At 33.9% G+C, this 137052-nt stretch overlaps 2 protein-coding genes across 2 annotated transcripts in view; both read right to left on the bottom strand.

Moving 5' to 3' along the window:
* Positions 1–73037: 73037 nt before the first annotated feature.
* On the bottom strand, positions 73038–115787 carry LOC124364737 (lysosome-associated membrane glycoprotein 5). Its single transcript, XM_046820440.1, has 8 exons — positions 115680–115787; positions 106083–106201; positions 101618–101699; positions 99889–100019; positions 93461–93574; positions 86048–86135; positions 81320–81514; positions 73038–78211 (listed from the first exon to the last, which is right to left on the bottom strand). The coding sequence occupies exons 1-8, from the start codon at positions 115729–115731 to the stop codon at positions 78051–78053; spliced, it is 942 nt and encodes a 313-aa protein (XP_046676396.1). The 5' UTR covers positions 115732–115787; the 3' UTR covers positions 73038–78050.
* Positions 115788–120887: 5100 nt separating this feature from the next.
* The window catches only part of LOC124365523, a 59660-nt gene continuing 43495 nt past the window's right edge, over positions 120888–137052 (bottom strand). The window contains exon 2 of the mRNA XM_046821508.1: positions 120888–121338. Coding sequence (XP_046677464.1) covers positions 120888–121338 — 451 coding nt within the window. The remainder of the gene's footprint in view (positions 121339–137052) is intronic.

Raw genomic sequence — 137052 nt, 5'->3', positions numbered from 1 at the left:
AATTTCGTATTTCGCCTTGTCCAGTCACTTTGCATTTACTAGTATTTCTTGGTGAGCTTCCAAACTGGTGCTGAAGTAATGTTGAATTTGTCCATCTACTATACTAAAATTATTAAAGATACCAAAATATTCACTATAAGACAGCTTTTTTTTGTTTTTTAATTTTCTTGTATTGCTAATGTTCAAACCTAGACAAAATTTCAGCAGAATTTATCACAGAGTACATGATATTCGAAAAAACACTGAATTACATCTTTACAATTAACTAAAACCTTTTCTACCACATATTGTTACTTCTTAGCTCATATTATTTTTACATATTTTTGTAAACAATTTTCACATCCTACCTTTTGCATTGCAAGTTGTAATAATAGTTTAAACAACAATGTGGACTAGCAGTCGAGGACACAAGGGCAGTCACTAAGGGCTACCTTGTCAGCGCGGTCTGCGAAACTGCTCGGTATCGTTGATTTATGTAACAGTCTATGAGAAGATATTGCACCAAACTCTAAAATCTGTTGCCACTTGAAACGCTGTGGTTGCGCGCTATCTGGCGGCAAACGAAAGAAACAGCGATTATAAATCAAGGCATTAATAACTATTTTATTTTGAGTAAACTTTTATAATAGTGAAATGTACGCTAAATTTTATATTTATTATTATTAATAATAATAATAATAAGGGTTTTTCACATAACGTAGCTATAGTAGGAAGGGTCGATTCAATTGAATATTTAGTTTAGCTTTAGTTCGCCTTCCTTATGCAGCGTCTGGTATCTGAAGAAAAGGAAGAAAGGTGAACTGGAGCTAAACTCAAAATTGAATTAAATCAACCCTTCCTACCATAGTTACTACGTTGCATGAGGAAAACTCGGTTGCTCCACCGTGCTTAGAGATCGTGTCTATCACATCGTAGTGAACTCAATAGTGTACTTTTATGAGACTACCACTTCACCTATTTATAGGTGTCTCTGATTTCAAAACAATGTAAAGGTTTGTTTTGAGATTCTTCGTCGTCGACTTTCTTTGGATCTCTTCAGATGAACATTACTCCAGATTCCAGGAGTCAAGTGTGAGACAGCGCCAGATACTAGACGCTGCAATAAAAGCAAGGTGAACTAAAGCTAAACGGTTTAGTACATTTTATCCCAGATTTATCATGGTTTAGTAAATTTGAAAATACTGGCTTAAAATCCAGTAATTATTATCAAACATAATTACTCTTGAATACGTTTATGATAAATAGGAATAATTATGAAACACTAATAAAATTAATAAGAGATAAATAAATACATTTTTATCACAATAAGAAAATGAGTGGTTGGAATTTGAATTTGTTTTCAACAATTTTATTTTTAAATTCTTCCTAACGTGGATACTTAAAAACCAATTGGGGCCATTGTAAAAAATTTACGTATATGCCAGTTTTATAAATAATACCTTGAATAATATTTGTATTATTTTTAGGCTTTTATATTGTTATAAAAGGCATTTATTAATCAAGATATTTTATACCATTCTTAGTACATCCTACGTATTAAGTTTAGAGGTTGCGGTCTATTTTTTTATAACAATTGCTCTATTGAATAATTTATTGAGTAATTTGGTAGAATTTAAGTCGTACAGTGTTTTGTATGACTTACTAAAACACAATGATAAGTACTTCACAGTAGTATTTTAAATGGTTCCAATAGTGAAGGAAACAGGATTTTTCGGAACATTTGCCATCGTTCAGTGATACAAAAATTCAGTAAACAGTTTCGAGATCTGCAATCTGATCTCTTCTTCAGGTGGTCGTAGGAGGTTGGTCGGTGAATGCAGACCTATTGTGACCTGTATTCTATAGTTCAGTTTTAATAATTAGTGTTGTGTTCTGTTTCTTCTTAGGTGCATGTTTTAGAGTTAGTGAAGTTGACACACAACCATGGCGGTTGTGATTCCTGACTTAGTCCTGACTTGGTTGTGGTTCATGATTTATTATGTGTTAGGTTAGTTGTGTACCAGAAGAAGAGATTAAATTGCAGATCTTGAATCGTAGTGTTACTGATTTACTGATTTTTTTTGTATCACTGAACGATGGCAAATGTCCGGAAAAAGTCATTCACAATCCTTCCATCGTCAAAAATAAATTTCAAACAAAGAGTTTTCAATAGAATATCATTTACTCGTGATTCTTGTTTCAGTAAAACTTACTTTCGTGCGTTTCACGACATTGTAAGACGTTTATAGTTTGTTCGAAAGCTCTATTTTACGGGCTGAACGAGACTGACCTCATAGCCATCACCACAAGCAACCCAGTTCTCACAGCTAACCTATAGTAATACTAATCGACATTTGACCATATAATATCTCACGTCGGTTTCACAATTCGCGGAACAATAGGCTGCTTGCCTTCTGCAGGTATATCATGTCAAATTACCGCCCGGGCTCGAATTGTGGCAGGGCGGGTATGGGTACAGTCATGCGATACTGAGTGATCGGCCCGGCCTACTACTGGCACATGACCTCTATGTGACCTTGGGTTAAGGAGGACAATAAGATATTTTTCAGTAAAGGAATACATGTATTTCAGTATTCTTGAACGCACAAGCATCATCAGGGTACTGACACAAGAACGTAGCCAGGACATTATACATGTGTCTGACGGTCAGTTTAGACTAAGTGTGTCATGCTAGGAAAATATTATAATCTGAGAAAAAATTATCATTTTATATTGTTAACCATTTTGATACATTCCCAATACGACCTCCGCCAAAACTAACTCGACTGACGATCAATTTCTTTCTCAAGGCCAAGAACGTAGCCAGGCAAAAAAATTTTGGGGGAAGGGGTCCAGACAACTTATGATTTACCGTAATGGACAGAGATTAAGGACCTGTTTTGTTTCTTGGAACGTTCTTGACCCGTTTCAATGTTGAGAACGATCTTTCAGCAGTGCATGTCAGTAATACTGAATTATTATTTACATAATAATAGTTAAAAAAAAAAAATTAAAATTGGGGGTTCCGTATCCCTTGAACTCCCTTCGCTGGCTACGTCCCTGCTTAAGGAGAGTGTCTTTATAGATTCTAAGAATGAACCGGTTGTGTGCTTGTACAGCACAAAATTGGCTCTAGGGCTATAAACATAGGCTGGACTATAAACATTGTGGCATATTATGGAATAAATTATTAGTAATTTTGTTTTTTATTTGTACATAGAACATTGTATTATATATGGAAGTGTACAGCACTAACAGTAGAAGAAAAGGATGTACAAGGCCTATGTTATTATATAGCCTACTTATAAAATTAATCTCTTAGCCTTATAGAATTAAAGGCATGAATTAATTGTCCAGGAGCCAAGAGACAATTTGTGAAAAAAATTGACAGGGGGTCCTGACTCCTTGGCCCCCATCACTGGCTACGTCCTTGAGCACTGAGATAAGGATCAATCATTGGTTGACAACCAACCTAATCAGTCTGCCACTAAAACGTTCAAAACGTTGTCTCGGCAACACGATGTGTATTCGTCTTGTTTTCGGTTGTTTTCGTCTTGCATCTTTTCGCATCAGAGAAAGGTACTACTCTACAAAAGAGATCTGTATAATTACGCAGCAGCTATCCAGTGTAATCTAGATGAAGAGATGTTCTTATTGTCTCATCAGGTGGATATTTACGCTCTGCTACAGGGGCATGAAATGTTGGATAGTGCTAAATAATGTTGTCAATATACTCTTCTCTTCGACCTTGCTGGATATCTTCACACGGACGTGGATTTATAGATTCCAGGAGTCTAGTCTGTAAGAGTGTTAGATCCTATACGCTGTAACTAAGAGGAAGGTGAAATTATATGGAACTTAACATTCACATTTCGAAATAAATACATAATTATTTGTGTAATTTCATCATCAAAATATTAGTGCATCTTCAATAATTACAGGTATGATACTTATATAATTACATATTTAAACTTAATTGTCAATTTAAATGTTTCATTATCTTGAAACCTCACATGTTTAAATGCCGCGATCACAAGATTGTTCCTGGAAGCGTTAAATTTCTTAAACTTTTTAATTTGTCTCCGTTTGGGTCCAGATTCTAAATAACGGTGATGCATTTCTTGTAAATTTCTCAATTTAAAATCATTTATATTTATAATAAATTGTCTATATGATGAAAATATAAAGGAAAGTTTCATACAATTTTATCCTACACGTAACGTACCCTCCTCCCTGAAGTGGTGCCAAACTCAATATTTACATTGAATCAACAAATTCCTTCTAACCATCACAGACACCTCGGTTGCTCCACCATGATTACAGATCGTGTCTAAAACATCGTAGTGCACTCGATTGTGTATCTGATGAGACAATGAAAATACTTCTTCACCTACATTATATTATATTTTGTTGTCTAAGTGTCTTAGATTTCGAAACGATGTATAGAGTTTATATTGAGCTTCTTCGTCCTCGACTTGTCTGGGATCTCTTCAGACGAACATGATTCCAGATTCCAGGAGTCAAGTCTGTGACAGCGTCAGATTCCGGACGCTGCACTAAGGTGAACTGGTAAAATGTTTTATTGAATCGTCAGCTTTCAGAGCACATTAAAAATGATCATGCTAGGTGATGTTGCAGTCAGTTTTATTTTGTTTTAAACGAGATCATTTGCGTACTATTATCGTTATTACTTACTTCTTAAAACTTTGTTTCACTACAATCCGAAAAACTAACCAGAAATAATGAAAAACGTTTAAGAATAAACGTTTTAATATAACATGAGAATTCTAAGGCATTTTTCGTTTTAGCCCCCAATGACCTTAAAATAGCTAAAATAAAAATTTCGCACACACGACTTAAAACTTCGCATTAGTTAAGGCTGGTTAACGGACTTAATTGTCCAAGGCATGAGTAAATACTGTTTCCATAAGAATTTTAATTTGAATAAAATACCAATTAGGATCGTTTCCGTCCGTGTTTAAGTCACATTGCGTAAACCCAGGCACACACACACACACACACACACACACACACACACACACACACACACACACACACACACACACACACACACACACACACACACACACACACACACTTTTTACACCAAGGTTTTGGAATCTGGCTTCATAAAGAATGAAAAAGGTTAAAAAATCTTTTCGAAATTCTGTCAGACTTATTGCAATATAATAAAAGTGTTCCAAAAACCTTAAAGATTAAGGAAGAGTAAATACTTTATTTTTTAGTACCATCACTCTGTTTTCTTTATTTTGTTTCTTTTTCATTTGTACCACTTTTCATGTTTTTGACACTCTGTAGGCTTTATTAATATATAGAAGTATAGTATTTAATATTATTCACTATTCAGTTTAGTGATACGTATAGCATTTGTGAGACTTTCAACTTTTATATTGCCACTATGCAGGTAAATTCCAAAGTGGTATAAAACTTAATTGTAATTATATTGTTATTACATATGTAAATAGTTATCTCTGGATGAGAGGAGTAAAAGTCCAATTCCGAATTTTCAGTGTCAATAGATAAGAAGGTGACTGTTATGGTATTTTTTACGCCGATTACTTAAAAATAGTAGGAAAATTTCACCACGTAGATGTGCAACTTATATGTATAATCTAAAGCTTTAATTTGTAAATGATCCATAAAATATCTCTGTTTAACTATGTTCACAAAAAAGAAACGTTTTTTAAGGTAATTGCAACAAATAAATCGCCATTCATGAGGTTGAGTGATAGAGAGGGTTTAATAGTCCCAACTCCGCCTCTTCAATAAAGGCATTTCATTCATTGAACTGACAAATGTTAAAACTAGCTAAATCCGGTGAAACCAACATTCATTTTTAAAATCTTTTTATTATTTTCTTTTATTGAAGCCTCAGCGTCTTAGCTATGCCGGCTTCGATGTTCACTGGTTTTTATTGTCAAAGTACATGATTGGACCTCCCAGGGATTTGAACCCGTGATCTCTCGGTTAGAGAGCCAAGACTATAACCCTTAGTCTACGGAGGAGGACCAAAACATTCCTTGTACTGTAGCTCCTTTATGTCTGTTTACTCTCTCCCAAGTAGAATCCGTCCTTTCTTGTGTACTTTTTTCCGTAGTGTGTCCATCTGAACTCGATGCAGTGTTTGCACCTGATTTTACTGGCTATCATTAGTGGTACTGGAAAAATGTCATTTGTCTGTCTGTCTCGCGATATCTCGATTGAAGTTTTGCATGAAGCTTTATTTCTATAAATGCAACACTGAGTTCGAAATTGTGCATGTCACTCCACAGGATTTGACTGAACGTTAGCGAATAGGCTTTATGAGTAACCATTATGGCCACTGGGAATTAGTATAATAAATAACAAACTGAGTCAAATCATGAAATTACATTCGAATTTTATTCATGGTGTTATAAGAATGGGAAGCCAAAAAGTCGGTGAATCCTAAACTAACTTAATGAACAAAACTTTGAATTAACTTGTGGAAAAAATCTCGAAACATTTTATCCCTCGACATTAAATGTTGTATGAAACCTCATTTGCACACAGATAAGAATGGGTTCTATGATACAAGTCCTTCCTTGGATTTTGGCTGAGCGTCATTGATGCCTATCACTCAGTAGGGTGACACAATTTCTCTTTTGTCTGCCGGGAGATGTAACAGTTTTGTTTTTGAACGATTGTCCGTTCATCTAAATGTCCGTAGGAGATCTCGAAATGAAATGTAACCCTACTATAGACTCGATATTTTGGATGTAAAAACAGCAAAGCCTGTTGCGCGACACGTGGTGTAATTAACTTCTAATGGATGTACTACTTTTCCAGTGTTTTTATGTTACATTTTCGGTAACTATGCAGCGAAAAAGCATCAAAGAAGTATTTCTAATCTTGTTAAAAAGTTTTACCTTGTTTATTTTAAAATTAAACTAGATAATCAGAACAAGCCTTGGGGCCCTTACAAAGTTTGTTCAGGTTATGTAGAAGAGTTGAGGTAGTGTGTCAAGATAAGAAGCGATCGTTTCGTTTTGGAATCTGCCCATTAGTTTGGACTGTGAAGGGAGCAGAAAGTCACCACAGTAACTGCCTTTTTTGTTCTTACAGCGTTCAAAGTTTTAATTTACATTAGTGAGTCGCCTTGTGCCCCATGGTCTCGATACTTTCTCTAACAGATGCTCTGTTCAGTGTTCCAGATGAGCCAAAAAACGCCTGAATGAATAACTTGTGGTATACCTATGATCGTCTTAACTTGTCACATGCTTTTAAACAATCTGAGAAGAACGACTTATTCAGAGAATCAAGGCTTCTGAAGGACTCCGCAGAGACTTTTGGATAAACAAACTTTTTATGTTGCCTGGTACATCTTAATCCTCGTATCGAAACAGAGACAGAGAGTTTGTGTCGTATTTTTAAGCACGTTGTACCGATTATAAAGTCAACGTAATTGTGGGGCGTAGTTTTGTGTTTTCTGTGTTTTACTGCAATTACCCTCGGAAATTAGGCTGTCAAGAGGTAATTTGCAAATTCAATGATTATTAGTTGCTTGCTGCCGTAACCTAGGCCGTCTCGCGACCGCAGCGCGGGGCGGGGAGGGGTTGGAAGCGATCAGCTGTTTACTGGTTTGGTCGAGGTTCTTGTAGTATTTGTCTCCGTGTTAAACCTTGCTCAGCGTGTAAAGCGCGTCAGGGCGACAGTTTGAGTTGTGAATTTGTGTGAAGCGAGGCCTGCACCTTTTTCCATTAGAGGACCCCCTGTCATGGCCGTACTGAAAGTTAACCGAGTAAATAAATGCTGAATAATATTATAGGTTTTTATACATCGTCTTAGTTTTTGGATACTTGTAGGTGTCCCATTATTTGGTATTATTTAGTTTTAAAATGATGTAGTTTAACCTTTTATAAATTCTGCTCTAAATAGCGTAAGATTTTTGTAGCTTTGTGGTAATATGTTGTTTTGGCCGTAGTAGGCACTTTAAACCAATTTAAGTCCTTTTGTAACTATAAAAAGACGGTTTATTCAACGGACACTACAGATTAACGTATATTGAAAGTATATCTATTAAGTTGTGGACAGCAGAAATTGATTAGATACCACAGAATTGAATGAGTGAGAATTTTATTTAATGTACTGATTTGTATTATTTTGATTACTTATTTATTTTAATGTATTATATATATATATATATATATATATATATATATATATATATATAAGAAATAATAAATACTCACGAACCTTAAACACAATTTTATATCCGAGATTGGGTATAAGGTAGCCTACTAATTTTAATCCATATTACTGAAGTTATTTTATGTTTTAACATTATGTATATTCCTATTAGTGGGGTTTCTCAAAAAGAAGCTTGAATGCAGTACTGTTACACAATGGTAATATTGTTAAAAATATGTTGGTTATTCAGGGTAAAGCAACAAGCAAGTCAATGTAGTATTTATGAAAATATTTTATTCAGAGTATGGATGGACGATTTGTTAATAATTTAAAAGTCATATCAGTGTTACTTGGGCAACAAAGCGAATACAAGATACCTTCAGGAAATGTACAATGATATTTATTGAAAATATTTCATATTCAGAGTATAACAAAAGTTAGATATGAAGGGACAAAACCACAAAGAGAATCATGGAATTACAATTTTGGATGAATATGATGGCTTATAATTCACAACTTCAGATTGCCGGAAATTTTATTAATCACCTGCAAATATCGATATTAAGGTCAATCACGTAGTTCTGCAAGTGGGCATGTGACACAGAGGTGTTTAACCCCTGCCTGATCAAGTGCCGAACTGCCGTATACTGGGTAAAACTACAGGACCAAACTTCACCAAATTGTTCTTGAGGTCAAACTGAACGAAAAATGTCATATAATGTATAGTCCTATCTAGCTTCGTTTACCTTAGTGGGCCATTTTGTTTTTTACATACAGAGGTGTTGTCAACCCCTGCCGATCAAGTGCCGAAACTTGGCATAAATATTATAAACGTGAACATAAGTTGTAAAAAAAATATTTTTCTAAAATCTTATGTGTATTTTCAAAATGGCGGTCATTTAAAATATTAAAACCTAAATAACTTGAAAACCAACCCTTTTTTTAATGGCCGCCATTTTGAAAATACACGTAAGATTAAAAAAAGATATTTTTTTTACAACTTATGTTCATGTTTATAATATTTGTTCCAAGTTTCAACAAAATCGGTAAACCCGTAATTAAAATAAAATTAATTGTATGTAAAATACAAAATGGCCGATCTAAGGTAAACGAAGCAAGATAGGACTATACATTATATAACATTTTTCGTTCAGTTTGACCTCCTGAACAATTTGGTGAAGTTTGGTCCTGTAATTTTGGGACACCCAGTATATACATACACTGTAGGCCTACACTGCTGTATTGTATGTAACCGTAGACTAATAGGACGATATCGGCCAGTGTTGATGCTAAGGTCAATCACCCGGTTATGTAAGTGGGCATGTGACACAGAGGTGTTTTAACCCCTACCTTTTCTGTGCCGAACTGCCGTATATACATACACTGTACACTGGTGTATAGTTTGTAACCGTAGACTAATCTCGGCCAGTGTTGATGCTAAGGTCAATCACCCGTTATGTAAGTGGGCATGTGACACAGAGGTGTTTAACCCCTACCTTTTCAAGTGCCGAACTGCCGTATACATACATACATACACTGTACACTGGTGTATAGTTTGTAACCGTAGACTAATCGGCCAGTGTTGATGCTAAGGTCAATCACCCGGTTATGTAAGTGGGCATGTGACACAGAGGTGTTTAACCCCTACCTTTTCAAGTGCCGAACTGCCGTATACATACATACACTGTACACTGGTGTATAGTTTGTAACCGTAGACTAATCTCGGCCAGTGTTGATGCTAAGGTCAATCACCCGGTTATGTAAGTGGGCATGTGACACAGAGGTGTTTAACCCCTACCTTTTCAAGTGCCGAACTGCCGTATACATACATACACTGTACACTGGTGTATAGTTTGTAACCGTAGACTAATCTCGGCCAGTGTTGATGCTAAGGTCAATCACCCGGTTATGTAAGTGGGCATGTGACACAGAGGTGTTTAACCCCTACCTTTTCAAGTGCCGAACTGCCGTATACATACATACACTGTACACTGGTGTATAGTTTGTAACCGTAGACTAATCGGCCACTGTTGATGCTAAGGTCAATCACCCGGTTATGTAAGTGGGCATGTGACACAGAGGTGTTTAACCCCTACCTTTTCAAGTGCCGAACTGCCGTATATATACATACACTGTACTCTGCTGTATTGTATGTAACCGTAGACTAATAGGACGATATCGGCCAGTGTTGATGCTAACGTCTATCACCCGGTTATGTAAGTGGGCATGTGACACAGAGGTGTTTAACCCCTACCTGATCAAGTGGCGAACTGCTGTATATATACATACACTGTACTCTGCTGTATTGTATGTAACCGTAGACTAATAGGACGATATCGGCCAGTGTTGATGCTAACGTCTATCACCCGGTTATGTAAGTGGGCATGTGACACAGAGGTGTTTAACCCCTACCTGATCAAGTGCCGAACTGCCGTATATATACATACACTGTACTCTGCTGTATTGTGTGTAACCGTAGACTATAGGACGATATCGGCCAGTGTTGATGCTAACGTCTATCACCCGGTTATGTAAGTGGGCATGTGACACAGAGGTGTTTAACCCCTACCTTTTCAAGTGCCGAACTGCCGTATATATACATACACTGTACTCTGCTGTATTGTATGTAACCGTAGACTAATAGGACGATATCGGCCAGTGTTGATGCTAACGTCTATCACCCGGTTATGTAAGTGGGCATGTGACACAGAGGTGTTTAACCCCTACCTGATCAAGTGGCGAACTGCCGTATATATACATACACTGTACTCTGCTGTATTGTGTGTAACCGTAGACTAATAGGACGATATCTCGGCCAGTGTTGATGCTAACGTCTATCACCCGGTTATGTAAGTGGGCATGTGACACAGAGGTGTTTAACCCCTACCTGATCAAGTGGCGAACTGCCGTATATATACATACACTGTACTCTGCTGTATTGTGTGTAACCGTAGACTAATAGGACGATATCGGCCAGTGTTGATGCTAACGTCTATCACCCGGTTATGTAAGTGGGCATGTGACACAGAGGTGTTTAACCCCTACCTGATCAAGTGGCGAACTGCCGTATATATACATACACTGTACTCTGCTGTATTGTGTGTAACCGTAGACTAATAGGACGATATCGGCCAGTGTTGATGCTAACGTCTATCACCCGGTTATGTAAGTGGGCATGTGACACAGAGGTGTTTAACCCCTACCTGATCAAGTGGCGAACTGCCGTATATATACATACACTGTACTCTGCTGTATTGTGTGTAACCGTAGACTAATAGGACGATATCGGCCAGTGTTGATGCTAACGTCTATCACCCGGTTATGTAAGTGGGCATGTGACACAGAGGTGTTTAACCCCTACCTGATCAAGTGCCGAACTGCCGTATATATACATACACTGTACTCTGCTGTATTGTATGTAACCGTAGACTAATAGGACGATATCGGCCACTGTGTTGATGCTAACGTCTAATCACCCGGTTATGTAAGTGGGCATGTGACACAGAGGTGTTTAACCTATACCTTTTCAAGTGCCGAACTGCTGTATATATACATACACTGTACACTGGTGTATAGTTTGTAACCGTAGACTAACAGGACGATATCGGCCACTGTTTGATGCTAACGGTCAATCACCCGGTTATGTAAGTGGGCATGTGACACAGAGGTGTTTAACCCCTACCTTTTCAAGTGCCGCGAACTGCCGTATACATACATACACTGTACTCTGGTGTATAGTTTGTAACCGTAGACTAATCGGCCACTGTTGATGCTAACGTCTATCACCCGGTTATGTAAGAGGGCATGGGACACAGAGGTGTTTAACCCCTATACCTGATCAAGTGGCGAACTGCCGTATATATACATTATACATACACTGTACTCTGATGTATTGTGTGTAACCGTAGATCTATAAGGACTATATCGGCCAGTGTTGATGCTAACGTCTATCACCCGGTTATGTAAGTGGGCATGTGACACAGAGGTGTTTAACCCCTACCTGATCAAGTGGCGAACTGCCGTATATATACATACACTGTACTCTGCTGTATTGTATGTAACCGTAGACTAATAAGACGATATCGGCCAGTGTTGATGCTAACGTCTATCACCCGGTTATGTAAGTGGGCATGTGACACAGAGGTGTTTAACCCCTACCTGATCAAGTGGCGAACTGCCGTATATATACATACACTGTACTCTGCTGTATTGTATGTAACCGTAGACTAATAAGACGATATCGGCCAGTGTTGATGCTAACGTCTATCACCCGGTTATGTAAGTGGGCATGTGACACAGAGGTGTTTAACCCCTACCTGATCAAGTGGCGAACTGCCGTATATATACATACACTGTACTCTGCTGTATTGTATGTAACCGTAGACTATAAGACGATATCGGCCAGTGTTGATGCTAACGTCAATCACCCGGTTATGTAAGTGGGCATGTGACACAGAGGTTTTAACCCCTACCTGCTCAAGTGCCGAACTGCTGTATATATACATACACTGTACACTGATGTATTGTGTATGTAACCGTAGATTTATAAGACTATCTCGACCAGTGTTGATGCTAAGGTCAATCACCCGGTTATGTAAGTGGGCATGTGACACAGAGGTGTTTAACCCCTATACCTGATCAAGTGGCGAACTGCCTGTATATATACATACACTGTACTCTGATGTATTGTGTGTAACCGTAGATTTATAAGACTATCTCGGCCAGTGTTGATGCTAAGGTCAATCACCCGGTTATGTAAGTGGGCATGTGACACAGAGGTGTTTAACCTATACCTTTATCAAGTGCCGAACTGCTGTATATATACATACACTGTACACTGGTGTATAGTTTGTAAACCGTAGATTTATAAGACTAATCGGCCAGTGTTGATGCTTCAGGTCAATCACCCGGTTATGTAAGAGGGCATGGGACACAGAGGTGTTTAACCTATACCTGATCAAGTGCCGAACTGCTGTATATATACATACACTGTACACTGATGTATTATGTGTAACCGTAGATTTATAAGACTATCTCGGCCAGTGTTGATGCTAAGGTCAATCACCCGGTTATGTAAGAGGGCATGGGACACAGAGGTGTTTAACCCCTACCTTTTCAAGTGCCGAACTGCCGTATACATACATACACTGTACACTGGTGTATAGTTTGTAACCGTAGACTAATCGGCCACTGTTGATGCTAAGGTCAATCACCCGGTTATGTAAGAGGGCATGGGACACAGAGGTGTTTAACCCCTGTCTTCTACCTGTCAATCACATGTGACTCATTGGATTCGTGGTGGTCACTATTCGTGGAGATTCCGGTAAAGCATTTAAATTTTATATTTTGCTATATATATATATATATATATATATATATATATATATGTGTGTGTGTGTGTGTGTGTGTGTGTGTGTGTGTGTGTGTGTGTGTGTGTGTGTGTTTTCTTTAAATTTAATTAAAACATTTTAACCTTAGATAGTATTATTAATTAAAATATTGTGTAATGATATAATTCACATTACGATTCAAAATTGCTGAACTGGATGTACATTACTGACTGTCCACGTAATTTTAGAAGTGAATCGAACGTATGAAATTTTGTAATATTTTTATTCGTATCTTATCTTTTTATGTATTCTCAAAAAAATATTTAAATGTATTTAAAATGTGTGTTTAAAATGTAATAAATTACATCATGTAGCCTATGTGTACAAATTGTAAATAGCTTGCCTAATAATCATGAAGGAAACAGGATTTTTCCGAACATTTACCACCGTTTGGTGAAACAAAAAATCAGTAACACAATGTTTCCAGATATTTAATCTGATCTAACCTAAAGTTAGTGAAGTTGACACACAACATGGTGGTTGTGATTCTTGACTTAGGTGTGTCACAACGCTTTGGTATGATTTGTTTTTTTTTTTACCTAGTTTGTAATTATGTATTATGTTAGTTATTTACCTGAAGAAGAGATGAGATTGCAGATCTCAAAACGTAGTGTTACTTTTTGTATTACTGTTTTTTTCCTTCACTGAACGATGGCAGATGTCCGGAAAAATCCTGTTTCCTTCACAATACTTCCATCGTCAAAAATAAACTTCAAACAAAGAACTAATAATCATATTCAGTTTGGTCATCGATAAAAAAAATTGTTACCATTTCAACATTTTAACTTCCTTAAAAATTATATAACACTATAATGATGTTTGAGTAATTCATAAAAATATATCCCAAAATAATGTTGAAACATAGTGTGCCTATTATAGGCTACGTGTTGCGTAACAGACTTCGCTAAGGTTGCATGCAAAATTTCAAATCGATAAGCTAATTTTGTTCCCTAGATGTCCTGTGAACAGGCAAACACACATATGAAATCTTACAGTAAATAGCCTAAATGTTTTAATTCCCCGCAGACAAAAGGGAGAGTCTCTTAGCCTACTGAGTAATAGGCATGAATATGCTTAGCCTAATCCCATTGTTGGATACACCATCACAGTCCTCGTTCTTGACTTTGTAGAAATTAATTTCCATGCAAAGTTCTAAGTGTACAGATGAAATCCTTCTTGCGATATCTTGCCAGATACATTATCATTTTTGTTCAGTAAGTTAAGTTTTTAAGCAGTGTTCAAATAAAGCTAACGAATTCCGGTAAGGTAGACTACTACATAGTAAGAGCGTGTTGAAGTCAAATATCAACGACTTTAACATTGACTCCATTCTATTATATTTTATTTTTACTTAAGGGCTAAAATTGTCAGTTATTAAAATCTAATATGTACACGGTTTGTTTAGACATTTATTTATTCCGAAATTTTCTCGATGCCAATCATGGTTACACATAAGCCCAATGTTAAAATATGCGCTAACGCTCAGCCAAATCTCATGCAGTGACAAACCCCATTACCAATTTTGGTGTTCCTCTTTAGGTTTCTCTTGTAATTTTTAATGGAGTTTTTGTAACTGGCGAAGCCTGGGGCAGGAAAAATATTATTTCTGCCCGTTTATCTGTTGTTATCTTGGAAAAACTTACCTAAATACTTGAAATTTTGCACAAAACTTCATTTTTATAACTAACATTTACGGGGTGTAAAAGAGGCCCGCACGGGCTTGATAATCTCCGAACGATTACAGGTAAAGCAATAAAAGTTGGTAAATCAATACCGCAGCTATAAATCTACTATTTGAAGTAGCTACAATTTTTTTGTCATGTCAGGGGGATGGTTCGCAAGGAGTCAGAAGAAAATCTGAAATGAGAGCATAAGTCGAGTAGTACATCAAATTAAAAGTATACATTAGTAGAGTAGGCTACAATGCCGTAAATCCGATCTCAAAGGGTTCACTCTTTAAAAAATTACGTTGGTTTAAATTTTGAAACATTTACAAAGTAGCCTAACTTAATTCTTGTTTTAGATGGTTTAATATTTTTGTCTTCGCTAAAGTTGTGAAAGTTAAACTTAGTAAATGAATAATGGACTAAAGAAGTAGTGTTTAAGGTAGTTAGTGACTTCAAATCCAATGGAGGATGGTCTACAAGGACTTGTGGGGGGAGGGGAGATTTAACGTAAGAATAGCTCAAGATGTACATTATTTTACAATTGTCAGACCACCCTCCATTGTATTTTAAGAGTCATTAACCACCTTAAAAAACTATTTCTTAAGTCCAGTATTCATTTACTAAGTTTAACTTTCACAACTTGAGCCATGACAAGAATATTAAACCATCTAGAACAGGACCTACATTGTAAATGTTCCAAACTTTAAACCAAAGTAATTTTTTTTAAAGTTGACCTTTTCAAGTGGGATTTTCGGCATTGTACTCTACTAATAAAGACCTTTAATTTGATATACTACTCGATCAACGTTCTTATTTAAGATTTCCTTCTGACTCCTTGCGGGCCATCCCCCTGACATTACAATAAAGGTAGTTACTTCAATAAGTAGATTTAAAGTTGCAGTGATGTACCAAGTTTTATTGCTTTGCCTGTAATCGTTCAGGAATTATCAAGCCCGTACGGGAATTTTTACACCCTGTATACGAAGCTTCACGCAAGTTTATAATGATTTAATGATAGGATGGCTAGAATAGCCTTCTAACGTCGTTTCAAACGGCAAATTGCAAGACTTTAAATGCCTATAGCTCATAATCTAATAGAATTTTACAAAAATATTCTCAAGAGAGAAAACATATTAAAATTGTATTTTACAATAAAATACTGGATTTTGCATAACAACAATTTTAAGTTGGTTACCATGTTGCAAAAATGGTAGCGATTTTTGGGATTTCCAAAATTGATTTTTTTTTTCAAGTATACCAAAATATAAGTATGGTCCCCATTTTTCACCAGAATTACGATTTAGCAGACACAAATATAACACACCTTATAAAATCACCCTCTGTATATGAAGTGGGTTGAAACTAATCCTTATATCGATTATATGAACTAGGCGAATGTTTTGAAGTTTATTCCAGCCCCGTACGTCACGATGAGCATTAGTTAATTCTAGGCAATAAATTTCAACTTTAGTAAGCATACAGCATGTATGTTTAGTGCATAGTCAATATACACTTATAATGCTGAACATGTTTTGTTCATTGAACAACTCAATCAGTAAATATTATTTTAAGATAAGGCTGTAGTAAAATGCTCGTAAGTAAAACCTCATACGGTTTTACGTCCTTATTACCAGTGTTGTAGAATCGTGGAAGATATCTCATTTTAACATACTATTCTCAAGCGTATCGATTTATTCGATATGTTCATGAGGGTTATTCAGACAACATTTCAAACTTTGTAGTATTTCATCGTTTAAATTTAAAGCATTATTTTCAAATAGTTATATATTTTAGGAAAAAAGAACATTAGGTATCATTGCAGTGAAAATTGTTCTCTAGAAAACTCGCTCAATCGAATAAGCTTTCATCAAGAGCCTTGTTTCCTTTAGACGGCCCATTACGGTTTTGGTTTAAACAATAATAAACAGATCAACAATAACAAATCTGTGACAGTGTCAGATTTCAGACGCTTCACTAAGAGAAAGATGAACTGGAGCTAAACTCAACATTCACATTCAATAAATTCTTCCTACCATACCTACGTTACTTGTTGAATATTTCTTATCTGAACCAAAGTTGTAATACAAATCTGTGACAGTGTCAGTCTTCAGACGCTTCACTAAGAGAAAGATGAACTGGAGCTAAACTCAACATTCACATTCAATAAATTCTTCCTACCATACCTACGTTACTTGTTGAATATTTCTTATCTGAACCAAAGTTAATACAAATCTGTGACAGTGTCAGTCTTCAGACGCTTCACTAAGAGAAAGATGAACTGGAGCTAAACTCAACATTCACATTCAATAAATTCTTCCTACCATACCTACGTTACTTGTTGAATATTTCTTATCTGAACCACAGTTGTAATACTGAAATATTGTATCAATATGTCAGTTGGCGCTGACTACGTATTATTTTTTAACGTTTATTAAAATTGAAAGGCAACAATGTCTTTGAATCTGATGTACATTTTTAATATAGTTTACATGATTAAGAACACGCTGGTAAAAAATGTATGACTCTTCAACTAGATTCAAAGTACAGTGTTTTCATTGCTGGTCAATCTACATAGGAAATACTATAACGAAGTTCAAATTTAAAAATTAATTTAAATAAAAAGAAACACATTCATGATATTTAAAAATTCTAATAATAGGAAAAACAACACTAGAGATAGGCTAATTACAATGGAAATTGTAACACTGTCTCAGTCCAGTAAGCTTTTTTCATCAATAGCCCTGTTTATTTTAGACTGCTCATTACAGTTTTGGTTTGGACAATAATCATTGTGGCGTACGATTGTCAAACAAGCTGTTAATTGCTTGTCCAATAACCTCCATAGAATTGTGTTCTATATAGGTATAAAATGATAGTTTAAGAAACTAAGGCCCAAAATAAAACAATACTAGCCAGAGCGTTTGCTCAACGCCATAAGCTGTAAATTATGTACAGTCCTCAGTAACCTTCCATTTAAGTAATTTAAATTAAAAAGTAGGTTGTAGGACAATGACCTTGATTTTCTCCCGTAAGAACAATCCTAAAACTCACCCAGTTTCATGCTCTTATTTTAGATCATAGCGTAATAGGAAATGTCTCGTTTTAAAGGTAAAATTGCGGCGAGTGCCACTATAGATTTGAGTTTAGCGCGTAATCTATCAGTAGCCGCGAACACGATAGCCAGCTGGGTCGACCTTTAGGTCATAGCTTTAACAATGGGAGCCTCCTACTATCTGGAATTCTCCTGGACAGGTTCTGGTAAACTTCCTGCTTAGGTTAACTAGCGGAGAGCGGAGGTTGTGTCGGAGTCGTTGTGCGGCTATCGTATAGAGTAGGTCGGTTAGAAGTGTATGTAAATCGTCTAAGCTTAAGTGTTATAGTTAGGGGACTTTCGGAACCATATCCTAGTGGCGGTTCCACGGTAAACAATTAGTCCTCTGGAAAGGTGCCCTCTTCCGGTCGCGACGACACGAGGTCGCAAAATTAATGTGCATCCAAAGGTTTTTTAGTATTTCGATATTTTTATGGCTTATTCTAAATAGAAATCTCAACCTTTGTTGCACTCCATCGGTTGAATATTAAAAAAAGTATTCCCTTTACAAAAAAATTGCGTTTGTGTGCATACATAAATGTAAGAGCATAAAACTGCATGCGGTTTAACATTGTTCTTATAAAGGTCATTTTACTACTGGAGGCTCTTAAGCAAGTTTCTAGGAAAGTGTAAAACATAATAAGGATTTAGAAGGTTCTCAGCAGAACCACATTTGGCCAACGAGGGAAGACAAATGCCCGAGCAGATGCCTTTTGCCGGCAGCCGCGCCGCCTGCGGCCCAAAAAACCGACCTTATCCACTTCGGAATGTTCCAGTTTTTCACCAATTAGGATCTTGACATAATTAACTTGTGCCGCTGCTTCTGTTTGGCCCAGGGCGTACTCCCTGACACAACCCTTTTAAATGGTCCGTCTTGACTGTTTTCGTCGTAAATCTCATTTGGGGCCCCGTGTCAAGGGTTTCGAAATATCCCCGGGGATTTATGACAACCGCTATTTTTCACAACACATCAAAATCTGTTATGTGTGGGATTGAAAAACTATTTTCGGTGTTGTCGATTTGGTAATTCCGTTATGTTCTTGCAGGTATTTGTTGTTAGATTGTTAATAATTAGGTGTACAAGAGCCGTTGCTGTTAGAGCACCTTTAATTAATTAAAATTATTCGGAACAAAGTTTCTGTTTAGCCGTAATAATTGAGGGATAGAAACCATAAAGATTTGTCTGCACTGAGAAATTGAATGCAGTAAACATTCGTGTTGTAAATTTAACTTAATTTATTAAGTTGTTTGGTTTTCTCACCTGGACAATAATGTTTTTTTTTTTTTTACTAAAAACAACTTCTTTAGAATAAAATTTAATTAAATATTTTATCATTTAAGGGCTTGTAGAATTATGTCGAAAACAACGATTAAAAAAATATTATATGATTATTTTACAAGATATATGCATTTTATTTACATAAAGTTAAATTCCTTGAGTGTTATTTTCTTAAATTACGTTTCATGGAAAAATTAATTCAATCGTTAATCACTTCTTAAATCCTTGTACAGGCTGCAAAGTTTGACATTATTAACTTAAGTCGACCTTGTTTCTAAATTTAAAAAAGTGTCTATTCGCTTTTTAAGACAGTGCTTGACCTTAAAATTTTAAAAAGTTGCTATTCGCCTCCAAGACAAATAATTATCTCAAAGGGCTAAATTCATTGAATTAAGATGTATTCGGTTTTAATTAAAACTAGTTACACACTGAGTTCACAGTGAAATTCTAAATTTATCACGAAGTAAACCTAAAAGTGACGCTTTTAAGGAATATCGACGTGAGTTTCGATTATTAATACAATACGGTAGCATATCACAAACTAGGTATACTTGTGTAGTCGATGCGACACGTGTAGTCTACCGGAACATCTTATGCATAACGTGCTTTAAAACTGTGTAGGCGTACTGAGTGTGTAGGGGATACTTTACAAACATATTCCGTCGCCGTAGACCGTTTAAATAGTTCATTTACTATCACTCTGTTTGGAAGTTTGTTTTCTCATAAATTAATTATTAAATAATGTTTAAATAGTTTCTAGTAAGATATTGGCGTGCCTAATAAGAAGCCGTTACGTCCACTGATGGCATTCAGTAAATGATGTACATATTTTCAAAATTCATATGTTCACAACCACACATGAAATCTACGTTTACTTCCGACTATGACGGCAGGAATTTTGCAATCCAGCCTTCTTGCACATCCTAATAGCTTTGAGGGATCTAGATACAAAATTTCAGCTGTGATTGAGTGAGTGGTATTCGGTATTGAAATATTTATTGTTGGCTGAGAGTTAGTGAAGCCTGCCACTCAAGGGCTTGGAACATTTTCATTTCTGTCTGTCCGTCTGCCTACACATCTCGAGAACGAACTGGCCCACAGACTTGACACTGCATGAAGCTTCATTTCTGTAGAGGCAACATCGTTGTCTATGATAGTGCATGTAACTCTATTGGATTCGGCTGAGCGTTAGTGAATAGTTTTCAATTTGTCTTGTTCTAACCATGATGTTAACGAGAACATCCAGAATAAATTAATGAGCACTTTGGTTAGTTTCTTATTGAGGATAGATGACTGCATTAACCTGGGTCCTTGTCACTTGGATTGTCACAAGGACCCAGGTTAATGCAGTCATTAACTTGGGTCGTGAATTTTGGGTTGTGAGGATGAATTCCAAAATTCGAAATCTAGCGTTCTATTTTTGTACACATAAAAAAAGATAACGTCAAAAAACACATGAGTCTTTCAAACTGAATATAATAATTTTATATTTTAGCACGTGACAGTAACTCATGTATCTATGATGTTGAAAAGCTCGTACAACCTCAGCAAGGACGTAGCCAGGAAAATATTTGGGGTGGGGGTGTCAGACAACTGATATTTTCCCGTAGCGGATAGAGAGTAAGACCCCATTTTGTTCCTTAAAAAGTTCTTGATCCCTTTCTTAAATGAGAACGATATTGCAGCAGTACATGTCGGTAATAATGAATTATTTACTAAAAAAGTAATTAAACAATTGAAAATTTGGAGGGGGGGGTCGGATCCCCTCGCTGGCTACGTCCTTAAACATCATCGAAGTCTGTACATAACACGTGGTGTCTTGTTTCGTCCATACTTCTGTTTAAATTTGTATTTATTCATAACACAATTATTTTTTTAGTGATACATAATCAAATCAACCCTACTGTTCACTCAACTAGTTTTAGTTTTGTAAGAATCTTTTAATAATACCTACCCTTAATTTTTTTAATGAGCAACCTGTATTATATCTCCCATTCAGACACCTGTGAACGAGACAGTTCACAATGCGACGTTAATTTGTAATAAATATGCTGAATTTAAAAAGTGGTTTGAAATTTAGCTGTAATTGATTGTAATAGAAATAGAGTTATATAGTGAAGATCACGTCAAGCGCACCAGGGTGAGGTGGAGCTGAACGCGTTAACGGCGGGGGTGTGGCGGCGACTTCTAGACCCAGAGTATCTCTGATTTATCGCCTAAGCTGTTCTCCGAGTGAATCAAAATCAAAACGCGCGCCGCGGTGGCGGTACGTTTGTGTAGTTCTAACTCGCGTCTGGAGCTCATTTTGGCCGGGCGACCTTGAGTTATAGCCGATGTCACCTCGAAGGGTGGAGTTGATCTGTGTTGACACCAGATATCTTAATTTTTTTCATCGTCTGACTAGGCGGGGTTGTTCCACTTTTAATTACGTTTCTGCAAACTAAGACTCTAGAATTTACTCACGTTGTCTTCATACCCATTAATTGAAAACTTCAAAGTTCTCCCACAAGTTTATAGGTGATGCAATAATTGTTTGGTTTGAAGAATGTGGCGTTTTAAATTACAGGGATTTAACGTTGGAAATTTAGGCATTTTGTAATTAGAACAAAATAAAAATGGCTGTAGATATAAATATGAGCTTGTACAGTACGAGTACATACATGACTTTTTGTTTCAAGAAGTGACGTATTTTTTATTCATACAAAATTTTAAAATCCGTTAGGAAAAAAATGTTTTATATTCAAGTCATGAATGACTAAAAACATGTCACTCCTTAAACTATAATTTGTCCATACTGTAAACGTTTCATATCTTTGACAGTTTTTATTTTGGCTTGATTACAAAATTGTGTAGATATACTACTTTTAATGCCTGTAATTGTACGTAGGAATGGTCAGAATGTTTTCTACTTTTTTTGTGTTCACAGGAGTTTTCTTAAAGAATTTGACATAAAACATTTTCTAAGCCCAAAATATATTGCACCACGTGAAAGAACAGAGCTATTATTCGTATGTGCATGCAATATTTACCTTAACATTTTTATTTGATATTATAGTTTCCGATGAAAAATAATATTTTGTTTCTATATTAAAATTCAACAAAACCGTGTTCAACTAACGGGAACGGTAATTTGATGCGGTTAATATTGAGCATGCATCAAATTTATCCGAATTTTTGACAAGGTTGACAGTTCTTATGCTGGAGACTTAGGCAACATTTCTTGTTGGTGTGAAGGCTAGCAAAATGGTATTTATGTAACCATAAATTTTATATCTTATCGAATAAGACAGTAATGGTTGAAATTAAACTGTTAAAATAGAAATCTGCAGGTTAAAAACTATTTTTTAAATCCAGTCCATATTTTCAAATTTTATATATTATTGATGTAGGCTAAAATCCATGGGATGTTTTATTAATAAAATTCTCGCTGTGCGATGGCATAACGTAATTAACATATAAAACGTTATTACAGCACTAGGGTGCTCTCATGAGCTAAGCAGTTGATGTATATTAACTCTCCCTCTAACCCTTACCCTCTAATCGACCGGTAACTAACTAAAATTAATAGTTTTATTTATTATATATTAGTATAATGGAAAATCAACTAAAACCCTTTGTTTAATGTTTTTATTGCCATACACGTGTTTCGGTATTCAACCATCATCAGCGTACATTAACCTCTAACTAAATAATAAACAATTAAATATACATATGAACCATTTAAACATGTAAAATTTAAATGACACAGTTGTAGTTTTGATTAGTAATATGTATTTAATGCTTTTTTTTTTTTTTTTTTTTTTTTTTTTTCAAAAATTGAGTTTGTCTTATTTTTCAGATTACTATTTAAAGTATTATGAGGATCTTTATTATTATTTAGATAGATATGTAATTCTTCTTTTGTGTTTAATTTCTCTCCTTGCCTTTCGATATCTAAAGTTTCCGTGTTTATTATATATTATGTTGTTGGTTGAGGCAAGTGTTATTAGTTATTACAAGCCCAAAGGTTTTTCAAGGTTAATTAAAGTCTAATAATTATTATTTTAAATATTTTCAATGCATATTAAGTGAAAATTATTACTTTTTTACTTCAACACTACAATAGAAAGCCTCAACATATTCTCAAGCAACAAAGAAGGGAATTGTTGCATTTTATGTTATGTGCTATGCCATCTAATATCGTACAATAAATCGTGCTAATAATGACGTTTAAAAGAAAATCATCATTTGAGCGGAACTCTTTACTCATTCCGCATAAGGAATGTACGCTATCACGTTTCTGATGAGGAGGAAGAGTGCGGCGCCCAAGCTGGAGCCCTGCGGAACGCCAAGTCTCACTATATCACCTTGAGTATCACGTTCTAATGGCTCTCCTCTTGCATCGCACTGCAAGCTGCTTCCGTTTGTAGTTCTGTAATGTTACCCGAGCCTTAACAGACTTCCTGGAACTCCGGCGTGCGCTTGTTGTCTATCTCAAACAGCCAATTAAACACTCCGATGTAGCAGCCATTATTATAGTGATTGATACCTTACGCTAGGAATGTCTTGACATTGCATTTTCTCTGGATGTGCAGCCATTTGTGTTATAACCCTCCTTGGTGATCGTTTCAAAACGGTATATTTGATAATATGTTGAGAGATCCTTTACTTTTTTAGATTCTGAAGACATTAAAAGTCAAGTTCTCGCGGTAATTTTTGTCCTATTCAGTTGAAGGTCATTATAATCAAAGGTAAAAATCAGTCCAAAACCGCAAAAAGTAATCATGAACAAAATAAATAAATCAAACCATTTTTACTCATCCGAACACTATTTGTAGGAACTAAAGTTTCCCCAACAATATTGTTTTTCTCTGTTGAAAAGCCTGGTAATTTTGATTGCCAACAGAATTTTGATTCTGACCTACAATGTCTTTTTAAATTTAAATACTTGTAATAACTGTTTTTTACACTAATAATATACATTTTCCCGTGACGGAAATGTGTGATATAGCAGTAAAACATATGGCATTTATATTGTGAGTGTAACCTGCATTATCAACCTTGCCTTTACATTGCTAACGAGTGTGTTGACCTATGGGGCAACGTTCTAGAGTGATGTGCAAGTAACAAGAGAGGTACGCAACTCCAGTATTTTGGTTTTAGAACATTGAATGAAGTCATGATCTATATATATAAAAATGAATGTTTGTATGTTTGTCCTTTATGGAATCGTGAACTATTGGACCGATCATGATGAAAATTTGTACGTATATGTATTTGTTCCACGGAGAAGGTTTATAGCTATGCCCATCCCTTTCCCGATTCAGGATTCCGCCCCACTGGTTACAGAAATACCCATAAGAAATGCATTGCAGCAAACATATGTTAACGTCTTTTCAAATTTTTAATCAGCTGTTCTTTGTAAACATATATTACACTTATAGTTTTAAAGCATAGAGTAAGCTTAAGAGAAACGACAAATTTTGTTTAAACTGTTTTTGCAATCACTGTTAAACATAGACTTTACTATCCAGATAATACAATTCAAATTTGACGTAAAGATTCACCTTTAACTGCAATATTTATTTAATATAAACCATGCTCATGCTTGATCAGAAGAGTAATGCAGATATCATAATTACTATCTTACGTTGGCTACAAATATAAAGAATGTTATAAAATCAACCTTAGTTGTTTTTTTTTGACAGAAGTATGGTTCTCAAAACTCCGTGTGTACATATTCTCTCGATCGAGACAACAAAGCAAGCTCAATCGTGGCATCGGAGATATAACTAATTTAATCTAAAATTTATTATAGTAAAAAAAAAAATTTACTAAGTAATATAAGGACTTCGGTTCTTAAGATTTGCGTGCGAAGCCGTGGGTAACAGCTAGATAGAGGCAGGAATATGGTACATACCTTCATAATACGCCCAAGAGGCTCACGATGGAACGACTATCAATTATCTCAGCAATGTTTAGAATGTGATAGAAAAAGAATAAGTGAATATAGTGTACTGTTTTCAACGGGAAATTGCGTGCGAAGCCGCGGGCAACTTTTGCAAAAAATTATTGAAATGCGCAGCGAAGCGCGCCGGGCCCGCTAGTGATTTATATATAAAAAAAGAAATGTAACCTTTCAAATGCGTTAAATCGTTTAATGGACGACTTTGTTCAAAATATTGTAACATTAAATTTTATAAATCGTGATTTTATGACATCTAGATTTTCCAAGACTGTTTGAGGATTTCATGTTTTCCAAAGCTAATATTTGTTTTGTGTGTTAGTTACTATTATAATATTAGTAACAATAGTAACGAATATTATAATTATTTGCATAATATTTCTACGTCATAGCACGATAGATTTAAAAATACAAAACAAAAACAGTGAGCTGTTAACAAATTATCTATTGCATAATACTATTTTATTTTCTTTAATAATTACCGTACAAAAACACCTTATTATTAAAAAAAAAAAACTATATGGGTTAAAATAATAAGATTCATTGTATTTCTACACGTCTACATAAAATAATTGGGTGAAATTTTTGATCTTCAACGTATCTTGATCGTACCAACTTGGATGTTGGAAATATTGTTTATTAACATGTGTTGGCATCTTATCATGGGATCAAACAATCCTGTAAATTCTTATCCCAAGAGTGTTGGGTGTGTGCGCGTGCATGAGCGCGTGGAATACTGCTAGTACGCAAGTATGCGTGGGAACGTACTAGAGTCTCTGATCGCTGCGTCAGCACTGGGCAGTCGTCAGCGGCTGAGGTCGATAGCCTGGGGTCAACATCACTCACTGCTGCTCGCTGCCGCGCCTACCTACCGCTGTTGGTGCTGAGGAACTTGAGCACAGTGAGGTCTTCACTGGCCGACTAGGTTCCTCAAGAAAATGCTAACTGGGAGCCATCTGCAGTAAAATAACCTTGAGTTTGCCCCATAAGAACAAAGTTAAGCCTCAAATAGTTTTGGCCTTTTTTAGTCGTAGAAGGCCGATCCCCCTATAAGCTTTAGTCTGCCCGTCCTCATGGGTCAGTATTGTGTGCGAAGACAAACAAGAATGTCAACAGACTAAGGGCGAAAGTCGATACTGTACAGAGTTGACATACTTATCGGAGATGTCTTATCTTAAATGTATAATTGATAAGCCCCAAATGCTTTTTGGTTTTTATATTTTTTATGGGTTATTCCGAAAAATACCAACATTTGTTGCAATTTAAAGTTCAAATATTCAAAGAATATACACTTTACAAAACATTTTAAAAGCGTTTGGACGCGTATTAAAAATTTCCCTTGATTACTATAAACGATAAGCACGAGGATTAGCATTGTTCTTATTGGAAAAAAACTCAAGGTAATTTTATTACAATTGGCTCTTAAAGTACATTTTTATATAGAATTTTAATTTGTACAATGCAAGGTATCAAAAAGAGCAAGGCTGCAATACTAGCAGAAAAATTACGGGGTTGATTCCCAGAAAGGTTTATAAAAATTTATAACCGCGTTTGGACTTTGTCCTTTAATAGTGTTTAATGTAATCCATTATAACGCCATTGGCGTAAAAACTTAATATAAAATCAGGTGAAATCAAATAATTGCACATTTTTCGTCAGTTATAATTATTACGTGTTTGTTTTCATCAAAGGGTCAAGTTCGTGGAATTTGAACATATACCCACCCAAGTGGTTGTATACTTTTTAGGTAACTATTAGTTTTACGCATATTAAATAAATCAGCCTATTGCAAACTCACTCCTAAAAGTTTGTTTTCTTAATTTCGGAGGCTGAACTATAAAAATATGACGAGAGGTAAAGTGCTATTATTTTAAGGTGTTCCTGAACCTTCTGCCATAAGTATTCTGTAAAATTAATATAAAACCAGGTACATATAACACAGCAGAAATCTCTGTATTAAGTAAAAAAAGGTACAAAATAAAAAAAATCTACACAACTTGGATATGTCAACATTCGCAAACTTAAATAACTTTTTTCTTAATTTATTTAGCCTATATAAAGATTTGTTTTTTTACAAGTCGCGAATTTATTGTAATAAAACACTAGATATAAAAAATTGCTTGGTCGAGTTGCTGAATTTTTTCTTGACATGACAAATCTATTTTATTTTAATCTATGACGTAATTGTTGGTTTTATGAAACAATTAAATATCCTAATTTTTATAAATTAGTGTCTTATCGATGTAAGTTGTCCTGTCAAACCACCGAAAACAGATAAATTATTACATTTCTATTCTAAGTAACAAACAAATAAACGCGTGTTAATTTATTTTCTTGTATCAGCCGGCTGTAAAACAACCTTGAATTTTTCCCTACAGTCTTTTTTGAATATTTAAAAATGAATCACTACAAAGTTTTAGATTTGGTTTGGAATAACCTATATTTAAAAGCTAAACGCTACGATAAAAAAGAAAGGTGTAAAACTGTATAATATTTATTGGAAAAATAAACAGAATTGTAGAGCATTTACATCTTATGGCGTTTAAAAAATCTCTGGGTAGTGTTATTTTATTTTGGGCCTTATTTCCTAAAGCACAATCTTATATTTCTTTGTGTTCTATGTTGGTGATTCACCAACAAATTAGAAGAATGTTTGGGCAATTAAATACCACAATGAGTATTGTCCAAACCAAAACTGTAATTAGCACTCTGAAATAAATAATGCCTTGAGGAGACTGCTTCCTCGACTAAGCAAGTGTTACAATTCGTATTGCAATTATCCCTAATGATGTGTTTCCTATTATTGGAATTTTGAAATATCATGAATGTGTTAGTTTTTAAGTATGACCTTCCTATGTAGATTTGACCTGCAATGAAAACGTTGCAATTTTCAAATACTGTCAATAAACAAATTGCATCTATTTTTACCTGCGAGTTCTTAACCATATAAACTATCAAAAAAGTACATCGAGCAATTCAAAGATTCAATTCAGTACAAAAAATTCAAAGACATGTTTCCTTTCAATTTCAATATACTTAGTTTAAGAAATAATATATAGTCAGCGCCAACTACTGATATATTGATACAATATTTCAGTATTACAACTGTGGTTCAGATAAGTTGAAAATATTCAACAAGTAACGTAGTTATGGTAGGAAGGATTGATTGAATGTGAATGTTGAGTTTAGCTCCAGTTCATCTTTCTCTTAGTGAAGCGTCTGAAGTCTGACACTGTCACAGATTTGTATTACAACTTTGGTTCAGATAAGTTGAAAATATTCAACAAGTAACGTAGGTATGGTAGGAAGGATTTATTGAATGTGAATGTTGAGTTTAGCTCCAGTTCATCTTTCTCTTAGTGAAGCGTCTGAAGTCTGACACTGTCACAGATTTGTATTACAACTTTGGTTCAGATAAGTTGAAAATATTCAACAAGTAACGTAGTTATGGGATAGGTTGATTGAATGTGAATGTTGAGTTTAGCTCCAGTCCATCTTCGTCTTAGGAGGAATCTGGAATCATGTTCATCTGAAGAGATCCAAAAAAGTCGCCGTCGAAGAAACTCAAAATGAACTCTTTACATCGTTTTGACTTCAAATATACGTAGACTACAAAATATAGTGTTATCTACGGTAAGAGGGCGTTCTCATTGTCTCATTAGATGCACAATTAATTTCACTACGACCTCTAAGCACGGTGGGCAACTGAGTTTTCTACATAACGAAGCCATGTGGAAAGGCTTGATTCTATGTGAATTTTGAGTTAGCTCCAGTTTATGGTGAGAATTTCAATTACTCTACATTTTGTAGAATAGGTGTCTCTGATGTCGAAACGATGTAAAGAGTTCATTTTGAGCTCATTTTTACCAGAGTGTCTTCAAACGAACATGACTCCAGATTTTAGGAGTCAAGTCTGTGAAAGGGTCAGATTCAAAACGCTGCACTAAGATGGTGGACTAAGGTGGACCGGAGCTAAACTCAATATTTACATTCAATAATTATTTTATCAATACAACACGTATATATATTAATTGCCAATAGATTTTTCTGACAAAACTGCATGTATTTATTTGTAAGTTAATTTTAAGTTTCTAATTTAATTTTAGATTTTTATTTCTAAAGTACGAGTACAATTATAAATATTAAGTTACTCATAAAATAAACCATATATCTATTACGTGTAATACGCGTGTAATACGTTTTTTGTAACATATGTTTGGCTGTTACGTAAACGCCATTTTTACGTATTACAGTATTATTACGTATTATTTTTACGTGGCCAATGGGCGGTCTTGTGGTTTTTGTCGAATGGCAATATCTATGTACGTTTTAGTACAGCAAATTTCTATTTTGTATTTTACTACTTATCCTAGGGGTTACAACTGACTATTTATCGTTGTTGGCTATCTGGGCCTATGCTAAAATCCAGGGAACTGAAAAGTTTTAGTTTGACAACAAAATTTCAAAAGATAACTAGTTATTGTAATATTTCTCTTTGAAGAAATTTTATTTCATTTACATTTTAACCCAATTCATGTACGTGGGCTAGATGATAATAATATTGGCTAAGCCCATCATACGTAGGGATGAAAAATTTCATTTCTGTATGACTTTCTTCTCTGTGTCTGCTCACACGATATTTCGAAATTGAACTGACCTAAAGACGTGAAATTTTGCATAAAGCTTTATTTCTACATAAACAACACAGATATCGATGATGGTGCACGTCATTCCATCTGATTTTGCTGAGCGTTAGCAAATATTTTTAAATTTGTCTTATGGGTGAAAATATGGCAACGAGAAAACAGCAGAATAAATAAATTTGTAAACGAACTTAATCCAATACTCTGAGATTCCACACGTGAATTTTATTCTTAGCGTAAGAGGAAAAGTATCGAAAGCCAATGTTGAACTCTGTGGCAAGATTTGAGTTCTTGCGTTGTTGTACTCTCACCGGCACTGTCGTTATTTGAACACGACTACGACACCCAACTTAATGAACAAAAATGTGAATGTATCATGTTGCATGATATCCCGAGAACATTTTATTCGTAGACTTTAAATATTTGACGAAACTTTATTTCTCTATACAGGGTTGTTCATTTGAAAACTTCAAACTCGTATTAAAAGACTTATAACCCAAGTATCAACATTCTGTAAAAGGAAGTGTATAGTAATAATTGGGGGAACAAACAAAATTGTTTTAAAAATGGGGTTGAGCCCCCTATGCCCCCCGTACCCAAAGCCAATATTTTGATTTACAACAGTATTCAGTGAGTAATTGTGTTGTTATTAGTAGTAGTACAGTAGTTTGTAGACGGATAATTATTGTTGTGTAAGAAATTACATTATTGACGCTGACACCGAACGGCTTGGCCGATTTCAATTTTTTTACCAAAACAGCATTTATATGAGCTTCAATTTGAGGTGTCACAAGATATTAGTTGCCATTTTAAAATTTTGGCTTTGGGTAGGGGGGAGCATGGGGATGAGCACCCCCACTTTGAAAATAATTTTTTGTTTGTTCTCCAATTAGTACTATACACTCCCGTTTACAGAATTTTGATATTTGGGCTATAAGTCTTTTAATACGAGTTTTGAAGTTTTCAAATGAACACCCTGTAGTCAAGAATGTGTTTTATGACGGTGCATGTCAAATCATGGAATTTGGCTGACCGTAATTTGTACGTTATTTTTTTGTATGATTATACGTGTGTCTATCTGCCCTGAAGACATCTTGAGAATTGTATAAGTTATAGACCTGAACTTTAACGAAGCCTGTAGCGTAGCCTACTCCTGCCTTGTATACACTGTATTGTTTAAAACTTCAACCATACTCGAATTTCAAATTATTTACATTTCTGGTGTCTATGCCTAATAAGGAAGAGATCAAACACATATCTACTTACAAAATGTATATCACAACGTTTCGAATATTGGAATCTATCCTCTTCATCAGGTGGGGGAGAGGATGTATTTACGGATGTATGTACATTAACTATGTATGTAATTAATCCGTACATACATAAAAAACAGAAAGAAGAAAAGAAGGGAAAGAAAAGGGTTCAAACATACCCATAAGTTGCTTGGAGTGCAGTCTAAGGCGTTGTTCACTGCACAGAATGCAAGTCCCGAGTACGAGAATCATAATCGCACATCACACCAGCACATGCTACAGTGGGATACTGTACAGCATATGTACCTTTTGTAACATATAACGATGGCAAATGACCGAAAACTTTAGAACAAAGAATATATACTGTAATGTATTTGACTCTCTAAAGTCCCGTAAAGATGCACTATCAGATTCAATGTATCTTCTTGTTTGTCCGATCCCCAGGGGGTGGAGACACACCATTAACTATATAAAAGGGTAGTGATTACGCGTAGTACATGTGCGGGGGGCTAGGGCGGTTGTAATGTCCCGTGGGTGTTCCGCCCCTGTCCTCTGCCGGCCGCTCTTCTAATTGGGATGAAATCCATGATTGATAACATGTGGTACAAACCCTTCAGTAAACTGCGCTGAGCTACCCACCCTCCGTGTGTGAATGGCGACTAATAAAGACACTGAAACAGTTATTCTGAACTAAAAGTTATTTCGTTTTATTCGGGAGTCTAACTCGATATTTAAAAAAATATAATTTTTATTTTTTGTTTGTTTATTGTGCATTTAAATCTCCTCTGTTAAATGGTATATTACTTTTTTGTTTTTTCTCAATTGAAACTTATAAAAATATATTTTTTATAAACTATATCATAGTGTTTTGTTTTCTCTGGACAATGGCACCTGGTACAAACATCTGGTACAATCTTTACTAGACAATAGTATGACCATAAAAGTCGTTTCATCACCTCAAAAGTGATCATGACTAAAATTAAGCCTATATTTCGGGACTTGACAGACAAACAGCTTTTGGAAAAGTGCTTAAAGGGCAAAACACAGAATCCAAAGAGTTGATGAATAATGCTGGTGATCCCATAAAGAGCTTTTGTGACATTACTTACACTGAATTATGGTGTTTTTACTGCAGTTTGTGCATTTAATGTTGGTTATATAAGTAGAGTAAATTTATTGAGTATTTAGGTTTGAATGTACGAAAACATCTGGTGTATTCCATCAAAAAACTGGAGCGAATTAAACTGCAAAAAGTTGAAAAAGCAGCTTAATGATCTCGGAAAGAAAATCAGACAGGCCAGGACTCTGAAAAAGGAAGCTTGAGGATTTATTTTATAAACAGGAGGAGGATCCAGATAACTCTGAATAGTGTCCTGGACATTACTAAATAGTTACATAGCTTTACTTTTGTTTCTTTTTGCGATTTCCAAAACTTGTGTTTTAAATATTTTGATGCCACTTTTGCAACTCAGGAAGATCCTACAGTAGTGAAATTTTTACTACATATCATTCTAATATAAGCTAATCATAGACATGGGAGTTTAAAAAATTTTAATTAACTAAGTGTTGGACAAAAAATATTTTAAAATATTTTTTGGACTATATATTTACATAATACAAATTTTTGTTTGTAAAAATATCTGTTTAATTTGATTTATCTTGTCTGTGTGTCTAAATAAAAGGCCAAAGAATGAAGAGAAAAAAATCAGAATCCTAGTATGATTAGTTATAGAGATAAATAGCATACAGTTAACATTACGGAAGATAGGGAGTCAGACTCCCCTTAAGAGCTGCATGTAACAACGGCCTTATTGTTTTTAGCCCCATAAGGTCAAGGTAAACTTCACCTTTACGCTCTTATAGATAGTCGAAGAGAGGTGAGCCAATGTACACTGTAGGCTATAATGTATAATGCCCGGGAATATAAATTTCCCAGGGGATATTGCCTGCGACATTGACAAAATTTATGATTAATTAGCAAAATATCTTTTAAAAATTGTAAATTAATAGGTAAAATCAGTAATTATATGGTTAAATCAAACTCAAAAACTGAAGTATATTTTAAAATAAAAGTATGATTAAATTAAATCCTTGGGAATTAATAATTTTAGAATCGCTCAAATTAATAGGTCAATATTGTAACTGTGTGATAAAATAAAACACAAACACTCTTATTTGAAAATATTTTTATTTATTGAATAAAGACATAAAGAATTCCCTCTTTTGTCTTGTAAGAAATGATTTCTCCATTAAAGCTCACTGTAATTAATTATCCTTAAGAACTAAACTATAATTTATTATCAACTTAATTAGCTTTTTTATTTTAATACTTTTTTATTTCAGCATTTCTACTGTCTATTTTAAATTATAAATAGAATATTGGGATATAGGGGATGGTTGCCTATATTATACAGTTCGTTGCCTAAATCGTACTACCGTTGCTTTTACGAGAAGCATTAGCCAGTCGAGCTCCTAGCGATGTCTGTAGAAACTACAGTGGTGGCTAGTCTCATGTGGTAAAATCAGCTGTTACAAACCGTTAGGTTTTTGTAGACAATTATGTAATCTGTACTTTTACATGTAGTTTTCGCTGCCATTAGCTAATAATAGACTATATCTCCATATAAGGTATGTAAACATACATTTCAATATTATATTATTGTGTTAACACAATTAACTACGTGTGTGAACATCCAACAGTTTAGATCGTTACTCTATTTATACGTTAGGAATGAAGTTTTCCTTAGAAGAAGTGCGACTTGCCTATATGATACCACGCGCGGTTTTTTAGCGTACCGGTATATCTTGCGGTATTTTCCACAAGTTCCATACTCAAATTGTTTTTTCTACGCCTTGGTTAATGACACACGTTATTGTTGTTTTTTTAGATGGCAGAAGGAAGTATGGAACATGGGGGAAGACGATATGGAAAGAGCTTTGCAAGCTTGCCGTAACAGTGACATGGACGTAAATAATGTTTGTTCGATTTTATTTTGAAAGTTCAGTTTTAAAAGTTCCTCTTTTAAATCTCGTCATGAAAATTTCGTTTTGCGAGCACCACACGCAACTTTTCTTTCAAGAATAATTGGATTTAACAAACACGGGGTTAACATGTTTTTGGGGTTTTTGACATAGCCTACCACAAAGAAAATGTTGATGAAAGTCACTTTGGCACCACGTCCATATTCAACGTTGACGAAGGCAACCGATGCTAATTTTCAAACGCCTTCCTACGACAAATGAAGAAATAAATGTGCTCCGCCAGGGAGTTTAGTAGACATTTCTGAATCTTTATATGACGAAAGAATTGTTCCTCAAGTAGTTGCAACACTTTATAACAATCGAACCAATTGTCGAAAAAAAGTTTGCTGCATCTCGACGGTCACACGACTCATTCTAAAAATCTCTAGGCTTTAGAACTCTTCAGATAAAATGAAATAATAGTGCTCCAGCTTCCGGGACACAGCACACAGATCGTTCTTCATTCCCTTGAAAGCTTACTACACAGAAGCAGCAGAGAAATAGCTACGTACAAACCCCGGAATGAGTCACACAGGTTCATGTGGCTGGCTGGCCTTGTGACCGAAGCGTATGGTCGAGCAGCTACAGTTGAAAATGCAGTTAGAGGGTTTCGTGTTTCTGGAATATGGCCAGTTAGTTGATCGTTATGTATTCAAAACCTCTGATTTCGCTGCTGCCGAAAACTTTAACCAAAAGGATGCCCCTGTGTCCCAAGCCGTCCCACAAGGCGTCACGCCAAACGATCCCACTGACAATACGCCACAAGCAATAGTGCCTGTGGAATAAATTGGCCAGAGTTGCCTGACGATTGTCCGATGACTGAATCTTCAAATCCCCCAAAAGTCAGTGCTTGCTGTTAGAACTGAAACCATATTCCCAATTCCGAAGACAAAAAGCAAAAAAGAAGGGAAATGAATTCAAAAAGCCATGTTAATAACGAGCAGCCCCTACAAAAACCATTTGCAAACAGAACTGAAATAACATGATCTTGGTGTCCCTGTCCTTTACAAAATGAAATGGCGTACGAAGCCGCGGGTAACTGCTGGTTAACTTTAATACAAAATCGTTAGTATTTGAAATGATAACGGTATGCAATTGTCAGAATATTATGCCTACAATAACACACAAATCTTATTGTATATCTATAACCTTCTACGCATTACACTTCAGGAAACCCCTAGACTAGTATCTTTAAATTCTCTTATGAATGGAACTGTGGAAATCACTGTTTAAATACAGTAGTTCTATCGAATCATCAACGATCTCTGCTATGCCTCCTCAGGAGAGGGGTATGTCTAGTAACCTTGTCAAGTCGGATGTTCAGTTTGTCCCACACCCCGGGGACAATGCAGGCCCGCCCAGGAAGCCTCCTGGTCCGCCCTCTCTGGAGTGTTTGAGCTAGGCGCCCCTAGAAAGTACCCTCGCTTACTCCTGTCCTCCCGCCATCCTCACCTGCCACCTTCGCTCCCTCGCAATCACACCTTACTTACTTCCGGTTTCCGGGGTGACGGGGCTGAAAGCAACAAGTATCGCAAAGAGTATGCTTCTTCTTTTGTGTAGTAGAGCACAGATCGGAAATAAAGCCCAGAGTGGGTTGTCTTTAAAAATTCTAAGGTAATGTTATTTTTAGCTTTAGTATTTTCTAGGTGTTCTCGAATAATAATCATTATTAATTAGATTGTACCCATTATTTACAGTACGTGTTTTAAATTGTTGACGGAATCTGCAGGCCTATAGTATGTTGAATGATAAAGATCAACAAGTTTGGCAAGGGGGTATATTGTTATTTTTGGAAGCATTTTTTTCAGGTAGTGGCAATAACACTATTGAAAATGAAAACCTTAGCTCTTTCATACAAAAAGTTTGACATTCCTTCAGAGAGAAATGACTCTGCAGAATGTCCCAATCCCGACCTTAAATATTAATTTGTAGAACGGGTGTAACAACCCTAAAGAAATTAATAAGCCGATATTAAACTTCAAAGGCTCAAATAGGCTACATATATTTTTCCTTCAGGCATACAGGGGTCTAACTAACCCCATTTTTAACACGCTTTAAAAATAAATATAAATAAATTGCATTTCTTTAAGTTTAGTTTAGTTTGTTTCCTTAGACTATTAGAATGAGCACGCTGTAATATATTGGTTACAAACAATAAATGTAACAGGTATAACTTTTTCTCGCAAAATGTAATTTTGAAGAAAAAATGTAACCTATATGACAATAGTCATGTGTAAGTTTTTAAAGTTTTAGATATCTAACATAACCATGAAGTAGCTAACACTTTATTATATGTAGAAACAATGTATGATGAATTTTCTCGTATAACCTATCTTACACAAAATGGCAAATGTGAATAAAATTTGACCATCAAAATATAGGCTATATAATTAAAAACACTGGTTTCATAATATTGTATTACCTTTTTCATTGGCTATTGATTAAAACATTTTAGTACTCTATAATTATGTTACGGTTATAATCATAAATTGAAAATAATATTGTGGACATCGTTGTTTTTAATCAGTCGATTAAAACTCAACGATATTTCGACAACTAGTATCTACTTATTTCTTTAGGCGAATAAAAGTTGAAATATTAATTTGAAAGCGTTTTAGTTTTGTTACGTAAAAACTGTGACAAATCCACACAGATATCGTAAAATGTCATCTATCGATGGTGTTGAGTTAAATAACAAACACCAAAATCATATTATTATACTTGTTTACGACGGTAATAATGTTAATTTTAAACTTTAACCGTGCTTTGATCAGAGGTATTTTTGTTTTTGTTTTAATCATTTATTAGTATTCAGCACTGCCTTGCTTGGTAAACCTTTTCTAATTTACAGAAAATAAGGCACCTTTCCCAAGAGGAACATTTGAATTTATGAAAATAAATCTCCCGCCTTGAAACCAATCATTTAGGTTGATTGTACTTATATTATGTCATTAGTCATGTTTATAATTAAGTTGATAATTATCATTTTATTTATCCCCTTTTCTTTCAATTCAAACATTTGATCATGCATGACTGATACACGAGTAATTTTCACATAAGTGAATCATGTTCCTACGAGTTGGGTCCGTCAAGTTGAAAAGTCCAATAATAAAAATAAGCATATAAAAAAATTAAAAATTAAATCACAATAATAGTAGTAGAAACCAAATCCTGATAAACAATATTACGTTAGAGGAAAGATGTAAATACAAAATAGTTATTTTTAAGATATAAAAAATTTTAGATTTAAATTTCTTTAAGTTAATTTAATTAAACCTTTTTTATTGCTGATAAATCAATGTGATAGAGTATAGACCATAAATAAATGGACTAAGAGATGCGGAGAAATAGGTAAATTCCCCCTGTCAAACTTGAAAATAACTGAAGATGAAGATCATATTATCCAAAACATACATTTTGCAAGTCATAACACAGACTATAAAACAATATACAGTACATGTTTTAGTGTTAGGTAAATTTAAAACAATAATATTATCTGCAATGGCCAGTTTTTGCTAAAAACGTACTCCTGGATATTTTTTTGAAGGAAGACCTAGGATTACGTTATCTCTCACCACCTTCCTGAGAAATTCTCAAAGAGGCTCCAAGCTCCTCGATTGGACTTGGAGTTTCACTGAATAATTTAGAAACATTCTATTCATCATTTTATAGTCAGCGCTGTACAAAAGGAGATCGCACAGTGTATGTTTAAGAAGCAAAGGTTATAATAGCCAGATACCTTTTTTATCATATGAGCCAATAGCTGAAAAGGTTTGTAATCCCATTGGACTCTGCTCCTTGTTGTCCTTTTTCTCCTGTACCTGTGTTTACAGCAAGAATCTCTAGTGTCAGACAGACAGACATACGGACAGTGACGTCACTAGGCCTCTATTAGTCTCCCCGGCCACTGATTAGCCTCGTGGCCTGTGCTTGTGTACTGCCGATAATTGGCTCCCTACAGAGTAACTACCCTCCCCCAACCCCTACTCTACCCCCCCTCCCAGAAACACATTGAACACTGGGTAAATGATTCGGCAGGTGCTCAAGAAAATTACATTGAAACGAAAAAATAATTAATAGAGAAAAGGCTTTTCGTCGTTAGGTCCAAACCCAGATACATCGATTTGAACGTCCGAAGACAGTGACATTTTCGTTTGAACAAATTCCAATAGATGAACCTGTGTCAATGGTATTAGGTAATTCTATTAAGTTATCAACCTGTTACGTATTATTTTGGTTATGGGTGTGTTGGTTGTGAGCCTTCTACCATTGGCACAGTCCAGAGGGTGAAGCAACGTCAAGTGCTTGCAAGCAGTCCTCCTTGTGGGTTGGTTCGTGGGCTAACTGCTAGAGAAGGCTTCTTAGACCTGACATCGTGTGGTAAATAAAACATCCTTTAACGCTTATTCCAATCTCCACATAAAGGTGGCAAGAAAGGATAACAGGTTTTCGGACCTTTGCCGTCATTATACGTTATAAAAGGTATAACACAACATTTCAAGGATTGGAATCTATCGTCTTCGTCAGGTGGGAGAGGTGTAAATACGTACAAAAATAACACCTCCCCCACCTGATGAAGAGGATAGATTCCAATCCTCGAAACATCGTGTTATTCCTTTTATAACCTATAGCAAATGACCGAAACCCTGTTATTCTTTCAAACCTTCTATCGTCAATAACAAACTAAACAGAGTAAAGAAGGCAACGTTTTTGGACGGTGGTATGACACTCGCTACCACAATTGTGCAGGTTCGCTGTTCAATCACGATAGCGCTAGTGTTGAGCGATAGGTTATGCCAACAACCCAGCAGCTGGTGCGTGTTGCCAACACGTTGGTTAATAACGTCAACTACAACTTGTGTTCTGTTGCAGTGCTCCTTAACATCAGCAAGGCGTTTGAAAAAGTCTGACTCGAGGGTCTCCTCTACAACGTGGTAGAATCAGCAGTGCCCCCTGCAAATTCCATCTCCTTCGATCTTATCTGACTGGCCGATCTTATCTGTGTCGATGGAGAACTATCTTCAGAGAGAGAGAGCAATCGAGGTCGGCGTGCTCCAGAGTAGAGTCCTAGGTCCAGTCTTTTGTTTGATATAGATATATATACTAATGACTTAACGCTTTTCTGAGGAGTAACGCTGGCTACGACGTGTTCATGTGTAGGCAGCCGGTGTGTGCCGATGACTTCAACATCAGATGGACCTGATCTCTCCCTGGCTAGATAAATGATGCTTATGTAAACAAGAGCACCAAGTGTTTGCTACAGAAGGCGCCGCAGGATACCGCAGACTCCCGCTGCCCGTGACGAGATGACGAGCCCATTTCGTGGAAATCACAAGCTAAATATCTCGGTGTAATTTATGATTCCAGGTTTAACCCTCTAGAGGAGGTCTAGAGGATCGCTGGGTCAATTGGACTGCTTATCTACTCTGCCAAAGAGTGTCAAGGTCACCTTCCTTGATGTAAGACCATTTTTTATGCTTGCACAGTTTGGTGGACAAGCTGCAGCTGATCAAACCATGAGGCCCTCGAGCCATTCAAAACAAGGCTCTCCGTTCCGGCACCCACCAACCTTGGTCTGTCCGCAATTCAACCATTAGAAATTCTTTACATGTATCAACTCTAGAAGAATTCGCAAAGACAACAGCAGGCAAGTTCTTCGAGTAGCAGCCTTGAAGCATCCGTACGGTGGACCGGATGGCTACAGACGATACTCAGCATCCTGGACGACCCTTCGTAGACAAAATCTTCACCGGACAGAGCCTACGATCCCAACCTGGAATGTAATTGATATATTTGTATTAATATAATTTTATTTCGGTAAAACATCCACTCCTAAATTGGCCAGGAGTGGCCTAGGACCCAGTTGCTGAACGGCCACGAAAGGACGTAGCAGCAGAGTGGTTTAGTGAGGTAAAATTCCCACACAACCAGGAACCACCTAGACGTAATACCGCCAAAGGTCGCTGACATTTTGTAACGTCTTCTAAATATATGATGTAAGATTATATTTTTTGTTATATATCGGTCGATTGCACGTGTTTTCCAATTTAATTAGGTCCATCAACAATCTCGATGGTATTTCCTTCTTTGTCAGCTTTGCGTGCTAGATGGGTTCCTAATTTTTTCAGTTTAGACATTATGCTACTAATTTTAGTTACAAATCAATAATTAATATGGTTTTCAATTACAGTTTTTATTATTGAACTAACAGTAGTGTGATTTATCCACAGTGCCATAATTATTCAATTATTACTGTATTTAATCCATTGCAAACTGGGTTCAACACAAAGATAGTTAACCGTAGCTTGGTCTTTTCGTCTTGCTAACATTATTAATTGTAATACGTGGTAATTAAGTAAATTGAAGCAAAAAATAGATAATATTAGCAGTTGTAAAAATTATAAAATTGTAAACTTTTAGTCAAGCGTTGGGAGAAATTGCGAGAAAATCTTAAATTGCGCCACGGAGTATGAAATTATTCTTAAATCGAAAGTTGAGATTCCCAAATTTAAAGTTTAACTACAAAATGTTATAATAGGTTTTTACGCATTAATAAAAAAACTGAAAGGATAACAGGATTTCGGACATTTGCTATCGTTATATGTTATAAAAGGTATATTTTGTGTTATATACCTTTTATAAGCTATAACGATGCCGAATGTCCGAAATCCTGTTATCCTTTCAAACCTTCCATCGTCAATAAAAACTGAAAAAAAGAAAGAAAGCGTTATACTACTTTTTATAACCTATAACGATGGAAAATTTCCGAAATCCTGTTATCCTTTCACATCTCCATCTTCAATAACAAACTTTACACAACAACACCAACAAAAACTGAATTTAATCTCCCAATACTGTAGCTCTCCTAGTTAGTTTGTAGTTAACTTTCAAACTCGGGTATCTTGACTTTTTGATTCGGGAGGAGGACTTTACTATACTATAATATTTCCGGTGAACTTGGAAATTTAGCTTAGCTCCAGAGTGCGTCGTGCGCGGTTTTTTATTATTTTAATATGAATTGTCTATTGTAATTGGTAACTCTTTACTCTGTATCTATTTGATAATTTTACAATACTTTATTATATGGAACGAATTTCTTCTAATGAAAGAACTCTTCAATAATGTCTGATAATGAATTTCGTAATATACTGTATGCATCAGAAATATAAATGATACAGATAATAAACCGGAATGTGATTTGTTATTAATGAACTCGTACACAAAAGTAAAGGATTAGTTCTGACATCTCCTCGATGCACAACTTACGTTATGTACCTCCGTGTAACCTTCCACCCAATATATCACAGTATCTCATGAGTCAGGAGCGTGATATGATGAGGTTGTGACAAGACGTACTCTTGCCATGAATCAACGTTTCGCCATTGTTCATGTCGACGTCATCACGCGAGCCAGATTCATTGCCTACCGAGACACGAGTTGTCAGGTCGAGGTTTATTGACAAATTGGCCGCGGGCGCACCGCGGAGAGATGAGAGACAAGGATGAAGATCCCGGGCAGACGCGGAGTTCGGCTCGGGTGTCTTCTGACAGACGAGTCCCTGTCAAACATTGCGCTCCGGAATAGAACAACAACGTCGGGATGGTATTTATAGGAGGTGCAATACTTAGTTCGAGCACATCCTTGAAGATAATGACAACAATCTATGCATGTAAGACTGCTCCATTTATATCTTTGACACATTAGTTTTTTATTATTATTTTTTTTTTTTTAAGGAGAAGCCGATGCCGATCCCCTTTTAAGCCTTACTCTGTCCGTCCTCATGGGCCACTGGCTTGTGCGAGGATCTTATCCAACAGAATAAGGAGGAGAGTCAATACAGTATGATGTTGATGGTACTGATAAAAAGTGCAACGGTCACAGACAGGATTCGAACCTGCGCTCTCTCAGACTCAAAGTCCAACGTCTTAGACCGCTCCGCCATCGGCACTTCCGAGTTAAACACTTGTTACTATAAACACTGGATTTATGGTGATTTTTGTTACTGGAATAGGGAGAATCGTTTCCCATTTTTTTTTTTTTTTTTTTTTTTTTTTTTTTTTTAATAAGCTGAAAATATACAAGCAAAATAAATCAAACTAAAAGTTGTGTTTAAATTAGATTAGTGTTAAGAACTAATAGAATAAAAAACATGGATAATCATCTTTAAAAACTAACAACACACGCAATTGTTTTTAATTTTGCAAAGGGATAAATAAAACGTACACACTCTTGTTTTATAATGATTAAATATTTTCAAAAAACTTTTGTGCAATCAATAGTTTGTCTGTCTGGACCACGCCAATAATCGACATAGACTCTTTGAAGTACTTACAGGCAAGAGAGCAAACTCATATAGAATGCCTGTAGCTTATTTAATTTTCCCCATTGTTAAACTATCCCTTTCATTAATACAAATTGTTATTAAGCTATATACAAAATGTTAACGTGAAATTCCACTTGAAAAATTACATGCCAGATTTAGTGAAAATGGGACAGAAAATAGGGCATCTCAAAAACGTAGCCAAGAAATAAATTCGGGGCGTCAGACAACTGATATTTTCCCGTAGTGGAAAGAGAGTAAAGCCCTATTTTGTTCCTTAACATGTTCTTGACCCGTTTCTTTGTTGAGAACGATCTGTCAGCATTACATGTCAGTCATACTGAATTATTTAAATAATAATAATCGTTTACTAAAAAAGTAATTGAAAATTTCTGGAGATCCGGACCCCTTGGGCCCCTCGCTGCCTACGTCCTTGTGGCATCCATAGTTTTTATTAACAGACAAATTAAATGTTCGCTGCATTGCATATCAAGAATTAGAGAATGATCTATAATACTTTCAGTCAATTATTAAAAATGAAATTTCAGAAATTAATTTTTTGGACATTACCCGTTGTTATTCTCGTTAGAACCTTGAAGACTGGCACACAGATTAAATTTTTCACACAGATGTTCAGAAATATAGAACACTAATACTGTCCACATTTATACTGAGAACATATTTAGCGAAGAAATTAAATATTTATTATCGGGAAATATTAATGTAACAGAACGTTACGAATCTTCACATACATACAAATAAAAGCTTTGCAATACACACTCTAACACAAGCACAATTTGGAATTGTTGAATTAAAATATGGTACTCTTCAGTGACTATACTCGATTAGGGTATCTTTAATTTTTAAGAAAACCTTTTTCGGTGCCGGACCCCTTGTTGAAAATTTAAGTTAAACCACTTATTAAGCGTTTAAAATATAAAGATTTCCAAAGGTTGACAAATTAAAATATTTTTCTAAGAATAATAAAACGAACGTTTCCCTTCCGACAGGGGATAAAATTCAATTATTTATTCAATTTTTCTGAAGGAAATGAAAATGATCAAATGATTCAAATATCGTACACCGTTTTTCCTTTCCGTTTTTCTTACTTTTCCGTTCCTTTAAAAATAGATAGGAAAAGTTAAATTTGCTTCCTACCAATTTTTTCACGAACCACCATTTCGTTTTTTGTTAAAAAAATAAGTATTAATTGTTTTAAAAACTACTAGTAGTCAGTTGATCACCTACCTCTGTTTTGTCTCTAAAGAAAAACCGATATGTAAACATTTAAATTAATTTCTACACTCTCCACATCATATAAGAAAAATACTATATCTGATATTCGTGTACCGAGTGAAACAGTGCTCGACCATAGGGACTAACATTAACCACGATTTTGAATTTTGAAATTTCAACTAACGTACGTCTTCTCCTCCTCTCACATACACTATTAAAGAGCCGAAGAGGACACTCCAGTAGTTTGTAGTCAGAATCTGATAAAACCAAACTCGATTTATACGCTTTTCCGAAAATGCATATTTAGACCTTTTAAAAGTTTCCAATGGGACAAGTATATTGGGACATTTTTGTTCTCTCTCAAACAAGGGCAAAGAACTTAAAATAATTTTTCGTGGCTAAATTAAACAAATACTCTTTTTCACGCAGGTTTTGGCGTGCAAATTTGGAAATGTATTGTGTATTGTACTGTTTCATGTTCTATTAATAAATAATAATAAAACAACATTTAGTAGGTAAATTTACAGGCTGTGTCAAAGATTTGGTGTTTCCAATAGCAAAAACTGATTTACTAGCAAGTTTTGTAATGAAATTATTTAAAGTGCAAAATGTTCCTTTTACTCCTTATCTCAGTTTATGTGTACACTACAATGACATGCATATTGTTCATCAAGTTTATTATGAGAACTGAGTATTCAAGCATAACTTAATTAGGAGTATGGATATGCAGCATTACTAGTATGGATGAATAATGAAGTGGACTGTGCACATTTAGTGATTCGCTTTTTTTTAGCTACAACCTCAATTTGCCCTGGGCTAAGAGCCACAATCATACAACCTGATCTTTCTTGAAAGCGATAAAGAAATGTATTCTATTTATAGACATTGATCGTCATCCGCTCTACTTTTCGTGGAAGTTGAAATGGGAATATACCAAAAGTATTACAAATATAAAATAATAAATTTTCCGAGATCATGTTTATGTCACTTTGACACATTGAAAACCGCGTACAAACAAATAAATGTTATATTATTATACTATTATAATAAGTAGTTATACTGGTTTCAGGTCACAGATTCTCAAAGTGGATAATTTCAGTCTAAATATCTAAACGATCCACAAAATTCCTTGAAATGTACCTATATCTGGGTCTGACTTGGTATAATCAAGTATTTTTGCTCTTCGCAACTTTGCACAATATTGCTCCTCGGAGTATTGAAGATTGTCTATTTTAGGATAATCTATCCTCATCTACGGCATGGAATTAGACTCTGGAGTAACTGTGCAAAACATAAATTGGAATGGGTCTTCAGACTCCAAAAAATAGCCGTAAGAATGATTTTGGGTTTGAGTGCCAGAGTCGTCCAGAGATACTTTTAGGGAGTTGGGATTACTGACTTTTCCCTGTCTCTATATTCTCAAGATAACCCTTTACTTCAGATCAAAGTGCGCTTTGGTTCGAAGCGGGGGTGTTCACCATCATGAGACTAGAGGAGGTACAACTTACGAGTCCAACAATACAGGGAAAAAACTATTTCACAAATTTGACTTCTCAAATGGTGTCAGATTAATTAACAGTCTCCCTGAAAGTATTAAGCAACAAAATGAAAAAAAAAATTAAAAGCTCAGTTGAAAAACATTTTGGTGTCAAAGGCGTTTTACTCTTTTGACGAGTTTTATGATAAATCGTTGGCACAATTAAGAGGAGAAACATTCAAAAAATCGTATTGCCGGACCTGTATCTGTAAGAGAGGTTTCAATGATGTCATCTATGTTTCAGTGGGTCATTGTCAGCATAAAATACAATACAATAAAAAAAATACAATCTGCAATCTGATCTCTTTTTCAGGTACATAATTAACCTAACACATAATTACAAACTAGGTTAAAATAAACAAATCATACCAGAGCGTTGTGACACGCCTAAGTCAGGAATCACAACCACCATGTTGTGTGTCAACTTCACTAACTCTAAAACATGCACTTAATAAAAAACTAAACACAACACTAATTATTAAAACTTAGATACAGAATACAGGTCACGAAGTATGATTTCGTTCCTTACGATGAGAGTAGGGACACAATAAAGTATTTTACGTATATTTTATTCAATTCTCAACTTTTACTACCCCAAATACTTGAAATAAAAGTAAAATTATTTCGTTTCATCTAGATGCCTCATATTTGTCACAAGACAGAAAATCTTCTCGATTATTTTTTTCCAGTATACTTTTAGGTAATTCTGAATTTAATTAATTACCTCTTATTTTTCATAATTAAACAACCTGTAATCCTCTTTTCTGTGTGCTCTGTTCACGCTCTGCTCCAAATCAGCCAGTTGGTATTCAGTGACGTATAACATTACACAAAGTAAGAAACCAATTCGAAAAAGTTCATTTTGAACTGATTCCATCCAGAAAGCGACCGATCCGTGATTCCGGGTCGAGGTAAAATAACCAAAGGGTGTCCATCTTTTGTGCCAGAGAGCTTGAACGCAATAACTCTGCAGATCTGATGGACTGGGACTTGACCCCTAGAGAGGCTGATAAATAAACGGCACCTGGCATCTGTAACCTCATCCCTCTGTGCGGTAATTAATTGGGAGGGGAGGGACAATAGTGCAATTATGTTGGCATTATTGCAATACCTGCCCCGCGCCGTGCCACACTGTCCTGCCGTCTGGCGTCTGCTTGCTAATACCTCTAATTAAATTAATGGCTACTGTGTCCACCCATTGTCGGGGTGCGGGGTGGGTGGTGGCAGGAGGGTGGCTCTGTTCTACGAATGCGCTAGGCTTCTTTAAAAAGTCGACGAGGTTTGAAGTTCACAAACAGTGTTTTCCAGAAGCTCTTTCAACGTCAATGGCATTTTTAATTGACCGTGCCAATCAGTGGAGTATATATACAATTATTTCGGGGGGGGGGGAGGGGGCGTCACACTGGTTGGGTTAGAAGGTACAATACCCTCCATAAAAGGGGGAATTTTCTTCCGGGAAATTGTTGATCTTTAAAATCTCATAAATGTATTCTAGTTTAAAAAATCTACTTACTACAATTTTATTACCTGTCTTTAAAAATTTCGGGCGGGGGGAGGGCTCGAACCCCCTCAGTCTTCTCCCTTATACAGTATGGTAAAAAAGTCCCGGAACGGTTTAATATATTTTTTTTACCAATATAGATAAAGTAATGAGACTTGGGTATATCAATAATAGCCATAAATGTCTAGTTTTTTAAGGTATTAAAACTCTCTTATCCCTTTATGGGGGAAGGCCCACGAGGAGTCAGACAAAATTCTTAAATAGCAGCATAGGTCGAGTTTTATATCAAATTAAAAAGGTCTTATTTAGTAGAACACATTGCCGCAAACCGGACCTCAAAAGGTTTCACTCTAACTGAAATGGCGGCGTTGTAAAGTTATTCGTCATTTATCCAAATAAGTCATTCTCTTACATTAAGGTAACATTAATTTAATAATTAGAATTGAAAATTTAGTACTTACAGTTTTTATATAACTGTAAGTACTAAAGTGTTCAAAATGTTGTCCAAGTTTCTCTTGGCAATTGGCATAGCCCAATCTGTGGTAGAAGCCTTCAATAACTTTTTGAATCATCTCAGGAGGTATTTGACGAGTTTCCTCTGTTATGCGGTGAATTAGTTCTTCTGTGTTGGGCAGGCTTAGTTAAAAAAACCCTTTGTTTTAAATAACCCATATAAAAGAAAATCAAGAGGATTTAGATCAGGTGATCTAGGTGGCCACTCTATTGCTCCCCTACGTCCTATCCAACGATTGCGAAACTCTGTCAAGCAGCGCCCGTACTTGTAAAGCATAATGAGGTGGTGCACCATCCTGTTGAAACCATACCGTGTTATAACTTCGACCCAACACAGCACGTAAAAGCCGGTATAATGGTTTCTCTCAACATCAATTCATATGTCACCCCATTCAAATTTCCATTGATTATGAAAGGTCCAACAATATGATTGCCAACAAATCCCAGCCCACACGTTAACTTTTTCAGGTTTCTGGGTATGGCTTTCCCTCATCCAGTGAGGATTGTCGTCGCTCCAATAACGATAGTTATGCCTACTTACATCGCATGAAGTGTAAAGGTAGCTTCGTCTGAAAATACAACTTTTGCTAAGAAATTTCGATCTTGTACATATCTATTCCATCATTGTCTCACAAAATGCCACTCTTCTGTCAAAAATCGTCTTCCGAAAGCTCCTGGACCAATCTGACCTTATACGGATAATAGTGGTTTTGTTTTTAAAACGTTTAACACTGAAACATGGCTTATTCCGTGATTAGTTGCTGCAGTTCTTGTTGATGTGTGTGGCTCTTCGATGAAACTTTGTAATACTTCTATGGATGTATTTTCGCCAGTAGCAGATAAAGGTTTCTACCACTTCTTGGACGGTCTTTAACATTGCCTGTATCTAGAAATCGTTGGACTGTTCTACATACGGTAGACTTTGATATTGGTGGCCGGTCCGGAAATGTGTCATTAAATAAATGCACAACTTCGTCATATGATCGTACACGGTCACCATACCCCTCATCATAAGCAGGTTTATTCTCTCAGTCTCAGTCAGAGACATCCCTATCACAAGATTCACAACTAGTCACTGTTAACAATTAAATTAAACCCAATCTACACTTTACAAATCTTAACTTAAGATCGACTTTGTAACAGCTCTTGAGGAAAATTAAGTTTCCTGTCTAAACGCATTCTACCCTCAGAATGATAAGATACACAGTTAATGACCCTGCAGTTGGACTTTCAACAGGATGTCAAAAACAACTTTCACTGAATAGAAAGGATGTAAACACTAATGAGTTTTCAAGACCAATACACTATCCCGGAAATCCCATTGTTGCAATGAATGTTGCCAACACAGAAGAACTAATTCATCGCATCACAGATAAATGACGAAATAACTTTTAAAAACGCCGCCATTTCAGTTAGAGTGAACCTTTTGAGGTCCGGTTTGCGGCAAATGTGTTCTACTAACTAAGACCTTTAATTTGATATAAAACTCGACCTATGCTGCTATTTAAGAATTTTGTCTGACTCCTCGTGGGCCTTCCCCCATAAGGGATAAGAGAGTTTTAATACCTTAAAAAACTAGACATTTATGGCTATTTATTGATATACCAAGTCTCATTACTTTATCTATATTAGTAAAAAAATATATTAAACCGTTCCGGGACTTTTTTACCATAGTATACGCCCATGGTGACAAGTGTTTTACGTTTTTTTAGGGAACTCTGTTCAAACTCATTTGCAAACTTATTGACATCCCAGAGAATCGAACTCGTGACCTCTATGCTAGAGATACGCAGCCTCAGAAGTAGGCTATTAATGATAGATTGGTTTAACTCCCAAGAAATTATAGTGAATGCAAAAATTGCAAAAAATTCTTAAAATATATGTATGGGAGTAATCTGCTTGTCTTTCTGGATGTTTAAAATGCACAAGATTTAAATTGTTTAAATTACAGTGCTAAAATTTCTCATATATATTTTTTCTTAGTACTAAAACTAAGTAAAATATTTTTAAACCTTTTAAAATAGCAGCTATTTAAAAATATCATGCTGAATTCAAACAAATCTTATACAAATAAAACTTTATAAAAAAATAAACCACAGTAAATGTAATTTCTTTTTAGATGTTTATATCTTTTATCTTTGTTTTTAATTTAGCGTGATAATTTTAAAACAGGCCCGTTTTTTAAAGTAAGGGAATGTATTTCTTATTTTCGGCTGTACGTTCGGTTTATATTATAATATGCCTGTAAAATTAGAACATTATAATTTAAATAGTTTTTTATAGGCTATATAATTCTTTGTTTAAAGTTTGTTATTGACGATGGAAGGATTGACAGGATACAGGATTTCGGACATTTGCCATCGTTAATTAGACACAAATTTGTAACACACAATGTTGTACAATTCAATGCAATTCTCCACTCCAGTTCGTCCGAGATTTCTTAAATTTGCAATAAATTAAAACTATGAAACTAAAATCCTTTTAGAATACTGAAAAAAGAATGTCTTCAGATCAGTAATGATCGTTTAATCCACCAGTGATCTCAAGTTATCAAGACTTGATAAAATGGATGATCCAAGAGGAAAAAGCCAATTGTATCTTGAATATACCATACGGCAGTGATCTTAATCTATTTGGCAGAGCATTCCATAATTTAGGTCCAAGAGATAATATTGCTAATGAATATTGTTAGGTAGCTTTTTGGTTACAAGTTACAACATTGTTTGCTGCCCTCGTATTATATTTTTGGATGTTTTTATATGTTAAGTTGTTTACGAAGCCAATATTTGATTTGTGGTACCCCTTAATTTTGGCGAATATAATTGTATATAAATGCCGAAACCAAAACTGTATCGTTAATTGATAGACACTTTTGCCGTCAAGAGTGATAATAAGTTATGATTTTATAAAGTTTCTCGGTGTGATCATAGACGAAAATTTAAATTTGAGTGAACCTATAACTTGTTTAAATTTATTGAAAGAAATTGGTATCGAAAAAGTCTGTATTTTGTTTTGATAAAGCACTTAAAATGGTATATTAGTCATTTGTACCCTCAATTGGTTCATGCTACTGAGATATGGGAAAATATCTGGTATTCGTTAAAAAGATCCATGTAAACACAAATTTAAAGAACTTCTTGTTTTATTTAGTTTTGTATAAAACTGTTTTAGGCTGTCTAGCTATGTCAAACAATTATATCACAATATCCACCAATATAACACAAGGTGGGCAAAAAATGTTGTAACTTGTAACCAAAAATAATATTCATTAGCAAAATTATCTCTTGGAACTAAATTATGGAATGCCTGCCAAATAGTTTAAGATCACTGCTGTATAGGCTTCTATATTCAAGAGAAATTGGTTTTTCCTCTTGGATCATCCATTTTAAGAAGTAGATAACCTGAGATTACTGGTGGATTAAACAATTATTGTTTATCTTAAGAAATTCTTCTATCAGCATTCTAAAAGGATTTTTGTTTCATAGATTTAATTTATTGCAAATTTTATAAATCTCAGACGAACTGGACGATGATACTACAATGTGTGTTAAAATTTGTAATCTTTATCAGTAATTCAAGAGTATCATTGAATACTTCTACACTATACAGTATTAATCTACAAAACAGATTTCGTGAAGAAAACATTTATTACTGTCATAAAAAACTACTCTGTAATATGATATGAATAAAATTATTAGATTGGATATACATATATTATAATGTGTCAGATTCCGAATTCATTAATGCCTTAGTTATAAGTTCGTATTTGAAATGAAATTCCATGGATCTATATTTTTATATAAAACTAAATGATTTTTACTACATACCAGTATCGACCTAAAAAAACTTTGTCAACATCGATCTTCATAATTAATTGCCAATAATAATGTTCAAATTAATTGAAACTCTTTTCACGACAAGAACATAATTTCATCTTGCCTCCTACTATTATTTTACTTGCGAACATTCAAATCACCTTTAAACGAATTTTACACAAGGAACACTGTTATTCTATTGAATATTATTTAAATGATACTTCGTAAGTTACACAATTGGGTGATGTTCATAGAAATTAATATAATTATTTATTCCGTTTATATAAGTCGTACTTACAGTGAAATTCCTATTTATATGTTTATATAAATTTTAATTGGAGGTATTATAATGACCCAGTACCTCATTATTGCAACCAGCTGTTTGTAATAAAAGTAAACATTATTATATACAGTTACATAGGATGTTAGCAGAATTATCGTTAACGTGTGGTCTTTCATTCTGGCTAATTCAACCAATAAAAGTAACAATTAAAAAAATTAAATGACGACTCCTGGAATCTGGATTGAAGTGGATCTTAAGTCAATATTCTTATTGAATCAGCCCCTCCCACCCACATTAAGCGGGAGGGTGAAAATAGCTGACTCAACATTTGCATAAGTATTCGCAAGCAGTAAGAGTTCGTTGTGTCTCTATGATTGTTATTTACCGAATATGTTGAGATAATACATAACTAAGTAGTTATTTAATGTTCCTTAATAAAAAAAAATTATGGTTGCCTGTAAAGTCGGTTTTACGGGCGAAGATTTTACGTGACAACGTCTTTTCTCGGTAGAATATTTATTGATATGAATATTATTAAATTGCACAATAGGAACAAGGAATTGAATGAAAATAAGAATTGCACAAATTTTAACTATAGAAATATATTTTGTTTACTAAAACATTGTACATAATTTGAAATTAATTAAAATTTGTTATTGTAAATGGTAAAGTTGAATAAAACATTTACTAAAATTGGAATTTGAAATTCTTGCTAAACACAGTTAAATTCTAACTCCGCGCGTGGTGATTGGTCGGTTTAGTTCGTTTGTTTGGTCGCACTGTTATGACAGGTTAGAGGTTATAATTTGTTATTTTAAATGTTTGACTAGCAATACGCGCTGTTTCTTCTCAATCGACTGAATTACGATTGATTGCAGAGTGATTTAAACTAATAATTTACTTAACACTATCAACATTTGTCAATAGTATGACATAACCTATAAACTCAGTTTCTCAACTTTTGTGTCAATCTAACAATTAATCAATCAATCATAGTTTACGATAATGAAATATCAGTGTACAATTATTTACCTTTATTGTTGTAGTTGTTGTAAATGACGAATCTAAGCACTCCACATTTTCACGAATAAACATAGTTATCTGCTTTATCCCGTGCGGCGGACCCACAGTTATCTGCTTTATCCCGTGCGGATCCCGTGCGGCGGACCCACTGGACGGGCATCGTAACGTTACCGGGCGTTACACTTTTTCATGAGTGACTCCGAGCCGCAACCTAATTTAAGACGTTGTCACGTCAAAATGTTAGAATCGTTGATTTATATAAATAATGTTCCCATAGACATAATATTACAAAGCGGATATTCACAAATTTCTATTGCCTTGCAATATTTTTATTAACTATCAGAACATATACAAGGTGTAACAATAAGGTTGGGCTGGCTATGCATTTTCAAATTCTGTGTGTGGTTCTATGCTAAAAATGAAGAATCACTTTTTTCCAATTTCCACTTCGTTTAGCCGCAAATTACCATTTTGTATATTTATTAACAAATCATTCATTCTCTCTAAAACCAGTAAAGCGAAAGAATCCAAATTTGGCACAGAGGTCTGTATAGGTAAGAGGACAAAACATTGTGTTATTTTATTTAATGTTAACAAAATGGCGTCTGTTACAATTGTTATAACATTGCAAAATAGTTGGTATGTTTTAAAATTTTTATAACCACTGTAAAACAGCTAATACCTATCAGAAGACAAAATATTTGCTGCTCACAGCTTGTGCAAGCGTACCTTTAAAGTGGTCGTGCTCGCTTATGCCTTGGCGGATTCCGTTGAAACTAGTATCGTTGGAATTGCAATAAAATGTTCCAAATAGTTGGTATCTAGTACATTATTTACAATTATACTGGTTTTGTTGTTATTTGACTTTAAAAATTTTCAACAGACGCCATTTTGTGAATATTAAGGAAATTAAAGAATTAAAAACAATTTTCTTACCTATTCAAATCTATGTGCCAAATTTGGTTTCTTTAGCTTTACTACTTTTAGAGATCAAATGAGTTCATACAAAATTTAAAATCGCGGCTAGCGGCTAAACAAAGTGGAAATTGGAAAAAGTTATTCTTAATTGTTAGCTTAGAATCACACATAAAATCTGAAAATGCATAGCCAGCCCTACCTTTTTGTTACACCTTGTATAAATTTACTCAACGTATGACGAATACCAAATTAAAATTTTACAGTCGGGAATTCTATCAAATTAACGTTAAATAAAAGAGCCGTTAAAACGTTCAGACTTTTGGTATAGTAGTCCTTCGGGGTTAATAGTGTATATTAATTACATACATATTACACTTTATATAACCTGTTAAATATGATCTCTATCTTGTCTTCTCAGAACGTATTTTAATTACTTAATAAAACTTATTCCTTAATAACTAATGTCAATAATAAGTACCGTTCATATTTACGGAGATTAACAAGTGTCTTTTGCATTTTTGCATTAATTTGACGTTGTTATGGCTTCCTAATTGAATCATAACAAATTATTATCTGGAGAGCATGTATTCTTAATAGACCAGACTCCAGAGATACAGCTCTGGTGGTTCCCAGTATCGTACTAACCCACCGAGTGTCCTGGAGACCGCCTTTGGCCCAAGATTACCTAATTATTATCTCCGGTAAGATTTAAATGGTGTTCCTGGAAGGAGATGGAGCAGCGCGATAGGGCGGTAGTTAGGGGGAAGAGCGCGAGGGTGTTGTGTCAGGGACAATGCCGCTGTCAACACCCTTCCGTACCTGGAGATCATCCCTTACCGCTGCTCCTCTCTCGTGCAGCGTAATGATTCTGTATCGACGAATTCTGAAATATGCATTAAAAACCTCAAATTTAGTTATTACTTATTCACATTTAATTGTTTTGAAAAGCCAACAAAACGTTGTTTGCTGCGGTATCTTGCCGCTTAACCTGGCATTAATAACAGGATAAACCGATACAACAAAACGTTACCCGACACACGTATAGGCTGTAGGACGGACTGCCTTTATACTTTTTGATCCCAAGTCAATTCTTTCTTGGACCAAGAGGAACCCATGTACCAAGTTTCAAGCCCCTAGAACCTTTCTATAAAAAGTTATTGCACAGACAGACCGACTGTTCTGTGACTTTTTGACAAAGAATTAACTAAGTTTATTCCTTGACTTGGATATCTATAACAAGAACTCTCGATTTTGAGGTTAATAAACCTGATACAACGATTGCCAACGTGGAGCACTATCTTACAAACCTTGACGGGAAGATCTATCTCAAGTTGTTGAGTGAATAAGAACTCTCGATTTTGAGGTTAATAAACCTGATACAACGATTGCCAACGTGGAGCACTATCTTACAAACCTTGACGGGAAGATCTATCTCAAGTTGTTGAGTGAATAAGAACTCTCGATTTTGAGGTTAATAAACCTGATACAACGATTGCCAACGTGGAGCACTATCTTACAAACCTTGACGGGAAGATCTATCTCAAGTTGTTGAGTAAATAAGAACTCTCGATTTTGAGGTTAATAAACCTGATACAACGATTGCCAACGTGGAGCACTATCTTACAAACCTTGACGGGAAGATCTATCTCAAGTTGTTGAGTGAATAAGAACTCTCGATTTTGAGGTTAATAAACCTGATACAACGATTGCCAACGTGGAGCACTATCTTACAAACCTTGACGGGAAGATCTATCTCAAGTTGTTGAGTGAATAAGAACTCTCGATTTTGAGGTTAATAAACCTGATACAACGATTGCCAACGTGGAGCACTATCTTACAAACCTTGACGGGAAGATCTATCTCAAGTTGTTGAGTGAATAAGAACTCTCGATTTTGAGGTTAATAAACCTGATACAACGATTGCCAACGTGGAGCACTATCTTACAAACCTTGACGGGAAGATCTATCTCAAGTTGTTGAGTGAATAAGAACTCTCGATTTTGAGGTTAATAAACCTGATACAACGATTGCCAACGTGGAGCACTATCTTACAAACCTTGACGGGAAGATCTATCTCAAGTTGTTGAGTGAATAAGAACTCTCGATTTTGAGGTTAATAAACCTGATACAACGATTGCCAACGTGGAGCACTATCTTACAAACTTTGACGGGAAGATCTATCTCAAGTTGTTGAGTGAATAAGAGCTCTCGATGATGTGAGTCATGTTTACATGACCAACTAAGCATGTTTTATGTATGAAAATTTTGATTGCTCCCCCAAAATTTGGGAGTTTTAGGGTAAATCAAAATTTTTAAATAGTAATCCCTACCAAGTGATAGAGTATTTCATAGGTATTATAAAACATAAGAATAATGGCACAAACCAGAGATGTCTAATGTTACTTTGTCAAATTTGGTGGCTAATTAAAATTTGAATTGTTTTCTAAAACCCCCAAAACTTAAGTTACATTTAAAGTTATTGTAAAGCAGAGAAATTTTGAAAACTTACGACACAAAATCATAAAACAAGTTATTACAAGAATCGAAAACCATGATTAACATAGCATATATTAGGTTTTGTTTTCTTTGACCGAATCCCATTAGAAAGTTCTGACAATACCAATAGCTGGATTAGCCATGTTGTCTCTTATTAGTTACCAGTTAGTATGTGTGACATTCAGTGAGACAAAAACTCATCAGTTGGTTATATAAACATGTCCCAAAAGTAAATAACCATCTCTATTCATAAGAAAGGCAGGAGGAAACTTTAAAGATACCCAATATATATAAATCCGTCGTGGACCTCAAGAATTTTATTTATAACCGTACTTTTGTTTTAACAAGGAAAACTTCAAATTGGTGTCCTGGCACTTACTGACATATAACATTGAAACTAATAGTTGTACGCTTAAAAATTATATAAAGATTCGCGACTGATGTCCGACAGTTTTATACTGTATGAGGATTGAAGAGTAGTGTCGGACAGTTGTTTATGAGGATTGGAGAGCAGTGTCGGACAGTTGTATATGAGGATTGGAGAGCAGCGTCAGGTAGTTGTTTATGAGGTTTGGAGAGCAGTGTTGGACGGTTGTTTATGAGGATTGGAGAGCAGTGTCGGACAGTTGTTTATGAGGATTGGAGAGCAGTGTCGGACAGTTGTTTTGTGAGGATTGGAGAGCAGTGTCGGGCAGTTGTTTTGTGAGGATTGGAGAGCAGTGTCGGGCAGTTGTTTTGTGAGGATTGGAGAGCAGCGTCGGGTAGTTGTTTATGAGGTTTGGAGAGCAGTGTCGGACAGTTGTATATGAGGATTGGAGAGCAGTGTCGGACAGTTGTATATGAGGATTGGAGAGCAGCGTCAGGTAGTTGTTTATGAGGATTGGAGAGCAGTGTTGGACGGTTGTTTATGAGGATTGGGGAGCAGTGTCGGACAGTTGTTTATGAGGATTGGAGAGCAGTGTCGGGCAGTTGTTTTGTGAGGATTGGAGAGCAGCGTCGGGTAGTTGTTTATGAGGTTTGGAGAGCAGTGTCGGACAGTTGTATATGAGGATTGGAGAGCAGTGTCGGACAGTTGTATATGAGGATTGGAGAGCAGCGTCAGGTAGTTGTTTATGAGGATTGGAGAGCAGTGTTGGACGGTTGTTTATGAGGATTGGAGAGCAGTGTCGGACAGTTGTTTATGAGGATTGGAGAGCAGTGTCGGGCAGTTGTTTTGTGAGGATTGGAGAGCACTGTCGGACAGTTGTTTATGAGGATTGGAGAGCAGTGTCGGACAGTTGTTTATGAGGATTGGAGAGCAGTGTCGGACAGTTGTTTTGAGGATTGGAGAGCAGTGTCGGACAGTTGTATATGAGGATTGAAGAGTAGTGTCGGGAAGTTGTTAGATAACAGTTTGAGACACTACAATTTCCATTCTAAACATTGCCTAAAGTTTACTGTCGTGTGTAAACAGTACTCGTGTAATTAAAATGTCTTATCGTTTTCATATTATGCGACAGTATTTCGCAAGTTTTCTTGTCCCTTTTTATTGTGTGATTATAGAAGATACCTTATTATAAACAAAAACTTTACTTTTTCGTCAATTTTATATTTTTTAATATTTTAAATACAAACTACAAAAGGTTTATGTAATTGTTTCTTCTTGCCTAAAAAGCGTTTGGATACATACATTTATATTTCAGATATTATAGGCCTACTTCCCTTAATTGTTTGACTAAAAATAATGTTGGAAAAGAGTAAGGTAAATGTGAGGTTTAACATTGTTCTTATCTTACTACAATCAAGATGGCTGTCAGCAATGTAGTAATTACTCTTAAGATTAAAGTAAACTACTACGATCACAGGCTATACTTCTTGATTGTTTCTTGGTAAATCACTGTCTGAACATTTTACTTACGAACATTCAAATCACCTTTAAACGAATTTTACATAAGGAACATTGTTATTCTATTGAATATTATTTAAATGATACTTCGTAAGTTACACAAATTGGGTGATGTTCATAGAAATTAATATAATTATTTATTCAGTTTATATAAGTCGTACTTACAGTGAAATTCCTATTTATATGTTTATATTAATTTTAATTGGAGGTATTATAATGACCCAGTACCTCATTATTGCAACCAGCTGTTTGTAATAAAAGTAAACATTATTATATACAGTTACATAGGATGTTAGCAGAATTATCGTTAACGTGTGGTTTTTCATTCTGGCTAATTCAACCAATAAAAGTAACAATTAAAAAAATTAAATGACGACTCCTGGAATCTGGATTGAAGTGGATCTTAAGTCAATATTCTTATTGAATCAGCCCCTCCCACCCACATTAAGCGGGAGGGTGAAAATAGCTGACTCAACATTTGCATAAGTATTCGCAAGCAGTAAGAAGCAGTAAGATAACAATATTCTTTGTAGAGTGGTGATTAGTCTTAATACTATTGTCAAATTTCATACAGCAAGAAAATAAACTGGTTAAGAAGTTCGCTTGACTTCTTGTGAAGAGAAAAACAGAATTACTAGCCTACTATGGTCACGATATTTAATTGGATTATTAGTTTTGTCGCTTTTGCTATTTTGACAAAGTAGATAATTTATAAGTATACATCTTATTAGCATTAATGCTATTGAATAATAACAAACAGTTTCCAGGAGGTTACAAAAATAGATTTCACAATCTCAACCGGGGATAAGTCCCGAACAAATGACAACGCCCCATGTAATTCTGTGAAGGGGAGAGCTGCAGGTAGTTTATAGACAGGGTGTAGTGGTGGGAGTTGGGGAGGGGGGGGAGGGGAGATGGGGATGTCACAGGGCTCATGTTACCCACTCAATCGCTTATGAAATGGTGCAAACCCATGTAATGCGGGATTAGCACCCTACCCTTATTGAATCATCACGCCCCTAACCTAACTTACAGCTGACGGGGAGCCTGTTGATTGTTTTATTTGCCATCAGCTGATTGACATACCGTTAATTCAGTACTGACAACCATGTAAAATTAAAATTTTGAGAACAAATATTTTTTTATCTTACGGATGTAGTTTTCTTAATACGCAACGAGAATGTTTTAAATAAATAATCTATTTTATCTTAATCTAGTTACTACGTTTATACACAAATAACTTCTTTGTTTTTTTTTTTTAATTATACATATTATTTTATTTTATTATGGTCTGTGTAGTGTTCAGACACGCAAACCAAAACCTGTGAACTTTAAATTAATCCTGACCTTCTGTGCGAAGCTAAGTTAACATTTCCACGTTAACAGCCATTTTGACGGAATCGAACAGAAAGTTATTAAAGTACAGATCATTATAATGAATAAATACTATTTCATCAATTGCCTACCGCGAAAATAATAACTTTTTTACCTGCTTAACTCAGGTGCTTTTGACTTTTCATATCGTAGCATATTACAAAATTTATAATATTTAATATTAAATATACAATTTAATAGTTTTTATATTATTATTTTATAATTGTTATATTAATATTTTTTTATTGATTTTGTTAGAAAAAATTATTAATAATAAAAAACAAACAAAATATATCATGTGATAATATTTTCGCCATTTCTTTTAATAACATATTACAGATTATTAACGAAAAATTTAACGGATATTGGATGGTTTGAAAATGACTGAATGATTGGAATTCTCCTTTAATTTTATGTCACAACCACGTTTTGTGAACCGTTATCTGCTCTCCTATTCAAGTGTCAAATCGTAAAACAACGGTAAGTATGCGAACAGTCTCCACTGTGTACTTGTGTTGTGGCGGTGTCTCTATATTGTAGGCTACTGTATTACTTCATTTCCGTTTTTTGGCCTTGATGTTGATTTCAAGTTTTTTAAACTTATTTTTGAAGTGCTTTTGAAATGTTTGCTGTAGACCTTTCATTTGGTGAAACCATCCTCTTATTTTCTATTTGTTGTCTATTGCACTTAACACCTGAAGAAGAGTGAAGATACCAGTTAACAAAACGTTATACTTTTATTTTTGTTGTTAAACTTTGAAAAATATCCATAATTTTTGTCATCCGATCAACTCATTACAATAACAAATAATTCTGAAATAATCTATTATATCGCTTTTCAAAGTATAAACAATAAATATTTAATTATATTTCACATGTAATCGTAACATTGATATACTTCAAAATATAGTTAAAACCAAAAACAAATTGTTTCACTAACTGTGAGTTATGGAAAAAAGTTTAATCAGGACCCAATAATAATATTTTGATTTTTCAACAGTCCCCAGATTCTTCATGACAAACGATTCATTAAAGTCTTTAGAAACAGCGCTGCCAAGATAATAGTTTGGAAGTTTTCTTTTTACCTTGTAGTTATGTCAAAAAGGTTCAGTTTTATTGAAATTCCGCTTTTCATAGCGTGTAGCACTTACTGTCCATGAATGAACACATGGTACAGATACACGAATGTCCAAAAATACAATTTTGAATTTAAAATACTCTTGGTTACATATTTTCACTACGAGTCGAGACTGTGTATTTAAGTTGGACTATATTTACAGGAGTTGTTACTCTATATTACTGAAAATTACATCAATATTCTGATTTTATATAAAAAATAATTAATTTAAAGTTTAAACCTTTCAACCATTATTTTAAAAGAATAAATAAACTGTAAATTAATTTTTTTAACTGGAAATTTTTACTACATTGACAGCTATAAATATTTAATCGTAGCTGAAACTGGCACAGTTTAAAAAGGATTTTAACAAAGAAAAATAGCTTTTAGTTTTTAAAAGACTAGGAGATGAAGTTGGGTTATTATAAAATACAATATGTTATGCTTTCGTTTTTACACCCCCCTTTCTTAATGGACCTAAAGATTATTACTACTTAAATTTTGTTATAATGATAAATGTATACAAATGCTATCGAAATCCAATATAATTATTTTTATGTACGAGAGAGTATTGAAATATAACACTGCAATATAAAACACGATTTTTAAACCGTATCAGGTCCGGTACAAAACCAAAGCTATCTCATTAATTGATTTCCAAAACAAAAGTGAACTAAACACTAAAATTTAATCAATGAGCCCTTAACAAACTACAACTGCAAGTTACAATAGAAATATTTTACCAAAACGTGTAAAATATATAAAATTACATATTTATACTGTTGGGAAAAACTTCATATTTTTATTAAATATTTTACAACTGTATTTATATTCTTCTTCTGTTTTCATTTATTTTCTTGTTTATACATTTGTAATTTATTTTTAACTTTAAATTTTATAATTTGATCATGTAACTATAATAGTGTAGGCGTTGAAATGGATAGAAAAACATTTTCCTAAGAAAGACATTGTTTGTCAGCCGCGCTAGTTTTAGTAGGGGTCGAAATGAGAGGGTATCAAAAGGGTTTAAAATATAAAGTGTTAATTTTTTCCTCACATCATAATTTTTTAGTTTGACAAACGTAATGCCAACCTTCCGGCAGGTAAATAAATTTTAATATTTAATATAATTAGCGTTATCTAAGAATATCAGCGACTTTGTTTCTTTATCTGGTTGGCAAATTGGCTAGTAAGGCATCGTGGCTCGATCCAACGCGCAAGACGCTGTAGTATTCGCGCCATCGCGGTCACGGACACATGTCAAGGGCCAGATCGGAGCAGAATGCGATGTTATCACCCATTGTGCAACACACCCTGGCCCTGTAAGCTGCTTACCCCCGACAATGGCAACTTGACACCCTGCTCCTACCCCCTCGGCCCATTGCACAAAAATAACATATGTTTGCTCGCTGGAAAATTAACTCACCCACCTCTACTGAAGTATAAGGCTCTTGACTGGCATGCCACGCGCTTTGGCTTGCCTGCAATGGAGTGCCAGCACTTCGAGTATCCAATAGAGGCTAGTGATGTGGACCGGGAATATTGCTTTGGTCCGGGAAGATTCCCAAAATTTGGGAATTTTCGCAAATCTATAATTTTGAATGTCTTAATAGTCAAAGAACCTTAAAACTAGGATAAAAAGTGAATTAATTCATTTTAATCCTAGAGATTTATAGAACTATATGGATTTCGACTCCTAAACCATTATTACAAACTCAAACATTTTTTTGAAGAAGTAATTGCATCTTGGGACTCATGTTCAAACATCCTAGATCTAAAATATTTAGAAACTTCTTATTTTTATAAATTCACTTTTTCTTTATGTTTTTCAGATAGTTCTTTATTAGAGGCTAGTGATGTGGGTCGGGAATATTTTTTTGGTCCGGAAAGATTCACAAAAATTGGGGATTTGTAAAAAAATTGTAATTTTGAATGTATTAACAGTTAAAGAACCTCAAAACTAGGTCAACTAAGTGACTTCATTCATTTTAATCCCGGAAATTTATGGAACTAAATGGATTTCTATTCCTAAACCATTATTTTAAGAAGTAACTTCATCATGGAGTGTTCAAACATCCTATATCGAAAATATTTAAAAACTACTTATTTCTATAAGTTCACTGTTTCTTTATGTACTTCAGCTTTACAATTTATGATTGCCAATGTTTCCGTTTTTATATTATCAGTTTTATTTAATGATAATTTTATTTTGAAATATATTTCAGTTTTAGAGTTTGATTTAACCATATAATTACTGCTTTTACCTATTATTTTACGTTTTTTGAACTTTCTTGCAAATTAATCATAATTTCTCGGTAATTAATTAACTTTTTTTGAAGTTCAATATTCTTTATTTTCTAAAAATACATAAATACATACAATTTACCTCGCAGTGCACCTCAAGCGGCGCGTGCGGGAGTTTAGTTGAATCATACTTACAATTATTATCTTTAGTGTTAATTGTCCAATTTATATTCTTATAGGCCTAACATTGTGTTCACTTGAACCAAATTTAAAAATCAGTAACAAGCCGTTTAAATCTAATAAATAATATACCAGGAGATTAATATAATATAACTTAGAATAAAGCAGCATTAACAACAATAGTAATTTTGGAAATATTGCTGGCAGCATTCTCTGGAAATATTTCGTCGATTTTAAATTCACGGGAATGTTACATCACTAATAGAGGCTGTAAGCGGTGGGATAGTCTTCATTTCATATCTCAATTTATGTAAAAAATATTCAAAAATTAAATTTTATTGGTTGAACTTTACCGAAGCCTTTCAATCGTGGGGCTGGAAAAATGTAATTTCTGTCTGTCTGTCTATCTGTCTGTCTGTACGGGCGATATCTCGAAAACGAACTGACATATAGACTTAAAATTGTGCGCGAAGCTTCATTTATATATTATGCAGTTTGGTGATGATGCACATCACTCCATGGAAATTGTAATTTGTATGTAGGTTTTAGTACAGCATATATCTATTATATTAATTTCATAAATTGTTTTATATTTAATTATTTATCCTAGGGGCTACGACTTAATATTTACAATTGTTGGCCATATTGAACTTTGCTAAAATCCAGGGAACTCAAAAGTTTTAGTTTGACAACAAAATTTCAAATAATAACCAGTTATTGTGATTTTTTTCTGTGAAGCAATTTTTCTTTCAACATTTTAACACAATTGACGTAGGCTAGAAGAAAATTATTGGCTTCTCTACGAATGACCTATTGATAATATAGCACGTGAAATTTTGCACGAAGCTTCATTTTGAACAACACGGATATCGATGATGATGCACGTCACTCCATCTGATTTGGCTGAGATTTTGAGAATATTTTTACATTTGTGTTATAGGTAACCATGATGTCAACGAAAAAGAGCAGAATAAATAAATTTGTAAACAAAATGAAGCCAATCATTTGAGATTTTAACAAGTGAGTTTTATTCATAGAGTAAAAAGGGAAAGAGTGAATGTGAAAAAAAACTCAGTTACAAGATTTAACCTCAGAGCACTCTTGCGTTGTAGTAGGCCTACCCTCCTTAGCTCACCGGAACTTTTACTATTTAAACATCGATATGAAACCTAATTTAATTAATAAGAATTGTGAATGTACCATGGTGCAGGATATACCAAGAAAGAGTTCACACGTTGACTTTAAAGTTGTGATGGATCTTCATTTCTACGTACACAAAATGTGATTTTGGTGCATGTCCATTTGGTGCACTATATGGTGCATGTCCATTCATGGAATTTGTCTGAGCGTATTTTTTGTGAATTTCTTGTACGTCTGCTTATCTGGCCAAAGGTCATCTCGATAATAAAATGTGTTGTAGATTATAAATGGTGCATGCAACCTCAGCGAAGCCTGTTGCGTGACAATCGATGGTGTTACACAAATTCTTAAATTTCGACTGATTGAAAATGGCACGATAACAAAGAATTGATCGGTATATTTTTATTGTAATTAAATAAGTATCAAAGGACCAAAAAGAACATAAAAAAGTCTCACCAAAAAATCCAACGAAGTAGCCTAACGTCACCACATGTTACTGTTACACAATAGTATTTCACGTGGTTGTACTCTATTTGTTTGCACATTTTATTGTTCTGCTATTTTCTTCTTGCCGTCATACGAGAATGTAAAACATGTTATAGCTTTTTTACCGATAATTTTGACCTTTAGGTCCCAAACTATAGGGTCAAGAGGAACCTTTGTACCAAGTTTTCAGTCTGTAGAACCCTTTCTGTCAAGAGTTATGGCACGGCTGGACAGATATCACGATTTTAAGAAGAATCTTCCGAGACTTTAATAAACCAGATAATATGAATATTCTATAAATCCATTTAATTTAAGAATTGAATTCTAATTTCTTTTTAGGTTTGATGTTAAAACTAGAATGACAGAACGTTGCTTTTATTACTCCTCATATTTAAACTTTTTTCTATTTGTAAGGTGTCGTCAGAATATTTCACGATAGAATCAATTCTTTGTTTGACAGGATAGCAGGATTTCGGACATTTGCCATCGTCATAATCGGGATCTATCCTCTTCGTCAGGTGGAGAAGGTTATTAGTACATACAAAAATAAAGAACAAAAAGAAGAAAATAAGGAAAAGATACAGTATTACATTTTAATCCGTGCCGGTGTGATGCGTTTTTGTGTTTCTCGTACTCGTAACTTGTACTCGGGACTTGCATTCTTTGCAGTGACAACGCCTGGACTAGACTCCAAGCAGATTTTGGGTATGTTTGAACCCGTTTTCTTTCCCTTCTTTTCTTCTTTCTGTTCTTTATTTTTATATGTACTAATACCTCCCCTCCACATGACGAAGGGGATAGATTCCAAGCCTCGAAACGTTGTGTTATACCTTTTGCAACATTTATAACGATGGCAAACGTCAGAAATCCTGTTATCCTTTCAAAAACTTCCATCTTTGTTTGAAGTTTTTTTGACATTAGAAGGGTTGTCTGAGAACAAAAACTCAGCAACACCAAATCAGTACACTGATTACTGATTTCTTTGTATCACTTAACGATGCCAAATGTCCGGAAAGAATACGAATAGAATCAAAACCAAATTTGGTCACCCTGGTCCAAAACCGTAGACTTTCTTAGTGACCAAACACTGCTCCTATTCACAAATCATCTCTAAACTAATACGTACTAATTTCAGAATATCCATGTATAAATTCTTTAAATTAGATTAAATTGTAAATAACAAGAGAGTATTCAGTAAAGCCACGCAGCCCATTTTATGAAAAACTATTTATTGATGAGTAACGGGAGTAGATTTCTAATCACAACCATGAGATTATAGTTTTCCTGTGATCCACTTCTTGAACGTCGAATTTTGAGGATGTTTGATACCAGAGGGTATAAACCGGAGGCGATTACCATACACTTTGTGTAGTGTAGACGCACGCATGTTTCTTGCATTATTCTATTCAACTATTAGCTTTAACTCGGTGGTGTCTACTTCTACAATATTATTTACTTTTACTAGTTATAGTTCTGTTTGTTGGAGAAAGTTTCAGTAATGTCCATTGTAAAGAATAAAGTACATTTTAAAACGTCTTCATTTGAAGCTCAAAATCAAAATACCGGTGTTTTCGGTAATAATTTTAATGTTGATCTCTTTGTACCATTTTGCAGATAAACTTTTACTAATGTTATAGAGCAACCTATAGTTCATTTTACCAGAGGTAAAATGTTTCAAGTTGGTTTATACCATATCTAATGTCTGTCTTCTAAGTGTCCTGGTTCACACTGAGGAAAAACATTGTGTGCACTGTTATAATGTTGATGTATCTTGTCCTCATAATACATCCTCGATGATCAAATGTTGAATTGAAACAAATATGTCATGGCTAAGAATAAGCTTCGTGAGCCTAAGAAACCTTACAACTCTTTCAAACATTTTATCACTGACAAACTTGGCTATCTAGTACTTCGTTAACTGTAGTACAAGGTTAACATAAAGTTTACTAAAGTTAAAAGCACCCATCAAGTTTTCATTATACTAAACTTTAAATGGTTACTCCAAGACAATATAGTCAGCTAAGAGCCAACTTACCCTGAATAATAACCAGACTGATTCTTCTTGAAATCGATAGAGAACTTTTCTCTACGAAAATAATCGATCTTCAGCCACGCTACTTTTGGTAGAGGTCGAAATTGGAGGGTACCAAACGGGTCAAAAATATGAAATTATGTTCGTCCTCTGATGACGTTTTTTTTTTTTTCGCTTCACAAATTGATAATCAACCGTCAAGAAACCATTGTTTCATATTTTAACCCTTTTGATTCCCTCCTATTTTGACTTGTTTTAAACTAGCGAGACTGACGTCTGATTTCTGTCTTGTGAAAGATTCCTCTAAAAATAATAAAAAAGTGCAGATAGTTCAGATCCTAGAATAGAAATATTTTCTTGAGCCTGAAACGAGCAAAAATATAAATTTTGATTTGTTTTTCCTTTATAATTATTTATTATAATCGATTTGAATCATTTCTCCGTGTTTTGGTATTATACACAGCCCACTGTTATACTCTATCCTTATATAATACTACTTGTTATTATGCGATATAAGTAGGTAAATGGCTATGGCAGATCACATTGGACAATCTGGCACGTAATCTGAAGTCGAGAAGGTGTCGATCGAAATGCCCTGACCATCAGTGGCGTTTTCGGCTACCTCGCATTTCTTGCCAAAAAAGAGAAAAATATCCTTCGAGATAGTACCCAAATCCAAGCTCAGATCACGTGAGCGCTCGTAAATGTTAACTTTAACTTTGGTACTAGTAGTAACATATTTATGATAACTTATCCACCGCAGCGCGCTGTATAATAGTGGCCTACGTATAGTACCAAAGTACCAATTTCTCCGTAGTCATTTAAAACAGTGATTCGTCAATTTAACCTATCGACACGTCTTCTACTGTACTATCCCATACGACCAGACTACTAGTAACTAATGGCACTTTTTTTGTTTTATGCTGAATAAATATTTATTTCAGTTTAATTTTTTACCACAAAAGTATCATTCGTAAATCGCCAGTAAGTGTTCTGATCTGGATTTCCGTCCTGGAGAATGCCATTTTCGATGCTACATACTTATGGATCTATTTTAAAAGCCCAAATAAAAGCTGTCCCTGACTGTCACCTGGACCGGCTACATCGGCCGCCTCTTCATTATCCTCCCCTCCATTGTCACCATGTCATCATTGTTTGCTTGCTGTCTCCTCTCCGCGCCACGGTCGTCGTTTAAGTGCGTCTACAATTGCGTGTAAACTCGCATTGGCTACAGACACGACGGGTTTATTACTTCTCGAGGTGGTTTTTAACAGATTCCCTTAAATTGCTCCAAGCCAAGAACGTAGCCAGGAAAAACTTGAGGGGGGGAGGAGTTCAGACAACTGAGGCCTTATTTTGTTCCATAAGAAGTTCTTGGCCCGTTTCTTTGTTGAGAACGATCTTTCAGCAGTGCATGTCAGTAATACTGAATTATTTAAATAGTAATAACCGTTTACTAAAAGAGTAATTGAAAAAATTTAACATTTGAGGGATCCGATCTTCTTGTACCCCCTCGCTGGACCCACTACGTCCTTGCTCCAAGCATAATAAATGCTTAGGTAGGGATAAGAAAGTTTGGACGCCGAGTATGAAAGTTAACAGCAAACTAATGAGACTGCGATCTCGGGAAATACATTAAAAGTTTGCTCATCTATTTCTGCGTTCTAACACATAAAGCGAATCATTTACAAATAATAATTTCCCGTTTCATTTCAACAAACTATCTGCCCCCTCCCTTCTTAGTCCACCCTGGGAGATTGGTTCCTGGTTTAAGTTAATTTAGAGAGAACGAGTTTTAATTTTTGAAGTGAATACTCCTTTTAGTGGGCTATGGATTTATGTTTTTCACGGGGGATAACTTTCATTTCGTGTCACGGAACGTCACGCTTGTTCGCTCTGTAGCCGCTAGGAACGGGTATATCGCGGCCATTTTGATATCATGCCGTCAGACCGGTTCTCCATCAGTGGCTATCCAGGAGTGCTAGTAAGAAGTTACTGTCACTTCTTGTTGAAGTGACTACTCTTAACGGAGTATGGATGTATTTTTTTTTCACGGGAAATACTTTCGTTTCGCGTCGTGTATTTTCCACATGATTTAAATGTAGAATGACAGCTTTATCAAATGTAAACAAACCTTTATTTAAACATCTGATCTGAACTAACAAAAGTTGACTTTAATGAAAAGACTGTTAGGAGAGATGATAAGGGAAATATAAATCACAATAACAAACAATATTATGTATGATAAGGAAAATGACGAAACGCTTCTGCAATCTAGTAGTGTTTTATAATGATTTGTTTTCTAACTGTTCGATCAGTTTACTTATATTATTATTGACGTAAATAATGTCCGAAATATCGCATCGTCTGGATATATCCTACTTCTGCAGACTTCCTTGATTATAGAATTTTTCAGGTTAGGTTAGGTTAGGCTCCAATTTTACAAAAGCTGTCCAAAATTACAAAACCAATTCATACTCTGCTATTATTAGCTGTGTTGACTTTAAAACACTAAAAAACTTTAATCGTTGCAAAAAGACTAAAATATATGGCAAATCAAAGTGGTTTGAATAAATCTACGAACAATTTATTTATTAATGAATCAAACGTAACATTGGTTACCTACTGCATCATTTTATAGCAGTATTTAAAGTTCATTGGATTCTAAATTGAATTTCAGCACGGTTAATATTAATTCCTATTCCAGTTCACTACTAGTTTCGTTCTGACGAGATTAAAAATAGATTGATTAGATCTTTTCTAGCTAACAGTGTAATTAAATCCTGGATGAAACTTTGTATTTATTTTTATTATAATTATAACATTTACTCAATTACATTGGACTTACCTTACATTCACTTAAAAAATAAATTGCGTAAAAACTGATTTTACTACACATTTTGCTGAAAAAACGCCAAAAACAATTAATTGACTTTTTAAAAGATAAAAAGATTTAAAAGATTAATTATCAAACGATAAAAACGTAAGTACAACGAGATATGGACAACAATAGAGGCTGTGTAATTAAGTGTAATTTAATCCTGGAAGAAAATTAGTATTTCTGTTGATTATAATTATATCCTTTTCCCAATTACATTGAACCTTGACTTACCAATAGCTTAAGAATAAATCACATAAAAACAGATTTTAATTACAATATTGCTGAAGAAACGTCAAAAATCATTAATTTACTTTCTAAAAGATTAACTTAACAATGTCAAATGATAAAAACATAAGTATGACGAGATAGGGAACAACAGTAGTTGCTGTGTTTACACGATATTTAGCAAACGTTTATTCCAGAATTTTTATTTCTTATTGCATTTATTATAAACCCATAATTTCATTTTTAGAATGTAACGAAAATGAAAAGGAAGTCATTATTTCGGAAATATAAGATTGGTGAAACTGATACTGACCAAATTATAGAAATTAATGCAAAGGACAATGATGAAAGTATTTATAAATATTTATTTTTGTAATATCTAGAAGCCAATGGCCATTTTAATATATTATATCTAGAAAATATTTAAAAAAATATTTATGAAATTAATATAAAATATAAAACAACTTTTATGTTAAAGCATTGAGCTTATATTATTTTAAAATATAAAAATAACCTTTTCATAATATTAGCAAACGTACTTTTTCAAGATATATACTCACAGCCGTTATAAGAAGTAGTCACTTTTGTCGGTCAGTCCCGCAACTACCTTTCCATTGTTATATTGGAAATACTATTATTTGTGTACAACAATAATCTGTTACCAAATACTAAACACTATTTTAGCGCCTACTGAATACGCCGGACGTGACTTCAGCACTTACATGATGTGTAGGTAGTATCTTGTCAAATACAGGCGTTATGCGATATCAATATTCGACACAAAGTTTCTGAGGTTTATGTGTTTAATATTAATAAATTTATGTAATGCATGCAAATGTATTTATTTTTTAATATTGAAATTACAAATAGTAATAATACAATGTATAACGTGTGTAAAGACATAAACAATTATAGCAGAAAATATCTTTTGGTTAAAATCTATTGACTCAGGAAGGCGAGAACATAATAATTCACGATTTTAATTTTGTTAACAGTATTTTGACACAACATGAACAGGAATACTTAGATGATAATCATCTTAATTCTATTTTCATTTCAAATAGAATTTTTATTAAAAAATCCTTTTTTTTAATGGAACTATCCTCCCATTAAATTTTGCGAAGTTTTGTTATATTTTAAATTTATTTAACTGTATAATATTTAACAGAGAGTCCTATTTTGGTGGTCTGTTTATTACATAACTTATAAGTAATTACTACTAATTTTGTTTTCATACTTAACTAAACATACTAAAGTACTTTGATTTAAGAGAAATGTACATACTTAACAATGATTCATTAGGATTCCTTGACATATACATTGACAAATAACATAACCCTAAGTTTGTTTGTAGAGAATTGAGCTTTAAAATCTTTCTTAAAAGAGATCTTAAAAATTGTATGACTACTACAGGGTACACTGAGGTCTGATTTATCCCTCTTCAGATGCATAAAGGATTTTTTGGTATAAAAATCATTTTTATTTTGAAAATCCATAAAAGAATGCTGTGATTGATTTTTATAACCTCTAAAACATTATCCTGGTTGCTTTTGAAAGGGAATAAAGTTTTAAAACTTTCTTTAATATAAACCTTAAACTGTATAAGATTTGTTTTAGAAAACTCTCCAGCTCTTGAAGGCTATATTAAAGCAACTGAATCACCAAAACCTCTGGATTCCAGTAGTAAGTATAAAATTAACACATAACTGGCATTCTTGAAATATAAATATGAATGGCATATTATCGTACAACCGTTTCTCAGACTCCTTTACATAAAATATATTCCCAAATTTTGAATGGAGTGAAACAGGTTTGAGAGAGTTCTTATTACAGTGTTAAAGATATTTCTGATTACATTTTCCAATAATTAGTCTATCTGTAGAAACTTAGTTTCTTTGTTAAAGTTTGTTTTTGATAATGGAAGGATTGTGAAGGAAACAGGATTGTCCGTACATTTACCATTGTTCAGTGATTGTATTGTATCACTTTTGCAAATCTTATTTTCTTTTGTTACAGAGAACAGATATGTTTTGAATTCTGATTGTCTTCATCTAAGAAAATTCCACAAGTTTGAACTCAAATAATGATTTTATTTAGTTCCAATCCTACTGTTATAAATTCATCCACCATGCCATCTTGATTTGAAGTGTTCAAATTTAACATCCTTATTTATTTTTTGCTAAATTATAGGGGATGTCTCTTAAAAATATGATTTATAGGCATCTAAATGCTTCTTAGATTTTTTATACCTCTATTGGTTATTTTGAAAACAACTCTTAGAATTTTTGGTACTTTATTATTTAAATACAATCAAAATATACAGTTTACATGAAAAACAAAAAAGCTTATCTTTAAAATGAAACATCTATAATTCTATGACCGTAAGGTCATATTTACTCGTATAAGGTTTTACATTGTTCTTATTGATTAAAACCGAAGATAATTTTACTACAGACTACTCTGAATTTTGAAAATACTCTTACAGATAGAAAAATAAGGTTGTAATTTAAGAACATACAATCATTCTAATAAAAATTGGCTACTATTTCCATTTTGCAATAATTTAAAATAGAGATTAACTGTTTTACCATAAAATGTTTGTAAATTATATATTTATTGTAATATTTATATTTAATTTTTATACTTAATAATTATGTTCTATTCTGTATTTTTTGTTTACTTCATTTTTGTGAAACCAGTGCTAGTTCATCAACTATCTGTATATAATTTTTGAATGAATTTGTGCAAACGTTTGTTTGTGAGGAGGGTAATCTTTGGTTTAAAATAATGTAATTTTTTAACCAAGTACATGAAAGCCCTTTCACCACACTTCATAGTTTTAACTGAATTAATTAATTTAAATTTATTTTAAAGTCTTGAAGTTGAAATTAAGTTTTACGTGATTAGAATGTAATAAAAGATATTAACACCGTGATAGGTACACTTTTAAATTAGCAGAGGATGTATATTAGTTTCTAAAAACTCCCGAAAATACAATTTCCTTTGGAAGAATAAAAATCAATGTATGCTTTTACCAAGAACGTAGCCAGGAAAAAATGTTGGGGGGTCCAGACAACTGATATTTTCTTGTAGTGGACAGAAAGTAAGGCCCCATTTTGTCCCTTATAAAGTTTCTGACCCATTTCTTTGTTGAGAACGATCCTTCAGGAGTACATGTCAGTAATACAGAATTATTTAAACAATAATAATCATTTATTAAAAAAGTAATTGAAAAAAATTGAAAATTTGGGGGTTATGGACCCCTTGAACTCCCTCGCAGACTACATCCTTGGTTCTTACATGAAGAAACAAACTTGTTCAACAAACCTATTAAATCTTATATTACAGTTGGTGATTTTATGCAGTTGGTAGGAAAATAAATTAAATACATTACATATTTCTATAACATTAATCATCTTTATTTAATATAATATCAGCACTTGATAACTTAGTTAAGATAATCGATCAAATAACATGGAAGACAATTTAATAATACAAATCACTTAGCACGTACACTTGATAAAGCTAAGAATTGACTAGGTACCGTACACTTCAGCTGTTCCGTAGTCGAACCACACATACGGTAACCTCTTACCCAGTCACTAAGGCTTGATATGTACACAATTGCTAGCTGTCATATATTATAACGATGCTATGAATCAAACTACATCTAAAAGTAATTTTTAACACTTTATATTTGAGTCGGCCGAGGAGATGGATTATTCTTATTTGAGGTATTTTGAATTTTCATCTTTCCAAAACATTTGGAGTGGATGAAAATTACTTTTACGAGGAGAATAAAAACTATTGTTTTTGTGCAATTAAATTTTTTTTATTTTTATCAATTGCTTCATTTCTTATCAATATTTGTTTTAGAATCTCGTAATATACAACAGTGTTTAAGAACTAATATTCCTGTGTGAGTGTGTTTGTATATTTGTATATAGGTAAACTGATGTATAATAATGTATTTTATATAAATTATTATAAAAGTTGGTAATATGAGTGCCTATAGCCTACTAATTTATCCAGATCATCTGTATCCTTTTTTGAAATTTTCACAGGGTTCGTAATTTTTTTAAATATATTTTTTAAAACATCAAATTTGAGTTGATCATCTAACACAAGGATTTCTTGTGTAAGGCTACTGCCGTCATAGGCAATTGCTGTGAAGGCAGGAGTTAAATACTGCAGTCCAACACGATCAGTAGTTCTGTTAGGGTACCGCCATCAGGGGCAATTGCTGTAAAGGCAGGAGTTAAATACTGCAGTCCAACACGATCAGTAGTTCTGTTAGGCTACCGCCATCAGGGGTAATTGCTGTAAAGGCAGGAGTTAAATACTGCAGTCCAACACGATCAGTAGTTCTGTTAGGCTACCGCCATCAGGGGCAATTGCTGTAAAGGCAGGAGTTAAATACTGCAGTCCAACACGATCAGTAGTTCTGTTAGGCTACCGCCATCAGGGGCAATTGCTGTAAAGGCAGGAGTTAAATACTGCAGTCCAACACGATCAGTAGTTCTGTTAGGCTACCGCCATCAGGGGCAATTGCTGTGAAGGCAGGAGTTAAATACTGCAGTCCAACACGATCAGTAGTTCTGTTAGGCTACCGCCATCAGGGGCAATTGCTGTGAAGGCAGGAGTTAAATACTGCAGTCCAACACGATCAGTAGTTCTGTTAGGCTACCGCCATCAGGGGCAATTGCTGTAAAGGCAGGAGTTAAATACTGCAGTCCAACACGATCAGTAGTTCTGTTAGGCTACCGCCATCAGGGGCAATTGCTGTAAAGGCAGGAGTTAAATACTGCAGTCCAACACGATCAGTAGTTCTGTTAGGCTACCGCCATCAGGGGCAATTGCTGTGAAAACAGGAGTTGAAGCCTGCAGTTCAACACAATCAGTAAGTTCTGTTAGGCTACGCTATCAGGGGCAATTGCTGTGAACGCAAGAGTTGAAGCCTGCAGTCCAACACTGCTGTGAAGACAGGAGCTTCCAAGGCTTACAGAGGCTGCAGTCCAACACGATCAGTAGTTCTGTTAGGCTACCGCCATCAGGGGCAATTGCTGTGAAGGCAGGAGTTGAAGCCTGCAGTTCAACACAATCAGTAAGTTCTGTTAGGCTACGCTATCAGGGGCAATTGCTGTGAACGCAAGAGTTGAAGCCTGCAGTCCAACACAGCTGTGAAGACAGGAGCTGTTGGCTGCAGTCCAACACACATAGTATGCAATCCACTCAATGCAGAAATTTCACTCATCACCCAATTGCTAATTATACATAAACCACTGCCTCTTACGCTGACCATATTAGACTATAGCATCAAAGAACCTCAGCATTAAACAACAGCTCTTGTACCATAATAATACTTATACGGCTACAACTATAAACAAATTCTTCTCTTTATAAGGCATGTGGGTGTCATATGTTAACCTTGACTAAGTGATCAAAAGCTTGCATCTCTAGATCCTCATGAAATTTTTGAAATTAATTTTTTTCCCTTAGGACAAGAAGTTGAGATACATCCCATTGCACTTATCCCTAAAAGGACCTTCATGCTTGTTTTTAAAGTGATATTACTTATTATTATATACAGAAATGTATATCATTGTACTATAACCATTAATAATTATTCAAAATGTTGGACTATCCAAAATGTATTAAGTTTTACAATTATCCTATATTTGAATTGATATCTATGCCCATTTACATTTTCAATATATGAATCTCATCACATTTAATTTATTTAAGCATTTATTATAATTTTGTTGTTAAAAGGTTTGATGGTTTTCTTACTATAATTAAAATCATCTAAAATTGTGTGTGTGTGTGTGTTTTTTTTTTTTTTTTTTTAATTTTCACACTGTATTTATAAGAACTACAAATTTAAATAGTAATCTAATTTATTTTTATTTGACTATAATGTGCCTAATAAATTCAGTAAAATTTATTGATGTTGTAAAATAGCAGTTGGAAATATTTAAGAATATATTTTCTCCTCGTTCGAGTCATTTTAATTTTGTGTTTACAATATTAACTTTTTACACTTTAAATAACATAAGTGCAATGAAATAAATTCTATGTTCAATATTTTATTTACGTAACTATTTTCTCTCTAATGCTTTTGTAATAATACCATTCATTTACAACGTGGCTCTAACAAAAATATCTTTAACTATGCTAACTTTTATCAAATATAACAGACTAAGTTATACATTGAAAAGAAAGAAATCTACATTTTTTAAATTATGCTTATGGTCTAATGTAGAAATAAAGGTCAGAGATTTTGCCACAAAACAATTAAAGTATAAAATTTGGAGTAGTAATTAATAAAGAATTTCAAACATTGACACATTCACGTAATATAAAAGCTCACTAAACTCATCACTGTACAACATTATTTTAATACCAAACTACTTATTAAAACAACAATAACAACATTACTAAAATTATATTTACATTTAGTTCAGGGCTTAAGCTACTGTTTTTTAAAAATTGTATAGCAACGTATTCTGCGTTTAACGTCAAATGTATTGCTGAGTCACGAAATATGAGTGTAAGCAATACATCCTTGGCAATTAGGAATTTTTTCAGAGAAGGATGACAAGGGTTGCTCTCATTCTTCCTGTAAAAGTCAAAGTGTTCTTATTTGATTACCGAAATTTCAAAGAGAAGAGATGGTGTGATTAGTAAAGCAAACTAAATAAATTATTGCCTTTGCTAACATTCAGCTAATAAATCTGTTAAACAATTAATATTCTTTATTTAATGATTTCAGCCATTATTCTCACAACAGAAACCTTCAAGTTTTTTCATTTTAATGTTTACTGTCTGAGAGCTAGTTTCAAATACAGTACCAATACAATAAACAGGATTTTCATTGCTGGTTTTAATCTATTAATTTCCTACTTTTCTTAAATATAAAATTATTCTAAAAATATATTTGCCTTTCTTTTAAGTTTCTTCAACATATAGTCTACAGATTGTAAACTAAAAATTGTTAAACAGGTGCCAGAGACGTCTTTCAATCATGAAAACATTAATTGGATAACAAAAATTAACTACATAGCTTAAAATAAAACATTTTTGTATTAAAATGTACAAGTATTTGTAATAAGTGGAAGCTCATTAATTCAGATATTTTAACTGCAGGCTAAATTTTGAATATCTAAAAAATTAAATCATACGTAGAATTGAAAAAGAGCTATATTTAAATTGACTATTTTCAAATTCAATGAATTCTGCCAATATTTTGTTTTTTGTTAGTATTGACGATTTTAGCGAAATGATTTACCATTAGTATTGAAGATATGCTTGTTTCTGAGGTACTAAAAATTTCTATTACTACAAATCCTATCATACGATTTTGTTAAGAAGTTGAAACAAAATGTTCAACATTTACATTTTACTAATACATGCTATAAAAAATACTTATTCAGTTTTTACAGTATTTTTCAGTTTTTAAGAAAAGAATATTTATCGTACATTACGAAGAATTCTGAACTAGCCTAAGCCCTGACACTACATATCTTAAAACTAATCCATAATATGATGTGTCGCTTCAAAACAACAATTCTTGTAATACCTTTCATAGTTTCCTATGAAACGTTATAAGTATTCCTAAAAGATACTTAAAATAAAACTAAAATAATAAGAAATAATATCAAACAATAACAAATAAAATTAATCACTATGATTAATACTTAAGCAACAATGTATATCTTAACATTATCATTTTTAAATCATTTGTTCTTTAGTTACGGCAATAGATTTGAAGTCTACTACTTCAAAATTCCTGGCAGTTTCACAAATAGTAAATAAACAGTTACATTAGCTATTTGTTTAATTATCTATCCAAATACATAGGTATATTATTTTATAAGTTGAACAAAGTAAATTTTTTTCCCAATAAATTATTAGAAAAAATATTTAATACAGCAGAAATAAGTTTACATTATGCATACACATTTAACAAATAGGGCAACTCTACTAAATAATATATGTACAGTATATTTAATGATTTTTAAAGTTAAAAAAATACATTCTTTAGTTTTACAATGAATTTCATATTGTTTATATGCATTTAAAGCATTTGTACGAAGTTTTTTATTCAAAATAATATAAATGCACTACCAGGACCAGTACTAATAAAAGCTTCATATTCTCCCCCTTCCCCCAAATAAATCTAGTTATAATTCTGGTATAAACAATCAAAAATGGATCAAAACTTTATTTAAATCAAAGTGATTTAGAATGTTATACAATTTTAAACAGACAAAACGACTTATTGCTAAAATAGGAAATAAATTTAACAGATGTCGTAGTACGAGGAACAGGCGAGAATCGAAAAATCCGTTGACAAAAGAGCACCAAAGACAATACGTTAAGTAATAAGAGGACTGAAAGAGATGAGTTTACTCCATTGTGTCGTACTGGACCTTCTTGATCTTGAAGTAGCGGAAGATGCTGTATCCGGTAACGGTAGCAAGACAGGCGGCTGCCAAGATACTGCCAACTATCAGCGGAGCCGTCTCACTGCGGTAAGTGCTCTGTCCGGGAGCAGGACATCGGTACTCTGTACATTTACAAAACTCAAAATATTGTACAACCTTTTTCAGGTATACCACACCTTAAATTATTACAAGATCATGTACATAAACATGGTATATTAGCTTAGATGAATATCTAATGTTATGTTTCTTTGAATAATTTAAATTTTACAGCTGGTTTCTGATGTCGAAACGATGCAAAAAATTCAATTTGAGGTCCTTTATCTCAGAAATTTTTGGATCTTCAGAAGGATGTGGACTCCAAATTCCAGAATTGAAGTCTGTAACAGCATTAGATTTCAGATGCTGCACCAAGCAGAGGGTGAAATGGAGCTAAACTCAACATTCGCATGGAATCAACCCTTCCCACCATACCTCTATTGATATAATTACTCATCTTAGTATAGATTTCTCATGTTATGAAAAGCATTTGTTATTGAGGTTATTAACTGAAGTGACTTTTACTTCTGTAGCCATATATTATTTGGCTATAAAACACAAACTCCTTTTTAGTTGCAAAACATTGTTGGCAGATGATAAAAAAGGTTTCTTCTTCTCTGATGTGGCGGTGTTGTTTTTGGTTTCTATTGACATGATGGTAATTGTACTGAAGCAGTGAGTAACTCTGAAAGAATGCTTTCATAATTCAAATTTTTTTCAAACCAAAGCCATTGATTTGAATTCTTTTAATGGAAAACACATTTTTAATTTAATTCTTTTGTTCTATTGATTGTGGTTGTACATAAAACAAGTTCTGAAAGGGAACTTTATTCATGTAATATTTATTGCAGTTTATCCTAAATTATTTTATAAAATAATTAATGAAATTTCGTCTGAATTAACAAATTTTTACAGCAGCTTAATATGTAACAAATTTACAGGACTTAATTTGTTGATTTGTATGTAGTTATCTCTACATAACCACATTTCCATCACTGTACATTAATGTAAAAGTAAAAGAAATGGATACAGAATTTCAGCTGTTCACCAGCTATATCCTGTTCATGCTGCAATTTATCATTCAACATTCAACATAATTGTGCTAACATGGACTTAGCTGCATGCCCTCCAGCTGTCCCCATTAGTGTCACTAGGCTGCGTTTTCAAGATGGTATAGGTTTTCTTTTTTAAGAGGAATTTCAGTGACATATTTATGTATATCCTACCTGAAATGTTGAGATATTTTCTTTATTTTACACCCTCAGATTCTTTTTGTTTATTTGTAAGCATTTAAAAATACGTACCCTGCCCAAAAAAAAGGTCTTTGGATATGCCATGGATTATTAGACAAACAGAAAACACAGGCAATCAAGGTAAGGTAAATATCTTAATAAAAAAAATAGTTAAATACCGCAGTAATTATATAAAAATATAAATAAATTGAACGCATAAAATTCCGCAATGTTCAAGTACAAGTGCAATGTAGTCAAGGCTTCCAACTCCACACTGTGCAATGTGCTATTTTGTGACTTTATTTGACTGAATTTAGGGCATGCCTTGACATGTGCTTTCCTTGCGTTGAACACTTGGTAAGCCATGTGATGACGTGTGCACGTAACACACACAAAACGCACAATTATGGACATACCGATTGGGAGTCAACCAGACACGGGTAATCTGTCGCATAGTCTACACAAGTTAGAGGTATATATTTTAGAGTTCACTGGTTGACTTTACCATTCATTAAGAACCAGTTGTAGTGAAACAATCTTATCTTAAACTTCAAATACTTCTATTTTGTGGACATAAAATTATGGAATGTGTCTCATTATAAAGATGTGGTTAGTACACATGTCAAAGGCTTTTAACTTTTCTTTTGGCAAGTGTATAGGTTTTAAATATTTAAACAATAAATTACAAACACCTTGTAAATAAAAGCTATAAAAATATCAAAATAATTATAAAGAGTTTGGATGTGTGGTAATTAATCTTTAAAATGAGATATCTGCCATAAGTTTACAATTTAAAGTAAGGGTTTAAATATTTTTGAAGCTTAACATCGTTCCTATAGGGGTGAAATAGAAATGACCACCACTACAGCAGCTGACTCTAATAAACAATAAACTAATAAACAATATTTAAAGTTATTTTTCATTAAGAAAGTAAAAATATTTTTTTTTATATATATTTGCTGACCGTGTATATATATATATACACACACACATATATATATATATATACATATACAGTAGTATATATATATATATATATATATATATATATATATATATATATATATACACACACACACACACACACACACACATATATATACATATACAGTAGTGTATATATATATATATATATATATATACTGATACCTGATACACTTAATTTTTAATTTTACAAGATTTAAAATAAATTCTGATAGTAAGCTATGAACTTTACATAAGATTTTACATAAAATAGCCCCTAATGCTAAACATGTTTGAACTGGTATAAATACTACACAGACATGTTGTAACTTATTCTTTATTTTTAGAAGTCTTGATTTTAGTTTGCCCTATACATTGTGAGCAGTGCCTTGCAAAGTAAATATTCATATTTAAAAAAATGTTATTCATGGAATTGCTTTTCAATTTGAAGTTAAAAAAATTAAATATTTTTGATATAACATTTGAATGATTCAATTTTATAATAAACTTTCTAATACATTCAAGAAGAATTCAGTATTAATCTGCCATATTAGCTCCTACTACTTGGCAGTATACAATTGATAAAAAAATATAATAGTTTAGTTACAGTTATATAGTAAAAGTGGAAATAATAACCATTTTTGCTAACTTAATTTTACACTCTCTATTACAAAAATCTAACATTTGCCGCTTTAGAGTTATTTGTTTCAAAAGAAAGGGACATACTATTCTGTAATTTCTGCAATTACATAGGAAGTATAATACTTGTATTCAGGAATATAAAAACAGGTAAAATCAGTTCTTTATGAAAATGAGGTTTATAGTTGTTTTATGTATATAAATATTCTGGCTTTAAACATTTGTCTAACTTACATCAGTGTTTAATAATTAATCAAAATATCAAGATCTTGATAAATTGCCTGCAATTTTTTCCTTAAATTTATTGATATCTTAACATAAGTACAGTTTAACTAACGGTAAACACAACTCAATATCTACCTGGTCCAAAATTACTGCTCTTGAAGATAAAAGGTTGGACCTCAAGCTCCCGCAGCAGAACCTCTGCGATCAAGTCACTCTTGGAGGTTGTAAGTCGGATCTTCACTTCACGTAGACACGTGTAAGCCTGACCTACAGGTGTTACAAACAGCAGGGCACTGTGACTCTTCGGAGTAGACAGTGTTAGCTTCTGGTCTGCACAGATCACAAAAAAATATTTCTTGTTGTAAATGGCATTTACAAATGTCAACCTTAGTGTGCTATCTGAACAATGTCTACGTTTGTAAAACGTCTGTTCTAGATTTTATTTCCTTATTTTTTACTTTTCTTCCATAACTGTGAGTATAAGATGAAATAATGAAATAAATGTAGAGATTATGGTGAAAATATCCATTTTAGATTCTGAGTCAAAACATTTGTCACCAAATTCTGTCACCACATATGTGTATCAGTCATCCGGGTGAAATGTACATTTATTGTTAATTTTGAGTAAGAACGTAGCCAGGAAAAAGTTTTTGGTGTCGAGTAAACTAATATTTTCTTTCCCAAAGTGAACAGAAAGTAAAGCCCCATTACTAAAAAAGTAATTTAAACAATTAAAAGTTTGGAAGTGTGTCTGTACTCCTTGGACCCCCTTGCTTGTTACGTCCTTGATTTTGAGGCCTGTCCAGAAAGCAACACATGTTTTGACCCATCAGAGTGGGGACTTAAAGGATAGGGAGTGGGATTTCAAAATTCCTTGTACCTATGTTCACAATGAGGACTGCAGTGATAGTCCTAGTCTTGATGAATTAATAAAAATCATAGTTTAATGGTTAATGGTTAAATTTCCCCCAAATTTTTCACAATTTGGTGCTACAACCGTGTTGAAAAAGTTTGGTTCTTACAAACTTTTGGCTAGATTTGTTTCTTTTTTTTAATTTATAAACCATTTTCAGCTACAATATTAAAGTTATATAAAAAGTTACTATTATAATTGTTGTAAATAAATAATATAAGTATCAATATCATTTATTAAATAAAGACTGTTCAAAAACCAATTTTATTCTTTAGATGATTTTTATCTAACTGTTATTTTGGCTTACTGTTTAGCTTACTGATTTGTGTATTTTATGTGTTTCATTTGTCAAATGTTAATTGTTTCACTTTTACATATTTTTTACTTAAGACAAGAAGCTGAGATACCTCTCATTGTACATAGTCCAAAAAGGACCATTGCACTTGCTTCCGGAATAACACGAGATTCAGGATGGCGAAGGTTCAGGATAGAGGACACCTCCTGAGATCCATGAGGAGGAATGATAGGCACTGTGTCTCTCTCATCTCCTTTGAAGAAGGAAGACTAGGTCCGTTCCAGACTCTCCAGTCAGAGTGGGTAAATATACCATCTAGCAGCTGCCTTTAAAATTAAGGGAGCTTCATCTATTCCAACAGTCGTCCTCAGTAGTAGACTAGCTTATCGATCCACCCTTGTATCCCAATATCTCCACATATGCAGTAAGTGATGAGTAATATATACAGGGTGGTGCAGAGGAAACGCATGTTTTTCAACATTGAATTACTGGGACACAATGGGTTGAAAATAATAAAAACAAGTATTAAATGATAGGTTTTTTAATGCAGTTTTTGAAATTACATACCATATTTAGGTTCGGAAAATAATGTCTTTGAGATGACGTCCTTCTTGCTGGATACAAATATTGATCCTCTTCTGAAAATTACGGACGGCTCTCTCCAACATTTCATTCGGCACGGCTTCAATTTCCTGACGAATGGAATTCTTAAGGTCATCGAGTGTGCGAGGCTTGTTCATGTACACTTTTGATTTCAAATATCCTCACAAAAAGAAGTCACATATCGACAGGTCGGGTGAGCGAGGGGGCCAGTGAACATCATCAAATCTCGAAATCACATGTCCTGGGAACATTTGTCGAACCACTTCCATGGATGCTCTCGCTGTGTGAGCTGTGGCACCATCCTGCTGAAACCAAATGTCTCTCATTTCACTTGACGCCTTTCAAGTTCTGGATGAAGGAAGTTGTTTAACATTTCAACGTAGCGAGCTGATGTCACAGTAACTGCAATTCCTTCCTCTTCAAAAAAATAGGGTCCAACAATACCCAACTTTGAAATGCAGCACCACACTGTTACCTTTAAACTGTGCAGAGGCCTTTGGTATAATTCTTGTGGGTTCTCCGATGCCCAATACCGACAGGTTTGAATATTGACGTAACCGTCAAGATGAAAATGTGCTTCATCACTCATGAAGACTGTAGCATCGGGATCTTCGTAAACATTTCATCCATTATGCGACAAAACTCTCTGCGCTGTAAAAAATCCCCTTCATTAAGCTGCTGGACGATCATTAATTTGTACGGATGGAACTTGAGGTCATCATGTAAGATGCGGTGAAGCGAACGACGTGCATGTCATCTAGTCGATCGTCTAGGACTAGTAACAACTACCGTTCTGACTCGTTCAACATTTTCCGGAGTACGAACTGAACGGGGAAGACCAGGTGGTTTCTTTTTCATCACAGAACCAGTACTTCTAAACGCTGCAACCCATCGGAGTACGGTATTTCTATCAGGTACTGCACCTCGACGTCGAACTCTAAAATATTAATGGAAAAGACGTTGCACTGTGACTACAGAACCATTGTTTCTAAAAAACTGCTCGACAACGAACACACGATGCTGCACGCTCCAATGCTCCATAGCGACTGAAACGGCATTGTATGGGCCATCTGCCAACATTCGTTCAAGGTCAATACCCACTTCCGTCGCCACGTACTAGCGGTTCGAAAAACATGCGTTTCCTCTGCACCACCCTGTTTATATATATTTTTTTAAACGTCCACAACGTGTACCCCATCAGGTACATGATCTTTCATAACTGCCATTGTGTACCAAATTGGGTACATACCTTTCTTGTGTTTCCGTGCCTTTCCTTTTCGTGCTTTCCTACAGCACGTTGTTCATATCCTTATTACTGTTTTATTGTTTGCCTGTCTTGGTATTTTATTAAATATGAGAGTGCTTATTTGTGTCGGGCAAGCAATTGCTTAATTTTTAAGTAAATTAATTTATTAGGTACCCTTTGGAGTATACAGAGAAACATATTAAAATAATGTTTTTGGAAACATTTCTAAGCCTACATACTTTTCTCGATATAATTAGACGTTCAATGTAAAAAAATTGTTACAGTTTTTTGCCATTGTTATTGAAACATTCGACAGCTATAAAATATTCCAGAAATTAGCCGTTGCCTTGAACGTGTTAAATTTTTATTTTGAAACAATTATCCAACTATTGTATGCAGTGTGAGTATGGATACACTCTGTTTAGTTTTTTATGGATAAAGATGGAGGGATGGAACTCGGGACACCTTTCTACGACATAGACATGAGATTTTAGTCACTGTTACATTTCCCCAAAGTGGGATTTTGAGGAGGGCGGCTCTATATTTTTAAATGTAAAGACCCATTAAGTGACACACTATTTGAAAGGTCTTAATAAAAGAAGAACAGTGGAAACTAGAGCTTTCTATCTCAACCCAGTAGAAAAACTCAAAAAGTACAAAGTTTTTAATACTTAGGAATAATCATTTCACACAATACAGAAGAACCAGAAATACACAACAGGCTAAATCTTGCAAACGGATGTCTATACATCTGTAACAGAATAATGTTGTGAAAATCTCTGTGACGCAAAACAAAAATAAGACTATATAATCATTAATAAACCCAGCTTTGCTTTCTGGATTTGAAAGTTGGAAAGTACAAAAGACTAAGGAATAAAAATTTGAGATAAAGTTCTACGGAAAGTATATGGACCAACACATGAACAAGGTGGATGGAGAAGAAAGCATAACAGGAAGATCAGAGATCTTTACTAATGTAGTGATACAGTGAGTGAGATATAAAGTGGAGAAGAATCAGATGGCCTGAACAAAGACTTTGAAGAGGAGAAGAATGTCAACTAAAACAGCTTATACGAAGAAATTCTGAACAAAATTAACCAGGATAGTGATGCTGGAGGAATAAGATGGGTGAGTAAGGTTTGGTTTAGTTACTGAGATTGACTGGTTTTCAGCAAGATGCATTAATTAATAGCCTGACAAAAAATTAACAAAGTGTATCCTATTCAATGAGTCTCACAGAGTTCAGACTCTTGACAAGATTCCCAAGTGATAAAACTTATACCTTCCAGTTCAACCTGCACTGGGTACAGCAAAATCCAACGTGTCATTTACACCTGGGCAATCCCATGGATTTCCAGGAGCAGCACATCACTAACCGCTATTACTGAGATATTGGGGTAAAAGATTTGATCGATAGGTCTAGTTTACTGCGGAGGATTGAGTTGTGCTCCCTTGCTGGTGCTAGATAAATATAGGAGAGAGTACTATCCCATGCACCCTTTGATTGAAAAAGATCTAGCCTTTCCCTTCTTAGAACATAATGCCTGTTATCCCTCCTCGTGGAATATTGACAGGATGCAACTCATCACTAACCTCAACCTTACCCATCCTGAATATTCCAGCAAAACTAAGTGCAATGGGGGGTTTCCTCGGCTTCTAGTCCTAGAAGTGATACAACTAGAAAAACAATTTGGGAAGGGTTGCATCTCTTTGGGACTAGAAATGTCCAGGATTCCTCAATGCTGCAAGAATTTTATTCTGTATCCTGAGGACTATAAATTACTATCATAATGTCGTTATACTAACCAGAGTTTCTTAAGTGTTCCAGTTTTCCACTGGAGGCATCAAAAATAAGTTCAATTTTATCAACAAACCATCTCTCTCCCCCAGGAGTCTGTAACAAAAAAGACAAGAATTGCCATCATACTTCAAGTGAAATCAATATATCTGTAAAATTATAATGTTGTCTGGAAAATTTTATTGATTAGTATTTAACACTGTTTATAGAGAAGAATATGGTAAAAGAACTGAGTTCTCCTTGCATGCTTATATCAAGGTCAATTATCAAGCTTCTTATCAAAATTTCATAGTATTTGGTTGAATAGCATTTTAAAAGTTGCTATTGAATTGTGTACCACTGGCATGGGGAAGCCCTGTGTCTAGTGAATTATTTTGTATGCAATGATAAGAGGCCTGTTGTGCTCGGATTATAATCTTGAAGAGAATATTAAGAAGCATGTTAGTACCAGCCCCCTTTTTTTCTTCAGCCTCTGTAAACAAGCATTGCCACGGTTTCAAGGAAGCCAATTTTTAGTCCTTCATGTGTACACATTCACAGTTGTCTTTATTAAACATTTCTACCTGGTTCTGGTTTTGGGATTGGTAATATTAACCTCTCTTTGGATTTTTTATTGTATACCAATTGAAATATAAGATTGTATTCATTTATTTGGAATTTAAATGCATTGTTTAGATAATATTTACGATGCATTTAAGTGTTTGAATTTGTCAGAAGTACCATTTATTGTAAAAGTTAGATAATACTGTACTTTGGCGTAAAACAAAAACAGTACATTTTTGTAACAAACAAATTTTGTTTCTGGGTTAGAGTGATTAATTTTCCTGCAAGAACTACATTATTTATTTGATTATTTGTTCCCTAGTTTATGCAAATAAAAGTGTTTTAAAGTCATATTAATATCTCTATTAGGTTTAAAGATACAATTCCTTTTTGTGATAAACCATCACAATGTTTTTAAAAACTAGCTGGTCTTTTTGGCATGGAAAATCTTAATCCATGGTCTTAAATGAGATAATTGATTTAACTGTTTATTTTTGGGTGGATATAGCTTTCATCATCAATCAATCAATCAATCATTCTTTATTATCATAATTAATTTGCTTAACCAATAAGTATTTAATCACAAAAGAAAACATATGTTTGTGGAAATTACTTTAGCTAAACTTAATGATAAGCTTTTTATAAGGAGAATAATATTTATCATCATTAAACATTTTTTCATAGCTAAAATTTTGTTAAGACCAAATTAACCCTAAAAGACCAAGAAATGATATACTGTTAGTTTGTCTCTTATCCTTAAAAGACTAACTTACAATATATTGGTAGTTTAAGTTTTAGGTTATAAAAAGTGTATTGTTCACTTTTATTTAGTCATCTTTCAACTCCGAACCTATTAATAGTTTTTGTATTGTTAAATATCTTTGAATTGGGTAATCATTAAAGAGTACGCAGTCGTTTGACGCGACATACTCTTGGCTGTCATGTTTCTTGCACAAATGACATACATTAGTCAGTTGCCTCACATTATGCTAGGTTTATTTGTTATAGTTCATTGTAACTGAATTGTCACGTTTCAAAGTAATTATTATTTGAACAAGGTGATTATTTTGATTTACTATCACTGGTAAATGAATACAAAATTTTCTAATAACAATTTTATTATTGCAAGACCTTTCGGAATCAATGATTACATCATCGGGCACTTCACAAATGAACAAATATTTACATTTTTCTAAACAATAGATATTATAATAACGTATGGTAAAAGATTTCGAAATATTAAAATATTTAAACAGAATTACATTTTAATTTTCTTATAAATTGAGATGAGAGTAGAATTGAATTTTGAATATGTCTGTCTTCAAAGTTTTTTTCTTTATTTGTGTTAATGTAAAATGTTTCCCAAGCATTCAAGTGTATTGTGTAGTAACTTCTTTCAATAATTGTACATTTTTATTAGAAATGGTGTGTCCAGATTCAATACAGAGATTCGCAGTAGCAGATTTTTCATTTCTTCCATATTTTATATTTGCAAAGTGTTCTTTGAATTGTGTCTTGATGTTCCTTTCTGTTTGGCCAATGTACAATTAATCACAGTCATTGCATTTAATTTCGTAAATTCCTCATTTGTTTTCAAATGAGTTTTTGTCCCTGGAATTTCATAATATTTGTGATAATTTGTTTTTTAAGTGACAGATTTGTTTGCATGCTTTTTAAAAGTTTTTTTAACTGATTTGAAATATTACTGTGTGTTGTACAAATGATTCTTCTTTGTTATCTTGAAGAGGAAGTAATGTTGTTCTAGATTTTCTTGCTTTTCTTTTGATTGATTTGTGAAGTATGTTGTCAATAAGTTGTGTGGTGTAACCGTGAAAAATATCAATATCTTTAATGTAGTTTAATTCTTTGTTGTAGATGTTGATAGAGAGTGGTATATTTAAAAGTCTGTAAATCATTTAATTAAAACAAGATCTTTTTTGTTGAGGTGGGTGGCTAGATTCGTTTGCAATAGATCTATTTATATGCGTCAGTTTCTTGTAAATGTCAAATTAAAGTTTTAATAAGATTCTCATTACTAAAACATCTAAAAATAGTATACTATTGTTTGCTCAATATTTTAATGTAAATTTAATGGTAGAGTAAAATGAATTTAGGGTCGAGATAAAGTCTTGTAGGTTTAAAATTTTATTAAATATTGCAAAGACATAATCAAAATATCGTATCCACTTTCTTGAGACATATTTCATTTTAGTTTTAGCCATAGTTTCAAAATAACTCATAAAAATATTTGCAATGAAACATGAAAGAGGATTTCTCATCACTGTACCCTCATTTTGAGTGTAGTATGGTTCTTTAAACTAGAAAGTATTCTGATTCATACGCAGGTTTATCAACGTGTTCAAAAATCAAAATTCAATTCTATTCTCATCTCAATTTATTATAAAATTAAAATGTAATTCTGTTTAAATATTTTATCTGGCTAATCAAATTTCTAAATATTTTACCATATGTTACTTTAATATGGTATTTTAATATACATACTATTTAGAAAAATGTAAATATTTGTTCATTTGTGAAGTGCCTGATGATGGAATCATTGATTCCGAAAGGTCTTGCAATTATAAAATTATTATTGGGAAATTTTGAATTCATTTACCAGTGATAGTAAATTAAACTTTTTTCAATGCTACAATATTCTTCATTCAAGGTGATTACGTCAACCAATGCATTTGTTAACAATTAATATAATTAACTACTCACAATTTCGGATGTTTACTGTTATTATTACTTCCTCTCTTACTTCAGGAATGTTTTGATGAAAATTATTGGCATAACGTGCAATTCCCTAATAACCAACCCATAAATAAATGTAATAATATTTATTGAACTAACGTTTATAAATATTTTTCAAATTTGAAAGTTAAATAAATAGTTTTCCTGCAAAAAGCACTCTATTTTTAATCGTTTTATAGTTTATTAAAATAAAAATATTTTTAACCCTTATAAGGCCGACGGCTACAATAGGTAGCCGTCGTCAAAATATCGTTCGCGGCCGGCGGCTACAATAGGTAGCCGTGATCATAATGGCGTTCGCGGCCGACGGCTACAATAGGTAGCCGTCCATTATTTCCGGTTTACTGGCCAGTAAACTTTCCAAATGCCACAAACCATGATATTTTCTTGTTTGGGGTTAGATGGGCTTCATTAATAAACGCAAACACTGCCGTTTCTTGCATCATTTCTATTATTATACACCTATGCATTTCGATGAAATCGTCTGTCTTACTACAACGGCGTTGTGGTGTATAGGTTATAGTTGTTGTGGTTATATTTTATTGATGCAATTCAGTAATTATGTGCGATGTTATAGGTATTTTAGAGTATTTGCAGTGAACTACTAAGTGTAAATATGAGCAAAAGAACGAGAGTCAAATCACCTACAAGTGAAAACACTTTAGTCAACACTTTATTTGATAGTGGTATCGGTGTTCAGTTTGTTGAGGTGTTTGGGGATTTAGGTGATAGTGATTTAGATGCTTTGTACGATGATAATTCTGAAGATGAATTAGAAAGTGAGTGAACTTTTTAATTACTAACAGTGTTTTAGGTTTATTTTGTATGGATTCTTGTGAGTTGTATGAAGAAAAAAATATATTTTGTGTATAAACTGAAGACAAGACTAGCTTTTCTACAATTTTCACAAATAAGCCGCAGTTGCAGATTTTGAATAATTCGTTCCTACTTCACTTTTATTATTGATAAGCACTTGAAAATTGGCATGTGTGTTTGTAAATAATATGTAGTTTTAGAAAATATGTGTTACTTGGGTGCAAAACAATCCTTTGTATTTTTTTATGAGGTGTTAAAACCAAAAAAAGTAAACTACGCTTACAAATTTTACATATAAACATGTACGTAAAAAATATTTTTTTATTTTATATGACCAACCTTATAGTTTCCTGTCTAAGCCTATAATGTTACAAACAAATTAAAAAAAGAATTATCAGTTTTTACTAAGTAATATGGAAGTTGCAGCTTATTTACTAAAACTATGCAAAAAGGAACAAAAATAGCCTGGCCTTCAAGGTACCTGAGCAATATCAGGAGATGGCCTTTGAGACTAGTGCAACTCAATTGGTCATTGGCCTTAAAAGGGTTAAAATAGTTTTAATATATCTGTTGGTGGACAAGAAATAATTAATAATTATTACAATTTTTATAAACACTGCACTGTCTTTTTGGAAGATTAAAACAATTTTAAAAGGACTGTAGATTGTAATAATTAATTTGCTGTCATATACCCAGTTGCTTTCGTTGTTTCATGTCTTTTTCTGTTCTACAGGGTGCGGCAAAATAACCTCCCTATTTTTAAATGCTAATAAAAACCACAGTTTTTTCCAAAAAACTAATTTATTCATTTTAACTTATTCATGGTTGTTTTTGACATGGGAAGTTTTTTCTACTTTCTTTTAAAAAGAATATCAGATAAGTGGTGGCCGTGGTTATCAATACATTGTTGCAAGCGAATTCTGAAACTGTCGTGGACTCTCTCGAGCATGGCTTGAGGTATGCGCAGAACTTCCTCCCGTATAGCTTGCTTCAGATCTTGCAGGTTTCTGGGGCGATGTTTGAACACCTTGGCCCTTAAGTAACCCCACAGAAAAAGTCACATGGGGTTAAATCGGGTGATCGCGCTGGCCACACAAATGTCCCCTCCCCGAGAAATCAACTGGCCAGGAAACATTTGCTTCAAAATGTTCATTACTATTCGGGCAGTATGTGCTGTGGCACCGTCCTGCTGGAACCACACATTCTCGAAAGCCCTCTGTTGTAGGGCAGGTTCAAAAAATTCTGCTAGCATGTTGGCATACCTGTTTGAGTTCACAGTAACAACATTGCCATCCTCTTCAAAAAAATGAGGGCCAATGATTCCACATCGTGATAACGCGCACCAAACAGTCACACGTTCACTATGAAGAGGTCTCTCATGGATTTCCTTCGGGTTGTTTTCACTCCAATAGCGAAAATTCTGTTTATTCACACTTCCAGACAGATGGAAATGCGCTTCGTCACTGAAAAAAACAACAGCGTCTGGTGGGAGACTTTCCAAGATTATTTGACAAGCTTCCATACGACTCTGCCAATCACGTTAAGACAGCTCTTGGACAGCAACCATCTTGTAAGGATGGAAATGAAGATCCATGTGTAGAATTCGACGAACACTACGGTCGGACATTCAAAGGGCGGCTGCATGTTTGCGAGCTGATCGTTGAGGAGACTGCAAAACTGATTGCCTAACCGCATTAATGTTTTCTGGTGTACGAGGTCTTCCACCTCGTTTTTTCACAACAGAACCAGTTTCTCTGAAGTTTTTCACCCACAGCACAATAGACTTGCGGTCCGGTACTGAATCACGAGGAGGAATTTGAAACCGCGATCGGAATTCGCATTGAGCCATGATAACTGATTCATTGTTACGAATGAACGCTTCGACCGCAAACGCTCTCTGTGCACTCGTCCACACCATGATGGCGACTGACGACTGGTGCCTACGGACGGAGCGTCACTTAAACTTCCCCCTCTCCTGCATCGATTGTGGCTATCACCACCATTCTGAGTACCTCCCTCTACTCACAATAAAGCAATGAAAATAGGGAGATTATTTTGCCGCACCCTGTACTATACAATAATTCCAATTTATTACATTGAAAAACACAACAACCGATGCTGATAACTTTTTATTTTGTGAGGTCTTTTGATAGCAAGGCTATCTTCTTGGCGCATTAAAAGTAAAGTGTGTAAAATTCTTATTCAATTATCGTTGTTTGAACTAAGGATGCTCTGAATTTAAAATATAAGAAGAAATTAAACAGTAAAAATTTTTCAATTCGATTATAATTTTATGAAAAGCAAGAGAGGGTTTTCATGTAAGCGTTAGCTTTCTTTTCTTGCAAGTAAAGGATCCTGCTTTGATTCCTGGCGGAGCGAACATTTTTTCATTAACTCTCTATTATATTGTAAACACACAGTTACAAATTAGCCTCATATGTAAAGAGTGTAAAGGTTTGACAAAGCTTTTCTACTGTAAGAAAACAAAAAAAGAACAAAAAAAAACAGGTCAATAATTCGGTCTACAAACGCTTCAACTAGTTACAGGTAGAGAAGAATTTTGCAATGATGTTAGTTAGCTTCAACAGTGAAACGAATTTAATGGGTATTCCTGAGGCTATATAATGGAATAATGCTCCTTGTGTGTGCCAATAACTGGTATTAAATGCACAAAATCAAGATTACAAAGTACCTAAGTTAAAAATATTTTACTTATTATTCACATTTAGCGAGTTATTATTTCTGATGCCATATGTTTCTGTTCTATTGGATGTATTTTTTTTTATAAGATAAACATCCTGACTATGTAAGATAGTGTCAGTTCTTAAATGGAATATCAGACTTGTAAATGTAACCATAACATTTTATTGCAGCGTCTGTTATCTGATGCAGTCTCAGACTTGACTCCTGGAAGAGATTGACGACGAAGAAGCTCACAACTTAATCTAGAAAACTCGAAGAAAACTTAATCTGCTCCACTGTGATTAGAGTATGTGTCTGTCACATCATAGTGCACTCAATTGTATACCTGATGAGACAATGAGACTATCACTTCACCTATTTATAGGTGTCTCTGATGTCGAAACGATGTAAATGTTTTGTTTTGATCTTCTTTGTCGTCGAATTTCTTTGGATCTCTTCAGATGAACTTGACTCCTGATTCCAGGAGCCAAGTCTGAGACAGCGTCAGATACCAGACGCTGCAACAAAAGGAAGGTGAACTGGAGCTAAACTCAAAATTAAATTGAATCTACTTTTCCTACTATAGCTACGTTATGTATGACCATTACATTTAAGTTCCATCATACCTTTTCAAAATACCATCTGAGGTTAAAGTTTGGCCATTTGAGGTCCAAGCGAGCTGTATCTTCTGAGCAGTCTCCATCTGTCTCCACATTTCCAGGCACATAAATGTCTTTTGTCTGTAATTTACAATATAAAATTATCAAAAGTATAATATACAGTTTCGTTACAGTTCATTCAGTCACAATCCTTCTTTTTTTATACATATTTTATAAGTACAACATAAATATGCAGGAGATATTTATGCTTCATCCTTATATAGAAAATTCAGGAAGTTTTATTATACCTGGAGTCCTATTGGGAAATGTTCCCAGAAAGGATTGTTTAAGATTAGAATAAAGTGGTTAGGGCAAACACAGTAAGTTTAGGTTAAGGACACATGTGTACGTTTGTTATTTTGAGTTACCACATTATAAGATAGTTGCTGTGAAATAAAACCATTTACAGTGGATTTAATGATTAACTATGACACTTATGGTGAACTAAATTAGTCTTTGTTAGAAGAAACTTACTAAGAATAATACATATAACTAAAACAAAATCTTATGATCTGTTTCATAAAATCCATATAATTTTAATATAGTTCCATACATATCTTACACTTTTATGTGTAACTTAACCCTTAAAGCGCTAATTTAAATTACTGTCAAACGCTAAGACATAAAAAAAATATATTTTTTTTAATTTCCCAATGCTAATTTTTGTTTCATATTCCTTGGTATTACCTTTATAACAAAAAATAATAAACATGTAATATTACATATTTTTGAGAATTTTATACGCACGAAAACATTTAAAATTTTAAATAAACTGCATTGCAGGATAATGTACATAGGAACACTATTTGACAGATTACATTACATTTATACAGGTTATTTATAATAAGTAAATTGTAACTGAGGTTTCTGTATAATTAGTACATAAAAATAAATAAGTTCAGTATAAGATTTTGAAATGTAATAATATGAAATTCAACACAAACTTATTTGTACGATAGCCTACAAGGGAAATTAAACAAATATTGTACTTATAAACCTTATTTATTTAGAATAAATAAACTGGACTTGTATGGTGAAACTGGTATAAAATACAAAACAAATAATTTAAAAAAATATTACACATAATATACCAAAAATGCGCTCAAACTACGTTGTTCGTAGTAAAATGATAAAAGTTGGAAAATCAGGCCACGTAAAAACAAACTAAAACACTATTAGAATAACAACGGGCTGATTCAAAACACTTTGTTTAACAATATAATCAACATACGACCAACACACACGTAGTTAAACAGCTGAATGAAACGAACGCGTCTGTAGGCGTATGCCGCGACACAGGCCATACAAAAAAATGGCGGCGATTGCTTTCAACCCAAGTAGATACCGTCACAACGTCCACCAACGGTGACAAAGCGTTTTGTCTAATCCCGACAGTCGAAAGGAACATCGACCTGCTCTCTTACGGAAGTTTTAACAACTAATTCTTCGCCATTTCAAAAGTAAAGCTTTTGCGTTTGTAGACGTTATCCGCGTTTAAAGCATCGGCAGTTCCGCGTCTATAGGCGTTAGCCGCGTTGGAAGGGTTAAACCTTTAAAAAATTAGGTCCATCTATACTTTATCTTCATAAAATATGAAATGATGGGGTCAAGAATTCAGCCAGGAAAAATTTGGGGGAGGGGGACGTAAAGACTGATGTTTTCCCAGAGTAGACATAAAGTAAGGTCCCATTTTGTTCCTTAAAAAGTTCTTAACCCGTGTCTGTATTGAGAACAATCTTTCAGCAGTACATGTCATTAACACTTAATTATTTAAATAAAAATAATCGTTTACTAAAAAAGTTGTTTCAATTGAAAATTGGGGGGGGTCCGGACCCCTTAGATCCCCTTGCTAGCTAAGTCCTTGGTTTGGGTTCCTTAAACTTAAGTTCAAAATATGCCATTGATGCACACAGTTTTGTATTAAGACATCACTTTTCATGATCACGTGTCTTTATTATCATGTTTTGTGCACACTGAATTTCTCAAAAGACTCCACTTGAAATCAATGGCTGAAGTTCATGTTGTTGTATCTAGTGTATTCTTGCTAGAAAAATATTGATGTATACAGGAATGGTATCCCTGTTATCTCCATGATGTCCCCTGCCCTCTATGAAATGAATGAAAAATGCCTTTAGTAAAGAGGTGGAGTAGGGCTATCAAGCCCTCTCTACCACTCAACCTCATATTGTATACAGTAAATTTACAATAATTTAATACAACTGTGGTAAATTATTAACTTATTCTTTAAATAGAAAAAACAAAAATTCTTCTATTCAAAATTGAATTATTTTAAAGTAAAAACCTATATATTTAAATGAAATCAATACTTAAAAATACAAAAGAAAAACTTTATACATATTATGATATATACAAGAAAATTCAAAATGAAGAGCAAGTAGCAAGAAACATTCAATCACTCTAACACACTGACTGAGCACATGAAAAAACAAGCAGCACCATTCGTCACCCCCACAGACCCCCCAGCAGCAAGCCCCCACCCCGAAATAAGCACGGTCCTCAATACATTTGATATCATCGGGGAGAGTGTTCCAAAGGTGACAAGTTTAAACATTAAATATATACATAATAAAAATTGTTGAACGATGAATTGGAATTGATAGTAATGTGGCTCCCCTTCTTGTAGGTAATAATATCAGACATAAAGTTGAAATGATCGGACAGATAAACAGGATATTTGGTTTTGATAATGCCGACGAAGCTCGTTTAAGGTAGTCCAGTCGGCCACCATATAACAGTTCAATAGAAGCAAATGGAGTTTTTGGACCCCTAGGTGAAGAATTTGAAGGTGAACATAAAAATCAAAAAGAGTGACACCATCTACTGACCCATAATATAAGAAGACTCCCCTTACCTGCAACTAGAATTACGGCCATGACTTCTACTTCAATAGATTGTATTTGTACTAATATAGATGACCAGCTAAATCCAAATTCTCGGTTTCTGAAACAGGACTCTCTGACCATACTGCGCAAACACTTACCTTAACTTACATATCAGAAAAACAAGATAACTCTGCCCTCATATATAAGAGAAATTACTCTCAGGACAACTTAAACTCCCTAAAGCGAATCCTTTAACAAGAAGATTGGGATTTACTGTATACAGCAGTGCTGATATTGACATTTCTTATAACAACTTCCAAAGAATAATCAGAGGTACTCTTGAAGAAATATGCCCAAAGAAAAAATCAAGATCAAAAGCAAATCACAAGCCCAAAACTATATTCGATCAGTTAGCAAACCGACTAAAAACAGAGCTACCTAGAAGCATTAAACAAGTTTAGGATTTCAGGGAAACCAGAAGACAAACTTGACATGATTCAAAGAAAGCAAAATTATGACTTACATTTAAGGAAACTTAGACAAAATTCTACTACAGAATACATTGACTCTGCACATAACAAGTCCCCGAGCTCTGTGGGAAGTTATCAATTCAGAAAGGAAAAAATAAGAAGACAACAGATATGGAATTGATGACTATAGATATTAACGGAAAACCAGAAAACCAACCTGATAAACTAGCATCCTACTTCAACACCTTCTTTTCTGAAATAGCAGACAAAACCTTACAAAAACCTCAAAGCTCTAAAAACCTCATATCACCTAAAACTCCTCCTAGTCAACATACTTGTATGTTTCATTTTACCGAAATCACACCTACAACAGTTATAGATGTAATTACATTCCTTGAAACCATCACTATCCTGTGGAATAGATGAAATTCCAGCTAAATTTGTAAAACACTGTGCCCTGGAGCTTGTTGTGCCGCTGACCTACCTAATAAATAAATCTTTAGTACAGGGAAAATTCCCTTCATCCCTAAAACAATCAAGAATCTTTCCTAAGCATAAATCAGGATCCAAGACAGATATTGCCAACTTCAGACCAATATCAAACATCTCAACTTTTGCAAAAATATTTGAAAAAATAGTACTTTCTCAGCTGATGTCTCATCTTAAAAAACCACAGTCTCATTACCAACAATCAGCACGGTTTCCTTGAGGGTAGGTCTACAATCACTGCCTTAACAGATATAACTGAATATATTATTGACCAAGCTAGAAGACTCAAATTATGTATCAGCAATTCTCCTCGACTACTCGAAAGCATTTGACTGCCTTGGACATGAGTTAATACTACAGAAGCTCGAATCTCTTGGAGTGGCACACAGAGAATTGGATTGGTTTAAGACCTATTTAATAGGCCGGACTCAAAGAGTGGAAGTACAGCAAATTCAAAACAACATAAAAAGCTCAGTTACATCAAAGCCACTGCCAGTCAAAAGGGGTGTACCTCAAGGGATCAATTTCTTGGTCCAGTCTTGTTCATCCTTTTAACTAATGACTTTCCTAAATTCATAAATGACAGCACTGAGAACAAATGTGTCATGTATGCTGACGATACTACTGTAATAGTGAAAAATAAACTATCTCAAGACCCTTTCTGATGACAATAAACACAACCCTTAACAAAGCAATTGAATATGCTGACAAAAATGACCTAAAAAATAAATCCTAAAAAGTCCATACAATTAAATTTTAGCCGTAGGACAGAACCTGTACCACATGTACCCAACATAAAATTGGAACAGGAAGCACGACTATTAGGAATGACAATAGACTCTGATCTAGCTTGGACAAGTCACATCAACAAACTTTGTAGCCAGATTGGGACAGGGATATACGTAGTCAGACGTATGCAAATGTTGGGAGGCCTGAACATCGCTAGAACAGCCTACTATGCACTAGTTGAAGCCCACATTCGATATGGTCTAGTCCTATGGGGAGGCACATCTGAAGGAAACCTCAAAAGGGTTTTAGTATTACAAAAAAAGAGCCATACGAATCCTGGCTAATCTACAACCAAGGGAGAGCTGCCGTGAAGCATTTAAAGCTCTCAAAATAACGGACAGTGGTGGCATTATACATTGAAGCTGTTACTCTTCATGTTGACAACCTTGATCTACCTAGATGTGATGCCATCCATAGTACAGTACTCGACAAGCAAGAAACTACTATCTGCCAACCCACCGCACCACATTCTATACAAAAAAAAACCATCTTACATTGGACGTCAACTATTCAACTCCCTACCAAGACAATTCGAAGGTCTTAGAGGAAGGACCCTGAAACACCAGCTTCAACAGTGGCTTGAACAAAATCCTTTTCTACAACTCAAAGGAGTACTTTGAAGCTGCAAGAAGACAAAATACCGATGCTTGACTTGTATTTTATATGTTTTATTCTCTGTACATTTGATTTGACACATATTCTGTTCTTAATGATTCATGAATAAAGTATATCTGTATCTGTATCTGTATCTGTATCTACTTCATGTTGAAGCTAACGTACCCAATCCAACAGGAGACGGTCGTGCTCCGGTGAACCAACACATTAAAGTTCATGGAATTGTACTCAACAATACCTCACAATGGGTTGGCCACCATGTAAAGACAGTTTTGGGATGGATGACCAAGGTTTATCAGTGATCCTGAAGTCCAGCTCCAGACTACCCATGAACCTAAACTGCTGCTCTACAAGACAAGTATAAGACCAATCTTCATGTACGCCTCATCCATCTGGTATCTCCAGGAAGACTTAAAGCCTTAAGAACAGGATTTCTTTCCTTTTACAAAAAGTACCCACAAAATTTCACTGTCACTAACAATGTTAATCAAAATTACCATTTAAGGATTAAAATTACCTTATCTTCCCTCGCCACAAAACAAAATTATTTGAAAATCAGTGCTTTTATGCCTGCATGCATCTTTTTAACTCTTTGACCCTTTACTTGAATAGTGTTGCTGATGACAGGGAACTCCTGAATAAACTTAAAACAGTTCCTTATTTTAAAAGAATACTACAGTGTTTGAGAATACGTAGAAGAGAGAAAAATGTAGACCTCCATAATTAGTTTATCTTATTTTAGGTTTCAAGGGTAACTCTGTACTGATTTATTACTTTCATATACTACATCGTATATACATGTATTCTGATGATTGCCCATGCATCTTATGTTTTTTGACAATAAATGAATTGAGTTGACTTGCCAGAACACGCAGGGATTCCAACCCTTCATTGAAAGTCATCTTAGATTCTGATCGTGTATAAACACAACCACTAAAATAAAAACCCAACTTACCATCTAAACTTTACTGACAACTGAAATATTACCTACTTCCCACATCATCACACTAACACAATTTCTCACAAAACATCACAATTACCCAATGCCAATAATTAATGCCTAAGGGGATTGGATGCTAATTGACTCATAGTAAAATTAATAAACCACTATCTCATAATGCCTTAGCATTGAAAATACCTATTGCATTTCAAAGTAAAAAAGTATTACATTTTCCATCTGTGTACTTACAATTTGCTCTTTTAACCGTGTGGTGTATACGAAAGAGACCAGGGCATCGGTTCTCAGCAGGATACAGGCCGTTCCACTGTTCGCATTGAGACGGTATAGAGTCTTGGTAGTAACCACAGGCTTTTCGGTGGCTGTGTGGGCACAGTTGTAAGTTAGATGGAGGGTAATTTCAAACACTGTTTTCTTTAACCTTAGAAAAAACATGTTAAATCTATGATGGTCTGTGCATTTTCAAAGTGCCATTATCACTAGAATTAGAATTGGAATTGGAAGGTCAGAACTATCACTGGACACCCTTGTATTTATCATACATACCCTTTTAAAATTTTGCATTGGAAACCTATCTCTGATTCCTTAACTAGCTCCTTGATTGTTCCCAATTTCTGTCATGCCAATAATTCATCTTTAACTGTGTCAGACCAGAGAGCTACAAGAAATTTTATTATTCTCATCTGTAGTACGTCTAAGTCCAATACGATAGTTTCACCTGTTTCTTCCGTTCAGCCGCACAAATGGCCAATTGGATTCTCACTCAAAAGGATTCTATGAAAATACTTATCTGATAATTAATCTAACCGTCTTCCTAAATTATTCCACGATTAATGAAAGAAGCAATTTTTAAAAGGCAACACTGGAGCTTTTACAAAAAAAAATTTAAACCATTAGCAAGAATAGTGGCCAGATTTTGCGGTGTTACTCTGGCAAGGGGTTTGCTCTTATTACAGCGACTTTGCCTCAGGCAGGTTCTGGTCTAATTAGGAAATCCTTTTTGCCCAGTGCATTTGCAGAAATATAACAATAATAACAACACTGTTTAAATATGTATATAAATACCATAACAATACAATTAAATTACAGTACTATGTTATGACTGACAATAATAGAAAGTGTTAACTGAGGTGTAGGCTGAATTTCTTTTTGAAAATTGTTGATTAAAAATGTCAACAGCACATCTCTCACTATTTAGTAAATTTTAACACCTCATCATCCGATAGAGCGGCGAGTGTGGGCGTGTGCTAAAGTGCTTGAGTAGGGTAAAGAGAATAACCGTTAACTTCTACTGGTAAAATTAGGAACACAATAGGTCAAGGTGGCTACGCTGGAGGGATCATCTACCTGACCATGCACCAGCTTGTAAAAGAACACCAGAGCTTTTATGAAACTGGACTTAGATATCTGGACCATTTTTCTCATACCCACTTTTGGAGTAGAAAACCACTCCATTATGTGAGAACCTCTCCACTTGTTTGTATTTGGCACATATACAAATTGAAGTACACATATACGTTTCCAAAATTCTCTAATATCTTAAAAACAAGTTTTTTGAAACGAACCGATAACAGTAAATACAAATTATTAATAATACCTATAATCCATGAGTGCAGTAGAACCTGTTTTAATGAATTTAGCAGTTACCAAAATACAAATTGGTTAATTTAGGGTACAGACATCTGAGTTTCTTAAAATAGGTACAGTATAGTAATTTTCTTTTTGTAATAAGAGTAAGGGATTTTTTAAAGTTTTTACATGTTTATTATTACAACACTGCAACAGTTGCAGGTTCACTCATATAGTAACACTGAAAGTAAAATTTCAGTACAGATGCGTATTCTATTATAACGATCAGCATGCTAGTATAACGTTTAAACCAAAACAATTATGGAATCAAACAATTTTGATCCGACAAGTACAAGTTATTAAATGTTTTTTTAAACTAACTTTTACTTACTCGTTGTTTTGCTTATTGCTTCTTTCTTTTCTAGTGGCTTTTTTGTTGAAAGCTCAGTCAAATCACCTGTTTTCAAAGTTGCCTGAAACCAATAAAAATTCAAAGTACATTTTAATGCATTTGGGCAAAACTGAATATGATCAGTTTTAAAAAGTGTTGTAGTCCCACGTTGGCTGTGTCATTTTGCTCCGAATCGGTGTTTAAAAAATATTCAAACTTCCAATTCCCACGTCGATGTGTCCTATGCTGTGGAAATATTGTATGTAGTGTTGTTGGAAGTATACTGAGTGTTAGTGAAAGTATACGTTATATGTCACTAGGACTAGAACTATATTCATCTCAGGTTTTAAATAGGTTAAATGATACAGTAGTGCAAATTAAATATCACTGTATTGAAGGCTCACACTTCTTCGCAGATGGGATAGTCAATCATATTAAAACAAAGCAAATCACTTTGATACGTAAATTTATTTTGATGTGATACAAACAACTAATTGTACTCACTTTGATTTGTTGTTAATTTATTCACTAAAAACAATATCCCATCGCCCGGTTATAACTTTTAATACACTATTGCACAATTCCGTATTGCATCACTGCCAGGTGGATCTACACGTCTGACGTCCTCTCTGCTTCAGCTCTCCAAACAGAAGGAAGATTCTGGGGCCAAAACCTTGTGTACTGTCTCAAACAATGCTCAACCCCTCTCCCGTTCAAATTAGCGTCTTCACGATTGAATATAAGTTAATTTTTTTCTCATAATTATCGAATTTTATCATGTTCACTATAATTGATCAATTTAAGTCTTTCTATTTTCTTTAACTATTTTTCTATCGCTTTTTATTTAAATTTTTGCAACATGTGCTTTCTGATGTCATCAATACGCAAGTCATTTTATCCCACAATTGGCTTTTTTGCGTAATTTTATTTGGTACTTTTAGTAAAAACAAATTTTGGTTATGTTTAGCTCAGTTTAATTATTTGAATTTGTTCCCGTATAAAGTTCTACATATTTCTCTATTATTCATTAAATAAATCTCAATTCCAATAACATGTGATTTACTTGCGTCACTGTCATTTGGTTCACTGTCTGCTAATTCCCCGCGAATATTTAAATGTCGTAATTTGACCTGTCACAAAACTTTGCTTTAAGAAATATTAAGCAACTTTTATGATTTCTACTCTAGAACTGTTTTATGTCTCTTGAAGATTTAAGATGGCAATTATTCAAAGTCTTGGAAAGGAATGATTATACAAAAAATAATGCAAATGGAAAAGTCTTTTAGAATGCTAATGTTATTTACAACAATGTTTATTTGGTACTTTTTTTTAGATATATTACAAAGTTTACAAAAATCTTTATTCAGTAAACATGCAAGTTTTACAAGATACATCCCATGCATCACTAACTCGTTTGCGTTTAAACATTATGCATGTTACAAATTTGTAGTGTTGCAGTCTCAGCTATTTGTAACTTATACACTTATTTGTACTTTAGGCACTTCTCAACCTAAATTGTTTTAGAAAAGTCACAACAGTTCTTCAAGTTAGCGTTAAATAAATCTCTGCGATACTATCTATTACAAGTTAATAAACTATTTAGCATCAAAAATCTATAATATAAAATAGGTTTAAATAATTAATTGAAGAAATATATATTTTAAATATGGCAAGATATAACAACAAACAAATAAATATTTAAACAGTAGCCATATAAAAAAATAACAACATTTACCATTTAATATAGCTGGTACCGAATACTTGCTATGACAGTAAATTTATCCACTTCAGGTCCTTAAACTACATATACAAGCAACAAACATTCACAATACATTTATACTATGGTACAAGTAAATAAATTATTTAGTCTCAACAATTACAATACATATTAAATAAGTTTAAATAAATAAACTACTTCTATAGGCAAACACCGACATTGACACATGCACTGATGCGTATGACACAACAATTTAAATTCATGCGTTAAAACCTCATTAGGCGTATCATATTCAAAAAACAATAAGCACTTAGATTTTGATGAATTATTTAATAACTTATTTCTAATTAACTAACTGCAACCGACAAGCTACAATTTCCTTCTTGAGCTTAGTATTCTCCTGCTGCAAGTCATTTTGTATTTTCTGAAGGTCATTTACCTTACTGTTAAAACTACCAACTTGTTTTTCGTACTCGTCAATCTTAGCTGAACAAAACTCCACAGAAGTTCTAAGTTCTGCTATTTGAACCGAATTTCATATTTGGAAAATTGTTCCCTGATAGTTTCTTCCATCGATAAATAATCTTTATGCAATTTACTAAGTACCTCTTTATCAACTTGCTCCTTTCGTGAGTGTTTGTTCTTACCCATACAGCTCTTGCACTTCCAGCTATCTCTCCTACTCTGCCCCATCCGATTCCAAGTAGTAGGTAAAATTTCAGCACATTCGAAATGTAATTTAAAATCACATTCAGAACAAATTGCAAAGTCATTTGCATTAGGAAGCAGGTCACCACAAGAAACACAGTCACTCATGATATCAGTAACGCTTGCAGAGAAGACCACAACAATATGTCCGCTCTACTCAACTGCCACACACTTTATATTCTTGTAATGTTTAAAGGTAGTGGCCATAAACTTGCTTTATACCTATACAATAACATAGGAGGAATATAATTAAACACAATAATTATCATATTTATAATATATTCAGGTTAAACTTACAACACAACTTACAAATAACAATCGTGCCATATATTCAAGACTGTTCTCTCAACTATTTCCAATATAATCATAAAATTACACTTTTTTAGAAATATTAAGGAATTTTTAGAAATTATTACTATTGCACATGTTTCGAGATAACCTAATGTTTCAAGAAGATGAGCATTCAGTTTGGAAAAGAAATTATTATATTTGAGTTAGTAAGGGAAGTAGAGCAAAATGGGTAAGTGTTTTATAATTCTAATTTATTTACAACAAACAATGCTTGCTTTTTAAATGTCTTCAATATCTTTTAAGTATTCAAAATAGCGGACATACATATTTTGAGAGGTATTCATAGTGAAAATTCAAGTGAATATGTTTGAAAACATAACTTCTAATACAAATCAGTTTTAAAACATGTAATAAAGCCTATAGAATATGAATTTCACAGGATTTCTGTAAACTTCATCGAGCCCATATTTTGTAATAACAAAAAGCAAAATTTATAGTTTTATGTGCTTACTTTTAAAGTTGTTATATATTTTGTTAGTGAACATTGAAAAAAGGATATTATTGTTTTGGCAATGTTAGGGCTGTAATTCAATTCCAATATTGATTTGTCAGTTTAAAAAAATTGACAAAGTGAAAACATAGGAGAGAATGTACAGGTTTGGCAGCAGACCAAATCAGAAACAAATTACTCAATGAAATCAAAATCTATATAATCCATATATAGAATTCTATAATTATATATAAACAAGGTAGAAGTATATACATCTAGCCACACGACGTGTCGTAACAGGCTTTGCTGAGGTTGCATGGAATATTTCAAATGCTCATTCCATTCTCAAACTGTTCTGCGGAGAGATAGGCAGACAGATAATCATACAAAAGACGTTAACACAAAAATGACAGTAAAACTCATTCTTGTAGAAATGAAGTTTTATGTAAAGTTTAAAGTAAACATGTGAAATCTTTCCCAACGTGTCTTGCCACCACGTGATAAACTCTTTGTTCTTTAAATTGGTTTTCACATCAGTTTTTGAATATTACAGTCTACATACCAAGACATTATAAAACTATGTTGTATGTGTTGGGATAATTAGGTTACATGTGTTAATATGCCACATGTTCGAATCTCTTTAGGGTGTATTGAGTTTGCTTACAAATTTATTTATTCTGGGAAGAAAACAGGATTTTTTCCCGATATTCACCATCGTTCAGTGGTACAAAAAATCAGTAACATTACATTTTGAGATCTGCAACTTGATCTCTTCTTCAGGTAAATATCTAATTTAACGCATAATTACAAACACACAAACCAAACCAGAGAGTTGTGATACGCATGAGTCAGGAATCACAACCACCATGTTGTGTGTCAACTTCACTAACTCTAAAACATGCACTTAATAAAAGACAAAACACAACACTAATTATAAAAACTGAACTACAGAATACAGGTCAAAATAGGTTTGCATTCACCGACGAACCGACTGATTTATTCTGCCTTTTTCTCGTTGCCATCATTGTTACCCACAAGACCAATGTAAAATTATTCACTAACACTCAGCTAAATCATGAGTGACATGCAACATCATCGAATTCAATGTTGCTCATACAGAAATTAAGCTTCATGCATAATATCCAGTCTACAGGTTAGTTCGTTTTGAGATATCATGTGGACGGGTACACGTACAGACAGAAATGACATTTTCCATCAGGCAATAACTATTCTAAATGTAGAATCTAATGGATACTAACACGTTCCACCTCAGTGGTGAGAGTGAATAGTTCGTCTGGTAATTCTGTAGCGGGAGGGATCGGCTCTGCAGCTTGACTAGCTGCCTCACTGCCTACACTCCACAAAGCAACCAAGAAGCCTGTAACAGTAACAATGTTTTAATCATACACAGTCTTCTCTGCTAATTGTCATTTAATAAACTAACACGCTATTTTTAACTAAAACTAGAAAGCCGGTACAATTTAAATGCAAAAAATATCATTAATAAGAAAATGATAATATTAATAGTAATGATAATAGTTGTGTTGTTGTTGTTCTCTTAGGGCAAGAAGGTTAGAAAATTGCATTTAGTCCTATAAGAACCTGAGTGCTGCTTCCGGAGTGACAGAATATTCTGGATGGGTACGGTTGGTGGTAGGGGCCGCCTTCTGTTGAGATTCACGAGGAAAAGTTTAGGGCACTAATCTTAAGTCATGTCTCCTCGGAAGAAGAAGCCAGCTCTGAACCAGCCTTTATAGTCAAAGCAGGTAGGGGGTAGCACACCCTTATGTCTAGGCTGGCAAGAACCTTTGACTCTTAGAGAATGAACCCTACCGACTCCAACAGTCATATCCCGCAGTAGACTAGACCTATTAAATTAACCTTGCACCCCTGAATCTCGACATTTGCGGTTAGTGATGTGCCACTCTTGGACATCCATAAAGTTGCCCAGATTTAAGTGACACATCAGTTTTTGCTGTACCCAGTGTGGGTTTAAATGGAAGGTATAAACCAGCCAGAAGTGGTCCCTCTGGGGCTATTGCAATAGTTGCGAGTAACTGTAATACTTTTGTGTATTAGCAGTAAACAATTTCTTTAAATTAGTTATAAAAAAAAGTGCCAGAATAATTGAACTTTTTAAAATGCCAAAATTAACTGTCATAATATAAATCATAAATTAATTATATACAACTGATGAGGCGTAGATAATATAACTTTTACTGCCAAAAAAACTGCCTCCAAGAAGTTTTCATTTGTAAATTAAGTTATAAGTGTTAAAAAATAAAATATTTTCCAACAGTTCTGCAAGTACTACTTGATACATTTTTGGAATACTGTTTTGTATTGTTTGAATCAAATAATGAAATTGAATATGCAATGGCCAATGAGAAATGTAATCACAATCAATGTTCTCCCTTAATATACATATGAAAATTATGTTTATCAATCCCAGGCCATAATCCAAAAACATTCTCAATTATGTGTACGCCAAGAGTAATTAACTTTAAAAACCTTTTCAATCCCAAAACGTCTACAGACATTAAAAATGGTCAAAAGCAGAGCCAATATTGTTTTTTGGAGGGGCCACCTTAGGTTTAGTTTACCATCCTATTTATTGTAAGAGGTGGTTTTGCATTTCTATACAGCAATAACATAATTTTTAGAAAGATATGTGCTTATATTTTTATTTGTTATGAGAGTGATTAAGTTTAAAAAAACACACTTTTCAAAATCTTGAAGGGGTCCAATGGCGTCCATAATAAGTGCATTTCATCCTTATCGTTTGGAAATTTCATTCAATATACAGATGATTGATTACAACTATGCTTTAGTGAAAAATCATTGAATGACAGAACGGAAAGCTTTTATGGGCATAAACTCATGTGCACATTTTTTTTATAGTATAGGTTTAAAAACTAATGTAACAAAATCAAAGTTCATAAAGTTTTCTAGTTTCCATGTTCCTGTTGAGGACACTAACATAAATTCTACGATCGATAAAACCACAATTGAGCTAGTAAATTGTACAAAAACTCTTAGGAATTAATATAAATAAAAAATTAAATTTTAAGGACACATGAATAAAGTCTGCTCCAAAGTTTCTCCTTGCATTATACATTGAGAAATCTAAGTATTGTACAAAAAATGTTTTAAAATTGGCTATTATGGTCAAATGTATCCTCACTTATGAGTAAAAAAAGTCCCTCACTGGCTAAAAAGTATTTCATAAGTCCAGTATTCATTTAATGGCTAAAAAGTATTTCATAAGTCCAGTATTCATTTAATAAGTTTAGCTTTCACAACTTGTGCCAAGACAAAAATATTAAACCCCCTAGAACAGGACCTATATTGTAAATGTTTTAAACTTTAAACCAGCATAATTTTTTAAAGCGTGAACCCTTTGAGGTTGGATTTGCGGTATTGTACTCTACTAATAAAGACCTAAATTTGATGTACCACTTGACCTATTCTCTCATTTAAGATTTCCTTCTTACTCCTTGCAGGCCATCCCCGTGAAATGACAAAAATGTGGTAGTTACTTCAAACAGTACATTTATAGCTGTAATGATGTACCAAGTTTTATTGCTTTACTTATAAGTGTTAGAGAATTATTAAGCCTGCGCAAGACTTTTTTTACACCCTGTATAGTTTTGCTATTTGGGGATGTAGTGATGTAAATGAGTTTCAAAGATTGTTGTCTTACAAAAAAGTCCATACAAATTATTAAAGAATTACAAATGGAAGGGTCATGTAAATCTGCTTAAGAAATAGCCCTTTTTACCTTGCCTTCTCTATATATTTTAGAAACAACATTAGTCAATAGTCAATAGTCAATAGTCAAACTACTTTATTCTGTAATATGTACAAGGTACAAAGAATAGCGTCACTACAATGAAACTAAATACTAATATTAATTTTAAAATATAAGTAAAAAAAATACAATCGTAACATCTCAACAATTTATCTTCAATTCTTCTTTAAATGAATTAATTGGTTTTTGTATTGAAAAATTCCTCCTCAAAAGAATATAGAGACAAATTAGTTAAATAATCTTTGACTTCTTTTTTAAATTTTAACAGATTTGTTTTCCATTATAAATTTTGTTGGTAAATTATGTAGATATCTAACACCTCTGTAATATGTTTTCTTTTTGTAAAATTCAAGATTGTGTTGATCGACATGTCCTATTAAAACGGGTATTATATGTATGTTTATTGGTTTGTAGTATCGGATCAAAAAAATTGTTTTACATAAAATTTATTGATTCAAATATGTATAAACCATATACTGTTCAGAATTCCAAGTTTCAGAAAAAATATGTTTAACAGAATCCTGTATATCTTAAATTTTTCATTATTCTCAAAGATTTTTTTTGTAGGACCAAAAGCCTATCTAAATTACTTATTGTTGTTGCTCCATAAATGCTTATTCCGTAAGCTAAAATGTGAAATGGATCAAAGAGAAATATATTAATTTAAGTGTATGTAAATTACTAATTTTTGCCATTTGTCGCAATGCATATAGACCAGTAGACATCTTCTTAGTAACATGATCTACATGTTTATCCCAAGCTAAATTTTTATCTATTATAAGTCCTAAAAACTTTGTGTGGTCTACTTGTTTAAGTCTGTCCATTGTCTAGAAAAAATGTCACAGTTTAAATTTGATCTGGATTGCTTTGTAGAAAAAGAAATATAATTAGATTTATCTGAATTTAATAAAAGATTATTTTTGTCAAAAAAAATCCTTAATCCTAGTTAGACCAATATATGATGAAATTTCAATATTCTCAAGCTTCTGACCAGAAAACAAAACATTTTGAATCATCAGCATACAGACACACGCCACCATCCAACCCCTCCATCACCCCTGGCAAACCTCCTATATAACATAAAAACAATAGAGGACCCAGGATAGACCCCTGGGGCACACCATGCCGTAGTGTCTGCAGCTGTGATCTATGAGCCCTCACATAATGATTTTTATTGTGAAAAATGGTTTCTTCTATTTCTACATATTGTTTTCTATTTGTTAAAATAGGAATCAAACCACGTTTGCTCCTTTCCATATATACCGAAGCTGTTTAATTTCCTTATTAACTTTACATGACTGACACTATCAAATGCTCTGGGTAAGATCTAAAAATATCCCAATTACTTTTTCTCTTTATCAACTGAGTCAATAATGGACTGGATAAATTCTATACCGGCCGTTATAGTTGATTTTTCCACGACGAAAGCCATGTTGTTGTTTGTCCAACAGTTCATTAGACTCTAGGTGTTTTTAAAAGCTGATCATAAACCACTTTTTCGAATATTTTAGAAAAAATTGGGAGCAATGACACTGGCCTATAGCATGCTGAGGATCAGTCACATTACCTTTTTTAAAGAGAGGAATCACTTTGGCAACTTTTAAAATATCAGAAATATTCCTGAAATTAAAGAAGAATTGATTACATGGACAAGAGGTTTTATAATAAAGTTAACAGATTTTTTCACAATTATCAATTGGTATATCATCGTGCCCCACAGAAAACTTAGTTTTAAATGACAAAACAATTGTTTTTAACTGATACTCAGACACCGGTTGAAATCTGAAACATGGCCGAGCACAGGTCAGATGCTCACTATTGGTATAAATAGAGTTGAGCTGAGGTATGTTAGGTAATACTAGCAAGTCAACGGCTGTCACAAAAAAAATCATTAAAAGTGTTTCCTACAGTAACAGGATTAGATATTAATTTTCCATTTGCAATAATACTTTTATTATGATTTATATTGGATTGTTTATTTACCTCATATTTAATTATTTTCCAAGTTGTTTTTTGGTTTGTTGTCAGAGTATAGAATTTTATCATCGAAGTATTTTTGTTTATTTCTATTCATGCACTCTTTCAGTACATTTTTCTTTCCTTTTATGACTAACTTCAAATTTGTGTTTTGGAAATTCTAAATTGTTTCTCAAGTTCAACTAATTCATTTTTTAAAATTTGTATATCATCTGTAATCCATTTTTGTCCTAAGAAATGTTTAACAGTTTGACTAATTTTAGGAAAATGTATTTCGAAAATATAACTAAAAATACTATGAAATAGTTGATATTTCATATCTACCGGTGATTGATAAACTTCTATCCATGTCTCCTTTGCTATATCTCGCAAAAATGTTTCAGTGTTATTCAAAGTAAATCTTCTGCATAGTTTTTTTTATATTCATTTTACTCGAATCAACACAATTTAATTCTAAAAATTTCTAGAAGTTTGACCATCATGATCGGATATTGAGTTATGATACCTGATATATTTAATTTTGTACAATCTATATTCGTAATAAAGTTATCTATGGCTGTCTGAGAATCAGCTGTAACTCTAGTTGGGAAGTCCACCAAATATTTCATATTATACACTTTTAATATATTACTAAATTCTAGTGTAAATTATATCTTTTTTTAATACATTTATATGTTTATATCTCCAGCCAAAATCACATTTTTGAATTTATGACATAGTACATTACACAATATATCTAAATTATTTAAAAATTTGTCTACTAGACAGTGTTGGGGTGATCTATATAAAAACTGCCAATACAAAAGAAAATTTATCTATAGTTATTTCAGACAGGCAGCACTCAAATTCTTTTTCTCCTAAGAGAGCTTCAACTGCTGGTAATTTAATACATCAGAAATGTATATGCTCTTTAGCCAATATTAACACTCCCACCTCCAGATGAATGAGATCTCACAAAAGACGAGCAAATGTTGTACTGAGGAATGTGTAAACCCAACCAATTCTGCTGCTGTCAATTTATGTTCAGTTAGTGCCAAGATATCTGGTTGTATTTCCTCTAAATTTATATTTAACATATTTAAGTGGGATGACAAATGTTGAAACATTTTGATGAAAAAATAGAAAACTTGGATGATGATTGAACAGCTCCTTGCCTTAGTATGCCTACTATCTTGAGAAAAATCATATAAACTTTTAGTTGATGAGGGCAGGTGCTGTATGTTGTCATGAAAAATTGGTAATGTTATTTGTATTTGTTATATTGTTATTTTTGTAAAACTGAACCTTTGATATTATTTTACTCTGCTCTATTTTACTGGGCTCTTCTGCAATTGATTTGCTAAAAAAGGTGACAGTGGTGACATTAATGAAGGTTGTGTTGACAAGTGACTACATGTGTTTTTATTGCTCATGGAGTTGTTGTTCTGGATATTAGAGATTCCTATGTGTGATTGAATTGTCTTGTGTGTTTGTGTTACTCTGAGCACAGCAATGGTATTTGTTCACATTTTGTCTTATCAACTTAAGCTAGTAAAGCTTTACCTCTTCTATTAAAATGAAAGCCATGATTGTATAGTAGTTAGGCTGAATGGTTGATAAATCTATAAAACCTCTGATATTAGATGTTGACATACATTTATGTAGTTTTGCATTTACACAGTGAATATCAAAGTTTTTCTTTAGGGCTATCAAAACGGAATGGAATGCTTAGAATATGTACATTTGTTTTAGATGCTACATTACTATTTTATCTAACTTAAAACTATTTACAAGTAATTCATGATCCTTGACTCGATCACAGTCATTGCTTCCACAGAGAAATATTGCATGGTCTTCAGCTGTAAAATTAGACGTCATCTCCACCAAATTTTGAGCAACATAGTTAAAATTTGCTCCTGGATTTGTGACAACTTCCACAGTGAAACTCTCCCCCAGTTCTTCTTCCAGAAGTGGTGACATATGCTTCCCATGACTATCTGCCACAAACAGCAATCTGGGCTTCTTGGTTTTTGTTGACCTCGAGTTTGTTGGCTGGTTATATTTTTCCAGTATTCCTGTCATTGTTGCCTGTGATCCTTTTATCTCAGAAGTACTCTCCTCTACTTCCGACTCGCTTAATGCTTGAAATTTATTTTTACACACTATAGGTTGTTCTGGCTTTAGTAATGGCAAACTTCTCCGGACTTCCTTATTTTTAGTTTGTACTTTTACAATAGTGGAGTAAAGCTCACTTACATTATTTACGTTAATACTTTCTTTTTGTTTTCTATCATTTTGTAATTTAATTATAAATTCTTCTCTTTCTATAAGTAGGGTTTCTAAGCTGGTTATCTGTTTGCGGAGATTCTTTTCTGCACATCTTGATACCTCCAACTGCTTACCCATGTCAGTCACTATCAAATTTACACTTTCTAGTTCATTCCTTAGCTCCTGATTCAGCTGCAATAAATCCTCATTGATGTTGTCCGTGTCATCTAGTGCTGCCTCTTCGATTTCCTGCTCATTATAACTCTTTTCGTTTTTATTTTCCTTATGTAAAATAGTCTGCTGATCCGATACTGAGCATCTATTACACTTCCACCCAATATCTCTCCTTAATTCCTTACACTGCTTAACGGATAAATCAGTACAAGTTCTATGAAACCAATTTTCACAAGTAGTGCATTCTACACTGTATCCTCGGGTTTCCCAGTTTTTTAATTGCATTGTTCAACGAACTGTATATGCTGCTTTTTCTGTATTTTCCCATGTTTTTAAAATAAAAAAGTAAGCAAGTATTTGTTTAATTATTTAATCACATTTATTGACTGGGAAGTTTATTTATAAGTTATTTTATGGTTTCTAATAACTTCTTTTCCAAAATGTTATTAATAAAATAAATGTAGCTACTTAAATATGTCCTGTACTCTATTAAATTAACTTTGGATAGTTTAATAAATTTAAATGAATAAGCAAAAAGAAATGCCAGGTGAACGATTTGAACCACTGATCTAATATTGAACTTTGACAGATGTCCACCTTACACACTGAGCTATCAGTACTTATTGATAAGAGAAACAAGAGTCACTCAGTATCAACTCAAACCCTGCTCACTCACAATCAGATACGGTAATAACCTGTTGTGACAGCATTACTGCACAGTAAAAGTGAAAAGTGAAAATAAAAATTATTTTATTGTTACAAATGCCAGTTCAGTTTGAAGATATTTTATACTTGTAAGTATTGAAGTAAATGTTTAATAAAATCACTGTATTAAATACAATTAAATAACAATTATTCTATTTTAGGTTAGTTAGTAAGTACCAATATTTGTATGATTAAAACAATTTAATCATTGTTTGACATTGACATATTTAATCATAGTTTTGACATATACAAATTTAATCATACATTGACTTGAAATGTATATGTAAATTATTCTAGGCAATTGATTGCAACAATCACAACACACAATATAATCAATTCCTCAGACCTCAGCAACACAGACTAAATTTATTTTAAAAAATTTACATCACAAACAAGAGTCAGATTTTATAACAAACTCTCGGAATATTAACATTTGTACCCTGAGCCCGAGTATAGGTCGGGCCGCGTCGGCAGCGCCTGCTACCGGCGCCCGAGTATAGCTCGGGTCGTGTTATTTAATTGTATTATTTAACTCAGTCATCTTATTTTTAGATTCAAACATTTTGATTATGTTCATTGGTTGTCTAAGTTGGTATTTGTTGGTTCTAAGATCTCTGGGTCACGTTTTAGTAATGAAATACGTATATTTATCGTCGTACTACAAGCGAGTCTAGACAGCTGATCGTCGGTACTGTCAGTTTGCTTTGTAGTGTTTCACGTTGTGTGTTGTTCTGAGTCTTAGTGATGTCTTACTAAGTTTTCTACAAATCTTGCCGACAAATACTGAAGCAAATGTTATCATAATGTACTATAAATGTGAATTTAACTGTTTGTAAATAATCAGAAATTTAGTTTCTTACTGAATGAAGTAAAGGCAAATGCAAGCAATGTGAGGTTATCCGTGTGATTTGTTTTGTATTTACACTCGCTTTGTTCTTTCTTCTCGACTTTCCATTGATTTTCTTTTATATTATTTATTTATTATTTTCGAGTTTAAATAATATGGGTGATGAAATCAAAAGTGATGCAATTCGCGATTTTTTGTTTGACTGCGAGTCGGAAAGTGACGATGATTTTGATACACACCTGGGACCAAATATTGATTTTATGAATGATCTAAACGAAAATTTGCGAAATCCTGCATTTGATTCAGACCATTGTGCTTTAAAAAACTACCACTCTAAGGCAAAGTACCTGAACTAACAAGCTATGTAGCAAAAACCTTTTTTGTATTTTTTACATAACATTCAATATTATGTAATAATTTTATTTTGAAAATAAACTTTATATTTGTATACATTTAAAAAAAAGTATGTATCTCTATCATTAAAAAGATACACACAAAGAAACTCCTATTCTTACACCTCCAATTCTTGTTGAGGTAAATACTCATATACCTGTACTATACTCAAATTCCAAAGCATTCTCTCAATCAAATACGTAACATTCTGCATTTGTATTTGAAATTAAAAAAAATACTATAGAACAGAAATAAATGTTTTCTTTTCGTATAACATAACACTTTTTTATTAATTGCATTGTTGATTAAACTAGATTAACAATCATGGCCAGTTTTCAAAATTTTAAAATATCTTCTTATAGAAAAAAAAAAATTAATTATTGATAACTTATTTCAGTAGAGAAAATTCATTGAATAGCTTAGCAATTTTAAAATATTTAACAGTTAAAGGCATTACATAATATTTAAAAACTTAAAAAATACTGCTCTTTAAAAATTAGATATTCTTTAACGATTCCAAATATATTTTATAATTTATAAGTGTACAGATCTTTATTCATTGTGAAATTCAACAAATATTTGTAACATTTAACAAAGTGTATTTAACAAGTGTGTTTTGTTATATATACGTCCAAATTATATATTTTTAACAAAATAAAATAGGGCCATCAAGACAATCTTTTAAATTAATGTTAAACTTACTTGCAAAGAAGACAATAGTGTATTTGACTGGGAGTTTAGAGTTGAATGTCATATTGAGATAGTAGCAGACGCTACAAGGGGAGATTCAACAATCAATAGAAGAGAAGTCGAACGTCACAACCCGCGTGCGCACATCCTTTGTATTCTGCCCCCATAAGTTAAAAGGCCCTAACTCCAAAATCTTTTAAATTGACTTTTTTTGTTGTTTTCGATTTACTGGGATTAAAATACGTCTTTTTATGATATAAAAAGGCCCTAAATTCAACTCCATGGTCACTATTACTACAATTTATATTGGCCCTAACTCCGAAATGTCGTGGTTTTTGACATAAGATGGCCCTATGTAACAATTAAATGTTTAAAACACCCTAAGTGCATAGGCAGTTGCAATTAGGGCCTTTAGACTTATGGTTCAATAGTCCCACCCGAGAGCATCAAGGAACTTGGGGCCCTTCTCTCATAAGACTAAGTAGGAGATTTCCTGGAATTAGGGCCTTCTTTCATCAAACATAGCAGCATGACTAGGCTAGAGTTTTTTGTTGTTGCAGCTGTTATCACTTAGTAACTCAACAACCTATCAAGTTAATGTGTCATGAACGTGTTGTTTTGGTTATCATTAGTTATTCTTCTGATGATACCTTATATTTTTGTGGTGATCTACAAAAAGTTATCATGTTGCCAAGGATGGACAACTTCAAGGAGGTAGTTTTTTTACAAGAAGAATGGTAGCATTCAATGAAAGTTTTGTACCTCTTGGGACCAAATAAAAAACTAGGCCTCTAGCAGTCTTATGGCACGAGGCAATAAGTGGACAGAAAAAAAGAAGACATCTTAAATGCATTTTATTCCTTTTTCTATCATTTCAGGGATATCAAGCATATTTGTATTTGGCTGGACAATTGTGCGGATAAAACAAAAATTGGGCTCTGTTCACCCTTCCTTGTTTATCTTGTAAATTACTGCCCCGAGATTTCCGTTGATAAAATTGATGTTTTCTACTTTGAACCAGGCCACACACGTTTATGGCTGCTGACTCCTTCCACCATCAAGTTGAGTTAGCTATGAAACACAGTGGAAAGGTCTATGATTTCCAGGACTTTGTTAAATGTGTTGAAAAAGCTAATGTAGGAAAGGTAGACATCAAAGAACTTGGTGAAAGCGACTTGTATAAATGGAAAGACTGTTCTTCTAAACAAATGCTTAAGTGTCGAGAAAATGTGCCATATCTCAAAGATGTTGTGAAAGTAACTGCTGACAGAGGTAAAACTACGCTTTTGTACTCTACGAAAAATGAAGAATCTCCTTCAAAAGAGTTGAACTTTATTCAATCCAAGTATATCAAAAAGTTTCCTATGCCAGAAAAAATAAATAAAGTTCGGGGTTTTCAATAAAACCAAAAAGAAAGACATTATTGAAAAACTGTGTCCCCTTATGCCATCCAACCGTCGCGTCGGGGGTTTTGGACAAGTCTTCCAGAGTCAGGAGAACAAGACTTGATTGACTGTGATGAGTAAAAAACTAATTTCCAAAAGTTAATGCCAAAAGTTAAAGTAGATAGTGATCAATTCTATAAATGGCAGAAGTGTTTTTGTTTTCAATTAATCTTATTATTATTATTACTGTTTTAAACTGTAATAAGTGGGGACTTATTTATCACCAGTATCTCTTAAATGTGTAATAGGTCTACAATTTAAACAATTCTAATGACTTTGTGCCAGAAAAAAACATTGTTTGTGCATAGATTACTTCTAATTCTTTTATTTGTCATGTCTAAAACACAACAATGTATATTTAGTTTTTTTCTAGTAGTAGGCCGCCTACAATTTAACACTTTTTCTCATTTTAAGTAAACTTATTTTTACAAGTTTGTAAATTGTTGAAATATTTGTATGTACCTTGTTAAACTTTACTGTTTTAAAATTGATTAATGTCAACGATATAACGTGATAGGTTTCTTATTTCTAATTAATTAGCTTACAAATTAAAATTGATCATTGATTAAAGGAATATATTGTTTTTAAACAAGCTTTTTAAATTTAAAAATAAACTTTTACTTGATAAATATTTTGTTTGTACTTGTTCAATTTGTTTTATGTGAGTAAATTCTAATAAATAACATTACATGTTGGTTTGTTTTCTTAAACTGCAGTTTTAAACACTAAAGGAACATTTAAAAATATGATTATGCCAATTAGGTGTAGCAACTAAACAAGTCCATTTTGACGATGAAAAGCCCTAACTCCCGTAGAAGGAGTTAGGGCTTTTCAAGGGTGCGCCTCAGACCAAACAAACTGTGACATAAAAAGCCCCCAACTCCACTTTTTATATTAAAAAAAATTAATCCATGAAATTTCACATCAACATAAATATTTTGTAGGTCTATCAATAACATTTTAGCATAAACCTTTTTTTAAAGTGCTAAAATGTTAATGCAGGTAAAAAAAATTAGTAATCCTCATTTACTGAAAAGTTTTGTTTCTTGGAGTTAGGGCTTTTATTCTTATGGGGGCAGTATTTCAGTCGCTATAAGGTAACCTGACATACACGTCAGTGGTTATACCGTATTAAGGAATCAAACGTTCGTAGCTCATAAGATTCTTGTGCACGTTTGTTTTAATTGGATATCACCAGTGCTTACAGTATGATATAGTGCACTGCCTCCAGAGGTGCATATGCAAAAATAAATAATATTACCTTGTGTTCTCGATGTTCAGGAGAATTATTCTGGAAAGCTCAAATTGTGACCAAGGGCATAAAGAGGAGGTCCCCTCCAAGTACAGTGTACATTAAATGGATATCCCAGTTATACGCATAACGTAAAGGAAAAGATAAATGGGACTGATGTGATACATCTATAGCCTTGTGAAAAAATGCTGTACCATTTACTTAACCTGTCAATTATAGTACTTTAAATCTCTTTGGCACAGCAATTAATTTAATTAGTTTTAACAATCTTGCTGGTATATTTTGCACTCCCATATGCATATGGAATATGTTTGGACTGGCTGTGATCTCCAGCTTCTTCTCTAAAGCGAACCAGATACAGATTATTTTCTAGATACAGATTCTTTTCTGAAGCGAACTAGTTCGTGGAAGTTCTGATAATTTCCTTTAGGATTATGGGGCAACAAACATTTCTTTGTCACTGCCCACGAAATGGAACATTTTGGATACCGATAAAAATCATACACTCTAAAATTGACTATAGTTTGATCTATTTAATAATAATTCTAGTTATTTCTCGTTTAACTGGTATTCCAACTGAAGAGATGGAAGTGTTAATTCTTTTGAGGAATTCTTTGCTTTTACAATTGATATCCGATGATATATGTTCTGTGGAAGTGTTGTTAAGTATCCGTCTTTCCCTAACAAATAACTGTTAGTATTTATGACTTGTTTACTAGTCACATCACACAAACCTCTTGTTTATATCATTGTTTATAATGTGTCACTGATTGTATATCTAAAACCGTTAAGGAAACTCTACCAGCTTCATTGCTAGCATATAATGCATAATATATAGAAAATAGCCCTTTCTGTGTTTCAAAAATAACCAACCACACAAATTGGGAAAATAATACAAGAGCACGCCTCCCGTAACTGCCTTTCCCATTCACCACAACACAATCAAACATAGTCTTTTGACGGTTTCAAGTGACCAACCCTAAGTTGCTATGGTGGGAAGGACGTCCGTCTGAAGAGATAAAAAAAGGTTAGCGACGAAGATGTTCAAAACGAACCATTTTCATCGCTTCGACATCAAAGACATCTAGACTACTAATGATGTCTGGTTTACTCAGCACCTATCGAGTGTAATCTAGATGATGGGTGTTCTCATTTTCTTGTCAGGTGCACAGTTGATTGAACTGATTCAACGTAAATATCAAGTTTAGCTTCATTTAGTTACCCCCCGTTCAGTGAAGCATTTCAAATCTGACACTGTCACAGATTTGAGTCCTCAGACAGAGCGGCGTGACAGGCGAGGGGCCGCGTACTGTGTATGAATGCACCCTTTCATGCTAATTGGTAACAAGGAGAGTTAGGTGTCTTGACACAGTCAATAATCATTGATACCTTGTAGACATTTCTCACTAAAAGTCAGTCAGTAGCGCAAACCTGAAGTTTAAGCATTTGTACTACGTACCGGTAGTTGAGTATTGTTTTAAACATACTTTCCCTCATCCTTAATTGAAGCAATGACTATGTCTTTTGTTATACAGTTGAGCAGTTTTAACTACAATGTGGGGTTGTGAAATCCTGAAATAATTATAAACCGTCGGTTCAAAACCGGCGTGTGTGAAAGGAGCGTAAGGCTCTCTCTCTTCTGTAAATATAGGTGCGAATCACGAATTGCCTAAAACACGGTTGTGCTGCTTAGATATGGCAATATTCTTTATTATCATTAAGCATTACAAACATGCATAAATATTGTCAAAGTGAAGTCGTAATTGAAGAATACAATGTGCATTGTCATAATTTGTTATACAAATGGGGGTGGGGGGGGGGGGGGGTGGGGGGGGGGGGGGGTGGGGGGGGGGGGGGGTGGGGGGGGGGGGGGGTGGGGGGGGGGGGGGGTGGGGGGGGGGGGGACACAATTTATTAGTATCTCACTAACCGCAACTTTGCTGTTTAGAATTATGTATTTTAAGTAACAAAATACTGCTATCATATGACTTTCAAAATTTTAAATAAATGTAATTTTATAACCTACTGAAATCAATCAAATATTATAATTTATAATGTAATTGATTTTTTTAAACCCAATATGCAAAATAACTTTATTTCAGTTGTATTTTTATTATTTAGTAGGATTGATTGCACTTTTCTTTGGTAAATACATATAGGCTATTGACATTAACTCTATACATTTTCATTTCTGAAGAATGCCTCAACCTCAGTAAATATGCATTAACAAAATCCTATAAATAATTTCTGTTTATAATTCTATGTGTTGTTTAGAAAAATAGAAAATGGACGTGATAGTCCTGCCCCTAGCAGCTACAGAGCGAACATGCTTGATGTATGATGTTCCATGCTTGATGCATGATGTTCCGTGACGTAAAACAAAAGTTTTTCTCTCGTGCAAAACATACATCCATAGCCCGTCGAAAGAAATAGTCACTTGAATATTGAACCAGATGAAAGTCATACTTTTGATGTATACTTTATGAACTCTAAAGTTAACGTAGTGGTTGAGATTTTACATTTTTACCTGTAACACCGTTTGCAGCGACCCTTACATCCAGCACAGCAACCCACACTGCCTTCCTCCAGATCTTCATCCTGCTGCTGTGGCTGTGGTTGTGTCTTTTTGCAGCATTTCGACCACCGCAGGCAGTTCAGTCTTGAAAGGCATTCCCGCAGCCGACTTTTCCGCTGAGGCTGTGGCTGTGGATTATCCTGATTTTTCTTGCAGCAAGAACAGGACAGCTTCTTACAGCAGTTAAGTCTGCTGCAGAGCGATCCCAGCCTACTGCACAATTTTCCACAGCAAGCTGGAGTCTTGAAGCAGCAGCAGAGTTTGCCACCACCACGACAACTCTTGCAGCACAGCTTATCAGTGAGTCGGCCGCAGCAACCTTGCTGCTTTGGAGGTTGTAGTGGCAACACTGGATCCAACGGGTGGACAGAGTTGTTCATTGGTGACATGTCTGGAGTTCTGAAAAACGAGAAATTTAATTGCAAAATTTATATTACTTGTACACGAATTTGGCTTTAAAAGATGTTGTTCGTATACCATTATGATACAATTATTCAATCATGAGTAAGATTTATTAAAATGAGGAATTCAGTAAAATGATGCAGATTTTCTACTGACAATATGTTTAATTTTAGTACATACTATTTTGACCCTCAGATTTTACGCAATTGCGTTATATTAGTTTTAATGTGTGAACAAATCCAATTTTTACCCTTTGTTCTATATTACTTGATATTTGGTTTTAACAAAGAAGTGTTCTAATATGTGCTAGGAATATGATTTCGTTTATTTGTATCTTTTAAAAGATCTAAAAACAATCAATAGTATATTTGTGATTGATACAGAGAAAACATAATGAAAATCATTATGTTATTATCATATTATCCTCTTATACTACTGATTGCCTTTTTTTGTTCTAAGGATGGAACATTGCAAAAGGCATTTATAAGTGTAATTTTCCTCCAGAGAATATATCGTGTTTATAAAGATATAGCCGCACTTCAGTACTGGATGTGGATGGTGTTTCAACGACTAGAAGAAAGTGTGTGTTCTTTTTTCAATGCCGCCTGTTTACCATTCATTCCGATCAAATATAATTGCTTACAAAACAGTGTTTTTGGGGAGAAAATTAAAATATATAGTTCTATTGAGTTTTAAAGCAATGCTTTGAGAGAATGGAGTCAGAATTTCATGGGTACAAAACTCATACCTCATAATTAAATCAAGTACATTTATTTTTAGTTTTAAATTTTAAAGCTAAAAATTTTGGTCCACAAAATTTGGCATTGGTTACGTCATGGAGCTCTTAGTCATTATCTAGAGCGTTTAATTTTGTCAACAACTACCTATTAAAAATGTTAGCATTTTTAACACAGCATAAATCGAGCAGATTTTCGTAATTTGCCGTAAACGGTAACTGCTCGTTTTAACGCGCAAACGGTCAGACTGCCCACTGACAACTGATCATGTTGGGACTACTCAAAAAGATACTTTGTACCGGGTATTCGTCGTCCTGAGAGTACAAGTTACCGTAAACCAAAAGTAACCGGGTACAGTTTATCGCCGTTCCTGGTACATACTACTCGGATTCGTTTAGCGGTGACAGTAACTGGAACATTTTAGGAGTACCCTGTAACGTATGGTTTTTAAATCAGTATGAGTACGTTTTGCACTCGGTTACTTAAAGTATCGGTTACAGGTAGATACCACAATACATAGAAGACCTAACCACACTTTCCGTAGTTGCGTGAAGGTGAAATATTTGACTTTTTGACTAAACTGAATTATGCGTGAAGTGTTGTGTATTTCGAAAATTAAAACAATTATAAATTTGGTCATAATTCACTTCAAAGTTACAACATAAATGTTATTTTTAGCCGTTAAACTAGACTATTAGGGGATCGATTATTTTGAAATAAATTGCCCTTGGAGGGGGGGACAGGTCCCGTTCGTGCCTCCCCTTTGGGGCGCCCCTGGACGGTATGGTTTATAAATAATGACATAATAATATAATAACATGATGATTTGAATTTGATAAAACTCAGTTTGTGGCGTAAGAAATGCCATAAACTTGACACAGTCTATAAAACAGGTGACTACCTTAATTAAATGTACATCATTAGCATAATGCGTGTTTTAAACTCTTGAGATAAACTTATTACTTAATCTGTAACTATCAGTACTCTCTCCCATTTCAAACAAATATGCTAATGTATGTCGTCAGCCATGAAAAATTGCTGGAAATTATTTTAATTCATTTATTTGTTAACAATTCAATTCCATCTGCAAAGAACTAGTAAGATTCGAATAAAACAATTATTATTGTTTCTTGTACTTTACAACTATATTTTCCTCGTGTAAAAGAATTTTAATTGTCTATTCAAGACCATTTTGGCCCATCCACCATATTTAACTGAAACGGTTAGACCAAAAATAAATAAATAGAAAGTAATTGTAAATCACGTAATTTAGTAGGCTCAGTAGGCCTACCATTCATTAAATCTAACTAATTTGACTTTAGGTTTTAACAAATAATTATTACTATAACTACAATTATTATTATTATTGATTGCTGGGCGTAAACAAAGACAATGAAAGACTGAACTGACTGCTATAATTATCAAGTAACTGTGAAAGTTTTCACGTGGCGTGTTCAGCAAAGTAAACATTGATCAACTTCACCGTCTTTTCTTTACAATTATTTTGAGTAAACAAACTTGTCAAAATTATTAAGTCAGCTTTTCATTTTCATTGCTTTATTTTTAACTTAGTCCTTCCGAAAATGATATTATAAAAGGTAAATTTATCTCAACATTACTATTTACGTGTTGTGTTTGAATTCCTATGATTATTAGTGATTGTAAACCATAACTGACTAGTACTATTTAACAGTTATTTAATAATAACTGTTGAAATACAAGAAAATAACATTGTTTTCACCCCTATATCTCAGGGTATTTAACAGTGATTTACTAATATATTAACTTCTAACAAATTTAAATTTGTATCCCCTTATCAGAAGGGGTTTTTGCATCTTAACTCCAAGAGATTGTTTAGTTAGTTTTTGAATAATTTAACTAGATAATGGTAATTAAAACTGTAATTAATTATAAATTATGAGAAGAGTACTTGAAATAAAGACCAAGAGTATCAGCAGAGATAACATTATTATCTACTAAATTTACATCACAATGTTTTACGTTTATGTACAACACACCTAGCTTTATAATCCGTTTATTCTTGCATTTAATTTAATATTAATGTAATTCTGAATGTATTATCTAAATTTCAGACACGCCAATAATGTAAGAAGATAATATTTAAAGCGTCAAACATCCTGCAAACATTTTTTTCAGTTCAACTTAGTATCCCATTAAACAAAATGTTCTGTATGATAAGCATTTTCTCACCTAAGTGGTATAAGAACTTCAAATTACCTGTCTCCATGGATGTTTTAAAAGGTGTCTTTAGCTTCTGACTACCATCTCAATTTAGTTCCGTATAACCTCAAAGAATGACGAGAGTCTCATTTTAAATACATGATTAAAAGAATCCAAACTCTTCTTTGGATTTTCCAACATTGTTATTGATTATTCTTGAAACAAATCTTAGATAATTTCTATTTTAATTTTATAATATATTAAAAAGATACACTTTACAGGAAATACTCAAAATAGTATCGATTATATATTAAAAGAAGGGACTCCTCTAATAATACTACAACCAAAAGTTAAGAACGGACAGTTTTTGAGCTTTTACATTGTAATGTAATGAAATTTAAGGCATCTTAAAAACAGCCAGTTGTAAAATTGAGATTGTAACACAACGATGAACTTTTTCCAAACAAACTAAGTGTACTTTTCTAATACTTTAATTTGCCATTAATATAAGTAACAACCGTTTGCTTAATTCAGATCTTATGGACGTCCCTGAATGAGGTTTACTCTCTTCACTTAGGAACGTCCATATGATCTGTAAACAGAGCTTAGTAAACAGCTATAATTTAATTGCTCTCAAATGTTAATGTTCATATATTTACAAGGTAGGAGTTCACGCCGCACCACATGCCACGTAACAGGTTTCGCTGAGGTTAAATGCACAATTTCAATGCTATAACTAATTCTATTATTCACAGTTAGAAGGACAGAGAATCATATGGAACAGAAATTTTCATATCACCCGACAAAAAAAAGAGAAATTGTGTCTATCTATTTGCTGATAAGGCTTCAGCAATGCTCAGCTTAATTCCATATTAGACATGACCATTATAGAACTCGTGCTTTGAAGTTCCAATCAATATTTTAAGTCTAAATAAAATCTTTCTCAAGATACATCCAAATTTTCATCAAATGAATTGGGTTTCATATCAGTATTTAATTAATATAAATCTGTACCCTAAGTCACCATAAAATGAAGTTTATGTGTTGGGATGGTTAGGCTACATGTGTCAATAAGTCACGTGCTAAAATCTGTTATGAGTGTACTAAATTTATTTACAAATTTTATCCTGCTGTTTTTTTCATTACCAATTAATTATGGTTACCCATAAGACCATTGTAAAAATATTTGCTAACACTTGACCAAATTCCTTGGAGTGAAATGCACCATCATCATTCTGTGTATTCCTCGTATAGATATGAAGCTTCATCTACAATTTCACGTCTACAGGTCAGTTTGTTTTTAACATATCATGCAGATAGACAGAAATGAATAATTTTCCACCCTCTCAAGGTCGCATAGTCACAATAAAAAAAATTCCCGAACCATTATGACAATATTGTTGCTATTGCTATTGCTCAACTGCTATATTGAGCAATCTCTGTAAATTAAGTGAAATTTATTAAGCTTTGACTCTCAGTCGATACAGTCATAACGTACGGTAAAACTTTTAAGCGGGAGGAGTAATAGGGAATAGAATTGCATGCAGTCCACTTAGAACCCTTAGTCAGTCAGTGCAGTAATAGGGTGAGGGATACAATGTGGGTGGGGACGATGGGGGTGGGAGAGAGAAGATACGATCCGAACAGCAGAGCGCCTACCTGTACAGAATGTAGATCATGTTGTACACCTGTGTGTAGCGGGCAGTATCTCACACCGTGTAGGCGCCAGCGGCAACTCTGACACAATGTGCTGGGGGTTCATTAAGTTTTTGCGGCTCCTAATGATTTTCTTGGACAGCTGCAAGGGGGGGCAGGGTCATGCATGTTAGCACTCCGCACGACATTTTCCACTCGACTTGAGTCAGGCGATATGCTTATAATCGCCTTACATTACGTAACTCCCAGGGTTAGTCTCGCCGTCTCGCTATCGATTCCGTTGTTGTAGCAAATAGTTTGCGAGCCGATTATGTAAATTTTTCGGTCGTTTTGTTGACAACAGACTGTACACGTTTGGTGCACAGTACTGTCTTAAGCTTTATTTCACCAAGCGCTCTTAATGATGTCTCTGTCCGAGTAAGAAAAGGGATTTTCCAATTTACAATCATGCCAACTAAATGTAGCTGTCAGTAACTACGTTGAAACAAACGCACGGTTAGGGTTCTAGTACTATAGTGACTGCGGCTGGGGTGTAGGTGGTATTGCACCCCAGAAAGTACAGGGGATTAGGATTGACAGCAATGCCACCCTATTAGTTACCGAGTGCACTTCCCCAAATCAACCCCGGATTTTTGTTATTCATAATGTTATCTTAAAGTGACTAATATATATATATATTATATATATATATATATATATATATATATATATATATATATATATATTCAAGTATTGTAAACGCCATAACAAGAAAAATATACCAAATAACGTACAATACACTGAAATAGTCGCAGAGTATTGCTCAGTACATGAGTCTCTGAGGATGTATGTATTCATGACATTGATAGACCGAGAAACTATTTGACCGATCATTATGAAATTGTGTATGCATATGTATTTATCCACGGAGAAGGTTTATATGCTATGCCCATTGATGTAACTCGTCACCAGGCGGCACTGCAAAATGTAAAAGTTTTCAAAGGGCCTGCACATTATAAACTGCAATTACGAGATAGTTAAGTATATTACATTATATTACATAGCCAAACACTATTTTAAGGCGCAAAGTTATGATGTACCGGGTATATTAGTATTTAAAATAAATTCTTGGTTGGAATTAAAGCTTGAGTGTAAGACCACTTTATAATAAAGTACTTCGTACATGTACAATGGCTATAAACATAAATTATTGACAGATTTTCTTGATGTGGCAATAAGGCAAACTCTACATCGTCGTTGGAAGTATACCGTAACTCATTTAAGGGGACTCGGAATGCCCCTCCTATCTTGCTAATGTTAATAAATAGCCCAGTTTGATAAAAACTACTGGACATATTGAATTGAATTTTTTACTGTGATTCAAGCAACTCTATATACACATACTGGTTTTTTTTATTTATTTACGAATTAAATAAATAATGTAAATATGTTATTATAATTAGAAGTATTATAATCAATGAATTCAGAATGAGCCATATTTTCTTAAAAAAATATAAAATAAAAATTGATAAAAAATAATTTTTTGGGTTTCCGGGTCCCCTTAAACGAGAAGTCCTCATACACGGAGAAAGCATATGAAAAGAGGGGAAGCCGCGGGAAACAACTAGTTCCTTTATAAAGACTAAGCTACTACTAAAAGTGGGCGTATAAAGGCGTTACTTTATTATAAGCACCGCCTAAAGTGAGTTTCTAAATGAAGGCTCAACAATGAACAATGCTGTAAGATGTCATTCATCATGATGTCATATATTGCTATAGAGTGATGCACAAAAGCAATAAGTAACAGCAAAGGAGACAATGGTGAGTTTTATACCGGTAGTGTTAATGTGAAATGAGCACAATGTCTATTGCTTCACGACCTAGGTGACTGCAGCGGAAATGGTGGCAAAAGCTGACAATGAGTATTACATAGGCGTGCCGTACCGTAACCTACCGGCCTGTCCGTCTGTCTGCGAGTGGTAATTGTGCAGTTGTGACAGACAATGGCCGGAAATGTGGCGTTAATCGGCTATTTATAATCTGCTTTATACCTTAGATCTGACCAGAGGCGACGACAATTATACGATCGAACTTTAAGGGATAGTTCCACGCAATTCAATGATGTGGCTGCAGTATAATAAGCGGCCACCAACACAATCGAATCATCGATATTCATGACCATCTAAAAATATTGAAAATAAAATATCATCAAGTGCGTTTTTTATACGTCGTGTTTGTTCTGACTCATCTTGCATCGAAACACTATTTGATTTCCACCTTTATTTCTAGTTTTCATCTCCTCACTACAAACTGGACACTTCGGAATTAAAGGAGCAAGGTTATTATCTTGTTACCATTTATAACATTGTTTAATGTTTAAAAATACATTTTGAGGCAATAATTTCAAATTCATCGCCAATGTTCTTGCCGATGTCACTAGCATACTCAAGTACATAAATTAAATAAAACAGCTAGCAAGATTAATTATGAATATCTATAGGTCAAATAGTGTATTCGATACTATCGATATTTATAATCGATAATCATGATTCGATTGTGATGGTGGCCGCTTATTATATTGCAGCTCAAATTACACAGCAGCAGTAGGATATAATTTCGTGTATTGATCTAAATATAGGCTATTTTTATATACGAGTTATTTATTGTGGAAATTGGACAATCTTTGTAAATCGGGAAAAACATGTAAGTTTTTCACATCTCCATAAAAATAATTTTGAAAATGTTTCTAAATATATGCGTAGAATATGTTTCCAATAGCACAGTAATTTTCGTAAACATTGTATAGAGTTGAGATTAAACATATACTGTATATTCATTAGCAACTTCCTAGTTTCAACTGACTTCTTTTCAGACGACTCTTCATCCAGATTACACTATATTTTGTACTCTAGATGTCTCTGATGTCGAAAAATAGCTAAGAGGTCACTTTAACCTTCATCGCTGCCTTGGGTCTCTTCAGGCCAACATGACTCAAAATTCTATGAGTCGAGTATGTGACAGCACCAGATATCGGGCACTGCACTAAGCTGAGGGTGAACTGGAGCTAAACTCAATACTCATGACATGGTTGTTGTTATTCCGGAGTTATGTATATCACAGCACTCCGGTATGATATGTTTATTGTAACCTAGATTGTAGTTATGTGTTAGATTCATTCACCTGAGGAAGGGATCAGATATCAGATCTCGAAACGTACTGTTACCGAGTCTTTGTATCACTGAACGATGTCAAATCTTTGAAGAAATCTTGTTTTAATAATTAATTTAGTTTGTCTGAATAACGAATCATTGGAAAACGTTTAAAACATTTTGTTATATGAGATATTTCTCAAATCTTGCGTACAGCTTGCTCTTGTACAGAGGAATTCAGTCCAACAATGGGTTGCCAATTAAAATTTTAAAAAACCAAATAAATTCTAATATAATTCTGTCAACAAAATCTGGTGATTAATAAGATCGACGTGCACTGGAAACACGGGTAGAAGCATAGCAAAATGAGAGAGAATATCCCCACCCTTAGACTGTTAGTTAAATGAGGCCGCAGAGTTCATGTTATAACATGCGCGAAACAGGCATTGACGATGTGTGTACAATCTATAATTACCGTATAGATATTGAATGTTTACACACGTCAGAACACCCAATAGCGATTTACTTGTCCTTAAACTTCTTGATCATCCTCTTAGTGTCTTTAATTGCAACAACAGCCAATAGAAATAGTCTTCTAGCTGAATGTGGCTTTTCTTTGGCCTTCCATGCGAAAAACGTCATATATGTATATTTAAACCCGTAGACAGTGAAAGTATTCACCTAATAGTCTAAGAATCTAAAGCCAATTTACATTGTTTAAGCACTTAACCTGGTTTTTTTAAATCGACTAAGGATTTTTTTTCTTAAAACGGAAAGATATCAAAAGGGTTAACAATATGAAATTATAATTTTTTTGTATCATATTTTTCCTAGCTTGACACACTTAAAACCGACCGTCGTTCACCAAGTAATATATTATTCAGATAACGTTACTGAAAATCAGAACTTTATGGGTCCATTATACGGTTAGATGACAAGATAATACATGTATAACCTGAGATAAAATTATCGTTTAATATTTTCAACCCTTTTGATACACTCGCATTTCAACCTCCGCCAAAACTAAATCAGCCTACGAACGATTTATTTCTTGGCTCTAAGCTCCTTATCTATGCTTTATTTCTGTAATCGGCCATTTAAACCGTTACCGATTATGAAGAAGTTTCCTTGCCAGTTGTCCACACCCAGAGTAGACCCCCGTGTTCGTACCTGTGGCAATTTTTAAGACCTTTCACACCGTGGATAGTATTTAAATCAAGATCATTTAAGGTTATACGATCACAAGGATTTACAATGATACAAGATTAACTCTCCCTAGATAAGCGGTTTAGAGAGTACAAAGTAGTGTTTTATGTGTAACTCGTGTGTTGCTTACGAAGAGGATTCAGCAAGTCTTAACTCCGTGAATGGATTCAAGAATACGAGGACGTGCACAATGATGTTGCTAACTCGTCGATTCAAAAACGCATAATTACTTCCTTTCCATAATATAAACTTTAACCATGTAACAAAAGCTTTTCCCATGTACGAGTGCGTTTAGCAAACTTGTGGTGGAGCTTTAAAATAGAAAACTGATAACATTTAAAATTTATTACAAATAACGCAAAATCGCCAAAGAAAAAGTTCGGCCAGTTTGAATTCCTGTAGTATGATCACGATACACTTTTCGACATAAATATAACCTTTATTTATTTATTTCAAAGGACAGCCATTAAAAAAAATCTAGATATAATGTAGTAAATTGGTACAATAGTTTTCATTTAGATCTAATAGTTAAAAAAAAGCATTAAAAAGTAAATAATTACGAATAAACTATAGCGCAATAACAATAACTAATTAGTGTAAAATACCCCAAAAAATAAAATGTTGTAAAATATAATAATATAGTATATGATAATAATTTTTATTACATCAATAACAATTTTTATTCCATCAATAATTTACAAAGTATAATTCACAATAACTTGTTTCTGAATTTACTGACCACTATTACCAGTAGTGTGGCCAGTGATATAATTTAATAATAACATTAAGACACTTAATCTAGAGTCCAGAGTCTAGGAGTCCACTTAATTGAACCTCCAATTGTGGTGTTTTCTTTTTATTTTATTTTTTTATACCACCGACGTGAACCAGAGCTGATAGGTTTGTCAGATATAAATACTAAACTATCCATTTACAATTTACTATCCTATCCACGTCGTGTTTTCCTATATTTTGTTGAAACTACCACAAGCGGCTGTGTTGTGAAAACTAATAGTTGTGATTGTGTTGTGGTAATTAATACAAGTAATACCAAACACTGGAAGTAGTAAGGGTGTTACACCAGTATTGTGTTGTGTGTAACTAACCTCTTACTGGGTAAGCTAATCTAATTCTAATTTTTCCTTCCTTCTTGTTACTGAGTGCACTAACTCATTTTACTGTAGATCATGTACAATATATATGTCGGTATTCATTATATTAATAACTCAACACAGAATAACAGCAATTAAACTACTAGTAACACATCAATAACAACAATAAAATGTTGAAAATAACATTAAATAAGTTTGGTAATTCAATAACACCCAATAATAATGTATGAAGAGGAATTACTAAAAGTACAGTACGAGTATTAACTGTATTATTAATAAATGGCTATCTCTAACAAAATTGTATTAGTTATATTAATGGAAGGTTGATTACGTTTTGGAGAAAAAGCTATAATAGTTATAAATTTACAGCAATTCCTTTATAACCTAATTATACAGCTCTTTTACAACGTCCTTTAGAGTTTATTGTTTGCTTTTCATAAACAAAAACCTACTCACTGTTTGGTTATTTCGTGTTTAGAAACAAAGTGTTTCTTATTTCACTATTTTTGACATAACCTCGTAGTATTAAAATATCCACAGCTCATTTTTACGAATAAATTATTCTATAGTATGAGTTATAACAACGTTAATCTGGGCCACATGACATTAACAGTTCAGTGGCCAGAAAATAAACCAAAGAGGCTTCATATTATGGACTGAAAAGTTCCTAACCAACTAGGTTATTTAAATAAGAATATCTATTTCAGTGTTCCCAAAACAAACAGCAAGACGAGTCAAGGGTGTCAAGGGCTGTTCATTACCAAACACTAGCCAGGTCATTCAGGGGATTGTTGCTATTTTAGGGTGGTGAAGTGGCACAACTGGGTAGATAAGATCAGACCTTGAGGTGACCTCATTACGTGCAGCCCTCTACGTCATACCTAGACTCACGGTAGTCACTTAGTTACTCCTTGCTTGATATTCAACTTGAGCAGTATTGGACCTGAGTCATTTCGCGTTCCTTTAACCAAGCTTGAGATATCGCGAAGTTGATCTCGGTTTTCGTAACCGTGACTCATACATAAATCGTATCCATGTATATGAGCCATAAATACTGAATAAATTAGAAGTAACGTGTGCGAATCAAAACATGAAACGGTTAATTATGTATGTGTTTCCAAAAATAGCTGAAAGAAGTGAGACCCAAATCTCGACGTGAAGTAAACACTTTCATTACTTGTAAACTATACAAAAGTATATTTATAATTCAATTATCTCTGAATTTGGCACAATCTTTCCTCTTGTTAATCAAAATACGTTCGTATTTTTCAGCCCAATTAGACTCAAAGGGGCAAAGCACAACAATAAACATTATATTCAGTGATTAGGATGCTAGAAGGTTAGTTGTTGAAGATATCTTAGAGAAATTTTACATAGTCATATCATGGTCTGATCCTAAATTTATGTCTGATTTCAAAGATGGAAACAAAGAAGCTCTAGGATGGAAGCAATGAATCAAGTGATTGTACTAGGTATTTTGTTATTGGTCCTATCTTATTCAAACAATTTTTATGTCTTAACCTAGAATTGATTCTTGGAGCAGTTCTCCGAGTAAAAGTAATTACTAACAACACTGCTTTGGGAACTTTCTTAGGATATGATCCTTTACAAAACTTGTAATACTCCATGTTTGCAAAGACATTATGGTTCAATACTTTCTAGCTATACTGTATGAAATTCTTATGTCTCTACTATGTAGCCTATATTACGAATGTGGCAAAAAACGTTTCCACAAGGGTTTATGTTTAAAATCTGAATGGATATTAAACATGATTGGAACTATAATACGGTCTGTCTTGAAAGACCAAAGCTTACGAAGTCTATATTTCCCGCTCAGCCTATGCATTCATAGAGCTTGTAGCGTATATTAATACCTGTTCAACACTCTTGTAGGTATTCTTTACTAAATGTTGTACAATACAATACTGTAGTATTTAATACGTATGATGATTACGCAACATATACTTCAAGTCGCAATTAAGGTGTTAAATAGTTAACTTGTTTCTATATACAGGGTGTTCACAAAAGGGTGTCACAAACTTCTGTGGCTGATAGTACTCACCATGTTTAACAAACAATTACATATAAACATAGGTCGAGAAATTTCTCGTTTAGCCGCTAGCCGCCATTTTGGATTAAAATAAGAAACTTTATCTCTAAACTAGTTTAGATAAAAAAACAAAATTTGGCACATAGGTTTGAATAGATAACACAAAAATATCAGTGTGTTATTTTCTTTAATATTAACAAAATGGCGCCTGTTGAACATGTTTAAAGTCCATAACACAAACTATAATGGTTTATAGTTATTAAATATATACTAGACCCAAGTTATTTGAAATATTGCATTATAATTACAACGGTACTTGTTTCAATGAGATCCGTCAATGCATAAGCGAGCACGACCACTTTAAAGGTAGGCTTGCACAAGCCGAGAGCGCCAAACGTGTCCCAGTTGAGGGGTATCAGTTGCTTGTTACTTCTGGCTTGTGCAAGTACATCTTTAAAGTGTTCCTGCTCGCTTTTCCGTTGACGAATTTCGTTGGAAATAGTACCGTTGGAATAGTTATACAAATTTCAAAATATTTGGTATGTTGTAAATTTTTTATAGGTGATGTAATACAGCAGATGTCTATCAAAAGACAAAATGTTAGTTTGTTGCTCCCGGCTTGTGTATTGTGCAAGCCTGTCTTTAAACTGGTCGTATTCCCTTATGCGTTGACGGATTTTGTTGAAACAAGTACTGTTGGAATTTTAATGAAATCTTTCAAATAGTTGATGCCTAGTACATTTTTTATAACTATACTGGGGGGCTGCTTGCAAGGACAGGATCGCTCAGCGGTCACCCATCCAAGCACCAGCCACGCTCGACGTTGCTTGATCCGGTTATCTTGCGATAACCGTTGTACCCGCTACACTACACCAAGACACTGAGCAAGAGTTGAACTTGTGACATCGTAACGCTTGATGATCCAGCATCTTCCTTGCAGTACGTAATGTGCTATAAAATACAAAGATGGATCTGAGTAACAGTCAGTAAGTCCTAACTGTACAAAGTATTGTAAAAAGTTCAGAAAGAGTCGGACGTGAGAATGAGGTGTACCTCGACGTTTTGCTGCGTCATCCTTCTTTGCCACCAGACACTGGTCAACAACGGTCCTGGGATCTCTCCTCATTACTACTATTCCAACTATTGCTACTACTATTGCTGCTACTATTGCTACTACTATTACTACTAGTCCAGCAGAGCAAGTGCGCCAGATTGGGAGAACAGTTTCAACCTTGACATGTTATTTTTATATCACTGGTAAATACAAATTTCCTAATGTTTATTTCTTTATTGCAAGGCCTTTCGGAATCAATGATGCCATCATCAGGCACTTCACAAATTAATAAATATTTACATTTTCCAAAATAATAGATATCAAAATAACATATGGTAAAGGATTTGGAAATATGATTAGCCAGTATAAAACATTTGAATAGAATTACATTTTAATTTTCTTATAACTTGAGATGAGAGTAGAATTGAATTTTGAATAGGTCCGTCTTCATTATTGATAAGTTTTTCTTGATTTGTGTTAATGTAACACTTTCCCAAGCATTTAAGTGTACTGTGTTAGTAACTTCTTTCAATAATCGTAAATTTGTATTAGATATTGTGTGTCCAGTGATTCGCAGTAGCAGATTTTTCATTTCTTCCATATTTTATACGTGCAAAGTGTTCTTTGAGTCGTGTCTTGATGTTCCTTTTTGTTTGGCCAATGTACAATTTATAACAGTCGCATTTAATTTCATAAATTCCTGACTTATTTTAGAATGGATTTTTGTCCTTGAGATTTCCTAATATTTGTGATAATTTGTTGTTTTGTAAATGACAGATTTTTTTGCATGCGTTTAAAAGTTTTCTGTAATTGATTTGAAATATTACTGTATATTGTTCAAATGAATTCTTGTTTGTTATCTTGAATTATAATGTTGTTCTATATTTTTTATATAAATTTGATTGAGTGAAGTATGCTGTCAATAAGTTGTGTGGTGTAACCATTAAAAATAACAAAATCTTTTATGTAGTTACCTAGTTTATTTGGTGTAACTGTCGATAGAGAGTCGACATGTTAATTCATTATTAATGTGGACAAAATAATAATTTAAATTTATTCCACATTATTTCTCTTTAATACCTTTCAATTAAGTTTTGTTTTGCTAGTCTCCTAAATATTTTACTTTTAAAATTGATTTGATCTTCTTTGAATTTTAAACCACCACCCATTTGACTATTCTTGTTTATCTACATTCAAGTTTAAAATATATAAAATACGGATTTTGTGATTTAAAAATGTACAATGATAATATTTTTATTTAAATCGGTTAATTAAGTTCGTAATAAAACTGTTATAATATGGATTCCATATGGTTGGTCAATTCATTCCGTCACCAAGACTGCAGTGGTTACAGACTCTCGTTTCACTATTCATATAATTTTACGTTGGCTTGTTTCATTTCCAATAAATATTACCATTACACTTCTCGGGAAATTATTAAAACACATTATATTACACAACAAGAACGTAGCCACGAAAAATGTGTGGGGGGAAGGGGGTCAAGACGACTGATATTTTCCCACAGTGGACAGAAATTGAGGTAAGAGCAGTGAACCGCTCATTCCCAATTTTATTCTTTAAAAAGTCCATTACCAGTTTCAATCTTGAGAACGATCTTTCAGCAGTACATGTTCTTACTGAATTATTTAAATTTTTGAAACGCTGGTTACGTCGTTGTTACACAAGTTTTATCTGCATATCATGTCGCATTGCTTCACGTTTAGTGAACACGTAACACAAATATCGATCCATACACAAACAGGTTTACGTAGCTATTATAACTAACGGTGTACTCTGGTTCTGTAACAAACGCTGCAGACCTGTAGTGGCAGACCTGTACGATATGTGTCAAAGAGTCAGTAGGTCACGGGTGCTGCGGAGATACCAACGTGCAGTAATCAGGTATGCGTGAACTGCTGCCGCCATATCTACTGTTATACCGAGTCATTTCTCACTCTTTATCGGCGAGACGGCTGTTCATTGTAAGATGTTTTATTTAAACTCTCTTTCAGTTTTCAAGATTCTGAATAACTCGTCCACAAAATAGTAGGCCTAAGTTATACTAATTATACAATTACAAGCAAAGCAATTAGAAGTCAATTTTTTTTAGTGTATCTAATTTATTTTATTTTTAAAACACTCTTTTCAAGGGTCTTGTTTAACCGAAAACCGATCTACCGAAACTGATTAACCGAATCTCCGAATTAACCAAATCAGTTCTAAGAAAGGATTTTTTAAATGTTACAATTACATCCATTCACGGCAGTTCACTTTAAGATGTTTTGTTACAACTCTCTCTAACTTTTCAATATTCTGAAAAGTAATGTGTTGGTGTAACTCGTCCTCAAAATACTAAGTTGTACTAAATATATAATTACAATCAATTAGAAGTCTAATTTTTATAGTGTACCTAGTTTATTTTATTTTTGAAATACTCTTTTCAGGGTCTCGATTAACTGAAAATCGATTAACCGGAAACCAATCAACCGAAAACCTATAAACGGAATCTCTGAATCAACCAAATCGGTTTTACGAAATAATTTTTTCAATGTTGCAACTAGGCCTACAAATTCCATTCTATTTGGTT

This window comes from Homalodisca vitripennis, chromosome 6 (assembly GCF_021130785.1).
Source record: "Homalodisca vitripennis isolate AUS2020 chromosome 6, UT_GWSS_2.1, whole genome shotgun sequence".
In the NCBI taxonomy this organism is placed as follows: domain Eukaryota; kingdom Metazoa; phylum Arthropoda; class Insecta; order Hemiptera; family Cicadellidae; genus Homalodisca; species Homalodisca vitripennis.
Note: the sequence above shows the minus strand (reverse complement) of the source record. Positions and strands in the feature narration are given on the sequence as shown.

Bases quoted from the DNA above. Each gene is read 5' to 3' on its own strand.
- LOC124364737 (XM_046820440.1), bottom strand. From the start codon at position 115,731: ATGACATTCAACTCTAAACTCCCAGTCAAATACACTATTGTCTTCTTT. The intron at 106,202-115,679 runs GTAAGTTTAACA...TTACTGTTACAG, and splicing joins CACTATTGTCTTCTTTGCAA to GCTTCTTGGTTGCTTTGTGG. The intron at 81,515-86,047 runs GTTAGTATAACG...TGATCTGTGCAG, and splicing joins GGAACACTTAAGAAACTCTG to ACCAGAAGCTAACACTGTCT.